Raw genomic sequence first — 144,179 nt, forward strand, 5'->3', positions numbered from 1 at the left:
TTTTAATTTTATTTTGTGAATAACCCATTTTAAATATTTTGGAAGTCAAACATGTCAACAACATAATTTTGGTGTTGACCAGTAAGTTATAGATCCGATTTAGAAAGAAACAAATTAACCATTTTGAATATTTGCCTTTAATTTAATTTTAATTAAGGACTTTTTGTAGAACCGTAGAAGTAAATTAGTATGAACGGTTACAGAAATGTATAAAATGATCTGAAACATCACATTGCAAAAAAAAAGCCATTGGAAGGTAGTTTTTATTATTAAAGGCTTTTAAGGTAAAAAAATATTTACAAAGTTATGCCTTGGTCTGTGTATATCTTATCCGATCAATCGATCAATTGGAAAATGCTATTTGAATTGTCTCTGATACTCGTGTTTAATATTGTTCGACTTTAGTGACATCATGTCGTATGTGTGATCAATTTTCCAAGTAAAAGTTAGTTAAAGTTTAAATCCAAAATTTGATGACATAGTTAAGATTGTTATCTCAAAAACAATTCTGATTAAATAATCACTATTTATGTATATACCTCTTCCTTTTCTTACAATTTCCTTGAAATTATGTCAAAATATTTATTAAACCACATTTCTCATTTAAATTTATTATCATTCAAGAGACTTCTCACTTGATGGCAAGATGTCAATCGAATTCCTCAAAATAATTTGCTTTTACCATAAGTTTTGTCAACGTGCAGCCCATTGGCAACGACAAGAACTTGTCCAAAATTAGATTGAAATCGTATGGCAAAAAAAAAACCAATCAGACTCGAACATGAGACTTGGGGTTGGGGCTCTCTGCGTACGGTCTGAGAATCGGAGTTGTCTTATAATTATAATAACAATGCAAATATGCGGCGCTACAACTTTTAATAATAAATGCAGAACCAGAAATCAAGCAGCAAAAGCAGCTGCAGAATCTAGAAGGCGGAAGAGGCCAAGTCGGCAGCGGTTGCTTTTGACTGACATATTGTTAACATACGACCAATCAATGGAATCAAATGATAAACAGGGCTCGAACTCTGTTAAGTGGTTAAAGTTAACATTGGCAATGTCAACAGCCGCTGGCAACAGCAGCTGTCAACAAGTGCTGGTTAATTAAACCGGCAAAACGCGTCGATCGCTCCCAAACTCTGGCTGGCTCTCCCACTCGATCGCTCGTACTCTCACATTCTCTCGCCATGTCATACTCTTTGCCTCTTCATTTGAGGCTCGGTTACTTCGTTCGTAACTTGTACCACTAACCATAGAACACATAGATGGGACAAACTCATGTTTTTTGATTGCAAACGCTAGCCTAGTCATGGAACCCCAGAGAACTTCGGGAAAACCCGAACGTTCGTACTCTCAATGAGAGCGTAAAGTGGGGAGAGGGCCAAGCAGCTACGAAAATAATTTAGTGTAGCACAGACTACAGAACGATGAAGGCAGGCCTATGTCGCTTGTGATTTCGTTCTGTCTATGTATGTGTACACTCGTCGGTACATGCTCAGGCTTCGTAGTGTGTGTGTGACGTGAAGTTGTACAACATCGCATTTCAATAGCTCGCTCGACCAAAATTTTTAATTTTCGACAAAACAGCGACAATGCGAATAGGATATGCCCCTGTCGAAAGAATATCAAGAAATATTGGCCCTAGCTTCGTATGTATCCGGTGGCTGTGCCAATAAAGTGCTCGCTTGGCGATCGGAATGTCCCTGGTTCGAATCCCAACTCGTACTCGTTAAAAAGGTTTTTCTTTGCCTATTTTTTTATTTATATAAAAATATTAAAAAAAAAACAAACCAAAAAGAAACAAAATAAAAAAATAGACAAAAAAACCTTCGTCAACGATAATCGAGAGTTTATTTCTATTTTGTTTTTTTCCCTTTTGTTTATTTTAATTTTTTTATTTTTTATAAATAAAAAAATAGGCAAAGAAAAACATTTTTAACGAGTACGAGTTGGGAATCGAACCAGGGACATTCCGATCGCCAAGCGAGCACTTTATTGGCACAGCCACCGGATACATACGAAGCTAGGGCCAATATTTCTTGATATTCTTTCGACAGGGGCATATCCTATTCGCATTGTCGCTGTTTTGTCGAAAATTAAAAATTTTGGTCGAGCGAGCTATTGAAATGCGATGTTGTACAACTTCACGTCACACACACACTACGAAGCTTGAGCATGTACCGACGAGTGTACACATACATAGACAGAACGAAATCACAAGCGTCATAGGCCTGCCCTCGTCGTTCTGTAGTCAGTGCTACACTAAATTATTTTCGTAGCTGCTTGGCCCTCTCCCCACTTTACGCTCTGATTGAGAGTACGAACGTTCGGGTTTTCCCGAAGTTCTCTGGGGTTCCATGACTAGGCTAGCGTTTGCAATCAAAAAAACATGAGTTTGTCCCATCTATGTGTTCTATGGTTAGTGCTTGTACTGTTATCAGTTAACCCGAGGGCCGTTGTCGTTGTCGTTGTCGTCGTCGTGGTTGTGGTCGTCGTTTTGTTGTTAATAAACTGGGCTAAAAAATATAATAATATTAATGCCTTGATCTTCAAAAGCGCCTTTGTTGCATTCAACCTAAGTTAGTTGCGGTTAAAACTTCGTCGGGAGAGCATCAGTAGCAGCAGTCACTCCGTCAATTGATTAAGAATTAGAGACCGAAAGTCCTTGCCCACCTCAAAGGTCAGTGCTTATAAAACTGTAAAAGGGCTAGTTCATTAAGAACTACTTTGCACTTCGTTTTGTGCTTTTCTTCATTAGATTTTTTGTTGTTTTTGGTCTGATTAACTCCTCAATTTAATCTAAAATGCAATAAAATTACTCGCGCCAGATATCATAAGTGATAAGTCGTTTTAATGTGCTGGGATCCAGTGAACCGAGCAGAAAGAGAGACGAAAACAGAGAGCAAAGCATTTGTTTCTTAATTGCGGTCCATAAACATTTTATAAACAATTGACCATATACACATTAACTAATACAAAAAGGAGAGAGAAAAAAAACGTTAAAAGAAATCAACGTGATTTTGTGAAATAAAGACTTGTGTAATAGGTATTTTTGCTTCTGCAATCGGGTAAATAAGAAAATAAATCATTTTGAATATTTGCAAAGTATTTCTAATCTAATAAGGACTTAAAAGAAGGAAGAAAACTATTTGAAAGCGCATTTAACGAAACTAACTTTCATTGTTAACCTTGATTTTTTATGGTTCAGTGAATGGCTTAATTGCATGCCTACAAAACGCAAGAACAACTTGATTTTTGAATGAGTTCTTAAGAAAAAGTATCACTGATAGAATGTATTTGGTTCAAAGGTATTCCTTGCTGTGATAAGGATTTATGTGGGCATAATGATACAGAGGACAAAAAATTAGTATCTAGGCAGAATCGACTAAATCAACTTTTCTAATCATGCCTTGTTTGTTCTCAACTAAACTGTGTTAAATTTTTTTAATGATTCCAGAAATAAGTTGCTGACTTAATGTAGACAAATGAGCACTTAAATCGTAAATCATTGAAGAGGAAGCAAACCCCTTTTAGCATTTGTATTTAATAGGTGTATAAAACCAATAAACATAAATAACAGTTCAATATAAATAACAGAGATAATTCAGAAAAACTACTCTTCTTCATCTTCAAAATGTTTGTCATCATTATAATGATAAATATAATTCCAGTTGCATTTGCCAATTAACACTTTGATCGTCTATTGATAAAAATTTAAACTCTTTAGGGTCTTGTCTATGGTCACGTCCTTGACATTGAAAAACCCAACCAATACATAATTTTTCACTTTATATCAGTTTTTAATCTACGACAATGAATTGCCCTCATTAGTATTTACAAAATATTCCCCAATCTGCATCTCAATTGAAACAAAGCTTGGCAAACAGAAAGAAAAAAAACCTTCAAACAACCAAACATTTTTTTCTTATGATGGCGCCATAATAACTCATAAAAAGCATAAATCAAAGTTCAATTTGTTTCAATCAACATAAACAAATTGCGGCACGCAAACGAACAAACAAACAAGAAAATCCAGCTTTATTATTATTATTGTTAAATGCATGGAGGCACGTAGCATTTTTGGTTTTTTGTTGTTCGTTTTGAAAACTATTTTTAGCCTTTAGCCACTCCAGTGACTAGCCACAATCAAGTCTTGAGCCGAACAAGAACATACACATCAAAAATAGTAGAGGGAATACCCAACAACAAGTATTAAAAACAGGATGTTACCAACTAATTTGAGGGAATCCCCAACAGATCACATGTAAGAAAAAAAGAGGGCCGGACTGGGACCCATGTGGACTATTATATACTCTAGTTCGAAAGATGCTTAATTATCTTTCAGATTAAAGATAATCGCTGTTGATTTGTTTGTAGACGAAAGTAGAGAGAGAGAGAGATTAGTTAGCAATGTTTTTAAACAAATTTTTATTACAAGAATTCAATTTTTTTTGTTATTTATCCAATCATTATTGTTTCTATTTCCAAACTGAGCAAGAATTAATGTCTTTATCTCATCGTGTGTTACCAACTTTTCAACGAATTCATTATAACTTTTGGCTAGAGTACTTAATAAAGATACAAATTGACAGATGGACAAGCAATCGGCATGGCCACCTCATTTTCACCTGTTTAAGCAGCTTAACATCTTTGCCATTCCATCATCTTCTTCACTGTTGCTTTTTATTTTTCTACCTACCTCAACAAGTCAAAAAAAAAAAAAAAAAAATAACATACAACCGAAAAAATTCCGAGAAATTCCGCATAAAATGCGGTCAAACCACATATCGAAATTAATTGCAATAATGATCAACTACAAATGATAACAATGCGGACAAACAAATAAATCAAATAGATTCACAAAACTTTCATAATTGTATGTAAAAATGTGAAAATATTATGCAACATATAACGGAACTTTGCATAACAACTGAACAATCAAAAATAAAACTAAAAAGAAATTAGTTACTCAGTAGTAAAATAGAAGACATTTTTTTTCCACTCTCTGATCGTTAAACGATTGGAAAAGTCATAATTTGCATTACAAATCCAAAAACAAAAACCAACAAAAGCAATAAAATCGTTTGGACTTGATTTAGTTAATATGGTTTTTTAATTTATGTTACCAAAAAATTTTCCACAACATATAAGACCAGCAAGTACTTCTAGAGCCAAGTGGTAGCACTTCAGATAGACATCTAAAGCGAGAGAGAGATTATCTCAAGTGTCGATACTCGACAAAAATGACGAAAACAATTAAAATGATTCATTATGGATTGTTCCAATTTCCCACAAATTAATATGTAAATGATGGGAGCTTATATTTTGACTAGTCTGGTCAGTCAATTGGAACGATGAAATGAATATTCATGGTTTTTACCTTAAGAATGGGATTACCCGTAGATTATATTTATGTGGTCCGACCGTAAAAATACCTCCTAAGTATGCCTTACAATCCATATTCATCCACTTAATATACCCTTCCACTGTCTATGACTAAAGAGTATCACTCAGAAAAAAGGGTGTTCATTTACAGGGATTTTTTTGTTAGTTGCTTAAATCTTTTTTGATTGGGGATTTCTTTAGCCTAGTTGTCTACTTATTGTCTGGCCACGTGACTGGGTTGAAAATACTGTAGATACATGTTAATTAAAAGTGATTGTAAATCGAAATTAATAAACAGTTGACGACATGTAATCGTCATGCTCAGTTAGCCATAGTCATCGCATTCCTTAGGTCTTGAGCTTTGCTCAGATCTTAATTGAGATAAAGTGATTTTGCGAAATTAATTATCGAATTTTAGCAGTTCCGGCTGAAAATTAAATCATCTGCCAAATTAATAAGTGCCAACAGCAACTTCTTCTACTTCTTTGCTTATTATTGAATTTTGCATGTTTTTAAATAAGTAAGACCCAGGTCACTTAATTCCTAATTAACGGTAGTACCTAAGGACCGAGTCCTTCAAGGTTGTGGCATAAATCTTTAAGGCGCTTTAAGTGTTGCCCAAACAACATAAAAAAAACACACACACACACGGACAACTCACACATACAGAGCAAAGAAGAAGCTTTTGGTTTACGAAAGGGCAATTTTTGTATACACTTACTAATTTTACACACTTTAAGAATATCGAGGCCCACCATAGGCGGCAAACCCACCCTCGATGAGGAAAGGATTCTGGACTAACGAACACGGAAACTCAAAATTCTTCAAAGTTTAAGGAATATTATCTCAATAAATGAAAAGAAAATGCTTTGCCATAGATTAATCATCTTTTTTGGGGTATACACATAATTATATTTATGTTCTATGTTAAAAACTAATTTTTTCTTTGGTAGCCAAGATCAATTATATTATTATTGGCAAACTGTTCATATTTGATTTATCACCATAACAAAATAAATTATTATCCACGTCCTCTTTAGGAATCAACAATCAAACTAGTTTTAGATTTTTACAAACTCAAATCAAACTAGCAAGTTGGTTTAATGTATAATAGGCCGGGGCCAAAGAACTTTTTCATATGAAAAATGCTTTACTCAAATTTGATGTTTTTGCTCGCTTTACTTCTCTTTATTTATTTATTTATCTTGTTTTTTTTTTTGCTTTTGCTTTTCATAATTTATGCGCAATTTTCTTTATATGCGTTGTGTGTCTGTGTGTGTGTGTGTGTGTGTGTGTAAACGCAAGCTCCTTGGAGTTTGGTTTTCATCTGCTTCTTCCTTCACTTCATGGCCATCTTCAGCCAGGCTGGACATTTGGCTTATGAACGTCCGTCCCCTTTAGCGAACGTGAGTCAGAGGCTGTGCGTGTGTGTGTATGTGTGCTGTGGGTGTATATGTATGTGTGTTTGTTAAAGGAACAGCGTGCTAATTAATTAAATTTGTACGTGCTTTGTTTCTCTCTCTTTCTCTGTATCTGTGTGTGTGTGTGAGTTGAGCCTCGTCTGCTGACTTGGCCATGTGCTGATAGGCCCTGGCATCTGGCTAATAGCAACAGTGAGCGTATGAGTGATATTTACAGTCAACCGTAAATCATACTTAACTTAATATACAGAATGTGTATATATGTATATACAAACATACATACATTCTATCTACAAATACACACATACATACATACATATGTATGCCATATAGAATAGTTCGTCTTAAGGGACATGAATTCTTGCCTTATTTTGGGTCAATAGCAAACTTATTTACGAGAAAAAAAGTGTACCTTAACCATACCTCGTAAACATTTTTAATTAAACTGATAGATTGTGGCCTATATAGGCCAATGTAAACAGTATTAATTTGAGCAGATCTTTCTATATTATCTACATATCTCAATGGTCTTATTCCAGCAAAACAAATTCTATCCAGATAACCTTTGCATTGTTATTATATGTATATGAAAGATTTTAAGAAAGTCTTAAGGAAGTCTTAAATTATAATATATTCAATAATTTTGAATCCAAAAAACACATTTAAGTAATATTTTAAACCATTTTGATATCCAATTACCAATTATTGTTTTTGTTTATTTTCTTAAAAATTTTCTTTAATTTTAATAAATTTTGTTCATATTATTTTACATTTCTTAAACTCTTAGTCATGTTTTAGTTAAAATTTCATTCAAAATACTTTTCCCACCTCAGTTATAATTGAGGTTTTTATGCTTCCTCTTCTTGTTTAAATCCTCTGGATAATGTCCAGTCCATGCTTCTGATTTGAAATATTGTATTAACACTAAACCTCGATAAACACCCATTAAATATTGATTATAATTTGAACAATTGTCCATATATATTTCATATATCATCACTTTTTCCTCATTTGCAGCCAATTAGAAGCCACAAAGTCAACAAAAACTTCCGCATAACAATCCAATATAGCCAAAAACCGAATATAACGACCACAACAAATAACCGGCAATTATAGAGGAGGAAAAAATTCGAGTTTTTTTTTTTTTGGTTGCTTGTTTGGATCCCTCTGATGACTGTGTTAATATAATATTTTTGCGACCCCAACACAAAACTAGAAACAACAGCATCAGCAACAACAACAACAACAACATTAGGAAAAAAAATAATTACAACAACCAATAACCGCAAATTAAATAAAACGTAAACCATAATTATGACAAAATGAGCGACAAACAAACAAAACTAAAGTTGGCTTTGAGAAGCAACATGCAGCTTAACAGAGGCTTAACAGTCATGTTAATAATGCTGATACCACAGTTTGTGAGTCTTAACAATGGTCTCAAAACTGTAAATGCCGCAACGGGTGAGTTTTAATACCCTTTAATTGTAATTTGATATCAAGTAACAGTAAAAGTTATTGTATAAATTGGTTCATAGTTCTATTAAGTCTACAAATATATATAAATAGTTATAAATAATTAAAGTGTTACATGGAAAATGTTTACCACGTCAGCAAATTAGAAAACTGAAAAACTTGTTTTGATTTTTTGATTTAAAATAAAAAACTTTAAAAGGCTTTATTATATTATATTAAAGAAGATAAAGATTAGTACTAAATTTTTCCACATAGTCTCTGGCATTATAACCTTAACTTTGTCATCAGAGTTAATTATGTGTCGCTACTCTCATCCAACTGATAACTTATTCTTTCACTGGGTATTGCCTAGTCCATAAGGTGTTATAGTTTCTTCGCCTAGGAATACAATTAGAAAATAATTCACACTCTTTGTGGAAGATGGCCTTGGCCAATATAAATCGTCTTCATTAGCATAAAAATAATATTTAAACATTGTAAACAATTATTGGCAAATGCTCGTACACATCTTGCTTCTCGCTTTTTTCTGGTTTTTGCGCAAGTACTTAACAATAAATGCTAAAAACAAAACACACAAAAACCAAAAGCAAAACCAAAGGCAACAGCAATCATAATAATGGCCATAACGAGCCAGCCAGACAGCCACCAACCACGAGAAAAGAGTAGTCAATAAATGCTTTGCGCCGTTAATGCTTGAAATGGCCCTAACGGAGTGGATGTAAAAATCGCATACTCGTATATGTAATTTATATGCCAAACAGCTGCTGACGTTAGACAAAAGCAAACAAACATTAACCAATGATAACCTTCTGACATAGACCATAAGATATTGGCATTTTAAATACCCTAACTATATTCGAATACTTGAAATGACTCGAGAAAGCGCAACAAATAATGTACTTTATAAACAATCTTAGATTTTATATAGCTAACATATAAAATATATAATTGCAAGTATTTTAAAAACTTAATAAATTAGAAAATTGAAGGATACAGCTTTTTATACGAGAATTATTTGTTACACATTAATTTTAACATGCCTATCAATTTTTCAAATAATTGAAGATATAGACACCTATGACAAATATTGCAAGTCTCTAGTCATAGCAAACGTACTTCATTTAGTAAGAATATGGCAAATAAAAACGACCGACAGCAGCTCAGTAAGAGGATGAACTCCAGAGGCACATGTGTTCACAGAAAACCATTTTTCATTCAAATTCTAAATGTATTGATTTGATGTTTCGTCACATACATAAATAATGCAGAATCATAATCTGTTGAAAAATTGAAAACAAAATGCTTTACAGTTCATCATTATATACATACATATATACAAAGGTGAATCTTATAGATACTCATCTTTTTTAACTCTTCAAGGCTAACTATTCGAATAGTTAACATTAACTTTTTTTCTTTGCGCTATTTCATTTTGTTTGTTAAACAGTTATTTCATTAGATGTGACCTTTTAAATCCATTAATTATTTGTCCATAAGCTAGAAAACATGAAAAATTTTAAATTCTTAATAATTATTCAATCTTGTAAGATTGATCTGATTCATCAACTTCAGTCGAAACTTGCGAATCAAAAGGGGACAAAATATTTGAATATATCTAATTGAATTTTTAATTTTGTAATTTCATTTGACAAGAATTTAATAAGGTTCTGCAATCAGTGATCCGATAATAATATTTTTGCCAGCTCAACATTAATTGCAAATACGTTAAGTGCTATTGCGAGGCCTGAATATAATAGTATGAAAACTACTTCGTAATCGGCCTTCAACGTCATAAGATTACTTACCAATGATAAGAAATCAAAAATCTAAGCCCACCAATTATTTTGCGATTATCCCAAGAGCTCACAATCTATTGTAGTAGAACCAGCTAAGTCATAAATTTTATTAAGTCTACGATAACACGCAATATATAGAGAAATTTACACCAGAACCTGGTTTCGACTTTTACACGGTTTTTGAATTAAATGTTGATTATTAATTAAATGTTCTTTAATTAAAAACAAAAAATATATGAGTGTTAAGTTTTGAAAATGTCGTTGAATCTGACCAGGGCCAATCCCAATAAACTAAATATATGTTTTTGGGTTTAATAATCGGTATTAGAAAATCACTTTCGAATGTTCAAAATTTATAACATTATAAAGATATTTTTTTTTAAGAATTTTGAAACATAGATCGCAATTCAGCATAATCGATATCAGCGATATTTGCTTCGAATGTTTGAAAAAAAAAAATCATACATCACGATTTTGACAGATTAAGAAACATTTTCCCAATTCTAGTTTACCTAAGTACATTAATTTTTCGAATATTTTGAAAATTTTTCAGAGATTCATAATATTAAGGTTTGTTGGAATATTTTGCTATTTATTGCTGTATTATTATACAATATCTAAAATTATTCTAATTAAATATATCGCAATTTTTGTCATTCTTGTTAAATATTTGTCTCCAAACTAAATTTTGGAAAATGAATGAACATTGAATCCAAAATTTAGTGACTAAAAATTTTAAAAGCACGTAAAATATATGGCTAATCCGGCACTGACTTGAACTAGAAAGGAAACTAGGAAACTATTTTCTAGCAGGAGAAGTTAATTTTAGATCAAGGAGAAGTTAATTCTCTAATTAATCAGTATGAAGAAATTTACCAGCACATGACCAATCAAAATAAGCAACAAAAGGCTTGAAAGAATTAACTTAACTCATTGACTTCTTACATTTTAGATTCTATTGATTAATACCTAATACAGCTTATACATAGTATACATATAATCTGTTTAACTTTCATATCAGAGATGTATCCATCTATGTATGTGTAAATCGAGGGATCACTTATATAATTTAAGTGATATTTTATTAATTTATTATAACTATATAACAAAGTGCCTTCAATTATCAGTATTCTAAACTTGACTTATGGTATTATTTTGAATATTATTTTAAATATTGGCCATTAATTCACAAACTGATTGGTTAATATCTTAAATAGAATATGTGTTCTTTAAGAGCTTAAATCTAAGCTTAAGCTTTTTTTAATTAACTGATTCATCTTGCATATAGTATGCTTGAATACGTGATCGCAATCACATTCTTTGCTTTTGTTACTAAATTAAGACCACATTATGACTGAGTTTTTGTTTCTTTTTTATGACTATTATGCCAACTGGCGGCTTCTTTGGGAAGATTAGCCTTCTACGAGCAAACACTTGAAGTCGCTTAAGAATACTAATAATATGGCATAAAGACGTTCATATCATGCTTACGCATTGCACAAACAAATAATACGATATACTATATAGTATTTGCCTTAAATGTCTTGTGAATGAGCCTATCCAAAGTGCAGGTGCAACCGGATCCAGTTTTACCTAGAGCCCGATCTCTGGATCTCTATCTCTGCCTTTCTCTCTCTATCTCTCTCTGTCTTGGTGAAATAAATCAGCAATTAATAATTCGCCTGACCTGATTTACATCTCAACGGCTGGCATGTGCGACATATTTGAATAGTAATAAAGCTGACAGATGTTCAAGCATCTAAAGGTGAAAACGAATTCTGATTTTCTGAAGTGACTTCTGGACTCCTTTTTAAGTAACGATTAGTCACTGATACATTGTTTACAATCGCCTATCAAAAAACAATTAAATTTAACTTATAGCTGGCTCCATTCCATTTTAACCTACGTCAATGGAATTCTTCTGAATGAACTTTGCTCTTTAATAATATATGTATCTCCTCTTCTCTGTCTACTCTTAAAACTAAGGGAATATATCCAAATTCCCAAATATATACATATGTATAAACTATATTCTACATACAATATACAATAACCAAAAGATCCCATATAATTTTAATCTATTAAATTTCGAATCGACTAAAATGCATTCGATGCCTTTACAAAGAATACTATGTGATTGAAGTATACACTATTAAAAACGGGTTCGAAACATTTTCATATAAAAAAAGTATTCACTTATAAAAAGTCATAAAACTCACGTTGAATAAAACAAAAAAGTTAAGAAATTATTTATAGCGAATAGTCTATACACTTACAATTCTATTTAAGATGGTCGAAATAAAATACATTACATTTCATAATGGAAAATCTTTCACAAGTATGTCTACTAACTAAACCACTAATTTAAAGTAAGATCGTGGCTGGCTGTTCAACAATAAGGGACTGATAAAGCTGACTGATACTCCTTATAAATAATGGTCAAACTTTGTCATTAACATCTTTCTTAATGGCCTCATGCAGTTTCTGTCATTTCAAGTAATTGCAGTTCAATCACCTTCAAAACAAAAAGAGTAAAAAAATTAACATAGAACGAACAAATTAATCTAGAGACACATTTTTTTTTACCCCCGCCACTCTGAGTTTAATTAAATGAATTATAAATTATGAATTTTGAGCGCGTGACAATATTTCGTTTGTTTTTTTGTGTTTACTGTTTCTTTGCTCTTCAGCCACAGACAACAAAAGAATTGTTATTACTTTTTATTTGTATTTGCTTTTGCTTTGTTTTTATGGCCATGCGAATTGTATGTGCACTCGGCTTATTGTTGTCAAAGCAAACAGAATGAAAACATACATACGTATTAAATTTATTAAAAAAATCGACCAAAAGTAATGAAATAAAATATATATTTTTGCAGCTGCACCACCAGCAGAAGGTAGCACATTTTGCCTATACCAGGACCAGAATAGTACCCATCGCAAAGAGTTGGGCGCTGTGTGGTTCGGCGCACGGGATCCTTGCCTGGTGTACACATGCGCAGCAGGTGTGGAGACAGATGCCCCACAGGCCCACATAGTCGTCACACAGGTGGATTGCAATGAGTTCTATTGCGATGTGGTAAGTAAATGACAACATCTCCGATGATTGTGTTTAGAAAAGTCTGGATTTAGTTTCCAGTTACACATTTTTAAAATGTCTCTTTAGTGTTGTTTTATTTAAAATAGATCTCACTTTTCCACGCTTAATGCTTATCTCATCGTTCAGTTTGATTTGAGGACTGGTTAGTTACAATATTCACGGGATATCCACTTGAGTCACCAAGTTAATTCTCGACAACTTTTTAACTTGTGTCTGGCTTAAGTTTATTCTATATTGCCTTTATCCCATTATTCATCAAAATTAGCGTTAAACAACACGCAGTTATATTATTATTTAGTTTGTTGTACTATATACAATTCCAGAGACTCGGACACAAGTTATTATTTTATCTCTTTCCTAGCTACCGGTGTAGACTACAAAATCAAATGACCTACAAATCTAAGCCAAAGTAAAGTTATCATATGTTTTACTGTAAAAATATACCCTAATATGTTTCACTTAATTCTTTTAACTATCAAGTGTGGCTATAATAGATGAGATGAGTTGTCTACGTCGTCCATTCAATTAGGCAATTGAACAACGAAGATCGGGGTTTGAGTCCCAGTAATTATCGTCTCTATCGTCTATAAATCCAAGTTCTTTTTTAATGTACATAGTTAATAGTTTACAACTATGAATATCCTATACTGAAAGGAAAAATATATAAACAAAGATGCAATACTAATTCTTCTAAATTAGTAAGTCGAAATCCAAATAAGACTTGGAAATAATGCAAAAAATTATAGAGTTTGAGTTGGGTGATGGGCTGTTCCTAGTTTATCTGCACTATATAGATAAAAGTTAAACGTTCTAAGCCAAGTCTGACATCCTAGCTTAAAGTTGTTTCTTTGATAAGTCTCAAAACATAGTTTTGTTTGTATTTTTTTCAGGGATCTGAGCTACGTAAAGTTCCTGGAAGCTGTTGCGGTGAATGTGTTCGCACTCATTGCCAGCACAACAATACTCTCTATAGTGTAGGTCAATCCTGGCACAATGATGCCGACTGCACCCTTTTGGAATGCGGACAACTTGAGAATGGTCAAATAATCATTAACACTTATCAGCGGAATTGTCCACCCGTAGACGAAAAGTGTCCGCATATAGAAACTCGAAACTGTTGTCCCATTTGTCGACCAGTTCCTATAGCGCGGGCAGAGGAATTTCAGGAGGAGGTATCCGAGGATATTTGGACAGCGGAATGGTATAGGCAACATCCTTGTGTACGCGAGTGCCAGGTGAATGGGGAGCCCATGACCTGTCATTATAAATTTGTCGTCGAATGGTATCAGACCTTCTCCAAGGCTTGCTATGATTGTCCACTCAATCTCACCGACTGTGCACGTCCGCATTGTGTGATGGGCGATGGCCTGGAACGAGGCATTACCGTAGTGAATCGCATGATGCCTGGTCCAGCTATTGAGGTCTGTGAAGGTGATCAAATTGTGGTGGATGTGCAGAATAGTTTGCTGGGTGAAAGCACTAGCATACACTGGCATGGCTTGCATCAGAAGAGCACACCCTATATGGATGGAACACCGCATATCACACAATGCCCCATAACTCCACATGCCACTTTCCAGTATAGTTTTCCCGCCGACAACTCTGGTACTCATTTCTGGCACTCACATACGGGTATGCAGCGTGGTGATGGAATGTTCGGTGCCCTGGTCATACGCAAACCTAAATCAACGGAGCCCCATGGAGGACTATACGATTTCGATTTGAGTGAACATGTAATGGTCGTTCAAGATTGGATACACGATGCGGGAGCTAATATATTTGCGTTTCATCATCATTCCCGTGGTGATAATAAGCCGCATAATTTGCTTATCAATGGCAGGGGACGTTATTACAATCGCATCTGGGCGGAGGCCAAGCAAGAGCATCAAAGGCGAACAGGTGCTCCAGCTCAGAGGCAGCTTTTCCCCAAATCTGAGGTGGATGCAGTCCAAAATTTACCGCGTCAGGCTCGCTTAGCCAAAGCCAATACAACCCGACTGCATCCGGTCAATTCAACATCCAGTCATTCGCGTCAACGTCGAGGAAATCTAAATCAAATTCCTCTGGAGCTGGTTCCCCATCAAGTCTATACTGTGCGACGCGGTTTTCGTTACCGTTTTCGGCTAATAAATGCCGAGTATCTCAATTGTCCCATTGTCTTGTCCATGGATAAACACAATTTAACGGCCATCAATTCTGATAGCTATGACATTGAAGCCATGGATGTGGGTTCCATTGTTACCTATTCCGGGGAACGTTTTGATTTTGTTTTGAATGCCAATCAGGAGGTGGGCAACTATTGGATACGTCTAAAAGGCTTAATGGACTGCAGCGAACTCTTCACCTCAGCCTTCCAGGTGGCGATTCTACGTTATGAAGGGGCACCCGATGAGGAGCCAAGCGAGGAGTTGAGCTATGCCCACAAAGCCGAGGGTATAGAGCTGAATGTTATGAATCGTGGACCCGGCTATCTGGATACCAAAACAGCAGCCGAAATGCGTGCCTTACCCATCTATGATCACGTTTCGGGCATCGATGATGATACATTACAGCCGGAAGTAGATTACAAATTCTTCGTCTACTATGATTTCTATGCCAAGGATAACCCAGACTTTCATTCACACGATTTGTACGGCATGCAAATGAATCTGACCCAGCCGAATCTGTTGTACACCCCGCAATTGAATCATATAACATTGGATTTCCCATCATCGGCTCTACTTCCGTCCAGGCATCTCTTGAGCGATTCGGATTTCTGCAATGACACTAGTCTGGCAGAGCAGGGCATCGATTGCCGCACAGAGTTCTGTAAATGCCATCATGTACTTCAGGTTCCATTGGGCGCCGTGGTGGAGTTGATTATAGTTGATGAAGGATTTACCTACTATGCCAATCATCCGTTCCATTTGCATGGCAATGCTTTTCGAGTAGTGGGCCTGGAACGTTTGGGTGAAAATGTTACTATTGAAATGGTAAGTGAGCATAAAGAACGAGAATCTCAGAAAAGGGTTTTCATAATTTATTTTCTTAATATCCTCAGATCAAACAACTCGATCAGTTTAACTTGCTCAAACGCAACTTGGATAATCCCCCTGTAAAAGACACGGTAACTGTTCCAGATGGCGGCTACACCATCATACGCTTCGAGGCCTCCAATCCAGGCTATTGGCTCTTCCATTGTCACATTGAGTTCCATGCTGAAATCGGAATGGCCTTGGTCTTTAAAGTGGGCAATGATGATCAAATGCTTCCCGTGCCAGCGAATTTTCCCACCTGTGGCGATTATTCACCCGACAATCGTGTCGAGGCCACAACTGCCGCCGATTTTAGCAGTATTTCTACAGCTGCCCCAGATGAAATGGAGGATGGTGGAAGTGCAGCTGTTAGCCTGTCTATACCTCTTCTCATCCCTTTGGTCAGTTTATTTTTAGTCCGCTGACAGCATTTTTCACTTTATTCTTGAGGCTGGCGCTCCGATGACACTCTACCACAACTTGACTTGCCAAAAAAGTGACAAAAACCACGAAAAAAAAAATGAAAATACATCACTTTAGTGTTATTATTTATTAATTGGCATCGTTATGGAATTTACTTGAGAAATTGTTTAAATTAATAGATTTTAAATAAGTTATATCCTAGATTAAAACATCTGTGATTGTCTATCAAGCAGCATTTTCTGTTAATAAATTATTTGCATAAAAGACCCGTTACAACTACTTTACAATTAATAAAACCAAATAAAATATTCAAATTTGTTCGTGGATTCGAACCAAGAACAGCTAACTTTCAAAAATTTTAACAGCTGGCTAAAAAAAGTATTAGGATTAATCTTGTTTAAACAAAAACGCGGTTAACCAAAAATCAACTGAAAGCTTTGAAGCAAAATTGTCCAAGGACATTCAATTTTGAATATTTCTTAGGTAAAGTTGCTTTCCATTTGAAGGTAAAAGAAAGCCAATTACTATTTTCTTTATTGCATAGTTGAAAACCTTGCTACCAAGAGATGCATAGCCTACATGGCGGATGCTTAACTTTTTCTGTGAGTTTTGGTTGTAATCAAAATATTTTACAAAAACAACTGCTAAACTAAAGCGAGGAATATAAAATTTATAATGAATTGCAATTCTAAAACTCTAAAACTAAACTTAACAAAAACCAAAATCGACTTACTTAATGTTTAAACTAAATGCCCATTCAAATGAGATGATGGACAAGCAATATATACATACTTATGTATATACTAGGAAACCTTTTCACTACCTTAGATCAGCGACTAACTTGAGTACTTACTGTGTTAAGCCAACAGGGAGATTATCTCTAAAAGAATTGAATTGTGTGTTATAAATGGGTGATGGAATAGGATTTTCAAAACATTCATTAGCAGGAATTCAGGAAGAAACCCGAAAACTAAACACATTTTCTTATAAGGCTTTTTTCAATTTTAATTTTATAGAAGAAGTTGTCAACTCGTAAAGCAATCAGAAATGACAAGTGTCATTATTTATTGCTGCATGTAACCTAAAGGACCGTAAAATATAATCCACATATAGACTTTCCCAAATGAAGAATAGAAATTTAGGTAAAATAGTCAAAGTAAATCAACCTAGATTTATTTCCATACATTTTGTGTGGCGTAAAATGTTAAATCCTGGCTTCAATCCTTTTTCAGAAACTTTTTTAAATGGTTATTCTTCTGATTAATGAGTTTTCTCCAAAAATTTAATATTCGGAATTATGAAAAGGAATTTAGACGTTTGCACTCAACCACTTTTAGTGCAATCTGACAGACCCTAATTTTTAGAATAAACTAGACTGTAGATGTTAAGATCAGCTACTCATCGTGCTGCAAATTAAATAATAGACCCCTGTCCACCTTTATGCCGATACCCAAACCCCCCCTCTTACTAAGCACGTCACGTTGTTTATGAACGGTTTAATTCGAAATTTTTGGAAAGCTTTTATGACTGGTTTTTCATTTAATTAGTTGAAATATTTAAGAATATTAATATCTACAAATTCTTTTCTGGAATAATTTTCTAGAATTTCCAAAGTTTTATTTTAACGAGATTCATGCAATGAAAACAAAAAAGGAGATTAATACAAAGTGACATTTCCTGGTAGATACAATGTTGCATAATTTTGTTTTTAAAAATAATTCTGATGAAACATACGATTCAAATTGCATTAGCTGGATGTAGACACTCAACACCTGAGAGCAGAAGGTCTTTAACAATAAAAACCCACACTAGCAGGTGGCAAGTCCCAAATTAATGAACTAATCAGCCAACGCCCTCATCATCGTCCCAAAAAGCAGCGATTCTTATCTGGAAGCAAGGGGATCACAGCTGGGCCCCCACTCTGAAATGCAGATAGAAACGAGACGTATTGTCGTCAGGCTAATGGAGATCAGCGAATCGTATAACCTTTACCAACCCGAAATGAACTGAAAGATAGGAGAATTATGGTATTGTTATTGCATCTAGCAGCTTGCAGTTATCTGTTATGACAAAGAGCATGCGATGGACATCTGGAGTACTTTTTGGGGGTATAAAAGGCAGGCGTTGGATGCATTTCATTATCAAATTGCAATTCGCAGACGTGGAGTTCATATATTAGAAATCACAGAAACACTTAATCATGTACGACTGGACGGGTAAGAATGTGGTCTATGCTGGCAGCTTCACTGGCATTGGATGGCAGATGATGATGCAGTTGATGCAGCACAAGATCAAAATGATGGGCATAATGCATCGCATGGAGAATATGGAAATGATGAAGAAGCTTCAGGCCGAGAATCCCAGCGTCAAGGTTGTCTTCATGCAGATGGATCTCATGAATAAGCTGTCCATCGAGCAGACAATGAAGAAAATGGGTCAGATGATGGGCCACATTGATGTCCTAATCAATGGCGAGGATGTCCTGCTCGATAAGGATATCGAAACCACAATGGGCATGAATTTGGTATGTAACCACAAAGGTGAAGTCATCTAAATAAATCTCTATTACACATTTGTTTTCCCCTTTTTCATTTGCAGACTGGCATGATGCAAATGACAATGATGGCGATGCCTTATATGGACAAAACCCAAATGGGCATGGGTGGCATGGTGATCAATATGTCCTCTGTCTATGGACTGGAACCGGCTCCAACATTCGCCGTCTATGCTGCAGCCAAACATGGTGTCCTTGGCTTCACACGCTCCATGGGCGATAAGCTTATCTATCAGAAAACTGGTGTCATGTTCATGGCCATGTGTCCGGGTCTAACCAACACCGAAATGATGATGAATCTCAGGGAGAACGTAACCTGGCATCACTCCGAATCAATGGTCGAGGCCATTGAGAGTGCCAAACGCCAAATGCCCGAAGAGGCAGCCATGCAAATGATTAAGGCCATGGAAATGATGAAAAATGGCAGCATGTGGATTGTTAATATGGGTCAATTGAAGGAAGTTATGCCCACGATGCATTGGCAAATGTAGAGATCTAACTGAATAAACTAAAAACTGAGAGCATATTTGCATTTGTATTCAATTTATTTTATTCATTTCAGTTTGTCACTTTAGTCGCTTTCAAATATAATTTTTGTTTACATTAGGTTACAGGCACAGAAGGTTTTTGGTCCTTGTTGTCATTTTTTTTGGGATTAGATAAACTTTGCTTTAAAACTGTTTGGTTTCGCAAAAGGATTTGAATACCAAATAAATTTAAAAAATATTCGTAATAGTCCCTAGACCCTTGAATAACTAGTAAACGATACTTAAATGTTAACTTTGGATTATAAGTTGAACAAATTTAAATAAAAAATGTTAATCTGGAATCATAATCCTGTTTTAATCAAACAAAGTACAAGGACAAGACAATATTGTAGCATATAAATTAGTAGGATTTGATTCATTATCCCTTTCTATTGTGTAAATATGTTTAGTTATAACAATAACTTTCTTATGTACGAATTAGTACACATTTACTTTCGTTTAAGAGTCGAAAAAAATCTGCGACTAAATCACAGCAATGCAATGAAAATAATGTACTTAAAATATTGCCATACATAAAGTAACAACTTTTTTGTATTTTTAAGTATATTTAAATAACCTTAATTATAACAGCAACAGACAAATGTGTAACAATGGAATGATATTCATTTCACTTAACAATCACGGTTATTCAATTTAAAACAGGAATGCTTTGCAATCACTAATTACTTCACTTAATAAATTTTGTTGGAAACATTTTTGTTTTAAAAACTAATGCTTATTAAATGTTATCTCTGTTTAATGTTTAAAAACTAATGCTTATTAAATGTTATCTAGTTCAGATCATCGGACGATGATAAGTATTCACAATTCAATTGTGATTGAACACCAAAAGTTTACTTATTATAAAAAAGTGAAAACGTTTTAAAACTCTGTTTTAAATTAAAGAATATTAGTATAAAGTAAATTATAAAGTTACAAAATTAAGCCTAATATTACCTAATAATATTTCTCATAAAGCAAATATTCGATTTATGTACATAGTTAAACATCTTGCATATTGAAATTTACAATTACAAAGAATAAACATTCAAATTTTGCAATTATAATTTTGATGGAATCTGACTCAAAAATCGCTTAGATTATAGAATATTTGATTCAGTTTTTTAATTTAACATTCAGCTAATTTCTTTTCAAATTGCTCTTGTGTGAAACTTCGATTGGCTTGAAAGAAGTAATCCAACAATTGAGCCTGACATCGTCCGACCTCCATCATGGAGCGCCAATCTTCTGCATTCTGTGGTCCATCCTTGTTTTCCAATGGAGCATGAATTGGTGGCAAGGGGCACTCGTAGTGCAATACATTAGCCGACTTGTATTTCTCTGAACTGGCCAAACGTTGGCACATGGCACATTCGAACTTATGAAATAACGATGAACTTTCTTTTTGAGTTTCGTCAATCTGATAATAGCGTGTCACTATATTTTCCTTTAGACGATTATTGTCGATATTGTTAGCGCTATTTAGTTTGTGTTGACGATAGGAATCGTATTCCGTTTCATTGTCGGCCAAAAATAAAAGATACTCGGCCAGGGCAGCGGCATTGGGAAAATCGTTGACGTAAATTGCCGATTTGTGTTGTGGTTGCCAATCCTAAGTATATAGATAAAAGCGATTTATCGATTATTGGTATTTCAATTACATTATATACTTACTTTGATTGTGGGAGAACCAAAGTAAATTGGTATCACACCAGCTACCAAAGGGCGCCAGAACTTCTCAGTAATATAATCGTTACAAATGCCATTTTCAATGGCAATCATAAATTTATAACGAGTCAAATAGCGTAGTAGTTCAGGGGAATACATGCGATTTAAATAATCCTCTTGCAGGCTTTAAAAAAATATTCAAAATTGATTAATTAATTCAAAATTAAATATATACCGATTATGGGATGAAATCTGTGGCAGCTGTCCGGATCATTAGATTATTAAATAATTGTAGTCCCTAAATTCATAGATTATTTTAAAGGATTCTTTGCCCTACCTGTCCGGCATATCCACATTAGGCAAGCATTTGCCAAAAGAATCCACACGAATGTGATGCATCAGTTCCTTTACATAGTCCTCTCGTCCGGACATGGTATCACAGTCACTTTGCAGGAAAATCACATGACTGAAATAGTGTGATTTCGTATAAAAATTAGTGAAATATTTCATTGTGGTCAATTCGCTAACACTAGGCAGATATTGCGTCGTCAAGGGAAGATCACTGTGCCGACTAAAAGTCGATGTGTAATTAAAATGTCTTAGGAATTCATTAAATGGCACAAATGGAACATTCCTTGGTGATTCCTCATGCAGCAAAGCCCAAATGTGTTGGGGTAGACGTGGCAAGGGAAAATCATGCATTTTCATATTTGAGCCATAGAAAAGAACAGCCTGTAAATAAGGGAAAATGAGAACTTTAATTAAATAAACCAGTTAAAAAATGCATTTTATTTAAGATTTGCTTTGGCTCTGGCAACTGTTACAAAGTGAGATAAGTCTTATTTGTTATTGTATAGCAAAAATTTATTTTAAATGATTTTTGTGAATAAATTTGATCAAATCACAACTTTTTAAAACTTCCCATTATGCAGTGGTGGATTAAGCCAGCGCGGGGTTTGTGGCAATCCGAAATACAAATACTCCTAAACATTGTAAATTAGATGATCACTTTCTAATGTGAAAGTTGGAATATCAATGAAAATCGTAAAAAAAAACAATTCGCAAAGATTTCTTCCGATTTTTTACTTTAATTTTGGTTAATCTACCTTTTTTCATATTTCTTTCCCCAACTTTTAACCGATTTCAAAAAGTTATGTTGTATAAATTATAATTACAATTGTTTACGAGAATTGAAAAAAAAATTAGCTCTTGAAATTTTAATGCAGATTGAAAGACATTATTTTAACTTAAAATTAAAGACATGCCACTTTGAAATACTCAAAAAATTGTTTGAATTCAAAATTTAGTTTTTTTAAAATATTTTTTATTTTAAAGCATTTTGAAAATCGAATAAAATTTAGCTAATTGTAAGTTTCATAATCGCAAAGTAAAGAGGTTTTAAGAATTTTCAAAATTGGTTAAATTAAGATCTTGATAAATGAATTAACATTCAATCAACTTTTCATTGTTTAGACAACTTTAAATATCTGTCTGATAACGAGATGCGCGTGATCCGAAGCATTTGCTAATCCTGCTATAGGGCTAATCCGGCACTGCTCTTATGACATTAATCCAATACTTTATCAACCTTTAACCGTTTAATAATTCATTTTTATTATACTAATTGAAAATGATATATTCCAAAATCAAAAAGGGTAATTCATTTTTGATCTAGACTAGGCAAATACATCTTGGGATTGGATTAAGTAAAACTAAACATATGGGGCAGACAACATACAATTACTATGCAGAACGAAGGCAAGCTAAGTTTAATTAAAAACATTAAAGTGGATTCCTAAGAGTATGATCGGATCAGTATGAACTGCAAATATAATGGTTGCTTCCGGCATTGCTATTTTAAGCAAATTCTTATCTCAAAATGTTTAGATGAATGGGGTTTTTGGATTTTGAGTCACTCACCCTCGCTAGAGGCAATCGCTGACGATTGTTGGTGAATCGACATTTGTGTACGCCACAAGTTCGTATCTCATCATAGCTCCACGACATTCCACTTGACCACCATAATACTTCAGTTGGTTTAACCTTGTCCTCATCTTTTCTTGGTTTATCGCCGGCGCGAAAAATGTTCCAACAAATTACTAACGTGGTCAGCCAAATGATGAGATGAAGCGCTTTTGAGAACTGACGATTACGCCAGGGGCGCATCTTTACCCGGGTGTCCTTTTCTTCGTCAGTTAAATTTGAAATATAGTTAAGAGCAATTTAAAGAGGCGGCGGGTCTTTGTTTTTAATTTTGAGTTGTCATCAGCAGCTGTTATTTTTGTCGGCGTTAGTGTTGGCTAACGTCTAAATAAATTACGTTATAACGTAAATGCCGTAAAAACTGCACGAAAGTGATGAGCGAAACAATTAATTAATTAACAATTAAAAAACGGGAAAAACACATATAAGAAAAATATTGTCACGTTTTTTTGTGAATAATTTTTTTTTATTATACGTACATTAGAAGTCATTCAAAAACAATATTACTGACGAAAATATAGTCTCATTCATGCTTAATTCATACTAGTGTAGTGTCATTCATGCTTAAGGCTGGTCGGCACTAATTCGACGTTTTGCAACACTAGATAACGTCACCATAATATTGTTCCATTGCTCAATTAAAAACGAAACGAACAGCGGCGAGAAAAACTGTAATAAAAACACAATTTATTAAAAACAAAACCAAGAAATAATGCTTGCAAAAATCCACGGCTCATAGCCAAGTTAAGGACCAAAAAATCGAGCTAAAGGAAAGGCATGAGCAATAGCAACAAAAGTGCAACAGCTGTGGCAAAAACGTTAAAGTAAAACAAAAACAAACATTGACATAAGAACACGTCGACAGGGGCAAAGAAGAAAGAGCAGGTGTGCCAGGCCCGCCGCAAAAGGTAGGACAGGAGGAGGGGCACTTTTGTAGCATGTGTTATGGCCACAACAAGAGCAGGAGCAGGAGTTGATGCCACGGAGAGAAAACTCTCTAGTACCAGCCTAGGTGCTGGTGGTGGTCAAGGGGCAAGCTGGCAGAGCTGCTACTACTGCACTAGGGAGCACTTTAATTCGATAGCGGAGTTTGTCAGGTAAGTGGGTTGCATTTATTTGTTATAACTTTGTAATCCGTTCTCCAACTTCTGTTCCAGTCACTTGCGCAATCGCCACTGCTCTAAGGAGGGCGGCTCCTATGTGTGTCGATATGGCTTCAATGGTGTCTGCGCTTCGCTGCCCTTGGATGGCGTCTCCGATCGGGACTATGATGCCCATGTGGCCAAATACCATGTGAATCAGCAAACCAGGGAAATGCCACCCGAATGGGGTGTGTATTCAGCTGCTCAGAATCTGCCGGCCGTTCTCAATGATCCCTCAAAGGGCAAACAGAGTAATTTGTTTACCAAAAAATGGGGGGAACATTTTGTGGAACGTTCGCCTCAGCAAATTGCTGCGTCGCCACGGCTGCCTGACATAACCCATAAGGATTTCTCCGTATATTTGGGCAGTATAGGCAAACGATATCGTTGGCATGAACGTCGTCAGCAGCAGCAGCTAGAGCTGCAGAAGGATCACACCAAAGAGAACGGAACTCTGTTGACCGATCATTCGCTCGGTGATCTTAAGTCTGTGCCAGAGATTTTTCTGAAATCCCAGCTGCAACTGCATCATCCGGCGACATTTAAGCAAGTCTTTCCTCACTACATGGAAACATCACCCGCAGAGCGTCCACAAACTGGACGCCAATTGCAGGAGCAACTTAGTCACTATTTGGATATTGTAGAAGTGAAAATTGCCCAACAAGTTGCCCAGAAATCGGGTGCATTTTTCCATGCCATGACCACACAACATGCAATTTTGGCCGAAATGGAAGTGGCCACCGAGCAAGTGCGTCACTTGCGTTTATCCCTAAGCCAACTGCATGAGACATCGGTGGTGGATAGTTTTCGCGTTTTACTTTACGCCAAACGGCGGCAGCACTATAATCTTGCCTTGGATAAACTCCGTTTGATGGCCACTGTCCATAAGACGCAACCCATGCTGCAATTGCTTCTGGGCACCCAGGACTATGTGGCCGCCTTAGATTTAATTGGCACTACCCAGGAGATCCTCTCCGCCGAACTGTTGGGGGTTCATTGCTTTAAGCATTTGCCCATGCAGTTGAGTGAAATGGAGAAATTGATCGATAAGATGTTGACCACCGAATTCGAGCGTTATGTAGCCGCTGATCTCAATAGACCATTGAGTGAGGGTAATCGTGAATCGGATAGTGTGTGTGCCGAGGAGGATAAATTGGTTTCGATTATAATGGGTCTGTTGCGCAAACAAAATTTCTCGTTTGTCCAAATGTATCAGCAAGAGTCCATTGCAACAATTCGAGCCATAATTAAGCAACTTCTTATTGAAGTGCTAACCCAAAAGGACAGCGGAGATCAGGAGATCACATTGACGGGTGCCGGAGAGCAGAGTTTGGACCTGTCCTTGGGCGAATGGATTTGCCTATTGCAACGTTCAAGTCAGGCCTTGAGTTCCATACTCGAACGAATACGCGTTGTGGTGGGCATAATGCAGCAGACAGCTGATGCTGCTGTCGGAGCCCAAGATGCAGTCAATTTGATTGATTCCGAGGCATTTCTCAGTCAGCAACACCACGATAACTTGAAAGCCCAACTGGATTCCCTGCTTCAGGCTGTCTGTCATTATTGCCACGAACGATGTGCCAACATAGTGTCAACTCAGAGTTTAGAGCGTAGTTCGGCAAGCGAACAGGAATTGAAGGAACTAGCGGAAACTATAGAACAATTTAGTGAAACTACTCGGATCATATGCGGCGTCCAAAGTGTTCCACTGCAGTTGTCTTTAAAAGTGCAGGCCACACGTTATGCCCAAAAGTTTCATGCGGAAAGAAAGCACAAGTTATCCCTACTGCTCGATCAGGAGAGATGGCGTCAAGTGGATATACCGCAGGAATTTCAAAAGATCATCGATCGCTTGGCCAATGTCGATTACACCAAATACGAGAAGAACTCAGCATCGTTAACACATCTGTCTAATGGCAATGGTGGCGTCGTTGCCGGGAATCCTGTCCTCTTGGTCGATGGCAAGCAACCCTATGCCTTGGTCAGTGCCTCTCTAATGCTTATACAAATGCTATACGAATATGGCGCAAGTTCGCTTCGATTGCCCATACTGGATAGCTACCATGCCAGAAATATCGTAGATCTTTTGCGACTATTCAACTCTCGGAGTTGCCAACTCATCATTGGAGCTGGAGCCATGCGTGTGGCTGGTCTTAAGACCATTACTAGCACGAATCTCGCTCTGGTGTCGCGTGCCCTGCAATTGGTACTTTGGCTGTTGCCAAAATTGCGGCAACACTTCCACTCGATGAGTGGCTATGAGTCCATTGAACGGGACTATCAGGGTCACATCAAGGAGATTGAAAATAAAATTCATGGCATTGTCTCGGATCGTGTGAACTCGCATTTGGAAGCCTGGGATGCTCGTCCGCCCATACCATCGCAAACATTTCGCCATATATCCAGGCATTTGGTTAAATTACATGAGGCCATTGCCGGAGTACTGCCCGAAACGCAAATCCATGAAATCTATGCCATTGTGCATCGCAATTTCAAGGATAAGCTGAGAGAGCAGCTGCTCAAGCTCAATATTAACAATAATGGTGGACCACAGCATGGTGTGGTCACCTCGGAGTTAACCTTCTATATGGAAACATTGCGTACATTAAAGGCCTTGCCTCCACCCCAACTAGATAATAGCATTTTGGAGGACATTTGGCTCTACTAGAGAGTATTCCAATTGCTTAAAAAATTTTCAAAAAATTTGCAAGCAATCTTAGACAAGTTTATTAATTAATATTATTATTATTATTATTTTTTTTTTTTCATAAATCTTTGTTGTTGTTTTTACTATTTTCAGGTTTCCCTTACATCTGTAAATTATTTTTGTTATTCCTTATTTATATATATTCCTATATATAGTATATAAATATTTGTACTGCATATTTTATGTAACGCCCAATCAAAAACGACAAAAACAAAAAAGAAAAAACAATGATAAGAAGGAATTTAGCAACAAATTATGTACAACTTTTGTTGCACTTTTGATTAACATTTAAGCCCAAAAATTGTCCAAATTGGCATCTGATTAAAGCGTAGATATAATAATCTATTATCCAATCTTATATCTATATGTACATGTATATGGAAGAAGGAAAGGTAACTAACTAAAGGTAACATTAGCTAAATATGTATATATCACCATTTTTTGTCAGTATGAGAACAAAACGATTCCTTCCAGTTTTTCATAATTCCCAATCCATCCATCAATAGTGTTTTCTTTTAAGTTATATCCATACCTTATTATTTGTAGTTCAGACTGCTTGCATATGTTTTTATCCTAATAAAATTGTTTAAGTTTATATTAACATGTTTTAATCCTTAACAGTCACTATTCCTCCTTTTGTTTTTCCCTTTAATTTGTTGTCTCCGTAGAGTCGTTGCAACTTTTCCTACAATCTTCAATTATGCCTACCTCTTTGTTATTGAGATTCAGAGTATACAAAAGTCGTCTAGACATCCCTCTTTTGCGTTGCCAAGGGCAACATCATATTTCTACGTTGGACAAAACAAATATTTTTCTCCTTGCCACATTAGTTCATAGGATGCGTTTGCCGCAACTTCTTTTACAATTTACAAAAACGATTTCTGAAAATGTTCGAAATGAAAAATCAAGAAATAAATGAGAATGCCACGCCCAGTATACAGGATATTGCTGGGAAATTGGCAGAGGAGCAGCAACGGCTACGTCAACTGGAGGCCACGTCCATGCCAAGGGAGAAAACTCTATTTGTCCTAGGAAGCAAGTGTGTGGTAAGAAAAGTTAAATTCCTTCCAATTAATGATTATCCTAGAGTAATCCTTTGATGTTCAGGGCAAATCCACAGCAATTAGTAAGTTCTTTGACCGCGAAGACCTCTCCACACGACCCACTTTGGCCTTGGAATACAGTTTCGGCCGGCGCATGGGCACTGGCAGTGGCAGATCAGCTCAGGTTTTGAATGTCTGGGAATTGGGGTCGTTGGATAATGCCGAACAACTGCTGGATGTGCCCATGCGTACTCATGGTCTGCAGCAGTTGGCTGTATTCATTATGCTGGACCTATCACAGCCCCAGCGTGTGTGGACCGATTTAGAGTGTGCCTACAAGGGACTGAGAGAAACTGCCAATCATATGCTGGAACAAGCCAGTCCAGCACTGAAGGAAACGCTCGAGCAACGTTCCCTAGAGAGAATTGGTCAACAGCATCAGGGGGATTTAGTCACATTAGACCTGCTACCGTTTCCGGTTGTCATTGTGGGTGGCAAATACGATATCTTCATGGATCTGGATCCTGCGCTAAAGAAACATATTTGCCGTTGCCTGCGTTCCATGGCCCATCTAATCGGGGGGCGCTGTTCTCTTCTATTCCCAAAAGATACCCAAATTGGCAAAGGTTCTCAGGGACACCATAAGTCATCTGGGATTTGGTAGTCCTGCCCATCCATTTCGTGCACATGTAACCGATTATAATGAAGCACTGTCCATTTGGTTTGGCACAGATAGTTGGTCGAAAATCAGTGACACTGGTGCCTTGAGTATTGAGCGAATCGGAGCCTCTTTGGGTGTGGAAGTCCCTCAATTGCAGCTGGAGAAGCAGCAACAGCAACTACCCCAGGATCCAGCCAAAGATGCCGGGTTCCGAGAGTCAGTGATCGATGAGATGCGAGCCCAAAAGGACGAAGAGCTGTCCGGGATCATGAGGGATGTTCTACTGCGTGGCAAATTTGAGAGCGTTGCAAACTAAAAGGCTGTGTACAAAACCCAGTGGGTTATGGGTGAAATGTTACTTGAAAGTATTAATAAACAAAAATTAAAAAAAAAAAAAACATTAATTTTAAGTCATGAATCCCAAAACAACTAGCGCTAGGGTCATCAAGGTATTGAGCCGTATTGGAGCACGTGGAGATTTCACGGAATGCCGTGTAGAACTATTGCAGTTTCCACGGGTCCAAACAATGTGCGCTGTCAAGGGAGTTGTACGCCCGGGGGAAATAATCAATATTCAGGAATTCGAAGAGAGATAAAATTCATTGTCTAAATCGTTTAATCTCGTTATCTCAGGATAACGTTAATATAATAAATATTTAATAACTGAAAGCTAAATCTTCGAAAGTTTTTCAAAGTCCCTGAGCTATCCTTGTTTAAATAAACCAGTCTTTTTATAATTAAGCTGTTAACAACGTTAACTTTAACAATTAGAATCATTTTGATAAAGATATTTAACTTAGTTAGTCCTAAGAGTCAGACTCATGTGAATGTTTGATGTTTAAAGTGAGTAATCAAAGCAAGCGATGACGGAAATGTTTTTTGATAAGGCATAAAAATAAATAATATTCGATTCACTCTGTGTTGCTTATTCGAAAATAGCAGATTAAGTTATTTGAAATTTCAAAATGTTCAAGAAATTGTCCAAAATGAAGACACCAACCACCAAGGCTCGTGTCATCAAAGTTTTGAGCCGCATCGGGGCAAGTGGAACATTCACTGAATGCCGTCTGCAGCTGCTGGAGCCTCCGCGGAATCAAATAATGCGCGCTGTCAAAGGACCCGTTCGTCCTGGACAAATTATTGAAATTGATGAATTGGAACAATTTAATCCACAAGAATCGAATCGAAACGAAGTTACATTTTTGTCCTTTATTTGTCTTGTTTAATAGATATTCGATAAAGAATTATGTAGTAAAAGTTATTGAAACAAAACAACAGAGGGCCGGGGCTAACTTCGACCGCGTCAAAGTTTACATAACCTTGCAACTTTTTTGGTAACTTTTTCCTTACCTATTAGCCATCAATGTGTAAGAACGTTTTATCTAAAAAAGGCTTATGTTTGCGAAAGAATGGCCTACGATCACAGGAAATAACGAAGATATTGAACATAGTCACTGTTTTCCACCGATCGTTTTTATGGGCGCTATTTGATATAGTCACCCGATCTTGATCAAATAGTCGTTTATAGGCGGAATAAACTGTATAATATTAAGTTTCACGATAATAGAACAGAAAATAACGAAGTTATTGAGAAAAGTCACTGTTCGTGACTTCGGGGCTTGTATGGGAGCTATATGATATAGTGGTTCACTCCGACTGAATCCGAGATATAAAACCCCTGCAGTACATACAAGCCTACGTGCAATTTCAGCTCTGTAGCTCTGTAGGTCTAGGGGAAGTTTGCGTTGATCCAGACTGACGGACATGGCCATTTGAACTCGTCTCGTCGTGCTGATCAAGAATATATGTATATACTTTGTATGGTCGGAGATGCTTCGTTCTATGCGTTGCACACTTCTGACCAAAATTAATATACCCTTTTTGCAAGGGTATAATGAATAAATGTAAAATACTTAATGTTGCTTGCTGCATTAAAGCTTTTAAAACCAATCAAAAATATTTGATTTCAAATTTGGCGCCCAGTTAACAGAGACTGTTACAAAGGGTGGTTGCTTTTTACAGTTGTGAGTTTATTATACCGTTAATAGAAGCACGAGAGATACTTAAAGAGCATATATAAAAGCTCTCTCTGATCATGTTAATAATAAAAAAAATCAAATCTACCAATTTAATTAAAAATAAAAGGGTTATTTACCTTAATATTTTAATAAGCAAAATATTTAATGCTGATATGTAGAAAGAAAAGAATATTTTCAATCGATAAACAAATAACATAAAATTTAATAATACATTATATGACTTCTTTTTTAAGTGTAGCACTGTTTTGTCTTTTCTTTCTTTGTTTTTATTAAGTTATCAACATTTTTCACCGTAACAAATCAAGCGAATGCAACTATTTGAATACCTACTAAACCTAGTAGAGAGTAGAGTAAACTTAGTAGAGCATTTCAAACGAATTTCCAGTAAACATCAGTTGCTCTATAATAAACAATGTATATTTGAATACCCTTTCTAAAGAATATCAGCACCATATCTTTTACCATTTGTTGAGAACAAACTAACAACAATTAAATATATATGTATATATACAACAACTTTTCCTGTTATCTATGTTTTGAAAGAAGGTCTGATGTTTGAATATAGATTTTCGCCTTTATTTTGGAGAATACACTGATATCTCAAGGGCACACTTTTCTGGCAAACTTCACACCAAATGAATTCGTAGGTGACAAAATTTTTTTGAAGACCAGCGATAAATTTGTCTGGTCTGGTGTCTTTTCAAATTCAACAGAAATGTCTTTATCGCTCTGAATGTTGCTTTACATTTTACAAATTTTAATATACTATTCAGAAACTTTGTTGGAATCGGCGAAAGTCAAATTAGCTTAGTAATTCTTGCTTTGTTTTTTAACAATTTTTATTGTGGAATATTTTATTGTATAATTAGTAATTATTTAACACTAATTACGAAGTTCGAAGTCATAACGGAAACTATATGTTCAACATTCAACAAATTTTGGGTTAATACCTATGTAAAAACCTCCCAAACTGAATCACTTTACAAGGTATTATCATTGTTGTAGACCCTTCATCTCACTTTTGTGGTCGGTATATGTGGAACATCTAATTGTAAGTCACGGTTTTCATTTGCTGAGTGAATTTTGTTGGCCTATTCTGAGAATAACAGTGGCAACTTGCTCCACAAAACGCATGTGCGCTGTGAATCTACCCTCCACTCATTTCTGCTACTCAACATGTTGCTTTGCTCTCTCTCTTCTGTGGGCGGAAGGGGGGCCTGGCTTCGGAGCTCCAAGCACAAAGCCCGAGTGACTTTTCGCTCAGTTGTTGGTCCGCGTTGTTGGCGTTCATTTGGTGTAGTGTCGCGGAGTTTCGCCAAAGGCGCGATGCAAAATATAAGGAAAAAAAACACACAAATTTACTGTGATTTGGTGTTTGGTATGAAAATTGAATGAGAAAGGCAAAAAGTAATTGAATATTATAAATAATTTTCCTATTAACAACTGTGTGCTAACATTTTCGTTGGACAAATTCGCATGACAGTTGAAGAATAAGTGACAAAAAAAGCAAAAAAATCTTGATATCCACTCCGCTCCCCATATGAAACTTCGTTTCGTGGAGTTTGCATTTGTTGTGTAATCAGTTGGAATCCACCTGGATATTGAAAGCATTTGTTTTGTTCTCTGTTTCTTTTAGTTTCAATTGTGTCCCATCATTTGTTTGTCATTCAAAGAAAATAATATAAGTTTAAGAAAATTAATAAAAAAAAAAATATTAAATTTACCTGAATTGTTGGCATCTTTCCTTCATCATACTTGGATGTGCAAAAATTCACAGGTGAGTTGATTTGGATTTCACTATATTTATAACTTTACTTTACTTTCGTCTCGCTTCTTTTCACACGCGATGTTTTTGACTTTACTTCGCTTTTGCTCCAATTTTTGTCATGCTCGTGCGCTCCTTTTCTATGCCACATATTTTTTTCAGACTTTTTTGTTTTATTTCTTGTTTTTTTTTTTGGTGACCAAAACACCGAAATATTGATTTTCTTGGCTATTCTGGAGCTTGGCGCTCTTTTCTGTTTCTTTTCGGCGTTTTTTTTCGGGGAACCTTTTTGAGTTGTTTGCGTGTGTGCGTTTATTTAATCGGGGAAATAAACAGAAAAGAGGAGACCAAATTGCAAACTTTAATTGGGGTCACCGACTTTGTTGTACCCTATATTAGGCTGGGCGTAACTATGTCCTGACAAATTACCCGATTACCCATTGCAATTTACAGAAGTTGTTATTATTTATTTATTCAATTTTCTTTCCTACATAATGCATGTAATTTTCGGCAAAGTTGGGTCGATCCTTCCCACGGTAACTTTGATTATAATAGATTTCAACTGAGGTTAGGTAATGCCAATACACATTCCAATAGAAATTATTCATCCTTGGTCATAAATTCGATATGAAAGACCATAAAGTTTATCATTAATGTATTAATTGCTGCACCACAGAGCTGTAAATCTCTCTCCCTCTCTCTCTCTCTCTTTAAATTCAAATATAAAAGTGATATGTTGATGATGATTAATATTATATATTTATATTTTAATAATATATATTTTGCGGTTTAAAATGAATTCGATATTCCATAAATCCCATTTTATTCTTTGATTACTAGGTATAAAAAGCATACTGCTTCTGCCAGTTTACAGTCAGTCAGTCAGTTCGTCAGTCGTTTGTTTTTTTTTTTTTTTTTTTGCATTTTGTCACATTGCCAAGGCAACAGTCAGCGTCGCCTTGCAAACATGCGTTTTTTGTATCTGTGTATGTGTGAGTGTGTTAGTGTGCTCGCCATATGGTCGAGATCGGATGCCCTTTAATAGACAATTGTCTAAAGACTTTACTTAGTTTGGTAGAAGCATTCAGGGATTAATATGTTCATCAGGCATCCTACATATACTTTACTTAGAATGACGTAATTAGAATGGAAATTTAATAGAGGCTTTAAGAAAAGTTTAATACCACATTTTTATATTGGTTTCACTAAAAATTAGAATGTGTTCTGAAAATAAGTAATATGAGTTTCAATTTGTATATACTATATAAACATATCGTTGAATCTGTCATAAATATTGGAGTAATTAAACTTTTTTTTTTTTTAGATAAGTACATACAGTGTAATTTCGGTTCCAGAAACATTCCGGAAACTGATTTTATATGTAAATAATTTTCTTGTCACTGTAAAATTCTTCCCCCTGTTGTCCACGACTAGACTTTCACTGAGTATAACACTCTAGAGTCTAGACACCCCCGAAATATTTATATTTCTAATCATTCTTACTTTTTTCGCTTGTTCTTACGCCAAAACTAGCGAATTTACTAACGGGTCGGGCACTTTTATTAGGTCCTTCACCTACAGGATTTCCTAGACCGTAAATCTAAATTTTCTACTTAGACACTCCAGATCCCAGATTTACAGATCCCTTATGGCTATATTTACTCATACAAATCAAAATACTTTTAATATATTTTAATTACTAAATACTTAACAGAACAGTATTCGATGAGTATTGCTTTCTTCTACAGAGACGGAGCAAATGTTCGTTTTTAAAGGGTAGATAAAATTTCATGTGAAGATTTTCTTCAAATTCAAACTCAGTTTATTTGCATTGTGTGCATATTTTCTTGGTCAAAGTTTATTTTTCTTGGATTCTTATTCTACTTTTTGCTATAGCAGAACTTTTGTCTTTACTTCAACTACAATGCATAATATTTATTTCGTCACCTATTCGTAATGCTTAAGAATAATTGTTGTTTTTTTCAGTTTTGGCCAGTTCCAGTTTTATTTACCAATATTCGGACAGTGGCCCACGCACAAAACCACAAACCAGAAATACCAAAATTGGGCATGAGTCTTCTTTTTATGAAGTACTATGGAAAAATTGTTGGGTATAACCATTTTGGCCAGCAGTTTGTTAAGCAAACTGTTTTTTTTTTAACAAATTTAAAAATGAAAACGGAATCAAGAAATAATGCGATCCTTTGCGTACAAGAAATCCTAATTTCTCACCATTTTTAAATCAAATTGTCAACTTGATTTTAGTATCTTAATGATGTCTTTTTTGGCCTGGAAGATCTATCAAGTTCCTTAGGTTTCAATGGAAACAGACTGAAATGGTCAAATGTGTTTTTAAGTCACCAAATTCTGTGCTTTATTATTTGAATTAACTTAACTCAAACTTATGATATTTTGGCAGTATTTCAAAAGAAATGAATAAGTGGCTCTAGTATTTACAAACAAAAGTATTACTAGTAGTATACAAAAATTCAATCAAAAAATATGGTTTCAGGATGAAAAAGTCTGGTTTCTAGGACTTTGTTTCTACTTAATTCTTAACTAAAATTAAATTATTTGGATACAGCGCTTCCAATTGATGTCGAAAAAGGGTACAAAAGAAGGTCCGATGAGTTTCTATCCGATTGAAGAACTTTCAAACTGAAGCTTATATTATTCTGTGGTTTTGTTTTTTTTTTTTGTACTTTAGGAGTAAAATCAAAACCATGAAAATGCCACACAAAACAAAAAGAGCACAAAAAAAGCTTAAAAATAATTATTTTTTTCATATTTTTTTTGTTTGCTATGGATTTTACCTCGAATCGTGGAAACCAAAAACGTTGCTTCCATTTTTACCTGTATTCTGCGAGTAAGTATGTCTGTGTGAGTGTGTGGGTCATTGTGTGTATGATGATTAATCATAATACGTACTGTAAGTAAGTAAGTATACTAAAACCTCATTTAGTTGCCGCCAGCATGTGGCGGCGCTTGGTAACCGAAAAGCTTTTATGAACAAAATCTTTACTTATTGACTTTCGAAAAACAATTTGGTTTTTTTTTTTCGTTTTGTATTTTACTTTTGATTCCAATGACCTTCCAGTTCGTTTATATATGTATATAATGCATGACCAGTACGGTACATAAATTTATGAACAAAATGTTAATTGTGTAAATTAGAATCTGCTAATTAAACTGAACTGAACTCGAAACTTGAAAGTGCCATAAAATGACAAATGATCGAGAGGAAATCCAAGCGAATCGATTTATATGCATAATAAGAGTCTTTCCTCCTCTAGGCTATGCCATATTTCTATGGAAGAAGATACATACAATGGGTAAAGATTTTGATACCTTGTAATCGTACTCTACAAGAGTATATTGAACTAGTCAAGTTGTGAGTTAAGGTAAATATGCGAAAATAACATTATAAAGGTGAAGATCGCTAAACTGATTTATAGAAGGGAATACCTAGAAATAGCTATGTAGATAGTGTATTCGTTGCCGTAGGGTACTAAAAATTCGTTGACCGAACAACAAACGCAGAATTTTTAATATGGTTCCCAACCCACCAGTCACAATCAATTTTTTTGTTTTTGTTTTTATTAAATGTCAAATATAATTTAAAGATGCTAAATTGTCGAGGGCGTCTGGGGTATGACAATGAATTATTATGTGATGTCTTGGGTTTGGTGGAGCTTGGGGTAGGGCAGGAAAAAAAAAAACCAAAAAAAAAAGAATGTGCAATTTGTTGCCTCCGCTCTTAATTTTTAAATCGTCGTAAATATAGGAAACGATTTTGTAGAGGTTTCGTGTTTGCAAATAAAAGTACAAGAAGGGTCAACTGTGTATAGTTGTCGTTAAGTAATGAGATATACAATTATTTATAATTCCCAAAGACTGAACATTTTATTTGATATATGTATCTTCTGACCATAATTAGCCGGACTTCGAACCATGACCAAAGTAACCCCTTTGGGGGACTATGCAACAAATCACTGCCTTCTTTTCCTCAGGTAAAGCATAGAGCACAATGAACTTTTGGGAGGAAATAAAAGTAACCAAAGAGTTACAATGCTTGCTACTTTAAAATAAAATGCAAGGCAACGAAATGCATTTCTCACTTACGTAGCTACAAACATTGTGTGTATGGGTACGTATGTATCTCTGAGATACATTCTGATTGTGCTCTATGGTCATAAATGAGCAGCCAAGCATGACAGTCGGTAGAAACCTCCACTTAGATCCAGATGGCAGGGACTTAAATCGTAGTCTTGTTCTTTACTTTTTGTCGCACCCACGATGACGACGGATGATGATGATGATGTTGAGTTGGGATGGGATGGGATGACAACAGAGAGAAGTAGTAGTAGTTAAGTGTGCATAACTCTTAGTAGAGCATGAAAAATTGTGTTTAATTTCATTTGTAAGTAGGCGGCGAGAATAGGGCTACGAGTTCATACTCATGTATGACAGTTTTCGTGTTGGGGGGGAGGATGAGGGAAGCACAAAGAGGGTGCTGTGTAATCAGTCAACAATTAAGTGTGGCAATTAAATTGCAATATTTGTTTAAAGAACATTATTAATTAGGTTTCATTAAATAGAAATGTCAACACTTTTTCCAAGAACTTACATTTCTTGCATTTCTCTTATCCTCCGCCACATCCGTTTGCCATCACTATTATTATTATCCTTAGTTGGCATTTCTTAGCACGCTTTCAATGTCTTTTTTACACATTTAAATCGCCAGAGACGACTCAGTAGTCCCATAAAACGTATACGCATGAAATGTATCTATATGTATATATAGTGCTTGGATCCCATTAGATTTACGAGTTCGCCGCGTGACAATCGAGCTTACCCCTTCTCATTTCCTTCCTCGCACACACTCACCCACCCAAACACACACACACTCTGTTTTTTCTTTTCTGCTATGGACAAGGAAATCTTGATAAATTTCTAGACAAACAGTGGGCAAAAATATATATCTGAGCATTAAGTAAAGGTTTTAACTACTTAGTAACTATTTGATTTATGTATTCTATGGTGATAACACTTCTAAAGGTCATTTATAATTATCAGAAAACATTCGATGATATATTTTATAAACTTTTTAAATTTTGTACATTAATTGTTTACCTGTATTAAAAGATAATGAAAAGTAAAGGTTAAAAATGATTTTGACTCTATCTTAAAAATCAAAGATATAAGTTTTATAATTTCCATCTGTGTTTTCCGCTTGTAAGTATCTAAGATTGGAATACGAATATTTTGATACATATGTATATCAAAATTTATTTTGATTTTTGTTCCTTCATTAAAAGTATTTCTAAAAATAGTTTACAAAATTTATAAATTATTTACGAAGATTAAACATAGTTTTCAAATATCTGTGTAAAGGATTTTAAGGAAATTAATAATATCTAAATTTTGCATTATAAAGTAATTCATCAGAGAACATCAACAACAAACACTGTTCTTTGATGGAAATGTAAATCTAACAGAGAATATAGATTCCCCATATATGTAGATGAAAACTACAGCAAGGTCTTAATCAGAATACACCTTTTACTTATTGGGGTAGACTAGAACAGATCCTATCTTAAATTCTGTCTATTCAAATAGTAATAGTAAAAAATAAAAATTTATAGTGTGATACTCGTTTTTGCATTAAAGATAGTATAATATCAGTACATAAAAGAAGAAACTGTACCAATTTGCCATCCATATGGTAACATTAGAAAGACAATGTCCTACACGGAGTCCAGAGTATCAAAATTCGGTAGCGTCGGGACCCCATGAATTCGTTGTTCCTTTCTGCAACTTTTTTGCAATTTATTAAATTTTTATCACAGACTTTCTACTTGATTGAAATACACTTTAGTTTTTCCACTGACTGTTAAATTTTAAACATCTTTAGTTCAGTTAAAAATCAAAAAAAGTTCAATTCAATGTATAAGTTTGGTTCTTTTTAAATTTTAAAGACAATTTTGTTCTTCGATTGTCACAGCATTTTCCAAACCCATTGTTCATCATTACAAGGGTTTATTTTACAATCGAATTGTTCCATTACTAGAAACAGTATTCATAAGACTAATCTATAATCGATTCAACAATTCAAACATTTTATTGCAGATTATTTCCATTAAAATGTTAATAAAGTTAATTAGCTTATCACTTGTTTTTGTTTACATAGACGATAAATTTGCACTTGACTTTCGGTAACAAGTGTCTCTATCCCCGTCATCCCGCTTTAGCGTCAACATGGATCAATAGAATGTCAAAAAAGCCGTGGAACCAAGGCGTGTCTATTGGCCATGTTGATTGGCCTTTTGTGAGTGTGTTTTATTTTTATTCTTATTCTTTTATTTGTGCTTGTTATGCTGCTGCTGCGGCTTTTAGGCGGTGTGGCATGCCACACGATTAATGATTCGCTATAATAGTGTCTAATCCAGACACCCACAATAATGTGGAAGATACCCAAAACAATCATTTACACCCCCACACACACACACACGCAAAAAGCTTCGGAAACTTGTTCTCTTCCTTTGGAGTTCTGTAATTTCAATACCCTTACAGACGTCATTATGAAATTAGTTAGATGAACATCCAAGAAGACTTTGATGGACATTGTGTTTATGTGTTAGTTTTCTAATGTTAGAACATTCTTTTGTATATTATCTTCTCATCATTTTTAAAATAAATCCCTTCTCCTTTGTGTAAAAGAGTTGGCTGTTTAGTTATCTAATTAGTCATAAATCTACTCTACCAGCTCAAATTTCATTTCAGTTTTAAAGAGATCAATTTAAGAACTCTTAAAGTTAGATAGATAGGTTGACAATATTTTCCTTAATATCTAAACTGTCTTTAGAAGTCACAATATATCTTCATTTGCAGAAAGATTCAACAGTCTAGCAACTGCAAAGGGCAATAAAGATTCGTGGCTTTAATGGGATGGGTATTTTTCTTAGTTTTTCCTATCTTCGACCACGCCAAAGCCATTTCCTTTGCCAACGCACATGCATTCAGACTGATTGTTGTTGTTTTTGTTGTTTTACATATGTGGTTTTTCAGCTTTTCAATTGCACTTGAAGTGCTTCTCGCCTTCATCAAAAACACACCTTGAAGCAATAATAAAAGTCAAACGGATGTCCATTACAACGAAAAGTTTTTCTTGCTAAACTTAATATTTTTATTGAAGTGCATATCTAGTATAGCTTATGTGTGTGTGTATTCGTTTAAATTTACTTCCTTTACTATCTATAAACTTACACATAAATCTTCCTTAAAAGATGTGGCTTGCTTATTGATTGGTCCACAGGTTTGGTTTATGGCCTTTGGGGCAGGAAAGTTATCAAAATGAAGTAGTTTTTTGATTATAGTTGATTGGCTGACGAAAACTTTTACGATTAAAAAGTTTCAACTTTGTTCAGTAATCAAAAGAAAACTTGCGGTAAAATTAAACCATTAATTTCAGAGGTTTAAAAAATTTCAACAGCTTTCAATTTGCTTTCAGTTCAATGAAAGTTAAACGTAATTTTCATTTGATTTATTTGTGTTGTATATAATTTTCAAAGATGCAAATATTTGGAGATTCTAAATTTTAGTTTTAAATCTATATTATTAAGAAAAACTGCCAAAAAATTTAATTCTGAAACTGACCTACGACAATTTAAGTAACATCCTTGCCATTGCTTCTCACGTTCTCTTAAAGGTTCATTTGAAATACTTTTATGCATTCCTTCCTTTGAACGACTTCGTGATCGAGTTAATGAGCAATTTAACAAAACGAGGGTCCTCATCATGACCGCAACAGAACTGGGTATCCTTATACGAGAATAGCCAGTCAAGCGTGAAGCCGACAGGAAGATACAGACACTTGAGCATAATAGGGCTTAAGTTCAACTGGTGAATACATACAAAAAGTGTAAAGGCAAAAAGAATTCCCAGCCAATAATTCTGCATTGGGGGGATGGGGCTTGGCCAGAGTTACCATCAACCACCAGAGAGCTGCGGTTTTTGGTGGTTAACTCTGCTTTATGACCAATTAATATGCCAGTTAGCGGCTTAGAACTGATTGATTCGTAGCTAAATTCAAATATGGGGTAGGTTGGGCAAAAGTTGTTCTGCCAACTGTCACCGACAGACACAAAACAGGCAAGTAATATGAAAAGTTTTCTCTTCTTTCGTTTCTTTCTATCACTCGTCCGCGGCTCGTGCACGGCACGTTTTTGCATGATTTCCGTTACCACCCATCCCACACAGCCCACCACAGAGAGGCTAACAACCCTAAAAGACAAGGACACTCCCAGACATTTGTAGGCCGACGACGTGTGGCACATTATCCTTAAGCGTCGCTGTGCCACTCGCTTGTGTTTATGTCCGAGCCGTACAAGGCGTACAAGTGTAATTGCGCTGAGAACAGCTTTTCCCGAACTCAACTGCGGCACGGACTTCTGAAGAAAATGCACCGGGAACGGAAGCTTTGACATTGGCGCGTGTTCCAAACGTATTTCCCGTGGGAATTTTAAAGATTTTTGCCAGCGTGGGTGTGTGAAACAGAATAAAAGTGATCCCCTTTTATGTAGATGTGACAACCCTGGTTAAGACCAAAGGGACAACCTTCCAGGCAGCCATACAAATTTTACTGTATTCACACGAGGACATAAAGTAAATAAGGAAATTATTACAGAAGCTAATCAAGCTTAACTAAATATAGAGATAGTATTTTGTCATGCTAATATATTAGACAACTTATTTGAATTAGACTTGGAATGAAACTAGACTTGACTTAAGATAGAAGATGGTGTTAGTATAAGTCAGTTAATCCATTGCAAATATTGTTGAAGGAAAAACTAAACGACAAAATTAATTCAGAAAATAGATTCTACGTCTGAAAGTCTTTTGTTTAAATTAAACTGAAACGATTTTCATTGATTATATAAATTTTCATTTCCGACCTCATCAGATTGGAGCATTGTTTTTGGGTAATCTCCTTCTGTCTTTAATAGTGTTGACTTGGTAGAATGTGTTGTTAAAACTTATGATATCTTAAAATTGAACCGATTTGACAGTTGCCTGGCACAACCATTGCAAACCAAAACAGGGGGGGGACATTATGGGAGAAATAGAAGGCAAAGAGCAAAGAGAACAAAAATTATATTAATGCAATTTTAGCATCACCAACCCACACATACATAGATAGACACTCACACAAACAACCAGATGTATGTATGTTTGTATGCATACAGCGTATCTTGGCACGTTCCGATGTCTTCGTCTTCAATTCAATTCAGTGGAGTCTGGAGTGGAGCCGTGGGGCAGCGGCAGTGGCATCAATTCAAATTGCAGTTGCTGCAGCTGCAGAGGCGTTGCAAGACAATTCAAATATAATGGAAGGCACGAACGGGCATGGTATGGGATGGGATCGGATGGGAAGATGCTGATGAAGAAATGTTGTAAAATGGAATTGCATTACGCATTTTAGTGCGACTTGGGGAGAAAAGTGCAATGAGGTTGATAATATGAAAAACAAATTGGCTGTGAAAATGTTTATGATGATGGGCAGAAAAATAATAAAAACAAAAAATAAACCAAAACTTAAAACTAAGAGGATAACTGTTATTGCTGTGAGATCATTATCGTTTAATGTTCGCCGATAAATTATAGTCTGTTTTATCTATTTTTTATACCCTGCAGTCATTATGTAAATGGCCATAATAAGTTTAGCAGCAGGTTTATATACCAGAAACATAAATATTGAAATTGAATACTTAAACTGTGATAATTTAAACTAAAGCCATGACAAATAAGTATTTTAGTCGCTATAATATGAGGTTAAAAAACTTTTAAATGTGTGACAACTCTAATACTTATCGAACGATTTCAACACTGGTTATTCTATGAGTGGTTTGGCAAGACAAATTAAGATTCTAGTGTCATTTTTTCTATGTCTTAATTACATTTTAATCTCTTTAAAAAAAAAATAAATAAAAAGTGGTTTACGAAAATTTTAATTATGTAATTTGTAATTACATTCCAATAAAGGTAATTGAAAGTTCCAAATTCCAAAGCATCCAATATTAAATTGAATTTAATTAAAGTGCAATTTAGTTGCAGAGTATTTCCAAGTCGTTTAACTTTATATTCTATCCACTTTGTATCTACATACATACATATATTGTATATCAATTTTTAATGATATTGAAACTTTCGCTTGTGTTTGTTTTATTAAAACAAACTCCAACAAACTAATTAGCGAAAGCTGTATTTTCCGTTATTAATAAATAATTTCAGAGCTAAAGAAAATATCCAATATTTTGGCCATTAGATGTAGATGCGGCTCACACTCTCTTTAGACCGTATCGATTAGTTAGCTAGGGCTTTGGGCTATATATAAATTGGCAACGCTGACAAAAAATGAAATAAACTTCCGGCTTGCTGGGTTCACACGCTTGCCCCCTTCTCGATGTCTCATCGTCTTTCGTTTTTCAATTCAATATCGAGATAATGCTGGCTTCTAGCCCTCCTCAACGCATGCTTAAATTTATTTATTTATTTTTTTAGAGCAATCTCTTTTTTATAGCCTTTAATCTGTTAAATGCTTTTTAATTGCATTTGAACCTTGTCACAGGCACTTGAAATATTTTTTTTCTCTCTATTATTATTTGGCTTTGGGTTGTTTTCGATGGCGGAAAGGAGGAGGGTAGAGGCGGGTTCAACCCTTGGCTAATTGTTTGCTAAAGCAAAGAATCACAATAATGGGTGTGAAATTTGTGTTAAAGTTGAAGGTAGTTAAAAAATTGTCAACCCCCATGTGAAGTCCTCACAAATCCTGTGGGAGAGTAAATTATGCTGAATTAATTGGTGGGCACAAGACACATTCAAACTGGCACAATTCGAATGATTCAGAGGATGGTTTCAATCAACCAAACTTGTAATACTGAGAAGATTATTATTCTGAAAGTTAGATAGAAAGAGGCTTTTCCAGCGGTTGCTTAACACTTCGAAATACCAATTATCCTGGCATAAAAATCGAACTAAAGTATAACACAGAAAGATTTAATAACAGGGGATATTTTATCATAGTCTAAACATTGTTTTGAATAACTTGTGTTAGGACTCCTAACTTAGGAGATATTGAATAATTCTTATTTATTTAACTTAATATTATGAACGAAGCCGAAAAAGTTGACTCCACAAAAAATATGCCAAAATACTGAATTGTACCCCATTTTGTTAGTAACTGATCAAAGAGAATTAGTTTATGGCTTAGTTTTTTTTTTTTTTATCACTTTTTGTTATTTTATTAAAAATCAGAATTTTTTGTTCTGTATAAAGCCATGCTTGAACAATAAGTCGATCTATCTGTTGTGTCTTTGCGTTTTTATTTCTCTTCCTCGATCCATCAAACAAAAATGTTGTTATTAACAAAAAAGGTTGCCAAAAAACATAGAACTTGTCTGATTTTTGTCACCCCAATCACTGTATATTAAAATTACCAAAAAGTGTATTTATTTTAGAGGTTAAGGACCTGCAAGTAGTAAAGGATACGTCCAAAATTTAATACAATTTTTCTGCTACATTCTTAAAACTAGCCTCAACTTTAATTTTTTTATGATTAAAATCTGCTTCCATAAAAAATTCTTAGAAAAAGATACTTTTGTGAGCCTTTCAAATGTGTATAACCGCAGCAAGTGATGAGTTTAACAAATTTTTCTCAGTGTATACTTATCGTTCAACCAATCCAAGCTTAAGTTCATTCAACCATTAAAGTCAAGCTTACAATTAGACTTGAAAAAGCTCTTATACTTGCTTGTTGGAGCTTTTCATAATATTCGCTTCAAAAACCACTCAAGCTTTGCTGCCGACGTCTCAAGTACCCCACTCAGCCTTATCTGTGGACACACACACACACAGACACACATGCACTTGGGTGCATATGTAAGAACCTCTCATGAATCTTAGGGCCCATATTGCTTATAGCATACAACAAATTGTGAACACGAGACCAAAAACGACATCATGGCATCATGACCCTAATGACTGTGGGAACTTTTTTGTCTCGTAGTCCGTGGCTAATTGTCACTGACATTGGCCCAAAAACAAAAAGCGTGGCAAAGTCTCTTAAGTTCATTCTTAAGAGTGAAATGCATTTGCAGCTAGGAATATACTCAAAACATTTTAAAACTAAACTTTTTAATCAATGAAACTTTCTTTTTTTTTTTACAGAACTTCCAGTGAAAACAATCAACATTAAAATTTAAAGGTAAGTTTAATATTTTTCTAGTTTCTTATACAAAGAGCAAACAAACAAGTGCTGGGTACATTTTTTTTCTAGAAAGTGAAATCTAACAATATTGTTCAAATAATTTGAGTTATGGATTTTGAAAACAATTTCCAAATTCGAGTCTTCCAGTCATTGCAGTTAATAATGTGGTTTAACATAAAATTACCTATCCAGGTGGGGGCCATTATTCGTAATGTGTGCCACTCCCCCTTTCGCCCACGAAATTGATTTAAACCATTATGTATCCTATTCGACAAACACTATATTATGTATGTATATAATACCAACTATCATTCCAACAAATTGCCACAATAAAAGGACAATAAACGGAAGCATGACTGGAATGATGGTCTCTGATAATAAATTAAACGAAACGAAATGTGAAAGTCATTTGTGATATATTACTTAAGCGGACATCTAACAGCCAAAGTGCGTGAATTCACATAATTTAAACATGGCTACTACCGAATTCTTAATAACATTATTTGTACATTAATTTGGCTCATCTTGTTGTCGTCTGGGAATGAACATGACTATATCAATCGCAATGTTGCCTTGTCATTTCCCTAGGAAACTTTTTAGGCCGATTTTCTTTTCGAAATCTTGCGCATTTTGTCTTTTGTTTACAGTTGAAGCAAATCTTTGCTACATCTTTTCTCATCATCTTTAATTGGTAACTAAAATTTACCCAAGACTTCAAAAAGAAATCGAAAAATGTCTTGCCTTATACCTGAATTAAACTCTTAAACTATTTAAACTTTTTATAAATTAACGAACAATTACTATTTGTCTAATTTTGAATAATCTTGAATATTGAGATATGCTGATTTGACCAGATATGCTGATGTATGTATGTATTCTACTAGAGTACTCATATTAAATTTGGTAGCTATCAAGGATTTCTTAAATAGTTTCTGAGATACAGTTAATACACCATTTTATCCTGTTGGTAGGTATAACCTGTAACCTCAAACACCTCCTCTCGATGTTCAGATATAAGATAAGGTTCCTTTTTTGATTGTATTAACTATGTGATATGGTCGTATAAAGTATTCTTTGGGAGAGTTTCATTTATTTAGACGAATTTTTCAATCACATTAACACATTTTCATAAAGTGATATATAAAGTTCGTTTCTGAGAAGTCAAGGGTATACACACTTTATTCTCTAGGCATTGTTGACCGATCCTTATCCTTGATAATACAAGTCTTTGAACTTTAATGATTACTACAACTGCAACTACCCAAGAAATTGATTGTTCTTGCAACAATTTCAACTTCTATACCAAATCGTTACCAAGTAAAAGCTAAAACTTTGGCCAAAGCAAGTTGACATACGAACCACGAACTTATAATTGAGAGAAGATACATTTTGAATGAAGTCAAGTCCCTAAAGATTCGTCAACTGAAGTTGACTTGTTGCTGTTTGTATTCTCGTTTTGTTCTCTTGTTTCATTTTTGCCTATTAAAATTGAAATTTGAAATTCGCTTTGACTTTAATTGATTTCCAATTACCTTGGGGAATAATGCAATTTTCATTATTTCGTTTAATTACAACCCTCAACCTTCGTTCACATCCTCGACAAATTGAGTATCGGATTTAATACAATTACTAGTCTGGCTTAGTCACAATCATGTAACCTCAATATGTAATATCTTTATAATACTCGTATCTCGTTGCTGCATTTTGCGCATTTTGATTGAATTCTTGATTAGTTGCACATGCGGCTTTTGTGTCTCGGGGGTGCCCATCCATCCAACCATCCATCCATTCCGGGTGGCAGAGTGGGGGGAGAGGGGCGACATTGATTTCTCAGCTTGTGGCCCAAAGCCATTACCATTTCCCATTGCCCACTTTTTTTTTTTTTGCTGCCATTCTCTTATTTGCGGGCATTGTCTGGGCTGGGGTCTAAATAGAGTTTATCTTTTGTCTGGGTCTTGTGGCTAACTGTCTGAGTGGGTGTGGTTGGTGGGAATGAAGACCCCTTTCCGCCCACCCACACACAGACACATACACACTATCTTTATCTCTGTACAATTGCAGTCTTTGGTTAACACATTTTTGTTCAAGCTAAGCAGTTTTATTTAAGCAAATTGGTAAAATGAAATTAGTTTTTGCATTTTCTCTCTTTTGTGGTTTTGCATTCAGCTGATAGGCATAGCAAGAAGAAGAAGATAGGTAAAAATTGTATTACCAATTTCTCATTCCCTTTGTCATCGACCTATTTGCGCCCGGCCTGCATTCTACCTGGCTTTATCTCTCGAATTGCATTGCAATTTTTTTTGTTTGCAAAAGGTTTTCTTCGTGTCTCCCCTCTCTCTCTCTCTTTCGGTTTATCTGGCACTCTTAATTTATCTTTCAGTCTCTTTATCAAACAACGACCTTGCCTCAGCGTCTTCTCTTTTCTCTTACAATTCCTGTCTCTGTGTTTTTTCTCTTTTTCCAATCGATCATTTAGCCATTGTTGTCACGGAATTTAGGTTGGGCTGAAAGAATACCTAATCGATATGCCCATTGAATGATTAGTGATTATTGTTTAGTTAATCAATATATAGTAAAGATAACGCTGACATATTTTAAAACGATTTTTACCTATGGATCGCAAAAGGTATTTTAGTCTCTTTGGAGTATAACTCTCTTTAGCTCTTGCCTAAGCCACAATCACTTCCATTCCAAATAAAAGAGACTGAACTATGTACGGACTGAAAAAAAACATATAAAACTGGCAGCTGCAGAACCGACAACTGGTTTCGAATGCTCTACAATCAACTGATTGGGGTATATCTTTAGCATGACATGGCGAGAATCAACTTTCAATTTTAGAATGAAAATTGTGAAAAATGTTTCGCTAAAATCTGCAGCATCCTTGGGAAAGAAGCACAAAGGAAACACCCCAAACTAGTTATAAATTATTGTTTTCAAATATTTTCGATCTAAACAAAATAGTAATATAATAGTTTATTTCTTTTAGTATCAAGTAAAAGGATATAAAAATGTTTGCTTTACTTTTTAGGCAGTTTTACGTAAGGATAAAAACTAAGATTGACCTTCGCTTATACAAAATACAAGCAGTCGTAAGGTATTTGAAAGATGTCTCCATATAGAAAGTTCGAGAAAGTATTTTTGTGAAAATTATTATACTTATTATACAATTTTATCTGATTATGGCATCCGTGAGACTTTCAAAATTATTGAACTGCAATACTTTTAGAGGTTAATGAACTTTACATTTAAAGATATTACCTCATACCTCATTTCCTAACATTTCGATAGTATAGAGCTACGTTTTTTTCTCCTACGTGGATTTTAACTACTCTTAAGCAAAACAAGTACGTATCGTCATAAGTTCTGATGGAGTTATGACGTAATCCCTAGGACATATGTGGTGTCATATAACAGTTCGGTAGAGGATACGTTATTGGAAAACACAGTTTTGGATAACCACAAATATCGGCATGGAATTATGTCGATTTGAAACAACAGTTGTCCGCGAAGAAAGGCGGCAAATGTATGTCATTATTCCAAAATAAGTTTTCTGCTATTCTATAAGAGGCAAAACTCCATTTTTCAAACATTGATTCACTTAACAATTTCTGAAAATTGATCTTTTGGCTTAAACAGAGAAAATTGGACCATGTCTCCTTTTTTTCTAAACAGAAAACGAAAAACGAAACGACAACTAAAAACATTTAATCTTTTTGATTTCGTTTTTTAACACTGAATCAAATTGTTATCCTATTTAAAGTTGGAACAAGCGATTCCTCCTCCGATGAACAGGATATTTAATGTAAATATCGGATGAGCTATATTTGAGGGTATTTTGTCAAAATACCTCGTATCTTGAAACAATCTACAACAGTTTGAAAAATTTGATCAATGCAGTATTGGTTACGATTTTAATTTGGGAAGTGCCCGCCCACCTGTTTGGACGTATTGGGCTAAAATTTGCCAAATGCACAAATTGTTAATCTTTTACCTAATCCATAGATTATCTAGGATCGCTTACAGTTTACATAATATGCAGTAAATCGGTTTTTCTTAGAATGTGCTTAGTGATCTCTACGACCGAACCCAGAACAAAGGTAGCGAACCTAAAGATTCTACCTAACCCATTTGTCTCATTTTATATTCATAGTCTCGCTTTTTGTCTCTCCCATTCTCGGGTCTCTCTGTTTCCCATTCTTTGGCTTTGGCCTCTACAAAAATCTACAAGCTGCACACGTTGTTCGCGTCGCAATTTTATCGCTGCCGTCACCGAGCCATAGAAGAGAATAGATATGGAGGAAGAAGAAGAACCAGAGTCTCGGTAACTGGCAGTTGCCGTTGTTGGTAGTAAATAACAACTACAAACGTAAACACGCGACACATAGATACTCACAGACGCACACGCACACGCACACACAGAGCCAGAGAACAACCCTGTGTAAATGTATCCGAGTATCTGCAACAGCTGTCAACTCGCCGTTTTCACTCTCTGAAATGTATTTCAAACTCTGGACAGTACAGTAGAGCAATTTGAACCGCCGTATCGAGCAAACCGTCGTTTCCCAAATCGAAGTAAACGCGCGCCGTGGGTACCGTCATCGCCGTCGTCGTCGTCGTCAGTCTGTCCCAAATGTCCGCGTTACAATAAAATAAAAGAATCACATTTCTTCTATATAGTTAATAGTATTGGTTAAATCAGGGGGGATCGTCTGGTTTCATTATCGTTTCGTTTCGTTTCGTCTTCGTGGTGCGTTGTGTTGTGGTGCTGGTGGAAAAAAGCTAAAAATCAAAAAAAAAAAGAAGAGAAAATAAAAAAAAATACATAAATTAAACGTTGGCAAAAAATTTTATTCAAGTTGATTATATAAGGCCGTAACCGTAACCGGATTTGTATACATATGTACAACAAAAATTCTTGACCGGATTTCTCTGCATTTGGATAAAACAAAAAACAAAACACAAAAACTCCCTCCATCTCCTACATAACTACGTCATATCTGCTTATATATCTGTACTATACAGGTACCTATATATACGTATAAATGGTAAATTTTATGTTGTCTCTCTTTTGTACGAATGCAAAAACAAGTTTTCTATATAATTTGCATGCATCGCTTGAATTCTTGTCTTTGTGGTTTTGACATTTTATACGTTACATTTTGAAGTTTTTGATATGCCAAATAGAAAACTGTTGACAATATTCATATGAAATTGGAATACCCTTTAAAAAAGAATAATTCATAACAACTATAAAGGTGATAGTTTATAAGCAATAACAAAAATTAAGTTAACTGTGTTAAAACCAGTTTGGACAATTGATTACCAACAAGAAAACAAAGAAAGAACGGCGTCAAAAATAGTAATAATTAGTAAATTAAATTAGATCTAGAGATTCGAAGTCTAAAACCTAAGAAATGATTCATGATGACTCTTAAAATTATATATTTTATATAGTAGGTACATTGCGTATACGTAATAATAAGTTACGTTAAATCATAATGCTCTCAATTTGGTTTTAATCGATATTTAATGGTTCAGAAAACTTTAAGAGTTGTTTCAAAATGTTTCTAGTTAAATTTGTTTAACTACAAATAAACATTTGGCAATCTACAAATGTTGATTATTCACAGCTGTCCAAATTGACTTATCCCAGACTCTGACATAGTTTTTAGAGTTCTATACAAACAACTTTACAAAACGGTTAGCTGAATTGTTAAACATATACATTATTCAATGTAAGACACTCAAAAGAAACTTCCAATATGCCATTAAAATCCCAGAAACAACATAAAATTTCAATAAATTGCACTTGAACATGGCAATTTGCGAATAAAACAACAAAAAATAGTTAACTCAAATGAACAAAAAAACCTTAGCCACAATTAGCAGGTATAAATGATCTGTTGTCTATATGCTGCACTCACGTATATAAATATATATGTATATGATAGTCATACAAGACCACAATAACGATGAATCATTGGCTTTTGTTTGGGAGGAAGGGGTAAAACAATATAAACGGAGACGATCAAGGTGGTTTAATAGAAATCATTTCAAAGCTTAAATAATATTAATATTTAGTGTGTGTAATTTATTACAATTTATGCATGTTAATTCATTTGTAGACAAAAGAATTTCGAAAAAAAAAACTCACAAATGCAAAAATTCCCATGCAAAATGCCAAGTGAATTGGCTGAGGGTGAGAATGAAACCTAATTGAGAGTGGGTGAAAATAAATTATAATTACCAACTAATTAAGTGTGCTGACAGTGAAAGCTAGAAAAGTTGGAAAAACTTTCGGAAAATGAATGAGAATGTACCTACATACATACATATATATAGAAAAAAAGAAGAGAGTTATTTTTGTTGTCACTTCTTCTTTGTAATCATGGAAAAGAAATCATGTTATTCTTTTGTTTTTGTTTTTATGCCTAATCATGTCTAATAGAATCTAAGGCAAAAACTATTACAAAAACTCCTGCTCCTTACATGTTAGGTGGGTTAACTTACCTAAAAGTATGCTACAGAAATTAAGGAGATTTGACTTTTATATCAAATACTTTTTATTTAAATAAAAGTTTGCCCACCTAAGGTGAAGAAAGGGTTCTTTCTTACTCTCTCACAGCAAAAGACAAAGAAAAACTGAATAATTTTATACATTCATTATGAAGATATTATAAACAAAACGTAGTAGGTTTGGGAAAAAGATACACACTGCTAATATGATCCATTGTTTTAATTTCTACTTTGAAGAAAACACATCTAGTAAATCAGAAAGCTATAAATCTCAGCAGCATAAGAGAAAAACATTAACACAAAACGCCAACATAAAGGTTTAGAATACCAAGAAATAAACAGCGAAAACAACAACGAAGAATAAGAAAAAAGGAAAAAAACGACACACCAAACTGGTAACAAGTCATGACAAAACAGAAAAAAAGCCAAGAACACAATGTTGGCAACAAATGCTGATGTTTGGGTGCAGTTGCCCCCAAGAGAGGGGGATGGAAGAAGAAACCAGTTTCAGTTGGCCACTGACTGCCACTTTTCTCACCATGCCTTTCGATTATAACTAAACTGCATTCTTCTAGTCGCGACTTGCGACTTGCCATATCTTGTGTGTGTGTGTATGTGTGTTGCATCTCTGGACTCTGCCGAATGACTCCACTTGGCTCCAACTTCAAGCTTCATCTTGCATTCGAGCTGGACAAGTTCAGAAACGGAGAAAAGAAAGATGACTTGGTCTTGGATCGCAGTTGTTGTTGTTGTTGCATTACATGGCATAAAACTTTAATTTCCTTGGAATTTCCTTTCTATTTTTATGCAGTAAGACAGATGATTAAGAACAGCTCCAGCAACTCCAAGGGGAGCCAAGTCTTGGCCATTAACTTAGTGTGTTTCTCTATCTGTGTGTGTGTGCGTGTAAGGAATGGGAGGAGTTAACCTGCTGATGTCTTTTTTTATTGCATTGCTTTGTTCTAAGACAGGAAATTTAAACCTGTCTAATTATGCATGAAAACGTTTTGTCATTAAAGCTAAAATACTTAAATGCAGTTGTGATTAGTAGGCAGATTTTTTTACATCATTCCATCATTAATACGCAGCAGCAGCAGCAGTGAACTTTCAATAAGCTATAACTTTTAGGCTTACTCAAGTGACTCCTGACACTAACGACATTTTCCTATTGAACTTGCTTTAAGAGCTCATTTACCTACCTGACTAATTAAAACTTTTTGCAGACTCAAAAAATGCTTGGGAAACATAAAATGAACTTTAAGCGGTCTCTACTTTCCAAATTGTCCTTGACTTCGTCGCGGAGGATAGAAGTTTGCCGTAGAACCGCAAAGGCCTGTCAAATGTCAAAGGGAAAAAACAAAAATGGCAAAAAAAAATGAAACGAAATATGTATATAAAGAGAACTCTTTGCATGCAATGCGGTTTAATTTCCGCTTTGTCAGTTAAAGGGGCTTATTTTTACATTTACCTTAGAGATGGGCAAGGTTTTTTTTTTCTCCATTGGAGTAAATGATTGATTGACTTTTTATAAAAGATTCAAGAATAGTGGATTATTTTTAAACGGCATGAGAACATTAGGCAAATGAAATAAAGTCGATTATTCATATTTTAGATCAAATTTTGGAATAAATTTAAGATAAGGCATTGTCTTTAAACACTTCTCTCTCACTTAAAACCACTAAGTGAACTTCAGCAATGAATAAAATATTTCAAAGGACATCTGTTTATATTGTTAAGTCCAAACCAAACTGCTAAAGTTTGTCTGGTTAATAAGATATTTGACTGAAATTGGTTTACATTTCCTGGTCCTACTGACACCTGTCAGTTGGTGTGTCGGCTTCATGAACTCTTCATGTCTCTCGTTGTCAAATTGGAACAAATTTTGTTCTATTTGTTACTACTCATCCCTTACTTTCTCACCTTTAGGGGCTTCTTTCCGCAAATAGTTCATTGTTTATTTTTTTTTTCGTTTTTTTTTCGGTTTCTGTTTACCATACGTCAATGGTTTTTATTGATTTTTCTTTTTTGTCTATTTATTTGATAAATTCATTGTCTACATTTAGGCGTAACAGCTGTTGGCGAAAAAACAAGCCAAGTTTATTTGTGACAAATAAACAAATGGAATGAAATTATTTGCTGTTAGCTGTCACAGTTTTATGCACCCTAAAATTGATTTAGACCTGAAAGCTTCAAAACATTAACAATGACAATCAGAGCAGAGCTTAGAGAAAGAGAGATAGAGAGAGACGCTAGAGACTAAAATAGATAGAGAGAGAAGTGGTGGAAAAAGAGTCATACTAGGCAAAACAAACCGTCAGGCTTCGTTGACTTTGCAAAATCAAATAAACTAAACTCTGGGTTAGATCATAACATTTTCCATTCGATTGTAATCACTGAGAAAAATTTGTCTATCATTTGTCTTATCAAAATGTCTCTGTGTTTTATTTTTGTAGCTTTGTTTGATAACTCAGTTTGTTTATTTACTGTCAGACAAGAACATGAAATATTTAAAGATCTAAAAATTTAGTAGACATTAAAAATTTGTAAATATTTTTATCGTGATTTATTTAGAAGCCTCAAGTTTATACTACCAACTTGACAGATATACTAAACTGTATGTAATTCTAACTAGCTTCTCATGAGACTTACGTAATCTTTTGTTTCTACGTCGTTTTTACATCTATTCAGGCTGGTCTATTGAAATTCATTCTAGGCTTGAATCAATTAACTCAACGAATCTTTTTGGGAAACTTTCTTTATTCAAAAACTCGGCGTATGCGTTGGAATTTCATTTAGTTCTTACCACTTTATACTCTTTCTCTTAAAAGTTAACTTGTAGTATCTAAAAAATGTAAGCATTTTGTGATAAGCTAAAACTATTCAGTCAATCTGAACAATCAAGTGTATCAGTCGGTAATTGGACCAATGTCTCAACTGAAAAATATAATCAAGATATTATGTAGTATTTCCTCTTTGATTAGTCATTGTCTTAAATTTAAGTCCAAGAACATTTGTTTTACGCTCATTGATCGAACTGGTGAAGTGAATGACGAAATCCATATCGTAGAGTCTTCCAGAGTCGGTGTAATGTGAGCTACACACAGAATTTCCTTTATAAGCAATAAATTCTTTAGCATGTAAATGCAATTCCAATGAAAATTCTTTGAGTTTTTCTTATCGCTTTTGAAGTTAGTGTATGAGTTATGAATTTTTAATTAATTATGCATGTAAATATTGCCGAGTGATTTCTTACGATTTCTGCATATATTATAAATATACATATATCTTACATCAAGTCGCCTGGCCAATCAAACTTGTTTTAATGAAAGAAAGAAAGATGGAAAAAAAATGCAAACAGGTTTTTACAAAAGTCAATGTTGAGTCATTTTCTTCTTTTTTTTTTTTTTTTTTTTTTGATTTTTATTCATTTGCATTTGAAATGTAAACAAAATTCCGCAGAAAAAATTTTTAAATTTTTTTGTTTGCTTTGTTATTTTTAGCGTTTTGGCCAAGTTTTTGATGTCATTGCTATTGACTTGCCAGTTGACTTAAGAGCACTGTCTATCAGGTCCTCTTTGTGTGTGTGTGTGTGTATTTAGTTGATCACATCTGCTCGCATCATTATATCCTGACACGAACCAAGTGTTTTTCGTCCTGTTTTCTTTAGTGCTCTTCTACCTGAAATCGTGTGTCAAATCAGACCAGACGAGGCATGTGTTTCCTCCACTTAACTAGGAGCAGAAAATCCTCGTCTCCTCTCGACTCGTCCGATTTACCCACGTGCAGGCAGAAAACATATGTCAGCGGAACGGCAGATGCAAACAATAATTTCAAATTGTTTGCTGTTGTTTTTGTTGAACTCGTGTTCCCGTGTTCCAAGTGTAGGGTTTTCGTAATGCTGGTACTCTCTTTTGTTTGGTTATCGTCTGCCCTGTTTTATTCTCTTTCTTTTCTTTTTATGACTTCCGTTCGCTCTTTTGGTGGTTTTTGTTTTTCTAAAGTTCTTTCTCAAGTGGAGTTTGGTTTTTGTTTGGAGAAAAAGGATGTGAATATATATATTTGTATTTAATGGATATGACGCAAGACTTGACATTTGCATAAGGCAAATAAGAAATTCCTTTTGTTTCAAATATTATGCGAATATATACAGCCATCAGTTATCAATTTATTCGACATTCACTTATCAGCTATCAATTGGAATTTGATTCAGTTTGAATTTTGACATGTTAGATAAACAGCCATTCAATGGAAAAGTCATAGTGAAATTTAGTCTCTAGTATTGAGGGTTGAAAAGACATTTTATTTTAGTATTTCAGATATTTAGAAGAATATCAATGTTGATTTGATACTCCATCGTCTAAAGTCTTTTAAGGATTCGAAATGAAAGAAGTTTGCTCATTTACATCCCCATTTCCTTTCTTCTCATCTGTGCCTACAATCAATTTGATCAATTTTTTTTCTCACACCTCAACTTTCCCATAAATAAGTTTTTGTTTGGTTTCCCATATAGCATCGCCGTCTTCAGGTATGCATGCCGGTCAGGATCAACGCCCCAAATTGACAGTTATAATAACTGCGCTTACTGGCATTGCAGTTGCCTTTATTCATGTACCTATCCATCCCACCTCAGTTGATTTGTGTAGCTCTCTCAGCAATTAGATGGAAGGACTCGCCTGCATGGGTGCATAGGTATGTCCCTAGCCGTGTCCATGTCCTTCCCCTATCTTAGTCACACTAAGGGTGCGTTTCCTATTCGTGTGAATATCTATGCATAACGCACTACGCCTGAGTAACCCTAACTTTACACTACATTACTCAGACCCAAAAGATTTCTTATAAATCCTCCTTAGACCAAATCCCACGGAGTTCAAGAAACTGCTTACAAACAATATTTTGTTTCTCTCTCCCGTTCACATTTTGCAATTTGTTTTCAGTGATTGCTGTTGCTTACCCTTTTTCTTTGGTTCTTTTTTGCTTATTCTCTTTTTCTTTTCGTCAGCCCAAAATAATGAAGACAGTTAACTGCGTCAGCATCACCAACAAAATTTTCGCATGCCTCCGTGTGAGAGATGCTGTGAGATTTTCGGAAACCTTTTTGCCTTTTTTGCAAATTCTTTGCGTACTTCTTCCGTCAGTTAGCGGTTATTCGCATGACTCGGTAATTTATTAAGCTCATAGATACAGATACTAGTACATTTTCGGTGTTGGCTTTAGATGAAGCAATTATTGAGATAAGCTCATAAGAATTAAATTTATTATCAACTTGAGGGAAAAGGATTAACTTTGATTTATTATCAAGTGGGATTTGACTTTGTTTAAGCAAAAGATTCAATTAACTGATATTAAGATGTACTTAATACTAATTAAATTATCTATCCCTATCAGAGGCTTGTGTATATAATACAAACTGATGATTAGACCAATGTCTAATAGCTGACTTAAAGTTAATTTCTTTAAACTAATCATATTTTATTACTTAAATTAACTATAGGCTAATATCAATAGAGATCAATTAAACGATGTCTCCAAGTTGATTCTCGATTTGCCCTTTTAGGGTTTGAAAATTGTGGCTAAATGATGGATAGGTTTTTCATTGTAGGACAACCGGAAGGGCACTTTAATTTCGGTTTCCGGGATAAATTTCTTCTACATGCATTTCAATTAGCACCCACGTTTTATACTTGTACATAATTCAAAGTTTATTTAACATTTTGTTTATTTTTTTTATACTAAATTCCCACGATATAAAAAAGAATTAAAATACATTCCTATATAGTTGGTTTTGCAACCCCTCGATGACAAGGATGACAAAGGATGCAGAGAGGACAAGGAAGCACTTTTTTTTACTTTTGGTGGTGGATAAAATGAGCTACGTCCCTCAGGCAGGCAGACAGAAACCAAGCATAATTTTAATTTCATATTAAGTACTAGCAAAAAAAAAAAAAGAAAACGAAAGAGGAGTGAGTGAGAAAGAAAAATGAAGCCATAGAATGTTTATCCTTTGTTACTCTCTCTCTCTCTCTCTCTGGGTCCTTCTTTTTCTTGCATGTAGGAAGCGTGTGAAATTTTATAGAATGTAATTTTGTAGCTCAAACCATGATCTGACCTTAACCATGATCCGTCTGTCGTTGCCCAGACAATTTGCTAATTAAGTTCATTTATGGTGTCTGCACTGGTCTAATCGAACATGCTCATAAGAAATTTTTTAACAGTGTTTTCCCTCACTTTAGGGTATATTCAATTGGACAACAAGTGAGTGACAAGTGAATTAGTGTTCATGAAATTATCTAAAGACCATAGAGCACACAAAAAAAGGAGTTTAAAAGTTAAACTCTCTTTATGCAGATCTAAAATATTGTTTTTTCAGTGTATTTATCAGTGTGGTGTATAACCAAGTCCATTATGGCCTAAAGTTTTCTTCAGTTCCAAGTCCATTATGGCCTAAAGTCTCCTACAGTTCTGACAAGCCTGTTTTTTGAACGTTTCAATGTGGCAATACTTTAAGGATAATGAGAAACTTTTACTCATAAAATTATAAAGAGTATATGAAGGCTTACTTAATAATTGTCTTTCTTTCGTTTGTCTTTCATTAGCAATAAAATGACATAATGAAATAATTTATCAATTGTAAAATGGCATGCCAATTTTAGTTGCCTTTTCTCTCTGTCTCTAACCCTCTCTCTCTCTCTATCTGTCTCTCTCACTTTGTTTTCTTTTGATCACAATTAACCCTGATGCTATGAGTGGAATATAGAAAATATATATCGTTTTAAGCATTTATATGAACATATTGTAGATGTGTAAAGTAATTTAGATTGCATAACAGCAATTTGTCACAGATGTAATTAATTTTGCTGTTTGGCCCCAAAAGGCCAACGACACTTGTTGCATATAAAAAATACATATTCGCATACGAATCGGAATTAACGATAAAACTGCTGGGAGCTGTGCACAAGTCAGTTTAAGCTGGTATAGGGTCACCCTTTTTTAATCAACATCGATTGAAATTCCATTTCCTTTATATCGAGATGAGTTTCTCTCATACTTTCTGCACAGAATAAAAGTAGGCTATAAGTTATTCTCGATACATACATACATATATAGACGAGCATACTTCTGTAAGCCATCATTTTCATTTTCTCCATTTTGGTATGCAAAGGATGATTGCTGTGCCACCTACAACCGCCTACCAACTGATTGTGAGTGGGTGCACATATTGAGAACTTCCTGTCAGTTATTGTGGGCGTTTATTTGTTGTGCATTCAAGAAGCACAGCATCCTTGAGGTTTTTCCACAGAATCTTCATTAAAGATTAAAAATACCTTAAACTTACGTACATACAACACACTTACTAAAAACAAATACTTTGTACTAAATAAGCTGCTTTTGCAAAAACACTCATAATTCTGTTTAATTAGATGAGAGAAAATTTATTTCAAATGAAAATTACTTGTAAATCATTCTTGACTACTTGCCATTGTTAATAGTTGTGAGTAAACATTATTATTATTCGTAGTGGAAGTCTTTTTTTAAATAAGGATAACGAAGGTTTTGTAAGTAATTTTGAATTTTCAGCAAACTTATTTAGAAACTGTTCATATACATATTGTAACAAAATGGACAATCATAAACTTGGCAATATATATATATTTAAAGATCTGATTTATCAGTTTTAGGTAAGGATTTTAGAACCGCCTTTGAAACCGATTAACAAATAAATATTTAATCACTTCATTTTGACTTCATAACTTCAACAAAATCAAATGTAGTTCGAATATTTCGAAAGTAGAGCGGGTTAATTATAAATTATTAATAAGAAATTGTTTCAATTTCCAATCGTTACTCCCTTAAGTTGATATAATGGATCAGAAGATTTGCAATTTAAAAATATTAGTTCCTAAAATCATTTGCATACAAATTTCTCTGAGTGTATAGTCGGTTTCCTTTCATCTTCATATTTAATTTGATTTATTTCTATATTTTTCGATTGATTCGATTTGCTTGCTGCAGCTTAAAAAATGTTGTTTATTTGTTTGTATAAATCATGGAAAAATTTGTTATTATTTTTCCTAACTCGTTCTCCCTTATTTATTTAAAAAACAAAAGAACTAACGAATAAATTAAATTATTATATAAAACAAACATTGATAAGAGGAAAAGAGATTGTTTTCAGTTTTTATCAAAGCAAACTGCAGGCATATCAGATTATTATTTAGAGCTCTCATATAAAACAACGCATGTAAGTACATATATGTACATATACATACATATATATGTACATATATAGTGTGATATATATAAATTTTCTTCTTGGTCGAATGAAAACCTGTTTCGTGTCTGACTTATTGGTTGAATGAACCCTTCCGGTTGGTGTACATTGATCCCCCGCCCTCCATTCAACTCCATACCGAAGCTTAGAGAGTTGTCATTTATGAAATCATATAGACACTTAGATCGTGATTTTTTTTATGATATTTTGGATTTCGCTACACTTTTTACTAGTCAATTGAATAAAGTTGAATTGGAATAGCTTTAGAGTTAAGTTTGGCTTTAAATTTTGTCAAACTTGTTTGTCACATTGCCAGAAAAAGCTTTTAGCCAAACAAACAAAGTTCTTGTAACATTTCAACTTACGAAAAAAAAAACACACATTTCGTTCCCAAAAATCACAATGATGCATTATGTATGACCCACATAAGATTCTTGTTTGGGTCTTGTGGCTGAAAGATCTCGTGGGCCATAATTTGATTAGTCAGACTCACGCCCATGGTCAACAACAAACAAAACCATCAACAAACCGAAGGAACAACCAAAAATGCAGTCAAACAGCATCCCAAACATGAAAAATACCTCAAAGTCAACGCCCTTCGTTCTATTAATCACGGGTAAAAGCCCAAAAGCTATTAAACTTGGTAGAATAGAACCCCGGCCATTGGCGACCATTCAAACTGGTTTTGTGTAACATTTTACAGTTTGTTGTAACAGACAACTAAAGAAAGTTCCAATTGGTTGCATTCGTTGAACTTTCTGAAAATAAAAAGTTATCACCAAACATCATTTAGCAACAAAGTTAAAATCAGTTGACTAAATAAATCCAACAAAGTTAGTTTCTTGAAGTTAGGCGACCGACATGAACATGGCTGGCAACTTGAATCAATTAACAGGGTTAAGCTAACACACTGAAAGATTAAGCCTATGAGAAAAGGTTCCTGGAAATGACTTCATTCCGGCGAACAAAGTAGAAACTGAGCTGATAAAGTGGGTGAAATGAATGAACTCTAAACGAATTCTTTGAAACCGTATCCACAACTAAGTAGATTAAGGATTCAACAGAAAAATCTCTCTCCTTATTTTAAGATGTATACACAAAGTTCATCTTATTTGAATGAAAAGGACCTTTAAAGGTCAGAAAGAAATGTTGTCTAATTGTAGAAATAATAAAGGCGTTAATTTTCAAAAGAGACTAGAGACTTGGCATTTATTTTTAAAAATATGCAGCCACACTTTTTCTGTCAAGTTCTTAAAAGGCTTTCAAATGAATTTTGACAATGTTAGCAATTATTGTATTGGATTTTGAAATCTTTGTCCACATTATTCAATCCAGTTTGTGTATACTTCGATCAAAATCATGTTTGACGCATTTTATGCAAACATTTTAATTGTTTTTCTTTCGTTTGTTTTTTTTTTTTTCGGGGCCGACCTACGTTTAATTTATCATATTCTAGTCATTGTCGTCTTTGTAGTTGTTGTCGGAGTATACCGCAATATGAGACATGTGATAAAGTCACAAAAACGTCAGCCAGTGTCGCCGCAAAGCAAAGCAAAGCAAAGAAAGGAAAAATAAAAACAACAAAAAATTATAAATAAACACACTTTAAGGAAAATACAAAAGTAACAACAACAAAAAGAAGAAGTTAAATATGTGTAAACAATTACGTGAGACTGACGAGAATCTTTAGCTAGTATATCTACGATAAGAGCGTAGTCACATCGGAGGCCGTTTGCCCGATTTTGAGATTGTGTGTTAAGGTTTTCCATCCGGATGGCCAGTTAATGATGGGGATTTGTGAAGGAAAGTAACTTATTATAATGAATTGCCAGCTGTTTGGGTTAATTATTTCAGTTCGTTTTTTTTTTTTTTAAGGGGCGTCATTGCATTTCGATAAGCTCTAAAAGCTTTTATATGTCAATGTTAATAGAGGTTACAGTGAGTCATTGAAATCAGTTTTCCATTATTACGCATATCAAAAACGTCAAGAGTGATAACAACACACACAGACACACACACACACACCCACAAACACCAACGCAACCAACGCATAGTTTTCTATAACATTCTCTAAACACTTTTGCAGATTGCTGTGGTCCCATATCGAGTGTGATCAATTTAATTTAATCAAAATCCATAACTCAAATTCAATGAACAAATAAATTTGCGCGCTCCTCCAATCAATAAAAATATCAATAGAATTGCAATTGAAAAACAATAGCAAGTAGCGAAAAGTAAAAACTTAAATAACCATCTGGCAACACAAATTTAAAAGTTGTAACGGTTATTCTCAGCATTTTACTCACGGAAACCAGTTTTAACCATGGGAAACTCATCGTCGCACACGCATGAACCACTCGAGCGCGGCTTCACACGCGGAAAATTCGGTGATGTTAAGAATGGGGTAGGTTGCTCATACGTATAAGGGGTTGCAAAATGCCCAGCACTTGTTTCTCTCCGTGTATGATAAATATATATTGTTTATAACAAATTACTAATATAACACATGTATGTATGTTTAATTCCTTAGAAATCGGCCTCGTTTCGGTTTAGCAAGAAATCACCTAAGAAAATGGATCGTTTGCGACGCTCCTTTCGCGATTCGTTTCGCCGTCGCAAGGATCGTGTGCCAGAGTCCTCGAAGCCACATCAATGGCAGGCCGATGAAGAGGCCGTTCGTTCGGCCACCTGTTCTTTTTCGGTCAAGTATCTTGGCTGTGTTGAGGTCTTCGAGTCACGCGGCATGCAGGTCTGTGAAGAGGCCCTCAAGGTTCTAAGGGTAAGTTACATCTGATGTCAAGGCAAACATATGGCGAGAGGCAGATAATGCTTATAGAGAAATTAAAGGGAAAGTGAACTCCTTGATAGATTTTTCTTGCACAGATCCATTTCTCACTTTATGTTTTCCTATTATCTCTGCAAAAAGAAAGTATGTTGATGAAATATGGTTTCTTTTTCAGCAATCTCGTCGACGTCCTGTACGTGGTCTTCTTCATGTCAGTGGCGATGGCCTGCGTGTGGTGGATGATGAGACAAAGGGCCTGATAGTGGATCAAACCATTGAGAAGGTCAGCTTCTGTGCACCGGATCGCAATCATGAGCGTGGTTTCAGCTACATATGCCGCGACGGCACCACCCGTCGATGGATGTGTCATGGGTTCTTGGCCTCAAAGGATTCTGGCGAACGTTTGTCCCATGCGGTTGGTTGCGCTTTTGCCGTTTGCCTGGAACGCAAGCAACGCAGGGATAAAGAGTGCGGTGTCACAATGACCTTTGACACCAAGAACTCAACATTCACACGGACTGGGTCGTTCCGTCAGCCAACATTGACCGAGCGACTAGCCATGGCCACAGCGGGTACCCATGAGCGAAGCGTCGATGGTCCACCCTCCTCATCAATGCCAGGACCACCGGCTGCCACAGTGAAACCATTCAATCCTTTTGCTATTGAACGACCACACGCCACTCCAGTCATGCTGGAGCGCCAGGGTTCATTTAGACTAAGCACAATTGGTAGTCAATCGCCGTTTAAGCGGCAAATGTCGCTCCGGGTCAATGATCTTCCGTCCAATGCTGATCGTCAGAAGGCTTTCCTGGCGGCCGCTTCGGGTAATCCACTGCAGACTCCATTGCGCAGTGTTTCGCCTATAGCTGAGGTTTCGCCGGCCAAATCGACGGGCGATTCTAGTGCAGCCGCCGCCGCTGCTGACTCAGTGAGTCAACTTTGCCAGGAACTGAGTCAGGGCCTGTCGCTTCTCACCCAAACCCATGCCCAATTAGTGGCCGAAGATGATCTGAACTTTAATAACAATCGCAGTATCAACCAGAATATCATAGCCGCCGAGAAGCATCAAGTAATCTCGTATAATGTCACGCCCACAGCTCAGGTAACTCCTCGTGTAGTTAGCACAACGCCGACTTATCAGACCCTAACCTCACAGTCACCAACACGCTCCGATCAGAGCATGGAGTCATCCACTGACTTGCCCAATGCTGAGCAATGGCTGGGTCAAGTGGTCCGCAGTACCTCACCAGCTGCACCCATGAAACGGCCAACCTATCTGGCCAATGTGGGCAGGGCGCAGACTTTGGCTGCCAGCGCAGTTCCAGCTTCCAATAGCAGCGGCGGCGGAGGTGGACCCGATGATCCCTTCGATGCCGAATGGGTGGCCAATGTGGCGGCTGCCAAACAGATGTCACCCGATTTGCCTAACAACTCTATCACAGGAACACGTTCACCGCTAGCCCGGCATAGTACCAATCCGTTTATCTCACCGCCCAAGGCGCCAGCGCAATCATTCCAAGTGCAGCTGTAATAGCACACACACACACACACACACAGACACAAACCGATTAAATGAGGTTATAAGCAAGTGGGCTGGGCAATGGGGGCAAAGTGTGGTTCACTTCAAAAAAAATCCATCAAAAAATTTTAGTGTAAAATGAAGAGGAATATATAAGTAGTTAAAGAAATGGATACCAGGATACTTAACGCAAACATAAACTAAATGTTTAACTATATACATACATATACCGTTACTTATACGCATAAAAGTACACTAAACACACACACACACACACACAACCACACACCATAATGGCGCTTAGCATAAGGCAAAGACTTGAAATGCTTCTACTTAAAATGAAAAAACTTAATGCGATATACTAAATGCCAGCACCGGAAGGGGTTAAAGAGAGATCCATTAAGGGAAAATGGACATTAAATTATTTAATTCCAATAAAATTTTCAATTGAAACATTAAAACCAAGAATAGATTGAACAGATCTTGTACTGAAGATTCTTAGATTCACATTCCTTCCATTTACCCTTCAATGTGATCTCTCTCTCTGAGCCTCAACCAAAAACCAAATTGACCAAGCTACCAAGTTACCCACAAAATAAAGACCACCCATTAAAAAATTTAAATGAAAATATATTGAAAATCGAGTGCACTTCTATTATATATAATGTCTGTATTATATTTCGATAATATCCTCCTTCCAATTACTTGTTGACTTACCTAAACAATTTTCCAACAATTAAATTTAAATTTTTATATTGTATCTTAGGGCCATTATTACAATTTTGTGTCTGTTAGTATTTCTTTATTATTTTTTTCTGATTTTATCAAATTTTAATATAATTTTAAATTAATTTTTAAATCTGTACAAAATGTATTATACTTAAATTATAAACATAATTTAATGAAAAACGAAACAAGCAACAAAAAAAAAAAAAAAAAAACAAAAATGAAATAAACTTCAAGTTAATAATAAAAAGAAAAAAAAAAAAGCAAAACAACTATCAGCAAGAACAACAAATAAATTTTAAATAAAATAAAACATTAAATGTAAAGACAAAGCGCAATTTAGCCAACAAAAATAATAATTATACACAAATACATTCAATTTTTGTGCTTCATCGATAGAAAAAAATGTTATCTATGTGTTTTTATTTGATTTTTGGTTTAGCGATTTCGATTCTTTTCTCAATTTGGTTTCGGAACATAAAAAGCCAATATATAAGTATACAAAAAATTTCATATAACCAATGCACCAAATGTTATAGAAAAAAGAGCAACTTGTATAGACTTAACTATAAATGTATTCATCCAAAAAAAACATCTCAAAAAACAGAGAGATCTCATTCCAAGTTATTGGATCGGACTCATAAATATCGTACGAACATATAAAATCGAATTGAATTGGAAAGAGAACAAATTGATGTACATATATTAGATCAGATCGAAGTAATCGATAAATAATTCATTATAATTTGCCTCGCAAATTGCACCTGGCTTTTTTTTTTGATTTTACGTTACGTTTTTGATATGGGCAAAACTTTTTCTAAATATTTACACCCAACGCACTATACAAATTATACAAGCATCAAAAGAGATCTTGTCTCTAGTTATGAAAAATGTACCCAAAAGATATAGATATCGATATAGATAAATTAGACAATGCATATCGTTTCGTTTAACGTTTAGTAAAATTCACAAAGCATATTGCAAAGATACAGCTAAAGTGCATAACTATATACATATAAACATACATACAAACATATGTAACCAAAATCGAATTATTATCAAAACGGCCACATAATATCTGAGATAATATGTTATTGGATTTTGTTAAACAAAATATATACAATATTGACATCAACAAAGCTATTTGTGACATGTTTCGCATTATTTTGAGCGTTCAATAAATAAGAAATCCATTTAATATAACATTTTTTCAAAAGAGAGACTAACAGTGAGAAAGTTTTAGATGTATTTTCAAATTTTAGTGGCAAGAGGAGTTGGTTTCTCATAAGTGTCTTTATGTAAAGTACACGTGTATGGTAAGTTTTCCTCGTTTATCTAAGAAAGTTGATTCACAGAGATCTATAAATACTTAGTGAAGCTCTACCAATACTGCTTAAGATTTGGAAACCATTCAAAATATCTTCAAATTTATATTGGAGGTTTCTTTTTGAGAATTTATTGTATTTATCATTTTAAAACTTTATCGACTTTGAACCTCTATAAATAGGAGGCCACCACTGGAAATACTTTATAGAGCCACTCTCATAACAATAGAGGCCTGTCCAAAAAATTTTTTAAGACCGAGGTTCTTCAAAAAAGTCCACTTGAATTTTGGATACAGGTCTGTTTGGTTTGGCAAAAGAACGACTCTTTGTGAAACTACTGAAAAAGTTCACTGACTCGGCATTTGTTCTGAAAATACATCATGTTTTGGCATCAAAATCAAGATCAATTTGGAAATATGTATATCGTCCGATCAGTCTACTGGCAGTATTCTCCAAAATAGTTGAGAGACTATTTTTGCGTAGAATGCGGCCAACACTGGACGAGGCCGGATTGATCCCCGATCACCAGTTTGGTTTCAGAGAGTGCCATGGCACACCGGAGCAGTGCCACAGGATCACAGGTAAAATACTGGAAGCATTTGAGGAAAAAAAGTACTGCAACGCAGTCTTTCTGGACGTTAAGCAAGCGTTCGATAGGGTTTGGCACACTGGACTGCTGTTCAAGCTGAAGACCGCTCTTCCAGCGCCCTTCTACATGTGGCTGCGCTCCTACCTTTCCCATAGGATGTTCTATGTGAGATGCGGTGATGACACCTCTGAAATCAAGAGCATTAGAGCAGGAGTCCCCCAGGGCAGCGTGCTGGGCCCTATACTGTATACCATCTACACTGCCGACATGCCAACATCACCGGACCCACGAGTTCTCACGGCCACCTATGCGGATGACACTGCCTTCTTGGCATCCGACGAGTCACTGCTGACTGCCGGCAGTTTGATTCAGGTGCAGTTAGACGCCACTAACACTTGGCTCCGGCGCTGGAATATTGTCGTCAACCCCGAGAAGTCTGTGCAAACGAACTTTGCGCTTCGAAGAGGATACTGCCCTGCCATACATTTGGATGGAAGTACCATTCCATTCAGCGACTCGGCTAAATACCTGGGCCTCATCATGGACAGACGCCTTACCTGGAGGGTGCATCTCGCAAACAAACGCAAACAATTGGACGCCAGACTCAGGAGCCACCTCTGGCTGGTTGGAAGGAAGTCTACTCTGCGGCTCCACGTCAAACTTTTAATCTACAAAACCATCCTAAAGCCAATGTGGACCTACGGTGTTCCTATATGGGGCACTGCCAGACGCTCCAACGTGGACCGCATACAAATCTCCAAAAATAAAACTCTAAGAATCTTGTCCGACGCCCATGTGTTCACCTCAAACAGAGAGCTACACGAAATGCTGGAGATTCCTTGGGTACACGAGGAAATTATAAGAATCACCAAGGCCCATCTGGAGCGGCTTGATGGGCACACTAACCCCCTAGCCATCAACTTGTTGGATAACAGCACTGCCACACGCCGTCTAAGGAGGCTACACCCATTGGATCTGCCGGATCTAGATGTGGACTAACCCTTCAGCGCAGCCTGTTTTTCTCTCAATTGTCCCACTTTTGTATATTAAAACACTTTTGTTACCCCGTAATCTGTACTTGCTTTACTATTGTTATACCCCATAATCTTCACTGTTTTCACATTATTGTTTTACCCCATAATCTTTACTGTTCTCACATTATTTAAAATATTTCCACATGTCAAAGTATTGTCATGGTATTTGCTTATTATCCACTGTTGGATAGATTGTAAATTGGAGGAACCCAGTTAAAAAAAAAAAAAATAAAATTTGGAAATACTTGGTTGTGACCGCGTGAAATTTCTGGAACGAATTAACTGCCAAAATAGACTCATTTTAGGTTCTTTGTCATCGGAAATTTGGTTTACTTTACAATATCGCAGATGGGAGGGCCGTCTCAACAGAAATTTAACTAAATTTAAAATGAAACGAACAGTTGCCAAGTCTAACTGTTAATTAACAGCATCGATATTCGATAACATGTTTATTGTCATGTTGATTAACATGACCGGCTCAGTTTTTACTCAAAATTTCTATATTTCCATGTTTTCTACCCTTCTATGTTTTCTATATTTCTATGTTTCCTTGTTTTTCTATGTGTCTATGTTTTCCATATTTCTGTTTTCTATGCTTCTACGTTTTCTATATTTCTATGTTTTCTTCTTTTTCTATGTTTGTTCTATGTTTTCATGTGTTTCTATGTTTTCCTATATTTCTAAGTTTTTCTATGTTTTGCTATGTTTTTAAGCTTCTATGTTCTGAAGTTATAACACCAGCCGCTAGATGGCCTTACAAATATAATGAACTATATACAATGCATGTAAAGAAAGGATAAAAAACAAAAATAAGTGATTTTAATACACTGAAAAAATCTATTAAAATAGCTAACCACGGCTGCCGATGTTCACATTCCCTCAAAGTTCTTAATCATAATATTTTTACATTTTTCAGACTCTTTTTTTGTGTCTGAAAGCATAAATGTATCAATGCATACGAACATAATCTTTATTTATGAAACACTTTTTTTTTTTTACTTTATTCATTAAAAATACACATCAATCCACAATCACAAAGCCACACAAAGCCACAATCGAGAAACTTAAGTAGAAAATATATTTATTTTATTATTATTATTTATATTATTTTAAGGCGACTTTAGTGGAATAAAATCATCCATACGAATAGGTTTAGCTTGGTGTTAATTGGAGCCAATTGACATTTTGGTGAAAACTAAGACCACTATTTGAGAAAGTAGAAAAGATGTTACCTATTTTGACCATGCCTACCCTTACCACCCATATAAGAGAACATTGCGTATACTTAATTAAAGAGTTGCGGTCCCGACGAAGAGCAAGGGCATGATTCACCTGCACCCTTATAAGGACACAAAGTACAGCTACAGGAATCGCATTTGCTATTTTTTTTTACAGATGATTTATATTCGTAAAGTCGAAAATTTTATCAGTTCTATATCGACTCGGATTATTGAATTACAACAATGAAATTTCTCGACAACGTCGTTAGAAGAAAATGATATAAGATCACAATTTAAACAAGTCTGTAGCTTAAATCGGTTTTGGTTTACTACTTTAGAGACATAATAAATTTAGCGGACGTTGACGATACTATGCGCAGTACGTTCAAGTGGCCCCTACGACTACGGACAAAGACTTTTACGCGCTAATCCAAGCATATAGCTGCCCACCTCCCACCCGACCGACCGACCGAATCAAACAAACAGATAATAATATAGCTATCTATAAACTAAATATTTAGTTTTTTCCTATGAAAGGATAGATGTATTAAGTATATTAATAGAAGACTCTGAGCGTATCACAGGTAATAGAAGGTTGTAGTCAGAGCAGAGGACCCTAAAACGTTCCTGCATGGCATAGTTAAAAGAACAACGACTAAGAGTTAAAGGTATAATAAGATATCTACTCCGTCTACATGGTACCGACAGATTAACCTGAGCCAATAACTTAGGCGAGTCAATATCACCACTTACGAGCTCGAGCATAAAAATAGCACCAAGCATAATTTTACGGTTTATTAAGGAAAGAAGGTTATTCAGAAGAAGTCTACTAGAATACAAAGGCAACTTGACATTGCGATCCCAGCTTAAGTCAATAATTTTTATCCTTTAAAACTTAGTAACAAGTGCTAAATATAACCAATTGACTAAAAACTTAAGACGCTTAGAAGATTAACTATAAAGTACAATCAAATACTAAGATGCTTAGAAAAAAAGGAGCATAGCTCTTACCATTGCGGGCTTGTTCTAACGGGCCGAATTGACGAATTAATTTCTTTCAGGTTATCGCGCAGACAAATTGTTGTCTGTAATAACTTTGTAATTGTACAAAATAACCAATTTGTTCCAACAGATGCAACAAACAAAGTAACTGAACTATCAACTGAGTTTCGCAACTTTCTGAACTTTCATATTGAATCGGTTGGCCCGCATCCACTTAATATTTGCATTATAATCTCAGTTTCATTCTGTCTGCTTCTCGTCCCATCCCTTGGGCTTACACAGTTTTACTGCTGCAGCGAGAGTCATCAAACATAATTACTTGCCCAAAAGGCATTCGCCGGTTGATATTTCAGTGGCTATCCCTTTTATATATATTTTTGGTGTCTATCCCCCTCCTCTGCACCGCTGCCTTGAACTCTGTGACTCTTCTGTGACATTCATTAAGCGTAGTTGGCAACTTTAAGGTGTGTGGCTTCTGCTCCCTTTTGGCCCATTCGCCTTGAGCCATGTTTGATAATGAATTTCGTTGCATGGCAGTGGTTCGCTTGCCCTTTTAAGTAGACTACGGTTTTTCTTTCTTGCCCAAGTTACTCTCAAGTCTATGATCGAAGAAACTTTGTTGTTGTTTGACTTGTGCTCCTTTTGACTTGCATCCTAATGAACTGTCGACGAACTTACATCTAGACATATTTTGTTAAAAAATATTCCGCGTCTCTCTCACTTTTAGTATATAATTTCAATTTCTATTTATTTATGCAACTTATTCTTTGTACATTCACGATGCTTACCTGACGGACGGACGTCTCAGAAGTAGCTCATTTCTTATGATAACTTGGACAATTGGCTGCGCTTTCACTTTGTGCATTGTGGCTCGCAACCAGACGCTTACTTAGTCTTAGGAGGGATGAAAAATGAGAACAACTTGAGAAGCAAGTGGAAAATAAGTACTTGAGACTGGCTTATTGACACATATCTGCTATGGAGCGGAAATCCTGGATGATATCCATTTTAAGAGTGCCGGCTAGAAAATGAAACCAAAGGAAATAATAAGGATATGGGAACATTAATGTATTTGCATACCTAAATTGTAATTACCTACCGTAAGGTCAACTTAAAACCGAGACGCATCATGTCAAAATTTAATTACAGCTGGAGCACTTGTAAAATGATTTTGTGGTTATGGTAAATTAAGCATATTTAACCACAGTCCACACGCATACACAGACATGCACATTGAAGGAAAACTAGACATTGCTGAAGGAAACAGGGAGAAGGACAGTCACAATAATTCTCACTGTTGACCAGAATGATGACCATTAAGTGTGTGAGCTCCATCTCCCTTGCCTTTTCGGTAAATTGCATTTAGCTTGCTTTTCAAAAGACGATAATCATTTGGATATCCTTGACTCTGCTTTATCTTTAGATGCACAAGGATACCTTTGTCCCAACTTGCTTAATTAAGGTGCAGTCTTTCACTTTCAAACATTATCTAACTAGAATAGCAAAGAGATTTTCATCATGCATCTCAAAGCAGATAATAAGATATCAAATTATTTAGTTTTTAGTTTTCAATCTTAATCCTAAAATCTTGAAATCTTAAAAGGTTTAAAGAGGTGTTAGAGGGGGCTCAATGCACCATCCAGTCGTATTGGTAGTAAATTGTTCTTAGAGACATTACCACTTTGGTTCTAAACCAAAGACAGAGCCACGTGGCTTAAAAGGAGAACATCCCACAATAAGCTGAGAAAACTGATGGCGAAGTTTGTCAATATTTTGTTGTGATCTGGAACAAAGGTTATCTACTTTATTTTTTTATCATCTTAAGATTAAGCCAAATAAATGTTTGAATTTATACTACCATCGTTTCTTCAAAATCCTATGTCCCGTATTCATATACGTTATTATATAAGTCAGTAAAATTAAGGCATGGCTATAATTATTAAACAATTAAATTAATGACAATATTTTTTCGATTATTCTTTTAAGTTGTTTAAAATGTGGTTAAAAATCAGCAGGCAAAGTGAAGCTTATGTATGCACAATTCAGGCGGCATTGTCAGTTCAATTTTTTTTGCTCACATTTTTTGACTTTTTCCACATGCCAACTTTTGCTGCCATCTATTGTTTCATTCTTCTGCCATTACATACACAAACACACCCGGAGACACACAACCACACTCCCACTCTACACTCAGACAACATACAAATGACAAATGATGTCAGCGTCCTTACATAGTTTTTGAATCACAGCAGGAGAGAGTTGAAGCTGAGCTTCGGTTGGATTCTCGACACGGATGCAGTGTTGAAAAATGCGCCAGCAAAAGTCAACAAAAACATTCGCACACCAAGTTGGCCGTATCCGCATCCGCATCCGCACTCGAGCGTGACATGTCTCGCGTTCTCAACAAAAGTTTTGCCAATGCAAAGAATGTGAACAAAGTGCCATATGAGGGCAAACTTTGTTGATATAACCGAGTGAAAAGGGGGAAGAAGAGCAACAGGGAAAGGGCATTGATTATTATCATAATTGAAGTAAGGCAAGGACGAAAACTGCATAAGAAAACTAAAAAACGAAACTAAAAATCAAAGTCAAACATAACTTCAGAGTGGAAATGTAAACTGATATCAGTTGAAAAAAGTCCAAAAAGGATTATTAAGAAATTCGTATACTCTAATCGTGTAAGTCTATTAAAAAAACTCGGATGTAAGTTCAGTCGTTTAAATTTTGGGTATGCCAATTTGGAGACAGGTCTTTTAGACCTTTGTTAAATATATTCAAAATATTTTTTATTCCAATAAAAGATTTACGGCCAAGAATACATTTCTAAATTTGGATTTTAGCCTCAATCAATCTATGTACTTTTAATAACATTAATTTAGCTTCGCTTGTCGTATGTCAATAGGTTTATTATCATGAATCCATTTATTATCAATTGCTATATAAATAAAGGCTACTATTTATATCTTCAACCTTCGAGGATCCGGGTTTGGGTCCCAGACTAGAGTATGAATGCAGTTATTCACCTTAGTCGAAGGCGCCATAGTTCCTAGTGCTAGTAAAACATCGTGTGATCCACATCATTTTTTTGCTTGTTCATTAATAAACCTTTTATTGAAAACGCATCGTAAGTATGAATTAGAAATGGTAAAACAGGAACAAAATAAATGTGGCTAACAGACGGACAGATTTGATTAGAAGTTTTCCTATGTTAATGCTCAGCTCTCTCATTGTCTGTCAAGTATAATATTATTATCAAGAAAACTCCTAAAACCAATTCCTGAGTTGGTGTAGAATCGCTGATAAAAAAACTGCAAATGGATGGATCGGGTCCAGGTCGTCAGAAGTTGTATGGTGTTTTTGATCCAATTTTGGTGCTCTAGCTCTCAAAAGGAAAATCAATAAGTGAGAAATCGAGAAGCTTTACTAGACCGGGAGTTTTGATTTAAGACAACAAAACCTTTATGGAAAATAAACCCAAAGAATGAGGTGGGAGTGACGTTGGATTAGTAGGCGAAAATAGAGAAAATGCCCCACAGATAAATTTGAATTTTGGGTAACTACGATGGATGCATGAGTCAGATTGTATGCATGAGAAGTTTCAAAGAAAGAAATCTCTGAATTGGTTAATGAGCAGTAAACAATAGATATTTACAAAATAAATTTAAACATTTGTTATTAAATAAAGGAACAATAAAGGTGATAACTTTTCAAGATTGCCTCCATTTCATAACACATAATTGCCTTCTTTTATAGTTTTAGAATCTCAATTCACCACTCCCAAAAACTTTCATTTTGAATAAAGATTTAAGTAACTGCAAAAAGGAAGCATTCATTCATGTTGTCTGGCACATGGTACATACATAAGTTATTGCTCTTGGGGAATCCCTTTCGTCATCCTTTCTTTATTTTCATTGTGCTCATAGTTTATGTTATTTGCACACCTTTGGCACAGCTTCACACTTTAAGCCCAGGTAGTACGATTCGCAGAGCTTATGAATTTGTGGCCTTAACACTTATAAATTTCATAAGCCTGGAACAGTCAGTGTGGCTAAGGGTCAGCAGTACCATAAAATGCTGGCTAAGTGGAGCTCAAAAACGGGTTAAATTGCAATTACGTGCCGACCACTTGCCCAAGAGCATTACAGAGGAGAAGTGCAGGAGGAAGCAGCAGCAACATGTTGATTGTCGGACTACCAAGTCCTTAGTGTGTCCTGGACCGTGTCTTCACCTCTGACTACGTGTGCCTGCTACCTCTCCCTCTTTCTTTCTCTCTTAGTGACTGGCATATAAATTTTTGCCTGTTATCTATGACTCTTTGGGGGTCAGAGAATTCTCCTTTTTTCTGTACAAAAAAAAAACTTTTTAATTAAAAAGTGCAGACTGCGGCTGCTCTAACTGCTAATAACTCTCCACTCAGCTCATCTCCCTCAACCCAGAAGAACAAATATCGATTTATAATGCTAAACAAAATCAATCTGCATATTCAAAAAGAACACACCAAAATAGTGCACAACTGTCGAAAAAATATGTACATAACTTTCAGCTCCTTCATCTTTTCGGTTCGATATGCTGTCGTTCCTCTAAGGAGAAACTTGGTCCAGGCTTCTTCTATGCACTTTTTCTTTTGCAAGAAATTGAAAAAACTAATTTTCAACAACAAAATCAAAATCACAAGGAGAAAAAAGAAGAAGAACACAACAACAACAACATTTTCGTTTGCATAAAATTTCCATAATACAATTTCGATAATTTCAGTAGAGGAAAAAAAAAAGAAAACAAACCATGTCGCTGACAGCATGCAAAGGCAAAAAACGAAAAGAGAAAATTTGAGCTGACAAGTCTCGTTGCAACAACAACAGCAACTACAACATGTTAACAAGAGTTTTTCGGGTTTTGATTTTGATGTTTTTGGCAAACGAAACACACACCGGCTGAGATCATCAATCATGGATTTTAGCTTGTTAGGAGATGATGACACCACGTGACAGCAGCTCAGGGCTTATTCCTCTTAAGGAGACAGTGAAAGTTCACATCTTAGACTAGGTGCAAGCTCTGTGACAAGGTCAGGGTTTCTCAAAGATGATTTTAAAAATAGAAAAACATAAATAAATATTGTCAAAGAGTATTTGCCTTTAACATGAAAATAGTATTGTGATGTAAATTATATTGGCATTACTTTTAATTGCATTAATATTTATTAAGTATTAATTAATATTATTGCTGTTTTCTGAATAAAGCTACGACGAAATAGATTTTTATACCCGTTTGTCACACTTGTCAATTTAAAAGCTATTAGAATAAAACATGATACTAATCTTTTTACTCCCTAATTGAGATTAAGTTCAACAACTTGTATAATCAGACTAGGATAACAATTAGCTGGCTTGGAAGTATTTTTAACCTGATTTAAGATAAAAAGTCCAGTTCCTTAAAACCCCGAGATCCGGAGGTATGCGACATTTCATTATAATGGGTTTCTAGCCTGGAAAGGTACCGAATTCAAAGTGCTGGGCAACAGCATGTAGACCAGGGACAGGCTGGTGATTCCACCCCCATGTCATATTCACCTCTTATAAAAAATAAAAATATTAAGAAAAATTTTGGTTTTTGTGGCTGCAGCTCCATAGCTGCACCCCATGGTGAACTTTGATCACTATGAAATTATTAAAAAATAAAGTTTTTGCTTAACAATAACTTATGTTTTTTTGGACCTACTCTTTTGAATTAAAAACAAAAACGGCATATCCTTTACGATTTATCCTAGTTTAGCTTGTAGCATCGTATGAACTGACCATTTGTTGCTTATTTTAAGACGATGGGTCAAGTCGGTTTGAGATATTACTTTTAAGCAAGATTTAATGTCAGCACTTTAACTTTTCAACTACCACTAATATCAAAACATACTTTTGACCATATATAAAAATTTCACATATTTTTTGTATATGAAAATAAACTGTAAGATGTCTAAGCTTCATCTGTAATAAGTGCTTGTCTTGCAATTAGTAACGTAAAAAAGGCATGGAAATTCTATCTAATGAAATTTTGATAAATACTTTGAAGCCAAGAGGGCATAGATGTCCTTAAGGGCATACTATTATTCTTTTTTATCACAGCTTAAGTCCGCTATATACTCAAGACTAAGCTTAAAGTTTTTCAGGATCTAAAAATCCGTTTTCATTGAGCATCAAAACCAAACGCCAAACGCTATCAAGGGACTTTCATCTAAAAGCTGATCGAAAGGCTGGAAAAGATGGGTGAACTTAAGTTTTCTCAATTAATTTAAGGTTTAGCCAGCTAATAAGATTTTCAGGCCCTTTCAGTTTGCTTAAAATACATTTCTATTTCCTTCATTGAAAATTTTATGTGCAGAATCATTTCAATAAATAAATTATTTCTGCTCATTCTTCGTTGGCAACTTCACGACTGACAAATTCAAGTTGCTAACCACAGAGCAGAAAGGCAGAGACAGGGAAAAGAAAGCACTCACACTCTTGCACACACTCACACACATGTGGATGGCAGGACGAAAAAAAAAAAGAGACAACACCTGGCCACATTATAAGAACTGCTGGGTAAAAACTGAAAGCCAAAGCAATATTCAAGTGGGTCGACTGAAAAGAGAAAACAAGAAGGAAAAGCAGAGTTTGGGCTTGGTAAGAACTTTTCGCCTGACATTTGAATTACAAGCGTTGAAAGGGTAAGAGCCGGTTGAGTGGGAAGGGATGGGTCGGTGGCTGGGATGGGACAGGACAGGACAGGACAGGACAGGACAGAAGATAGACTCAACGAACTCTCAACACAAACTCAACAAAATGACACGACTTGAATTGGCTGCCAAGCATGAACGCATACAAGTTAGTCGAGCATCCCAAGAAATGGCAAAGGAAGAAAACGCAACTAGCAAGTTCCTGCTTTCTTTTTTAACCTCTTTTCTTTGTGTGTGTGTGTGTGTTTTTTAGGCCAGTAAACTAAAAAAGATTTCTCTCTATGTTTTTTTCACCAAGTCTCCAATCAAATTAAAGCCAAAACTGTAGCCAAACTAAGCATAATTAATGTGTCCGATTTGAACCAACAAAAAGTAAGATGAAAAATATTTGAAAATACCTTTTTTTTTATTTTTCCCCATGAGGTGAACTTTAGCACCTGCTTAAAACCTTGTTTGATCTTCCGTCTCACGTTTTAATACTAATTAAATTTTTAATGCTAAAATTTATACAAATATCTTTCTGCAAAATATAAATAACTCCTTACCATATTATAAATGTCGCTGTTTCTGGCAGTTTCCTTCCTTCCTTAAGCATATGGCTCTAAAAAAGACTTCCGGTTTTTCCGTGCAAACATCGTCATATATTACAAAATTAAAAATAAAAATACACTACAGCTTACATTCTTTTGAGTGTTAAAGAAAGGAAATGCCCATATATTAGAGTCAACAAATTTAGAAATCAGCTTAATATAACAATTGACAAAACCAAAAAGAGATAAGAACTTTCTATATCAAGGTAAAGAGTGTAAAGCAAATAACAAATATAATGTAAGAAATAATTTCTTTTGTACGATGATTCCAATATTTGTAGTTTAGGCATATCAATTTACTCGTACTTAATAATGCAATTTTGAATCACAGATATAGTGTTTACATTGACCAAGTTTCTTATTCTCCCTTAAAAATTCAAAGACTAGAACCAAGTAATTACAGATAGGTGAATTTAATTATTAATTATGATGTTTCGAATGTCATTTATGGTTTTCCAATATGCTCTACCAATTTTCATATAGTGGATTTCATCGCTTTAGACTAGGTCTGGATAACAGAGGCCGACATGATATGGATTTGCATGACTTTAATTTGAATAGTTACAATAAATAAAATATTAATTTTATTTCTCTTTCGTCTGCTAATATTTATTTACTCAAACATAATTGTAATTACCTATATACATATTTATAATTAAAATATTTAATAACACACACCGATGTAAACGATCACCACACTACAAACGCCGCCGTTTTGGGCTGAGGGGCCTCACAAATGTATCTTGTGTTGTAAGAGCAAACTCTATCATTAAATCCATAATTTATATAGCACATTTCATCACAGTGCTCAACACCTCCACCATTATTTGGTTCACCTGGATACCAAATCTCATCGAGAGTAATATTAAGACCATTTGAGAACCACACATGCTTCCCTGTGTTGCCTAAATCAGTACCAGAGGTCCAATAGGTCACATCATTAATTTTCTTATCCTGTAGATACTGATTAACCAAATTCCATTCTTCAATTGTTTCAAATGCGATTAGCTCTGCTCCAATTAGGCGACAAGTTTCGTAGGCTTCAAACCAATTCTTGTTCAAGTTAGTCTCAATGTAATAATAACCTTCTCCAATTTTGAGGAAAGGTTCTGTTGTAATATTCGTAAAACCTGGTAGACCTACGAATAACGTTGACAGTGAATTTCCATAAGAACCATTTATTCATCTGTTGATCTTACCATCTTCGACAATCGGAGTAATTTTGTAAGTCATCGAAATGACTAGTAAGCTAAGAAATACAATTGCGCGAAACATTTTAGTAACACTGTTTAACTTTTACTCAATCTACAGGCTTTATATACCAAATTAGGCCATTAATTATCAGTTTATTTGTTTAAAAAAAAAAAACATTTGATGGTCATTGAAACTCAAGACTACTTAACTAATTTGTTTCACTTAATTCTACGAAATCGTCAAAGTGTTTCTTATCAATGGATGTTACATGACTGAAAGTAGTTCCAATATAGGGCGATTCGAGAGATAATTTTTTCTTTGCATCCGGCAATGATCTTAAGGCAACTATACATACATATATGTATTAAAGCCAACAATTTTAGAAATCAGCAAGCTATAAACGAAACCAAAAAAGATAAGAACTTTCTCTATCAAGGTAAAGAGTGTAAAGCAAATAACAAATATAATGTACGATAATTGCAAAGTTTGAAGTTGAGGAATATCAATTTACTCGTACTTAGATATAGGGTTTACATTGACCAAGTGTCCCATTCTGCCCTAACAACTCTTGAGACTCTTGAGTTTACAATGCAAAGAGATTGGTGAATTTAGTTCCAGTATTATTTATATTTTCATCTAGTTTCTGGGCGATTTCGTCGCTTTTAATTGGTAAATTTAACAATGCACTTTTAATTGTTAAAATAATCACCACACTATAAACGCCGCCGTTTTGGGCTGAGGTGCCTCACATATGTATCTATTCATGTTATAGCAATATTTATCATTCAATCCAGTTGGAGAACCATCGTAGGTAAAGGACATTTCATCACAGTGTTCCACGCCTCCATCATTATTTGGTTCACCTGGATATCATCGAGAGTAAAATTAAGACCATTTGAGAACCAAACATGTTGTCCTTGATTGGCTAAGTCCGTTCCAGAGGTCCAGTAGGGTACATCGTCAATTTTCATATCCCTCAGATACTGATTAATCAGTTTCCATTCTTCAATCGTATCGATTGTGATGAGCTCTGCTCCAATTAGGCGACAATCTGCATAGGCATCAAACCAGTTCCTTACAAAGTTAGTCTCAATGTAATAATAGCCTTCTCCAATTTTGAGAAAAGGTTCTGTTGTAATATTCGTAAAACCTGGTAGACCTACAATTACAGATTATTTTATGCAACTTCCATCTATATTTAGTTCAACTTACCATCAATTATTGAATAAAGACTTTACATTTGGCTTTTAAGAATTGGCCAGATAATCTGCACAATTAATATTATCTTCATTGTTTGAGTTAAGTACAAAACATTTCTTAGAGAACTACGCATTAATTTGTAAAAATTTATTTCACCAAACAGTTTTTTTTTTTTTTTTTTAAATTTGCTCCTATTGCCCCAACGTATTGGCTACTTTAATAAACACTTTCGGCCAGCAGAAGGACATAAATCTAAAAATTCTAAAAACCAATTCATCAACTGAAACTCTTGGCAATGCTGGATATTGCAGTAGTGTATATAGTCACTTTTGGCTTGACTGGTAATTGCAGATTTATGACCCGAAACATGTGGACATGGACTTGGACAAAACCAAAACCCAACACACAATAACAAAAAGAATGAAAATAGGAAAGGGAGAACCCATATACATATGTAGAAACCGAATAGACAACAAAAAAGAGACTACATTTTGGCGGGCAAACATTTTTGAACGTTTCTGCATAATAAATTCTGAAAAGTGGATTAAAATGGCACACAAAAATATTTTACAAACATGTGCCAACACTTTTGCTTTTCATTCTCGCGCAACAACATACATACGTATTTTCCTAGCATATTTTTAGGCGCCGCCACTGGATACATGCATACATACATACATACATACATGTGTATAATATTCATGTGTGCCATGGTAAAATAAAAATGAATATATTTTCAGCGTCCTGCCTCTTTTACTGTGATTCTTCTGTATCGGTGTATGTGTGTGATCTTTTTGTTGTTGTTGTGTTTATCCTTTTTTTAATGGTTGACATTTTGACATTTGTCGCTGTCAAACATAACCATCGACAAATTGCAATAACAAAAAAATAAAATTAGCCTTAAATTGCCTGTTTGGCAAGCAGCAAAGCAAATTGTGGACAAATTTTTTAAATAAATGCGACAAATGAATGACACATTTTGTTTGACTATATATACAAATATTGTAATTTGTCAAAAAGAAAAAGCTCATAAAACGACAGAAGACAGAAAATAAAATTTCTCATTTTGGCAAATTGGCCAATTGATAAATTGTTCAGAAAACTTCAATCAATATTCGAAAATATTTGCATGTCTTAATTTCTGAAAGTCAAACAAAACTTTTTATGCGGAACATAAATTTTTTTAATTCTATGTATAAATATACCTTAAAAATTCAAATGTGAATTAAAGCAACAAGGAAAAAAATTAATTGAGAAATCTAAATAGCTAAAAGAACTCATTTTATATTGTTAAAGGTCTCTTTATTCGTATGACAAGAAAATGCTTTCGACTTTAAATTATATATAATTTCATCTTTTTCTAAGAAAACATAAAAAATTTCATTCGAATTGACTTCGCTGATCTAAAATACATGGGATCGTAAGTGTCTTCCTCCTATGTCTCCTGTATTCTTTGCAGGATTTCTACTGAACATAACATTTAAAATGTTTTCCAAAAAATCCTCTGACATTGCGGTAAGTGAAATAATGGGGAATATTCATAGTATTTACAGTGTGTTAGTCCACATAATTAGAAATATTGGAAGTGATCAATTTTAATTGAGAATTGGGATTCTCTGAATTGTCTGTTGAAACCAGAAATCCTTAAGAGAGTTTTGGTTTTAAAGAATTCAAACTGCGGTCAGACATTGAATAGTTTTATCATCGAATTGGCCTCCAACACAGAACAGAGCTATGAAACAAAGTTTGAATAAAAATATCATCCAAAAATCTTTCGGAATTTAAATTTTGCCATATATGGAAGAGTGCCCTTTTGTTTTCCTTACAATTTGCAAACGGCGGCTAACTTTTCTTGGTCTCAACCCTAGATAGTTGCAACAATTAAAAGCAATTCTAGCGCTTACGAGAAAGTTCTTAGTGGCGCTCTAGAAGGGACTGTCGTAGACTGTTAAGACTCGTCAGAGTCTGGGTCCTTTTCTTTAAAGTCCCCAGGTTGCTTGCATCGAAAGAAGCTTGTAGAAAAGGTTGCAGGGGATGGTACAATTAATCGTTAATGAAATTGATTACTTAAGTAATAAATCCCCCTTTCGAAATTAGCTCGAATTCATATGTTTTCTAAATTATCCTGTGTTCTTCTGAGAAGGTATCCATAGCGTATACTCAATGTAGTTTTTTTTAAGGGCAGTTGCTACACGACTATTCTTCAGACTCACCATCATAGATTTGCTTGAACGACTATTCCTTAATTTTGTATTAATTAATTAATTTGGAAATCCAACTATTTAAAGCAAGGCTTAAATAAAGAGATATTAAGATACGATTTTTATTTACAAATGTAAATCAGAAGTCAACTGCAAATATTTGTATATACATATGTATGTAGATATATATAAAACTGGCGACTCATTCTTAAGCCACATCAATCACATTTCTTCATGTCTTTTGGTTATCTTTAGCAAAGCAAAATACCATTAATTAAGTTAATTTACCGTACGTGTTGTATGGCCAAAAGGCTTTGGCTAAGTTTTATCCAAAAGCTCTGCCATTAATACTTACTCATCAGACAGACACACACCCACATACACACATACATACACATGTAAGCATATGTATGTACATATATCCCCTATGGCAATAAGCCAAAACTAACTCATTTTGCTATTGATATTCGTATTCTTGTACTATCTATCTGCATACATTTGTCTTTTGCATTAATTTAATCTGCCGACAATTAAAGTCTGAGCGTGTCTGTGTCTGGGTTTCGGTTTTGGCCAAAAGCTGTATTCATACTTCATACAAACATACAAACATTTACATATGTATGTAAGGCTATCTGCCACCTAATTGTTGTAATTTGTATGCTTAATTAGTTGAATTTCGTGCATGTCGATCCAATTAGTTAGATAATTAAATTAAAATAATACGAATCAAAAGAGAAAGAATACTGTCTTTTATGTAAAGCATTTTTAAGTTGTATTCATTTTTTTTTTTTTTCACTTTGTTTATTCCATTTGCTGAACACAAAGGACTAGCAAAAGTTGGGATTATCCTGTGCAAAGAAAGACAACAGAAGAAAAAGTGCGACAGTTGAAAGGAAAATTTTACAAAACGTATAAGTTTTTTCAAACAAACCCAAAAATTACGAGTCACATAAGTAAAATGCATGCCAGTTTGTTCTAATAAAGCCGAGTTAATACCATAGCAAAGAGTGTACACAATTCGGTGTAGAAAATTAGTCCCAAAGTTTACTCTTTGTTGTACTTAATTTTATTTTTGTTTGGGTTTTGGGGTTTTTGAGCTTGTTAGCGCAAGCTTTTCACTTGCCAGAGTTCACTTCTCACTCCAAAAGAACACAGAACTAAAGCCAGAGCTAACTAATTTACTGATTCCCCTTAACCCATTCGCTTTCTATTTCTTTGTCCAGCTCTGGCCCAACTTGATCCCTTTCTACCTCGTTCTCTGTCTCAGTGCCTGGCCGGAGAAGTGCACAAGTAACACAAATCAAACGAGTGCTTTTGTAAATTACATTTGAATTATCCGCTTCTGTGCTGGGCCGTACCAACAACCAGTTTCTCATTCTACTTTCTGTTTTTGTGTTGTTTTTTTTCGCATTCATTCATTCATTTGGTGCCTGCCTCCTCCTCATGACCATGCCACATGGTCAAACATCCTTGCAAACCAGACAACTGAGCCAAAAAACACTGCAGATAGAATGAGCCCGGCAGGAACTAAAGTGGATCAAACAGGCAAAGTTAATAAACACTTACCCCATCCAACTCCCCATTTGGTGTCCATTGCAATTTGTGTTTTGTTGCAAAGTGAAATTGAATGCAAATAGAAAAACAAACTTACACACTCTCACACACATACACATATGTGAAACAACAGCAGCAGCACTTAAATTTACGCGTTTTCCATTTCAATTAAAACAATTCCCCAAAACCAATAAAACCCAAAAGCAGAAAAAAATTATACGCCATGGCGTTTGAAACTGGGTAACATTTAACGCTATGGCGCCATTAAGTAGGCTATGCTTGTTTTATTTCTATTTCTCTGTGCATGCAAATGGCTTGTTAAGTGGGCCACACTTCAATTAGCCAACTATTTATAGGCCCAAACAAGGTAAAATTCAGGTCGCCCATCGTCGGCTGCAGCAAAACTCATTTGTCTGATTAGAAACAAAGCAAAAAATCTAACAATAAATAAAATTCTCTACTCATTTCGGGTCACTGCACATTCTGCTATGATTCGCCATAATTTGGCATTGTCTTGACACATTCGCTAAGACTCATCTTAACATTTTTGCTTCTCTTTTGCTTATTTATCATCAAATGTGATGAGCTGTGACCCAAATTATGGCTCAAAAGTTTGTAAAAACTTTCCTGACTGATGACTGACGAAGGGCTTAGTGCATCGTCTACAGACGATGATGACTTTACTCCAGATTAGATAATCATTTCGAAATATGTACGAGTATGTAAATATGTTAGACAGTCTCTAAATTGGTTACAACTGTTGGCTTATTTAGGTGAGAAGCCAATCAAAAATGAATTTAATTAAATGATATGAATTAACAATATTCGCATTTTCAATGTACAAGCTCTTTAATCGAAACTTAAAAACATCTTTCAAATAGTGTTTTGTTGAGTGACTTTTGAAAATTGTGGGATGAATTAAAACAGGCTCGAGATCAATTTTAAAGTTCGGATCAGATTGCTTGCAGTTTTTTCTTGGCAGTTATCTAATCTGATAATTTTAAAATTTACCTAAAGCTTGTTTAAGCTAAATTACATATTAAAATACACATAGACAAATATTTTTTTTAGTTTTTTGCTCCATTACAACTATTAAAGATGAATTTAGCTAAATTTTACATTAGTTTAATCTTATCTGACCTCTCCTAAACAATTTTTGCCGACTTCAGTTTTAAATTATTTACATATTTGATTGCATTGTATTGTAAAATAGTGTCATAAAATAATCAATAACTAACTATCTATATATAGAGACAAAGACTGATTTGTGAAGCTCAATGCAAGTCTACACTTCAAAGCTGTCAACAAGCTGCAGCGATTCAGAGCCGATTAGAATTAATTATCTTTCGCTTATTATTACTATATATTCCATTAAATGAATTATCACCACACTGTGAATGAGACAGTCTTTGGTCGTGGAGCTTCGCATATATAATACCATTTATTTGTGCACTGATCATCATTCAGGCCCATTGGATAAGCATTATCCGCCCAATGGGTAAAGTTATCGCAATGCTCGACATTATTTGTATTGTTTGGCTCTCCCTTATCCCAAATATCCACGGAAATGGATTGGCCATTGGAAAACCAATTGTGATTACCTTCGCCCGAGAGATCTGTGCCTGATGTCCAAAAAGTTCTCTGAATGTTGTCCATTTCATTCAGATATTGAGTAACCGCATTCCATTCATCCACAGTATTAAAGGTTACGAGTTCAGCATCAATCAAACGACAAGTCTCATAGGCTGCAAACCAATTTTTTCGCAAATGGATCTCAATGTAATAGAGCCCTTTGCCGATTTGTACAAATGGGGCTGTTGATATGTCGGAATGAATTAGACCTATATATGTATTATTGAGTAAAATTCATTATTAAAATAAATGGTAAATGTTTACTATTACTACTCGGGCCCAAAACGGGCTTAAACAACATAATTTTGGTATCAAACGAAAGAGAAAAATTGCACGAGCACGACCTCAGGTGCGCCTTGGCGATTTATTTCGTAGTTTTTGAGTAATTAACAAAAGAAAATTAATATTTTTAGCGGGACTATAGCTAAAAGTAGCTTTTTCCGGCTAAAAAAAGCTGTTCAATTTTGAGATGGTGTTGCCAAATGCCGAATTTTGGATACTCGAATACGCGGGCTTTTTGAATCTTTTGTTCGCACTATTCTCAACAAACGAAAATATTGTTGAGTTTACAATATTTCTTGATTTTATAGAACAAATATAGTTTAGAATACAATATTCGGCTGCCAGAGCAGCCGAATATTCCTCGACTTTTGAGTTTAGATTAAAATATTTGGCTACCAGGGCAGTCAAACAGCGCGCCAAATAAAAAATAGCGTTTGACAACACTGAAATCTAGCTTTACCCGATTTTTCCACTTTTCAACACTGAAATCTCGAGTAGTAATAGTAAACATTTACCAAATAAATTTGTTTTTAAAAATTCTTAGTATTTACCATTTTCAATAATTGGTGTGATTTTATATGCTAAAGAAATAAGTAGCAAATGGGCTATTGCGACTAGACGAAGCATTTTACAAAGACTAAATGGAATTAAACTTTCTCATGATAACCTGTTTAAAATATACATAAAGCTCAAGCAAGAAAAGTTGCAATCATTTAATCAACATCAAAAGCTTTAAATGACCTTCCATATAGATCTTGTCTGAGTGTAATGTAAGATTTCAAAGAGGTTTTCTTAAATAAAATTTGTGCATAAAGAGTACTTATATTATGATCTTGTCACCTACGAAAAGTAAATAAAGCATTTTTCATGTAATGCCAATGAACAGCTAAATATTCCAATAAATCTTACTTTCATGATGCTCTAGTTTAGTCATGAAGTCAATTCCTGTCTTAATTTTGAGGTTATAATGTGAAGGGTTAAACTTTTAGTGAGCATCTTAACTAAAATAAAGTAAACATGATATAAGCACACCAATTTTTTTCAGAAACTGTTTAATCCTACTCCGATTACTTACTGTCAATAAGCAAACATAGTATCAAATAAAGGGAAAACAAAAGTCACCAAAGAATGAATACCTTTTTTCATTTTCGTTTAGTATTTATTTTAAGACAAACCTAGTATTTTAAACTTTTTAACTAACTTTCAAATTGTCATGAATGTTCAATATTTTTAAACACATTTCTTGCATCAATTAGAATTCCTTTAAACCACGAATCCTTGAAACATATGTTGTTCGGAAAATGATTTAGGTGAGGTATTGTATATGAAGTTGAATATTTGAAAAGAACAAAAAGTGATTGAGAAATGTTTTCAGTATGTATCTTTAATTAAAATTCCAGCCTAGTTAAGGCAAAATTATAATATTTCGACGTGTATTTTTTGTCATATATCTATTCAAAACAATGTTTTTTCCGATTTAAGATTCAATAAAATATAAATGAATAGATGGAATGAGCAACATGAGTTTCACAATTGTGCTGTTTTAATTATTTAGTTACTAATTATTTCAATTCATAACTGTTTTCATTTGTAGGGCAAAGACAAAAGCGACAGTCCAATCAAAAATCAAGATTTTTGGCTCAGTAAGTTACTTCAGAACTTATCGGAATTGCACTGTTGGCAATTGATTACCTTTAAATGGATTTAAAAGAACGACTAACAAACCAGAACTTCTTAACATAAACATTTACGCTATTTATTGAACCTGTTCAATTGACATTAGGAAACAAAGATCACCGACCACAAAATAATATTAATATTAAAAATGCAATTCCCTTTAAAAAGTCAACGATTTCTTTTTTGCCGCAGAGGGAAACCAACTCATGAAGTGTCAACACAAAATGGGAGCGGGCAAAAGGAAATCGTTGGACTGGTAACCGGATTTTGATTTCTGAATTCGGATTTGAGGGAGCCACAACAACATGTCGACCATCATTGAACGGAAATATTGAACTTTATGTTTCGAAATGACCCGTCACCGTCACCAGAGGATGAGAACCGGAGAAAAGGAGCTCCATTTGCAGCTGCCTGTGGTTGCGGTGGCTGTTACGAAGTGGAAAAAGAGAAGGAAAACACTGGAAATACTTTCATGTCCTGTGACAAGTGAGCGACGTTCAAATGTAGCGGAAATGAATTTTTCTGCTGAAGGTGCCAAAAAGTGCGAGTGACCAATAAAATTTATATATACACATACATATATCGATGGTTATGCTTGTATGTGTTTTTGTATGGTATGCATGTGTGTGTATGTGTACGGAGTGTGTGGCAGAGGTGCAATCAAATGTTAGCTAGCCATGGTAAGCAAACAAAAATAACAAACAAACAAACAATACGGAAAAAATTCGTGTGCATTATTTACGCGTTGCTGGCATTTTATGCTAATAAATTACCAATATGCATGCAAGGTAAAACTTTTGTTGCATAGTCAGGTAGCATGGCCAGGGAAGGTAGCATGGTCGAAGGGCAGAAAGCTGGAGAACAAATTTTGGCCAAAACTGACAAACTGCTCTCACACACACATACACAAACACACACACACACACACAGTCACGCATTTATTATTTTTTGATATTTTTTTACAAAACCTGAAAAATCGAAGCAACTGTGGCAAAAAAAAGGAACCCACAAAAATATTTCCCACCCAACTTTTACGGGCAACGACTTCAAGATACCCTCTACGAAAGATAACTAGGAATTTTACATGAATTATTCGAAAATATGTGAAAATGTTAGCATTGACAAATTGATATTTACCTTCTTGGTAAAAAAATGAGTAATATTATGGATATATTACGATATATTCAGAAATACTCCTCAACTGTTATAGAGTATGGAAAAGTCACAGAGATAACATCAACTTTTTTTGTTATTGTTAAAAGTATGGAAATAGTGTGTGTGTGTGGATGGGGGAGTGCTATGTGTGAGTGCGTTAGTATGTGTGGTGGCGTTGGAGGATTCTTCTATGCATTGGATGACGCCAAAGAAATTTGGCGTCAGTTTTATGCGAGGAAAAAAAAGGTAGAGAGAGCAGCAGAAGTAGCAACAATGGCAAACAAAAATCCGGAAAAAATAGCAAATCGTATAAAAATAGCTGGAACAGACACGCTCAAAACTAAAATGTATATCTCTCTCGTTTCCCCTTTTATTGCACTCGCTCTTACCTTCTGTTTGTCTCGTTTTTTTTTTTGTTTTGGTTGCCGGAGTTAGAGTATCGAGGATAGCCATATAGACAGCTAATGTGGCATTTGGCAGGAAGCTTAAGGCAATAGCCAAAAACAGGCCAAAACCAAAAATGAAAATGGACAGAAAGAAATGACAGACGACAAAGCATTGGCAGGAAAAGCACTAATTGAAGGGCAATTGAGGTAAAAGTGAAAAGATCAAGTACTTAAAAAACAGATACAATACAATTAGTTTAATAAGCTTTCTTTTCTAATTCCTTTTGTTCCCTCTCTTCTTTTCTGGCAAGAAAAAAACTTTTTCTTATTAAAACTTTGCCGATTTGCTTAAACTGATATATATATCCTATCTGATCCTTGATGCTAACTTAATAAAATGTATTTACATTCTGTAAGCTTTATGAAAACAACTCAAGGGATAAATATAGTTGTTGGTTAAGCTAAAAAGAAGCTAATATAATGATCAACTGAAATTAGTAATTTAAGGAGTATTCCTTTATTTTAAGTAAGCAAGAAACAAAGGCAGATATATTTCATCTAAAATTGAACAGTGAAACATTCAGATATTGTTGAGACTGAAAATTTACCCTACCAAACCAAAAAGAGAGTGTACGAGTGTCAACGTTTACGATGCTGGAAAAACCATTAGAAAAAATGTGAGAAATTTGCTCGTTGAACTCAAGTAGCTATCATATATGTTATATATTCTTCTTTTTTTTTTTTTTGGCTGGCAGGTAAATATGGCTGTCGTTGCACAGATAACGCTAACACCGCTGAACTTTTGAGCACAGCCCCTGCCAGCTCCCTGCTTACACTCTGTCTCTGATTCTGATTCGGTGCGGTAGGTAAACCACACTTATGCATTTGCTATTTTTGCAAAAGACATGTGGAACCATACACAAGCACACACACACAGACACACACATGCTCAAACGACTATGCATACTCACAAACCCAAGCTAAATATTATTGAAAACCAAAATTTCAAGGTAAACACAGCTACAGGAGTAAAGGTGTAGAGGAGACTGAAGAGACTCCTTGTTTGTGTGTGGCCTGCCAAGCATAAACTTTTTGCTCGTTCAGACAATATTTTTCAAAAATGCAATTGACAAATTTGCCGCTTGCTTTAAGTTTGGCTAGGTTCCGTTTGTAATACTTTGTGGGTAATTCTTCGTTTTCGTTTTACCTTTTTATCTCACTAATGGCATCGGCCAGCAATTAAACGCCTTTTGTACATATTTCGTTCTATAATTTACAGAGTGTCGCAGAGCAACAATTGCCAAAAAGAGCACAAGAAGAAAGACCAATGCGAACCAACAAGGAGGAAAAGCTAAGCTACAAACGAAAATTATAGCATACTTATATGGGCTACGGAAATTGTCGAAAACTGCATAAAAAGTAGGTGAAAAGAGGTGTGGATGTCTGTGTGTCTGCAAGAAAATGAATTTATATGGCACTTAAAATGGTAAGTAAGCTGCTGCGAAGTGTGCCAAGCCATAAGCCATCCATGAGCCAACCCAAACAGTGTAAACATGCCCAGGCTTCAGACCTGAGAGCAAAAAAACATTGAAAATTGTGGAAACTATGGTTAACCCTCTAGACGAAAGTGCCAATTCCTGAGAAATTATGATAAACAAAGGCAGATGCTATGAGTTTTCTTTCAATCATCTAATAGACAAAGAAAATTTATTACATGTTAACTTTAAATATATAGAAATACTAAGTTGGTCAAAGGCCAAGCCAAAAGCAAATAGATAGACCTGATAAATTCAAGGAACATCAAAATGATGTTACATAAATCAGTCAGTGTTAACTTAAAGGATATCTTTTTAATTAGCTTCAAATCATGTATGTATATCGAATAGAAAAGAATATTAAATTATGTAAAATATCTATATAAAAGCCTTACAAACAGAGCTGTACTACAGCCAAGTACAAAAAATTAGGGAAACAGCTTCTAAGAATTAAAAAGTCACAGTAATCTACTTTACATAACGTGTCCCCGTGTTATATTTTATAAATTTGTATAGTATTAAACGATTAAGAACTTTCATTGAAACACCAAGGCTAAAAACTTGTATTTCCTTTACTTACACATGTTTTTTTGTTTTAAGTCTCAAAGGCCAGACTACGTTTAGTGAAATGTTTTATTGTTGTTTCTCTTCTTTCACTTTGCAAACGAAAACTTGGCCAAGGGTTATTATTATAGTAGTTGTTCATTTCTTTGTTTGTGGGTGTTTACTATGGTTGTCCTTTGCCACGCCTACCACAACAAAACCGAGTGAGTGCGAATTAGGGAAAGGGCAAACAACTACAGTAAATGCAAAATTGATGTCGTCAAGTGAAAATATTTAATTGCTAACAAAATGTCAAACAGCAAGACAATTGGGCGCCAGTTGGCATTGCATTACAAGTAAATCTTTTCTTGCACATTGTGGTTAGATGCAAGATTAGAAAGAGTGGATTAAAGTGAAAAATTATAATTATTGTTCTCTGCGGTAACCAAAATCCTTGACTTTTTAATGGTCACATGGGATATTTCAAAAGATTTCAAATATAATGTTAGTCCTAACATTTTTAAGAGTTAAGCCTAACAGCCTATGTTAAGCACTAACCGAGTATGATAAGGATTAACAGGCTATGTTAAGCTGTAACAGCCCTATGTTAAGCACTAACAGCCCTATGTTATGCACATAACCGTACTCACATTTAAGAGATTCCCCTATTTTGAGCCTTCCTCAACCCCAGGATATTTGAATTAACAGTGAAATTCTCTTCAAATGTTATCTGTGGTAAAAAGGTATGACAAAATAATTGTAGAAAGGACCTGCAAACATATAACATTTTGATTTATAATCATAAATTTGTACATTTATCAAAATAGACCATTATCTTGTTCTTAAACATGCACTTTTCATGCAGATTTTTGTCTTCTTTCAATTTATACTTTTTTCATCTTAAAACATTTTCCTAAAGTTCAATTCTATTCTCCTTAGCGGATGAATTTACTACCTTAAACTTTCATTGACAAAAAATCGTGCTTCGATTTGATTAAAATTACCTGCATATATGACAATAAAATAGTAAATTTTGCAATTAATAATCAAACTAAAATGCGTTGTTATAATGAAGATTAAACTGAATGACTTTCAATCTAATGCAATTTGATGTTTTCCCATATCTCGTGGATATCATGTACATAGTCAGAGGGTCTGAGCTTATTTCTGTGATGAGCATTGCTAAATTTGTGGTGAATGCGTCGGAGTTCGCTGAAAGGTTACGTATCCATGGCGACTGGCATAAATGGAGGAGGTGCAAGGGACAGATTCCAACCTACCGCTTTCCGTGTCATTGTGAAGTATATATTAGGCCACTTCTAGCAAATATGCCTTAATACCTTAGCCACAAAGAAAGGCTTCTTGAGCAAATGTGCAAGAAAATGAGAAACCAAGAACTTCACAACAATTCTAAACACTTAGGACATGATTACTCAATTAGAATTTTATTTTGGATTTGCAAATGCTTAAAATTTTAAAGATAGATAAATAAATTTACAACATTTCATCAATTACTTAATTTTTGTTTTATTAACTGTCATTTCGGACTTAAAATTTCTAATTTTCTACGTACTAATTGTGAACAAAACTCGTAAATAATTTCAATTTTGATAAGTTTAGGGTGAGGCAAGTGTTTGGCCCATAAAATATTAAGAAAAAACACTTAATAATGCTCTTCAATCTTTGCACAACACTTGCCAAAAATGCTTAACACGTCTCTGTAAGCCTCACATCCCCTTCTTTGCCCTCCCCTTGGCCAACCTAAGCGTCCCTCGTTACCGCCTTCATGCCAGCAATTTAATTAATCTGCACAAAATATGCAACACAGCAAAAGTTTGCCCAGCAACAAACACACATACACAAACACAACACACATCGTACGTACATACGTATATGGCAGGAAATTGCCACAGTTATAATGCTTGACATACAAAAAGTCTTCTTGGTGTGAGTGTGAGTGTGTTTGGCGAGGAAGTATGAGCGCCTAAAAGCAGGCAATGGCATTGGCAAAAGGCAGAGAAACTCAACAACAGCAGCAGCAATAAGATTACTTAATTGATTTAAATTTGCTTGTCTAGTGTGTACTGTGGGGATGAGGGAAGTGGGAGTAGATGCTTTCCAGTGTCGCATGCGATAATGAAGTTGTTGACAAGCTTATGGGGTAAAAAGAAACTGCAACAGCAATAAGAAAGAGCCGAGTAATGCAAGTAATTGAAAAGCAACTACAAGAAGCAACAGACATACTGCAGTTATCTGTGCACTAAGAGAACCCCCCAGTTAATTAGATTAAATAATCAAATAGAAACAACTTTAATGTTTCAGCTTTCTGATGGATGTGTATTAACCATTGTATGAACTAATTTGTTGCTTACTTCTTTGTATTCGCACAGAGAAATGTTATCACAAACAAAAGTCGAATTCAGACTGACCATAACCATATACAAAATTTTCTGAAATTTAGGCGAACTGAGAAAATTTTTATTACAGTGTTCAGATTTTTATGAGAAAGACCCTTTTCTGAAGTCGTTCGCCTTTTTCTTGTTGGCTTCTTGTTGGCTTCTTGTTGGTTCAACAGACCAATTTGGTCATTGTAGGCAAATACTTAGCGATGGTAGGGAGGACATTGCTAGATAAACTCATCTCATCCTTCTAATCTAGCATAGACATTCTCTATATATATACCGAGTTTATATTATTTATATAGTCATTGATCAGAAAAGCGATATAATGGCCAGTGTTTACTTTGCGGATACAACAAACTAATCAACTTGTGAAACACAAAAATGAAAAAGCGCCTAACTGCGGAAACTCATTAACAAATTTTTATTACAGCCATATAGGAATATAACGATCATTTCCGTTAAGTGTTAAATAAAAAATTACTAATGTACTCGAAACGGAGGCAATTAAAATACCTAATTAACACAATTCTTGCCAAAAATGCTATCGTTGATTCATAAGATGATTTTACTGATAAGACCGAATAATATTTTTTGTTCAATACTACGAAAAGTTCAGTTCAAAGTTAGTCTAGGTAAAATGTTTCGTCTAGTCACACTTTCCACTTTGCTAGTCGTTGCGCTGGCACACAAAATCACAACAAATGTCACGAATGGTATACAGCGCCAAATTTTTTATAAAGTTACTCTAATTCAATAATTCCATTTTTATTAAAAGGTATAATTCATTCCAACATATCAACAACTCCGTTTGTTCAAATCGGCGATGGATACTATTATATTGAAACCGATCTAAGAAAAAATTGGTTTGGAGCCTATGAGAATTGTCGTTTGATTGGAGCAGAACTCATTACTTTCAACACCATGGAGGAATGGAATGCGGTTAATCAGTATCTGGAAGAAATGGACCAAGTTTATAGACTTTATTGGACATCTGGGACAAATCTTGGAAATATAGCCAAACATGTATGGTTTTCAAATGGGCAATCCATTTCATTGGACATTTGGGATAACGATAAACCAAGTACCGATGTGTCGGAGAAGAATTGTGATAACTTTGCTCGATGGCCGAATGTTGGCCTCAATGACGATGTTTGCAGCAGAGCATGGTATTACATATGTGAAGCCCGTCAGCCAAAGACGGTTTCATTTATTATCTTGTAGAATGAAGGGGTTTCAATGTATTTAAACGAACCGATAGAACATTCCAACAGTAAAACCAATATATAAATATCCAAATATTTTTGAACATTCATTAATTAACTACTGATATTAACTTCTGAGATGTTGCATTCCATTTTGAATTTCCAAATATCAAATAAATTTTATGATATTTGGCTAAACTTAAATCTTAGTGGTTCCGGAGGAGAATCCTTTTACATTTGCCGTTTAATTAAATACTCAAAAAACATTTTAAATGTGATTTATGAAATCTATACTATCACGGGATATGTATACGCTTTTTTCAGACCAACAACACAAATAACCGTAATTTTGACCAAATTTTATTTCTTCTTAAGCTTTAAAATACTTAAAAATGACGAGTTTTTTTTACCAAACAATAAAAGCAGCCGTCTTGGGCTGGGGTGCTTCGCAGATGTAACTAAAGGCTCCATCGCAGTTATAATCATTCACTCCGGTCGGATTATTATCCTTACTGAAGGACATTTGATCGCAATGCTCATTACCGCCTTTGTTATTAGGTTCACCAGGATACCAGATTTCATCCAGGGTAATGTTAAGACCATTTGAAAACCAAACATGTTGTCCCTGGTTGGCTAAATCCGTTCCAGACGTCCAGTAAGGTTGGCCATCAATATTCAAGTCCTTGAGATACTGATTAACTAATAACCATTCTTCGATAGTTTCAATTGTGATAAGTTCGGATCCGATTAGGCGACAAGTTTCATAGGCTTCAAACCAGTTTTTCGTTAACACAGTCTCAATATAATAGTAGCCTTCACCAATCTTGAGAAAAGGCGCCGTGGTTACATCCGTAAAGCCGGGAAGTCCTGTCAATAGTTCAATTTACTTGTATAAAAGGCACGTATTTTAATTGTTAATCTCACCATCTTTGACAATCGGCCTAATTTCGTAAGTCGTTGAAATGACCAGCAAGCAGAGGAATGCAAATAGTCGAAGCATTTTAATAAAACTCTTTAATTTTTACTAGATTTGGCAGCTTTATATAGCAGACTTTCTGTTCCGCAGGTTATCTTGAGTTCCCTCATATTCCACTATATAAGTGTTTTACAATAAAACCTACACCACAGAAAAATAAGTTGAAAATGGCAAAGAATTCTAAGAAATGTTCGATAATACAATTCGTTATCCCAGGCTTCTGATAAGTGGGTTTCATGTTATGCAGATACGGAAATTGCAACCATATAACCACCTTAACACCTGAAGGAATCAGCTTAGCTAAAATAGTTTACAAACTTAACAGACTTAAAATTTGTGCTCAAATTACTTTTTATCAAATCGAGAAATCGGAATTAGTTATTTTTAGCTTTTATAGTCTTTGAAACTGTGGTGTTTAATCAATCGCTCAGACGAATTGGCGATTATACCACTTAACCCCATTGTTGCTTGGTAGAAAAACGGTTCGAAGTCATTAAAAATTGCAAACGTGTCTGTTATTATTACTTCACATAGCAGTTATCAAAATTATGTAATAAATATTTTCACCGATAAGAATCTGAAACCAATTCAATGTGTAAGGCAAAGCTCAGGTAAAGTCGGTCAGTCTTTGTAGAATGTTTCGACTGTTCGCACTTGCCAATTTGTTGGTCATTTTAATGGCCACACAGATCGATTGTTGAAGAGGGTAAATTTACTACATACTAGATTTGTTTTTTAAAACTACAATAGGTATAATTCATTCCAATGTAAAGACAACTCCTTTTATCAAATCGCCCATGGATATTACATAAACATCAGGCACTGATCTTGGAGGAGAGCAATCACATCACTAAAAGATCAGTTGGGCTGTGGTGCTTGGGCTGGGATGCTTCGCAAATGTATCCTTTTGATGCGTGACAGTTCATATCGTTCAATCCGGTTATGTTATTATAAGTAAAGGACATTTCATCACAATGCTGATTACCACCAACATTGTTCGGTTGACCTGGATACCAGATTTCATCCTGGGTAATGTTAAGACCATTTGAAAACCAAACATGTTGTCCTTGATTGGCTAAATCTCACCGTAATTCATTGAAGTGACTAGCAAGCTGAGGAATCCAAATAGACGGAACATTTTAGTAAAATTGTGATAAGAAGATTATTTCTTTTTACTACTGCTTTCACGTTTGTTTCATGTACCATCGAAAAAGTCTAAGAATAAATCTAATAACTTAACACATTATCGGACCCTCTTCACAAAAAAATCCAACGACATTTTCTTTTTTTACGACCATTTTGTTAAGATTGAGCTAGTGTTTGCCGGTTGAAACACGGTGAATAAAAATACAAATTTTTTGTATAAATCTACACACACTAGACTGTGGTGCCTGCTACTTCCTCAATGAAGTACGACCGTCTGGGAAGTCTTGAAACGTTAAATACCTTATGATATTTTAACACTAGAATTACGCTTTTATAACTTTTATAGATTTTTATTCAATTTCGTAACTTTGTACCAGACGGAAGGATTATTACCTGTATTAGGAGGTCCAATGAAGAATGTCAAAAAAATTACCTATAGTTCAAATTCTTTTTTCATCCAATTACGAGGACATAGGAAGAATAAACTCAAGCTGCCTCTAGCCTTTATAGTTTTCGTTCAAATCATTGCATTGCATTCCATTTACATTTCGCTCATTATGGTTGGTCGGGGTGCAAGGAGACAACGGCGTATTGTGAAGATCATGTTGGCCACATTTCATTATACTACTGGTTTTGCGTTTGTTACCTACACCATCGAAAAATAAGTTGAAAAATATAGAAAAATTCTTTAAATAGCGAGAGATTCGATAATGTAAAACTTTGTCGGACACTTTGGACACTTTTTCAACAACTTAAACATGGTTTATGTTTTATGTTAATTGACAGTAAATGATAGATAAAAGAGCTAAATAAGTCGTCTGGCCGACTTTGGTATACCATGCAACATGTTAAGCAATTTTAAATTCAAATTCCCAAATTATTTTTGAAGAAAATATCGATACAACTGGAATCCACTGTATTCAGAAAACGGGCAGGCATACATGACACACTAGGAGCTAAGACTGACATGAGACACCTACTAACAGTAAGTATATCGGTAAGTAATCGGAACTTCAACTATGTATATATATGTGAAGCCCCTCGGCCAAAGACAGCTTCCTTTATTGTGTGGTGAAACTGATTGTGGCTTTCAAAATCTACGTTTTAAAATAAAATGTATGTTTATATTATAATCCGCCATTTGTCATTCATTTTTGTGAAATTCACTTTGCTCATATTAAGTAACCGTATATTGCTTGAAGATGCATCTATAAGGGAAACATTATTAGACTCCCATAGATGGATGTGAAGCAAAGGGTCGTATACATAATATGTCTTGTATAATTAATGAAATTATTCTGCTTTAAGACTGCCGAAGCGACGACAATTATACTTATTACATTTTTGAATCCACTGCATCACTTTGTCTCATTCGTGTCTCTTCTGGTTTGCCTTTCTATATCTATCTCAATCTAATTCATATGCCGCAATAAGCCGCCGAAAGGCAAAATCCGCGTTCGTCCCATCCCGTCATCTGACCCCTAATGCTCCCTTTGTTTGTTTGTGTGTGTGCGGTTTGCTGTTATTACGAGACCAACACTATAGCTCCATACCCCACAATTACCACATCCCTCTACAACTCTCTCTCACACAGTCAGGCTCGTTAGCTTGACCATGGATACCAACTACAAAACCAAAAACAAGCAACTCAAAGAGACAGAGAGAGGCAGAAGCCAACCAACGAGTCCCAGATACAGGATAGGCAGCTTAGTCATGCCTGCCAGTGCTGCGTCGACATCGTCCCTTTATCTGACCCCCGTCCCTCTCCCTCCGTAACCACCATCTCCTATTTCTCTAGCTGTATGTGACTTGCATGCTGCGTTGAGCGCCAAAGTTTTGACTTCAATTTGCCCAGTTACAAATTTTTCGTCACAAAAAGGAAAAAAAACAACGAAAAATCTAAGAAAAAGTGCAAAAGTCGAGTATGGTGAAAGACTTGGACGTGGTCATCATCATCATCACCATCATCACTACTAAAAGTCACGATTGAGGAGCTGAAAAATCAATCTACCAAAAATAAATTTTCAAAATTTCAGACATTTCTAATACAAAGATTCAAAAAGCTCTGAAAAACTGGCAAGTTCAAGTTTTTTTTAACATTAATGTATATTACATGGTCTTATTTAGTCTTTAAGCTTAAATTAACTCTCCTTGGAACACAATTTTTGTTTTGGAAGCTTTGATTATTTTTTAAAAGCATGGGTCTGGCATTTTCAGACTTAAAAAGCAATTTGAACACATTTCTACATAAATTGGTAATAAAAAAGGCTTTAATTCCCTTTCTCATTAAGTTAAATGCAAAACTTAAAAGTCAGCAACACTAATTTTACTCTAATCTATTAACATTAACATTGGTATTTATATAAGTAGATAGACAAAGAACACATTTTTGACCAATTTAGTGCCAAATTAGATTCAATATTAAGTTATAGAAAAAACACATACAGATTTAGTTTTAGAGTCAATTGTGTAGAAAATAAATCTAATTCTATATATTCATTTTTTGTTTTGTAGGTCATGTACATTTGAAAATTGTGGCCCTTGCTTTTTACAGTTCGACATGTCTGTTTACTTTCTCTGTATTGGTGCGGAAATTGCAAAAATGTTGAAGGCATTTGGTTGGACAGGTCTTGGACAGGCAAAAGAAAAATGCTGGCGCTGACAGCATCAACAATACTTGGAAGAAGCGAACCAGGGTTAGTTCCAGGAAATACTTTGCATATTTGCCAACATTTTCTTTTTCTTTTTCTCTTGCATTCAACAAGGCTCACGGAGTATGGGAGATCCTCAAAGATGGGATGGCAAACACTTACAGCGGAATTTGATAATTGTCACAAATACGAAATTGACCAAAAGCCAGTTTGTTACTTCACTCTCTAATAGAAGGGTTTTCAAGTCTTGATTACGACCTGAAATTTAAATCAAACCATGCTTTTAACTCGGCTTGAAGTCGGTGCCTCCGAAGCGAGATTATTTCATGAACTAACAAGTTCTAGCAGCAGTTCTTAAAGACTTTTTTAAGTCCACAATTGCAATGCCCATATTATATCTTTAATGCTAAAACTAGTAGGGAATTACAACAAACAAAAAAACCGAAATAGATAGGCAAACCTTAAAACGCATGTGTCAAAGGAAGGTCTTCCGTTTGGATTAACTGTCTAGGATCAGGACCAGAAGAAGGCCATTCCAAAGACACATCAAAATGGCTTAATTGCAAGGTTTGATATAATTTCTGATAGCAACAGAGATAAAGTTTATATATATTAATATAAATAGTGTTTTATTGAGTCATCTTGGAGTTAAATACTAATAGTAGGTATACTAATTATATAGTATTAAGCTAAAAATGTTAGCTATTTTTCATATTTTGTGATTTCAATTATTTTACATCAATAGAACTGAACTTTCAACCTTTTTTTAGTTTAGTTCAAAATATCCCGCCAACGGGTCAGTCTATGACAAAAAGCTGAAATCTATGGCAACCATTTTCAATTGGAGTCGCAAGTTTCTGCTCCAGAAATGAACCAAAACTTCTAGCTCCTTTTTTTTGTTAAAGGAAAAAATCAATAAACATGTTGAAAGCGCTCTTTTTAAATTAATTTTCTCTTAAAAAATAGAAAATGCATACTTATTAGCAATTAGAAACAATTACACATGTTAAATTAATTGCTGGATGTTAAAAACAGAAACACTAAGCACTGGCTATTGTAATTATATAGCTGGACTAAATTAATTTCACTTTCTTTTCATTCAAAGAGCTTCAGTTCTTATCAATCAGCAATGAGTAACAGTAGATTCCTCATCTAATTTATCCTTATCAACACGAATTTATTATTGATTTACCTACTACCTACGGTTATTAATAAATACTATCGCAAATCTAGTAGCAGTCATATAACAATTAAGGTTTTATTATTGTTGACCTAAGAATTATTTATTGTTTTTTTTTTTTTTTTTTTTGTTTGTTTTTTTTTTTGGGAAAACCCAAAAAAAATTTTTTTTTTTTTGGCAATTTTGGCAAGATTCGTTATCAATATGATTCTTAAAGCTGTCGAGCAGTATTTTTTAACTTTTTAAAGAAGATTGCAAAATTTCTTTACAGAGATATTCTAAATATTAAGCTAAATATTTGCTCTTGAACCAGACCAGAGACATAAAAGTTCAGTTCAAATTAAATGTAATTAGTAGTAATTAGTGTTTCAATTGGAAATCTCAAAAACGACAAAAAATATTGAAACCCAGTTTTCTGGAAGAACGAATAGTCAATGCCAAATAATATAAACTGATTTAAAACGACGACTTCATAAAAAACCGATCAGAAATCTTACTACAGACTATTTCTTAAAACCAAAATAATATTCTCTTAAAATCAAAAATTAATTTTAGTATGAAACTTTAAACTATGTTTCTAACTAATAAATGAGATAAAGCTGAAAAAAGAAGTCCTTATTTCTTCTTATTTGTTATGTATTTTCTTTGGTCTTCCTGTTTGGCGTCAGTTTACGTCACTAGTTCATACTAAAGTTTATACTTTATAGTGTAGTTATCTACACTTTAACTACAATCGATAGTGAATTAAATTTCCTGTCGAATGAGATGTTGTTCAACAAAATCGGATAAGAAATAGATACTCCTCGTTACATTTGAAACATTTCATTTGTTTTTAAATTAGCCGCTTAGCACTATTACTCGCACCCTTAGCACTATTACTCGCACCCTTAGCACTATTACTCGCACCCTTAGGAGTGTTAATTCTAAAGTCTAAAATTCTGCGCGATTTTGACCATTTGACGCGACTTTGATTATTTCACGCGTTTTCGACCATCCACGCGTTTTCGACCAATAGACTTTTAGACTGATGTAACGGAAATTCAAAGAAAATTAAAGGGTGAAACAATTCTGATTATTTTATGAGTAACCTTTAAATCTATAAATGTCTGATGCAGATTTAAAAAAAAAATACAAATACAAATACAATACTTTTGCTTATTTCAAATAATTTACGTCACGTAACGTTGTAAAGGAAAAAACAGTCAAATCACTCATTGAAATCTGTTTACTTTTGTTTACTAAATAAGTTTTAAATTGTTTTTAATTAGTTAAGACATTTTGTCAGTATTATTAAATATAAGAATAGTATTTCTGTGATAATCAACTATCTTGACACAATTCGCGCTATTCAATGGATTACACTTGTAGATAAAAGTTAATGCACAGGTTTATACTTTATATATAAACCACTCCTTCTTAAGAAAGCTATATTAAAAAGATGCAGAATTTTGAATACACTCGTCAGACTGTTAGAATTAGCTATTTGACTTATTCTACAATATAAAAAAAAACTTTGTGAACTTTCTTATTCTGTAAAAAAGAATTATTAATCGTAATATGGGACTATCTTTCGCCTATCCAATCCAATAGATATGTTACGATCGGTTTTAAGACTTACATCTTATTTATATATCTAATCAAAATACAAAATGGTACAGATTCAAAATCAGAAAATAAAGAATTCGATTTGGTTTTTTGTTGCATTCACTTCTGGATTGAAATATTGAAAATCGTTTTCGATTGTGACGAAGCTTTTTGATGACCCCCGACAAATATCTATCCCATTTCTAATCCAAAGTCATACCAATTAAATTTAAAATGCACCTCATAGAAGCACACAACAGACACACACACACACACACAGCCACACTCAGAGAAAAAAGAGCATCGTCGGGCAAAAGCGACCGCTAAACATAGCTACTAACTAGCTATCCACTCACTATGACTGCAAAACAAATGTCTAGCGACAAGTCGTGGTGGGCGTAGAACACAGGAAATTGTCGATTTGTGTGCGCCGCTTATAAAAAGCGCACTTTGCGATCATTAATACGAATACATCCTGAGCTCACAACGTATTCATGGCGTTGCATAAGTTGATTTAACAATGAATTTTTTCAAAGCTAAAGCGATATATTTACAATTGCATTATATGTATAGATTTGTATTCATTCAAATTTGATGCCTCATTTGATTGTGTGTGAAAAATTCAAAGATTTTAAATCACTTGAAAATTCTATTATTGGCTAGTGAATTTACATAGAAAAAGATTCCTCGCATTTTTCGCATTCGATCACATCGGTTTACTTGGCCATAGAAATTTTTCCAACGACTACAATTTCTGTATCAAAATTATTTATTTGGATTTATGTCATAATCAAACCATTTGTTGAAGCAACTTGAGTTGCTATGCCTCATATAAACCCAATTGAAAGACGAGACCGTGTGCCGAGCACAAAGATGCAAACACACACTCACACACCGAGTGAATAATGTACACAAAAATTTGAATAGTTATTGTATATAGTAGGGATGGCAACTTGAAGACGAAATAAGACGACAAGAGTTGTATAAAGTGAGCTCAGTGTCAAAGGAAATCATATTTTATCTAGCTATTAACTAGCTAGGTATCTAGATTTTAATTGTGTCATTCCTAGGTTAGTGGCGATTTTTGAAAATGAATTTATGTTGGTATTCATACTGTTTTCTAAAAGGGGAAGACACAGAGACTGAGAGCTTTTTATCCGCCTCCAAGTCGTAATCAGTGTCTTCAAATTCAATTAAGGGAAATTGTGTCACGCGCTGGGTCTTCCACAAAAGCAAAACTATTGTGTGGCATTAATATCAAAAGTATATACATACGAATGTATATGCATTTGGTATCTTTGAGTTATGTCTGCATATTACTGGTTCTCATTTAGATAATATTTTATAGATGAAGCTTAAGTTCAAGGGGCAATGATTTCCAAGGATAAAGGATCCAATGTATTATTACATTATCTTTTTGTTCGCTTGTTTGTTTTTGGTAAATATTTAGTATATGTCGGAGCGTCGAAAGTATTATTTAACTCATTCTTGTTCTTTTACTGCTTGTACTTTGCACTTTCAATATTTCACTTATTCTCGATTTCTCGAACTGTGTGGCTAGTTCCCGGAGGGTTTGTTAACTGCGCTCTCTAGCCCGAGGCCCTTTATATAGGACCTAACCTGTTGAAGACAGCTCTCAACATTAGTTGCTAAGGTTGCTTGGATGCTTAACCAGGGCTACAAATGACGCACCTGTCAGTCCATTGGAACTAACTAGTAGGCTTAGACTTATTAGTTACTTAACCAACACTATCCGACATATATAGTAAACTTTTGATTTTGACTGCATTAAAAGAGCTTCAAATAGTGCGAAACGTTGATAAATTTATTTCGTTTGTTTGTTTGTTAATGGTTTATTTTGGTTTATCCCCAATTTCACGATGTTTTTTAAAGTTTCACAAGTAAGTTTTTGCTCTTAACCTTGTATTTAGGCCAGGTCTAGGTCAATCTTCTGAATAAAATTATTTTAAAGGCAGTTAGCATGTTTTTGGGTGTGGCCGCTTTAAGAATCATTAAGTTTTTTCATCAACAAACTTTGCTTTAGAGCTCAACAATTGCAGTCGCTAAAACAAGTTGGGAATTACAACAAAACCTCAAGAGCGCATTACAAAGTAAACTAAGATATTGGTTTTGAAATGAATTTTTTGTATAATCGCCAAGCTCTTCAAAGTACTCGTCGAAAATATAGTTGGGTATTTGTTTATTTTCTAAAACTGTTTTGTACTTAAATTCTTGTGGTCAAATTTGTTGTTGAATGCACTTTTACTTTGATCAAGAGCAGTGATTAGATACTTGACCATAAGAAATCACCTCCAAAGACAGTAACAAGTAGGTAATCATCCTGATGATGATCCTTGACGATTTCTTGTATCAAATTACTCAGAATGTCAGTGAGAACTGAACATGACGATTTGATATATACTAAACACACACACACACACACTTACACAAGTGTGTGTATATATTATTTGATTAAGACCGACACTTGCCATAGTGTTGATGATGTATTTGTACAATTTTTGCATATGAAAAAGCACGGAGACGCGCGCGTCAGACGACGACGTTGACGCAGATGGCAGCGCAGTTGTTGGCCGCACTTGTTAAATAAAATCAGTGTGTGTTGCACGAGTCGGAACGAGAGAAAAGAATAATTTATTTCATATATATATACAATATGTAACACGATGATGATCATTTGGACTATCATCAACGCCTACGCCAACGCAGTTGTCAGCGTCGACGTCGCCGTCGCCGTCATCATAGTCGACATCGCGGGTTCTGCATGGATTATGACACGAGCTTCATTGGAGGAGCTCATGTTCAGTATTTCTGGAACGGGAAGTGGCGATCAGTCTCGCAAAGAACTCGCTACGGTGTTGACTTCGCGTGCGGTTTATCAACAGACCGAGAGCCATAGAGGAATACGTATACGTTCCCACCTCAAGTAGATCCAGATCCATATCCCGATTTCGATCCCGCTACCGCTTGCGACTGCATTGGGCTGCCGGAAAAAGAATGCCGACCATCACAGAGGATTGCATCGATGGCTTTCAACAGTATTATGCAAGGCCACCGGAGCGTCCGAAAAAGAAATCGTTCAAGCAAATGATATACGATTCCGAGGATAACTCATATTTTGGACGTACCATCGAGAGTTGGGGTAAGTTACATAAAGGCACTTGCTCTTGGTCGCCATAATACCCGTAAATCTTGATATAAAATGTCAAGCTGTGCCAGTTTGCCACATTTAATCAAAAGGAATATCTTTTGAATACATATGAATTAAACGGTGTGTGTGTCTGTGAGTGTGTGTGTGTCTCTATTGCTCAGCCAATGGCAGTTTTTAGCCTCCATTTCGCTATGGATGCTGTGCTCTGTTCTCTTTGACCTTTGACGGACACACACACACACACACACACACACGACTGTCAACTGATAGTGCGAGTAGATACTTATCCCTATATCGGTCAATTATGTCATTATGCAATCAAACTATACACAGGCATTTAAATAGCCGTCTGCTATATCTTTAGTTACAGTTGCTGACATTGACTTACAAAGATTATCTTCTTCTTGTGGATATTTTAAATGGGGGGATAAATGAAAAATATTTATATCTATATCAAATTTGTATTTCTATCAATTTCTTTTCTAAATTGAATCTGTTGAACTTTTAACTTTCAAAGTCAAGATTATTATATCAGCAGAAACTTCTATTAAAGGATTACAATGGTTTTGGTAATAGAAGAAATAGAAAGAATAGCAGATCACTTTGACCATGCTAAGGAATATGATCTAACATCAATGCAAACTTGATCTCTATTTATTCATATAAATTGTCAACCTTTTTGTCTATTGCCGTACAAATTTTGCAGAAGAAAAATTCAGAAAGTTTCATAGTTTTAGCCACAATTCAACAGTTTTTGAAAATGGAAAAGTGTGAATTAGTTGCTCACAAGTTGTATGAAAATTGCGACCTTTTAAAGTTGGAGAAAGTTAAATTTAAAAGGTTATTTAATTTTGGCATCGAAAAACTTATGTAGCTGGGTCCTTCTATTTTACCTTCATGCTTTTTAAAATGGTTCTTTTAGATTTGAAAAGAAATTGTTACATTATTACTAATAAATTAATCTGATGAGTTGTTTATAACTAAATTATTTTGGTTTAGGTTTTAGATCTTATTGTTAGATTGCGTTTTGAAATATCGAAACAAAGTCAGATATATTAACATAATAAAAAGTTTTGTTTACAAAACCACAAAAAGAAAGGTGAACGAACTGCAATTCATGTCCTTTAAACATTTAGTTTCCAATTTATTGCGATTGAGATATGTAAATAAATACACATAAAAATTCTCCATGTATAATTCATACAGTCAATGATTGTATTTTCATTTTCAAATTAATGTCCTTGTAAACAACGCTATATTCTTATACTTTGGCGAAAAGGATAGACTTCCTTGGGTCAAAAATGTGAAAGGTATAGAAAAAGCATTTTTTTATTTTACACCCGAAGCATATTCTTAATTAGTTAGACAAAATGAGTTAGACGGTAATTCTAAGCATACCTAAAAATAGGATATAATCTGCAGGCATTGCACATATGTATATCTAGGACTTAGCCATGCGGCTACATAATACAGCTCCACCGTGAACAAATAGTCAAGAACAACTAATTTTAGTTTCTCTGCAAACAAATTAAATACTGCTCTCAAAATCTATCAAATTTGATCATAATCCTATGACTATAAAGTACAAACATATAATATAATGTTCGCAATTCTTGGGCTAAAATTCGAAACTTTTTCTTTAGCTCACTTTGAGATAAACATACGGAAAAAACTAATAAAAAACTGGGACTGAAGTATACAAAAAACGACCTCTGATTGATTTGAATAATAAAAGAAAGATAAATAAAGTTAAGCAATTTTAGTCCTTAGTCAACTGACTTAATAAAATATCGTACATAAATTTGTATTTTTTAAGTTCTAGAATTGTTTGAAAAATAATTGAGAAAGTTTTTCAATTGGACACCAAAAAAAATAAAAATTGTTAAATTGGGCGGAGGATGCGAAATCTCAAATTTGTTTTAGTGTGGTGAAATAGTTTAATAGATTTGCGTACTTGTTAATCCTAAATAAACTAAATCCTAAATCCTACTATCCTAAATCCTACTATCCTTGATGGAACTACTTTTTAATATTGTGGAAACATTACCTAATTTTGGCAACTTTAATATTTTGTGTTTTTTTTGTTAATGTTTTTGAATCCATTACACATATTCAAGCAGATTTAGAACTTCTGAGACCTTGTAATTTTCAAATGTAAAAATCCTTACCAGTCTCAAAATCTAAAAACTTTTATCTTAGCTCATACCTTTAAACCTTTAAATATTAAAAAATATTCTATGAATATGATTGAATAACAAATGTGTGTAAGCATAGAGGCATCTCGGATCCATATTATAAATTCATTTCATATCGCTTACTCTTAATACAAACAAACAGCTATGACTTTGTCAGTGGATCCTTAAATAAAATACAACTACTTAAGATTAACCACAGCACTATAACTAACAATAATTGATTGTAAATTTATTCTGCTATCTAAAAGTGATTGGCAGAAAATCTTTTTAGGACATACAGTAAATGTCAGAATGCTTTTGAAAAGTTTTGCACAAAAAGTTGGATTACTGAATGTTTGCGTCCATAAGCCATTTCCCTGCCACTCAAAGCTATCACAAACGCAATAGAAATCGATTATCTACAAAGGATGGCTTGTCAATTGCACAGCCTCCGTGTCAAGCTGCTGCTTCCCATTCCTTCTTGTGCCAAGTACCACTCAATGGTGACACTCATTAAATGCACAAACTAGGCACCCTCGAAAAGGAAGAGCAACTCTGACAGAGCCTGGGTGAACAGGTCTTAATTAAAATGACTCTACCCAAACCAAAAAAAAAAAACAAAAAAGGATGAAAACTAAAATTGACAGTGCAGAACTATAACTGTCAATCCCACGGATATCCAGGAATCTAAACATGAGGCAGTTTCCGTTAAAGTTCATGGGATTCTGTTGGCATAGCTCCTTCTTCATCAAGTTGAAGCAATAGCTGATTCCATATTTCATTTTTAATGAATGTGTCTTTATATATGAATGTATGTATAAGGATGTCGAGTAAGTACTTGGAATAAAACTGGAGCGCGTGTCTCACATAAGCTCATACATAGATACATATACATCCATGTAAATGTAAGTGTATATGTACAGTTGGAATCCTTACTCTCCCCAGTGCCGGTCACGCATAAATATTTGTGGAGTTTGTGCTGCTACCAACCCTCTTTTGGCATGAATTCCACCCTCGGAGCATTGGAAAGTCCACTGGAGTTTACTTCTTGTTCTTCATCATCATCATCATCATCGAGTTGTTTATTTTCTGTTTTGAAAATACTCTGCATTGGCTTGTTGTATCCTGTGACCGCATTTGAAAAACAGGTTTTGCGGGCAAGCGCACACTTTTTGAACGCACTCTCCGTGCTAATGACGCAGTGGAGTGGCTCAAGGATACACACTCACACCCTCACACACACACGCACACACTCACATGCACCTAGAAGTTGGTGTTTTGAGTTTTGGCAATGTTCCAAACGATCCTGTACTACCACAAAGAGAGATAGAGAGAGAGAGAGAGACTGACTAAGTGAGTGAATGAGAGAATGCCGTGTGAGTCCGACCGAAAATCACTCCAACAACAATGGCAGTATGAGACGGTGGATGGGACATGCAACAGTCATCATTGCCACGGGACATGCAACAGCCGCGCACAACAACAGCAACAACAACAACAACACAATGCAAACAATGCATCAGTTAACTGTGCATTTGCATTTACATTTGACAAATGCATTTGGGGACACGATGGAAACGCAGCCTTTAGCACGAACATATGACATATTTTCAAGTGCCCCTTGCTACACTGTTCAAAACTTGGTGCTTAATTTATATTTCAATAAAACTTTTGTTCATTTTAAAAGCAAACTATAAGTCCCGATAATTCAATTACAGTTTTAGAGAAAGGTCTGAAATGTATTTAAATTTTAGAAAATTTATTATAAACTTTTCAGAGTCAATATATTTAAAAAATTTCAATTGCTGACAACGATAACTTTCACGTAAACAATAGAAAACTATCTGCCTAACATTTTTAATGGATAGGCATGCACTTTATAAATATTTATAAGTAATTTGAGAACATTTTGTTATGGCATTTCGTCAATAAACATTACGAGAGAACTTAAGTTTGCCTTCTTCATGGCAATAGAAATTTATACAAATACATAAGTAGGAAATACTTAAAACAAAAACCCACAGACTTACAATCATATTAGTTAGCTGATGAATAATACCCAGTCACATTTAATTTAAGAGTTTGTTTATTGAGGTACAAATACTAGAGGATAGTCCAGGATTTCAATAAAATAATTAAAATTTATTTGGAAATATATAAAAGTTTAACTAAAGGGAAGTCAAACATGGCTAGAATTTTGAACTAATTGAAGGTCAATCTTAGGGCTAACAAACTTAAATTATAGGCAGGCTTTCCAGAATTGTAATGGGCAGACTAGAACTTTAACGTTAAAACTGGTTGAGAATTACTACATTGGGGCTTGCTCTTGATAATTAATAATAAAATTAAGACGAAAAATTAAAATTAAATCTAAAACTTTAAGCAATTTTGTATAAATAAAACACATTTTTTTAACCAGGCGCAAGAAGTAGATTTTAAATTGAAATCTATTGAAAAGTTTTACCAAGACAAGATATTTAAAAAAAAATTGAAGTACTTATAGTAGCGATATCACAACTGCTGGTCATCGAAATTAAAAAAAAAAAACCAAAAGTTAGTAATTTCTTTCAGTGTAGCCGTGAAAACCACGCTTACAAACGCAGAGCAATTTGCACAAAATGTGCAATCGCTAATATGGCAGAGTCTAATTAAAACAAGTGCAAGTCCAATAATGTTCCCCACGCCAATTACTGTTCCAGCCCAGCCCAACCCAAGAGTTGAAATCTCAGAATCGTAATATCCGAAAACTAAAAGGAAATTTCACTCACTCGCTGGGTAAAATGCCGCCAAAATGTAGATTTTCCACTCAAAACAAACTCAGCTGAGTTAATGCCCAAAGGTTTCGAGCTAAGAGCGGCAAAAGAGGGTAGAGACAACGAGAGACTATTTGTAGAGAAAGAGAGAGAGAGAGAGAGAGAGAAAGAGAGAGGTTGAGTCATTTTTTCATACACACAAAACCAGAAACATATAAGCCAAGTCTGGGGACTGCGATATTGACAGACTTCGGTTTTGGATTTCAGTCTGAAATATGTTTTGAGCGGCTGCGAAACGTTGAACGGGTCGAAAACTGGAAACACTAGCTAAAAGAACTCACTAAGAATTTAGAGTTTGTGTGTATGTGTGTTGGCCAGGCCAACACCAAGTGGTAAAGAGTGAAGTGTGTGTTCATTTTAAAAGAGATTAAAAATCTAATCAAAATCCAAAAAATACTAAACGACAATTAGCTTCAGTCTTTGTTGGATAAAAATTAATATAATCATAAAAATTAAAATTTGAAGATTCATTCATATTGCCTCTCAAATTTTTGTCACGCCCGAGCACACACACACACACATTAACACACCAATACATATGCAAATAATCAGTTATAAAAAGTATCTCGAGGTTTTTTCGAGGCTCCGCGTTGAAGAAACGCTTCAAAAGGTGTGGTTGTTTGTAAGCTCCAAAGAGCGACACCAAAGAGACACACACATTATACAGAGTCAGTGTTTCTTGCTATGTGTGTGTGTGTGTGTGTATCTGTATCTGTATCCGTATGTTTTCAAAAGAGCGCGCACAATTTCGTGTTTTTGTTGGTTTCAAGAAAAAATATCAAGTAGAAAATATAATTTTGTATCTCAGAGTTTGCCGGGTCAAGCGGCCCCAGCAAGCGATGCGGAAATGCATTCCAGGGAAATACAGTTGGGGAAAAACTATCAACTATTTGTTCTTGTGCACACAAAATGCAAAGGTTAGATGCAATTTTTTAAGTTATTTCACAAGTATCTTTAAAACTCACTCCAAAGCCTGGAAACACAGGGCAAAAGAAAGGCGCCAAATTTATTCCGGATACTCTTGGTTAATCCAAGCCGGAAGACGCAAGGGGAAGCTGGCTAGTGAGGAGAGAGAGAGAGTGGGCGCAGATTATATATGTGTATGTGTAGAGAAATTTGTGATATCCTACAAAACAAAACAGAGAGCATAAAGGACTCAATGGAACGAGAGAGAGAGAGAGAGAAAGAATGGGAAAGAAGGAGCGTCTGAAAGAGGGTGTTGAATGGAGTCAAAGGAAGGGAGGGTATAAAATGCGAAAATGTGTAGAAAAGTTGTAAACTGTGTATATATGTATGTATATAAATATATGTATATATATAAATGTGTACCATTTATTTGTCTATTAAGTGTGTGTGTACAGATACAAGTGAAAATGACAGAGAACAATATCGTTAAAACTAAAAAGAAAATTAAATAAAATTCGTCTAAATCAATATAAGTGAAATTCTTTTCTTTTAGCTTGTTATTAAATTAAAATATATTTATAATTACCCATAACCAAATCACCAAATACAAACGAATCACACAAAAAATATATCTCTACAAAGATAATCAATAATAAATCCCACCAAAATGTCGAAACCTGTACCAATGCCAACATCCATTACGGATGAGGATCTCCATAATATACGTAAGCCCGAACCCTTTAGTTTTTCCAAGTTCATGTACAACTCTGAAGAGGGGACGGTTATGGGACGTGATCGCAGTTCATGGGGTAAGTTCAATTTCTGGCGAATGGATTAAAAGAAAAACCAATAGGTTATATTCTTAAATGGGTTAATAAAGAAAATCAATGAAACGTATTGACCATTTTCCTAGTAATTGTCAATTGCTGCGTTTTGAAATTTATAAAAAAATGTCTTAGTGTATAAAAAATTGATGATTAAAAGCTTTGTTTATTCTAATTTGACCTACTTTAAAGGGAACTAATTATACATTTGCTTATCTTACTTGAAAATGTTGCTCGTTATAATAATTAAACTTAGAGAGCCTTTGCTATTATTAATAATTGCTTATCGGCTTATTGAACTACATATTACGGATTTACCCATCAGTTCATATGAATCATCAACTAAACCGCAAAATTATATCAGAAAGTTGTATACACTTTCTAGATAAGAACTTCACTTTTTACCTTCAACAACTTTAGAGTAAATATGCAATTTCTGTGTGTATACTTTTGGCAGTACTTTTAATGGCCTTTATATTATTTTGGTACAAATATTATATTCAATAGTTGAAATTTGTTTGTTGTCAATGTCAAAAAAGTTTTGACTTTTATTACTCGTAAATCCATTCCCCCCATTGTAAATCATTGCACATTAAGTTATGCGTCACTCTGCATTTACTAGCTCCGTACTTAACTACCCCAAACTCAACTGCTGAGTGCAAGTTGTGAAATATTTTTTTAATTACACACCAGATGTAAATGGGGTTTGGGTGTAGGCACGTTACTTTTGCCACAACTTTGCGCCACTTTTCACACTCGGTTGATATACATACATATATACATACTTTCTTGTCAAAAAGCTGAAAAAATGCCACAAAAAATGTCATAATTATGTTATTCCATGCGCTTGTGAAAATGTACCTTGACTGACAACCAGAATCCGGGAAAGTCAACTTTAAAGAGAACATAAATTAACAACGACAAGTCAAAAAGTACATAGTCCTGACAGATTAATGTTAATCTATCTATCTAATGTATTTGTTGGTAATTAACCTTTTGTCTCTCATTTACTTAATACCAATGAATAAGATAGATTGATTGACTTTTATGTCTCCTTCTTTTATAAATGACACAATTTTGGCTTACTAAAATGGACCAACACATGAATGGTCTGTCAATTAATGGCCAATCTCTTGCCAAGTGTCCAAATGTACTTCTCATAAATCTTAAGTAGTTTTACTGCATTATGCTAAAATAAATGCAAGGCCATTGTCACTGTCAGTATGGAATAATCTCTTTCGAATTCAAAACACCAGAACGAAATGTAAGGAGCCATAACTAGACAACTCGTAAACAAAGTTGAATGCACATTCATGAAACAGAAAATCAATATGTTTATGGTGCCATATTTACCATCTTACAAAACAAATCATTTAAATGTATTTTTATAGTCTGAATTAAGTTGTTTCCGTATACAAATTATTACTTTCAAGAAGTTGGAAATCTAGACAGATTGTCTCTTAAAAGTAGCAACTATATTAATCTACTTCTTGATGATTTTTTCATGATTTCCTTTAATGATTCTCATTTAACTAAAAGGCAGTCAGTAATCCTTAATTTTAATTTTGTAAATTTAACTTTGGATTTAAAGTTGGTCAAACCATTCATAAACCATTATTTAATTAAAGCTACCAATAGAACTAAAAATCTAAAAAAAGGAGTTTTCATTATAAACTATCCCATAATATTGACATATTATAATTATCTTTTAAAACAAAATATGTCTTTTCAATACTTTTTAAAACTTAACCCAATTATTAAATGTTTAGTAAGGTAAACAAACTATGTACTCGGAGAGAGAGATTGGTCAATCGACCAAACTTGAAATGTATTTACTTATGTATTAGTGATCTTGGCTGAAACTCTTCTCTGTTATTGTCACTCCCTCGATCGCTTGTCTTCTCTTGCGGTTTTGAGCTGTCTTTTAAGACTCTCTTAGCACCAACTCTGACACAAACAACGTGGATAACTTGAGGTTATGTTCATTGGTATTGATCAAGAGCGATCGTTAAAATAACGAAGCACTCTCTTGAGTGATAATTAAAATTCTCTTAATAAACATTTAAGATCGATTACGTGTCTGAAAGAGTTGCTCATTCTAGTCTTATACTCGTGAATCACTTTGGTTAGAACATTTTAACGTCAGTGTGACGGAAGCATTTAGTTCAGTTCACTTTGCCGGGTAGGTTGGATCTCCAGACATAACAGAGCAAACACCCCACTCCTTTCTTGTGTTCATTAATTAAAAATTTAACCCATTCGGTGACCGAAGACATAACTTCAATTGGTTAATTCAATCAGCTCAATTGATGGAACGAGAGAACGTTTCTTGAATGATTCAATCTCTCATTATTGGGTTTTCTTCGTTAGTTAATTATACTGATTATAATCTAATCAAATGTTCTCCCTTTCAAATCTTCTTCTAGCTAAAATTGGCATCTTCTATGTGGCATTCTATGGCGTATTGGCCGCCCTAGTGGCCATTTGTATGTGGGCCTTTTTCCAGACACTTGATCCCAGAATACCCAAGTGGAAGCTGGATCGATCAATTATTGGCACAAATCCCGGTAAGTACATCTTTTTGCAACAAAGCCAAACAACTAATTTTCAAATGAAATATCTGTTTAGGTCTCGGTTTCCGGCCGTTGCCTCCAGTGGACAATGTCGAGAGCACATTGATCTGGTACAAGGGCACACAGCACGAGAACTACAAACATTGGACAGACTCACTGGATGATTTCCTGGCGGGTAAGTGCATAAGACCAAGGCAACCCTTAAGTTCATGTTGTCTGACCCTGGGGACAGGTCGAACTCAGTTATTGTTGGTGTGGTTCTAGTTGCTAGGCGGATAAGTGTGACCACGATGGCGACGACTTGACAACACGCAACTTGCTTTGCATATGTTCTAATTAAAATAAAATATTATCGATTTTTTTCCTCATTTTACTTGGCTGGTTATGCTTTCACATGTGTCTAAGTTTTCCCATAATACATAGAAATTAGTTCAAGGTCTGTCAAAAGAGGTCGTTACTAGGCTCTAAGATCCAAATATCGAATTAATAGATCTAAATAAACCATTCCTATGGGACACAATTCATATCTAAGGCAGGTCAAATTACAAAAATAGATGTCATTGAAAAAGTATCCAGTTTAAAGATGACACATCTGATGATAATTAACAACAGTATTACAATTTTTCAAATTTATATAAAGTATAAAGTATTTACTTACACAAATTTACAGATTCCTTTTTAAACGCATATCCATGTTTTATTTTAGGCCTAGTTGACTGTTGTTATGTTTTTAAGAACCAAAAATAATAATTGCAAAATTGTTACTTGTATTTCAACCTTTTGGCTAATCAAATCACCAGAAAATAAAATATATAATGAACAGGGTACTTAAATTATAACATTGACTATAACATCAATAATGGACTCTACCGATATTCATAGTCTATGTTAACTCCTTTTATACTGAGATGTGAAATTACATTTTGTGTACTTGATATTATTATTCAAAAAACGATTCCGCGAAGTGTTTTTGTCTCTTTGTGATGTCAAAAAAATACAAAAATTAAAGTCAATTACTATATTCGGAAGCAATCTAAAAGAGTAGTCTAAAAAGTTCGAACTCTTTCAGTTATTTAGGTTTCTTTAAGTATAAAGATATTTACAGATAATTATTTAAATTACCAAATATAGTTTAATTTGTTTAGGTTTCCTTGTTGTTTTTTAAAGTCATAAAGACAAATTGAATAAGGCTTAGTAGAAAGATTAATTGACGGAAAAATTGTTTTAACCCTATAACATTTATGAGTCCCTAAAGGCAAATATCGATATTATAAAATCGTTTACTACAAAAACGGTTAGTTAATTAACAATTGCTTACTTGTAGACTTAAATTAGTTAATACATTAGGTATATATCTGATCTATTAGCTTTATTTTGAAAACTTGAACCATTGTTTACAAAATGACTTCAATATAATCAACTTCTTTCTTACTTCAACGAAGTTCAGTTTCATCAAACTTAAATTTAACATTCCCGACTAACGAAAAAAGCTGAGCATTCATTACTTGTATTTTTTCATATGATACGAGTTAGTTGGTATAATTGTGGATAATCTAAAAACTGTCATTCAAAAAATACATCTGCAATAGAACTCTTAACGTTATTCTATTTAAAACTAAACTCTATCCCCCTTTTATTGTTTTTGTAGTGTACAAAGTACCTGGTTTGACACCGGGTCGAGGTCAAAATATCTATAACTGTGACTATAACCAGCCCCCACCGAAGGGACAAGTTTGTGATGTCGATATTAAGGCGTGGTCGCCTTGCACCAAGGAGAATAACTACAACTATCACAAGAGTTCACCATGCATTTTCCTCAAGCTAAATAAGATCTATGGTTGGATACCAGAATATTACAATACCTCAAAGGATCTGCCCTCAAATATGCCATCGAAGCTAAAGGATTACATTAAAATTGTTGAGACAACAGAAGCGCACAAGGTAAGCGTCATAAACCAAAAAAAAAAAGAAAAGTTCAATTAATCAATTGATTAATTTGAATGTATTTGTTTCTTTCTTTTAGCTAAATACCATTTGGGTAACTTGCGAGGGTGAGAATCCTGCCGATCAAGAGAATATTGGTCCTGTGGCATATTTGCCAGTACAGGGCTTCCCCGGCTATTTCTATCCCTATCAAAACTCTGAGGGCTACTTAAGTCCTTTGGTGGCCGTGCATTTCGAGCGACCCAAACGTGAGTGGAATAAACAAAGTTCAATTTATATATTCATTTCAACCATTTCTCATTCAGGTGGCATTATTATTAATGTGGAATGCAAAGCATGGGCACGTAATATTATCCATGACCGCAAGGAGCGTATCGGCTCAGTACACTATGAGCTTTTGATCGATTAACGTGGCTGAAGTTAACAGAGGTGCGAATTATATTATATATAGAAAGCATATAGAACCACTTTTAAGAGCAAATAATAGTAACGAAGAATAAGAACACCAAAATGGCAGATTTTTTCTATAGCAAACATTTACATTGAACAACAAAAAAAAAAAAAAAAACAAATTAATTCGCAAGGACAAGCAAACTAAACAAATTTTTGGATAATACAATTTTTCAACTGTAGCTTCTTTACATACAACAAGAAAAATCTATATGTATACATTTGTATATATACACAAACAAAAACATATATACATAGATATATATATACAAGACGATATAGAAAGAATTAAAGTGAAATGATGAATTCTACCGCTTAAGAGGTAATCTCATCGATTATGAGCAATTTTTTTTGCATTGTAAAATTTAAATAAATGCTGAATGCTAAATTTGTCAAAAGTAAATTATTAATTATAAATTTTTAGCAAAGTACGAATCTCATTCACCAGATGTTCCAAAAACCAAAACAAATTTACAAAAAATACAACAAATTATTGCTTATTTTAAATTACCATTTAACTGCCATTTAAAATCGAGCAAAGCAAGAAGCTTGCATTTTTGAATCGAAAAAAAAAACATGCTAAGTAATACAATCTTTAACATAAAAACCAGATAAACAATCACCTATTAATGTAAAATATCTCTTTTGACCAAACAAAACTCTGTTACCAACAGAACCCTCTACGAATCTGACCAATATCGAAGCCAAAAAAACAAAACAAATGAAAACATTATACAAATTTTTGAAATTAGTTTCCGTAAATCGTAAATTGTATTGAAAGTGTTCTATAACTAAAAATATATTCTCTTTCTATATATTCAATCAAATACAAATATATAACAATCAATCGACAGACGTTAGACAGCCTTTAATCAATAAGTTTTTAATGTTAAATCCTACATAAATTATATAAATAATAATAACAATAATAATAGTAACAAACATGACAAAACTCAAATGAAATCTCTTTAAAAACGTTTTCAATAAAATTAAAAACAGAAAAACCAAGGATACAACGTACAATTATTATTAATTTTAGTCATTTTCTTAACAGAATGTGCTTACTTCTTATGTTTAAATTAAGCTAAATAAGTGTTGAAGTCTTAAGTTCAAAATCTATTGTCTATCTGTCTATTTTTCGAAATTTCTTAAGGGTTTCCATTATAACATTCCTATACATTACGCATTATAATGGCTTAAATTCGGTTGGTAAACTTGGATTAGTATTCATTATATCTGGATAATCTGTGTAATTTATAATGTCAAAAATCGAATTTACCCGGCAAGATTCTTCTGTTGTTCGGTTTCCCAAATGATTGACTTATTTAGTTTTTCTAGAGACAGGAAAATACATCGAGTTTGCTTTGTTCAGCGAGATTTTCATGCAATTATTTAAAAGCAATTATTCAACTATTCAAAGGAGAGGTAGGAGTCCTCAATTGATGCGCGCCTAAATGTACCACTTAAATCCAATTCAACTACTACAGTGGCAGCAAAAAATTTGAAACATATATTTTTTGACCTTAAATTTTGGTTTCATTCGATTTTTACATAATATTAGTGGAAAGTAAAAGTACCTTTTTTGCGAGGCATCAAAGTTTACCTAATTTTTATCCGATTTTGGTGAACAATAACTTATACTACGGGAAATTTAATTCACTATCGTTCGTAGTTCAAATGTAATTATATTTTAGAATGAATTAGTTGCTTAAAATGACGCTAATCAGAAAGACCAAAAAAATACATACAATTTTGAGTTTTTCAATTATCTCCAAATTGGATCCTAAATTAAAAAAGGTTTACGATTAATTTTTAAAAGTTTTTAATGTGTCTTTTTTTTTTAAATTCATTGAACAAAATTATTGGATATACGCCCACAAAATTTACGGTACAGCATCTTAATAGAATGACCAACTCAACGTTATAACTTATCACATCGAAACTTTCCATTTTATGATATATATATTAAATAATGTAATATTTCCTAAAAGAAATTAAATTTTCTTTTGAAAAACATATAAACCTAAATAATACTAACCTTTTACCACGAGGCCATGCATAAGCTATTTGATGAAATCGTCATCTTATAATAATATAATCTTATAATCAAATAAATGAACACATATGTATGTTCCAAGTAAAAATTTATACATGTTCTTTGGAAAAATGCGGCTAATAGTTTCCAGCTTACCAATGGCAGTAAGCACAAAGTCGATTCTTTTGTGTAACAAGGATTTAAGTTTGATCTTACGCTCTCAACTTAATACAACGAAGACGTAGATAAAAGGTCATGTAATTGAGAAACTTCTAACTGGGCCAATTTGTACGAATCTTCTAAATTATTACTGATTGTAAGATATTTCTGAATAAAGAAGGTCCGATGCGAAACTCATATACATTGTCTTTTTAATAGCTATCTAATTTAGGGCCTGAAGTTAATACACACAACCAAACATGAATATATAAATATAACCCACGTTAAATAGATACGTATTTCTTCAGCTATAGCCTCCAATTAGTTAAGAACCTGTCACATTTTATTTTTGCAAACTTTATCTGTGTCTATTTTTAGGTTGTTCAGACTTGCTTAGTTTTTCTGCAATTAGGTATTAAGATAATTTATATATGTTTTATTTATACTTCACACTTAACACAGGAGCTGGGTGCCCCTGCACTTGGGAACACCGAAGGGTTGGTAGATAAACCTTTCGTTTTCTATCATCAACCTATTTTCAAGCCAAATATGACCCTATATGCCATCCACAGTCATTTGTTATTTTGTCATATGCCCTCAACATGGATTTACGTAAATGTAATCATTGCCGATAAGATATACCGAAAAAGCATGCGTACTCTGTAGATAACAATCACAAACAATCTCGACGGTCACCCGGTTACTTGCTCTGCAGTATCTCTGGTCAGCTCGATGGGCGAACAAAATATATTTTTATATAGAAAATGAACTTCAAAGCTAGATCGATACGCTTTCACCTCATTGAGGAGCTATGGTAGATAGAACTTATCAAGCCAACTGCGTCATTGGAACTCATTAACTAAATGCCGTTGTTTGGTTTTCTGATATTTTAAAATAAAACGTTTACTTTTGCATTTTGTGTTAATCAATTATGGTAAAAAAAAAGCCAACAATTCATCAGATATCCAGTCAAGATATGCAGAATAAAATTTACAAATAAAATTGGCAGGGGCACGACTCGACCAAAATCAATATTTAGGTGTTAAAAACCCACTCGGGATCTGAGAAAAAGGTAAAACAATTACTATAGAACTGGGAACAGGTTCTTACTGGAACAGGTACTCATAGGCTAGCTAACATCTGATAATGGTATTAATCAAAGTGTTAAACAATTTGTTGCCATAAGTATAAGTCAAATATGAAGTGGTGCTGATAATGTTAAAATGAAAAACTAGATCATGGTGGAAACTGAAAGTTCATATCGCTCCCAAAATGACGATAGATTTGCCACAACAATTTGTGTAGCTTTGTAGCCGGACAATTGCTATTGCCCAAAAATTATATATATTTATATTCTCCTCCCGATGACGTCAAAAAAGATACATACGAGTGTTGAAAGGGTAAAATGTATCTATGTAAATTTATATATGTTATGTATGTATGTTTTATTCGTTGTTGATCGAGCAGATGGTTTATTTTTAAGTACCTAGTTGATCACACATTATATATGAATATAAGTGGGAGGTATCTTTGATCATATTTGCGAATGAAATGGCAATCGTGCTTGACAACAACAGCATCTAATTGAGAGCTAATTAGAATTTGCCAGTCTGTCAATCAGTAGAGTACACACAGTCACAGTAAAACCAACAAAAGAAATTACAGAGAAAAACAAAATTAAAAAATCAAAACTTCAGTCTAATGAGGAAGTCCCAACTACTATGAGATTTCTATATGGACAGACACAAACACATACACACACACACAAAGAAATGTTGGAAAAATCACAATTATTTCAGTTGAGACCAGATAAACTGGTTTGGTTTGATCTTAACGAGCTAACACGAATCTCGGTTCATTTGCTTAAGCTGGAGTTCTTAAATCGAGTCGCATATGAAGCGTTCAACAAGGGAATTCCTTTTATATGCTAAGATTTGGTTGAGATTTTACCAAAAATTTCAGGTCTAAATTCATGGAACAAATGTGCCTCAAGGTGAATCAGAACAATATTGATCCTAACTAATGTATGATATCAAAGGACATTTGTGTTCTTTGTAGGTAAAAATAACCTGGACTAATTTCAATTCTATTACTTTTATACCTCTTAACGGAATGTCCGTTCCTTCTTGCTTAGTTAACTCTTTAAATCTATTTTTGGTTGGCATAAACTCATGATTTTTGGGTAAATTTGGATTTTTCATTCAGCCATTTTTTATAACACAAAAGAATATTTGAAAAAGTAAAACATGAGTTATATGGAAGTATATAAAACAGAATTTTTAGATTCTTTACATTTTTAAACAATTTTTCACATTTTAAGAGTCTGAATGATTCTAAAGAATGAATTATTTCTAAATAAATTTGAACTTTAAACAAAGTAAAAAAAAAAAAATAGTCTTAAACTTTCAAAACTTTTTAGTGTAGTTTTCGTCGTATAAATACTTAGACCAACTCCTTATATCACTTTTAAAACTAGGAATGTTTTCTGTTTTTTAAGTTAAAAAGTTTAAACTAAAACTGAGCATTGGCTTTTAAAATTAAACTAATGAAAGAAAAGCCAATTATGAATAATTTTAAAACAGTGTGACTAAATTTCTTAGACGGCTTAAATTTATATTTTAGCGATTTAACGGCGATTGTCTAAATTTGCCATACTTAAAAAAGTTTTACCTCTGAGTATTTGCATAGTTAAGGAGGATCTTTGGGGTTGTCTTAACAATTTCGACTACACAGTTTTTCTGATTTTGACCATACATTCACAATACACAAATAAGTGGCACAGTGTAAATTTTGATAGTATTTTAAGAGCACTATCAATGGTATCAAAAATGGTAAATCTCTGGGTTATATCTTTTGAGATTAAAGCTAAAACAGAGTAGTCACTCAATCGACTTAAGATGGCCATGGCTTTAGGCATCATTGTCCAAGAAAGGAAGACGGTAAAAGAATTTAAAAAATCTGAAATATTTTACCAAAAAGTTTATAAAACTTACCAATGCATGATAATACATAAAATCTAAACTTTGCTTTACTTAATTTCTACATAGATATGTATATACAAATTTTGAAACTATATATTGAAAAATAAGATCTTAGGTTCTTTTTTTTCGTCCCCACATTTGACCTTTTCCCAAAAATAGAGTGTTTAGACCAATGCACTGTAAAAAATAAGTATATGTAAAATAATGAAGTGTGCTTTGTGTTTTTACACCGAAAGTGAAGAATCTTTTGGAATCACTGCTCCAAAATGCATTATGCAATAACTTAACGTTCTTATTATCAGTTTTCATGACTTTATTTTCTCGTGCTATCTCCGAGATACTTTAACCGTTTTTGTTCTTATCAACTGCAAATGAGTTGATAACTTCATCGTTGGCTTTTTCTTTTGTGTCTTTTTCATTTACGTATGGATGTATGTATGTGTGTGTGTGTGTGTGTATATAAAAAGTGCTGATTAGTGTATCTCGAAATCTTTCGTCTTTGTGCTGACAACTCAATAAACTAGCCAGCTACTGCGACTTACAAAAGGGAGCATCATCTAATGAGATGCTCAACGTGCGAGTCTGTTAAAATAAATTCTCACAAGACTTGATTTGAGTTATCAGACATTATTCTTGATGTTGCTGTTGTTGTTGTTGTCAAGTGTAATTTAATAAATTTATGATTGTTACAACGATGAAGCGAAAAGATTGCAAATAACACTGAATGCGTCTCCAAGGGCCCCGCAAGCAGCAACAATTCAATGAGCAGAAAATTGGCAATGACAACGGCCTGCTGACTGCGAGGGTGGTAGGAAGGGATGGGGCTAAGCTGATGAAGATGAGCAAACTGGAGCTGAAGTTTCTTGGTTACTTTAAGTTCCATTCACCGACTGACTCTCGGAAATGCTCATTTATGCGAATTAATCAACTTAAAAGTACTTGACACTTGACAACGGCCTCTTTGGCGAGGGCGACGATGGCGACGATAATGATGAGTAATTTAAATGAAAGTTTTCCTGTTTCTCACATGGAAATTTTCAAACACAAAGCCCAACACAAGAACAACAATAAAAATGAAAATGCAAAGACAATTGTGTGGAGGTGTACGTGTGTGTGTGTGCTTTTATATACATATGTATGTATATACATATGATACCAAAACATTAAAACAATACACAAAACATTATGTTGGCGCTCCCAAAAAGAAATGAAAGCATTTTTTTGGGTGAGTTTTGGTGGGGGGGGTCAACTAATGCCAATGCGCTCCACTCTCAACACATGCCGTGTCCATGTGTTCGTATGTGTACGTGTGTATGTGTGTGGGAGAGCCATTAAATGGAACAGGCGAGTTGGAGAGGCAAAATTAATATGGGGAGAGAGAAAGAGAAAGAGAGCAAGTGATAACTTTTAGTTAGTATGCGTGAGTTTCTTCTTTGTGCTTTTTATTATAATATTTATGAAGCAACAGTCTCTTATAAACAACAACACAAGACAGGAGCGCATTCAAGTCCCCTCCATTAATTCAAAATTCAAAGCAAATTGAGAACAAAATCTTCTGAGTAAGTCTTCAGTTTACTATAGAAGAACACGCTTACCTTTTTCCTAACTATTTTTATATTAGTAACTTTTTAATGAATATGGAATATGGGCCTCATAAAAATACAAATTGAAAACATCCTTCTACCCAACAAACTAATGCAATAATGTAAAACATAGTAAAGAATCCTCCTAATTGAGGATATTAACACAATATTCGAATCTACTACCTTCTAGGAAGATCTCAAAGAAATTGTAGAACTAAAGAACATAATCAGCCTCCACACTATATCCTCTTTAGAGTTAAATACCTAAATTAATAAAATAAATCCAAACTACTATGAACCTGCATCTTAGAAATGGGAAGTATGCCCTTTGACGGTTGTGTATTTGTGGGGGATTTACTTAATAGCTGTAAATTTACATTTTTTAAACAAATAAATCCAGTAGTCAACAAAGATAACATTCCTTAAAAAAAAAAAGGTTTAAATGAGATTTTTCTTTTAGTAACTTTTAAAGTATTCTATGAAAGGTAAAGTAAATAAGTTGTCGCGTTGACATAGCTATACCATGAATTTATTTATATATAGTTTATACTTATATAATATTCTTACATACTGCATACCAGACGCATGTTATCTTGCTCACTCTTACAAGTCTATGAACATTCTAGACCCGCCTAGCTTAGCTATTTTCACTCCGAGTTTAATAAATAATCAAGTAATGTATTTATAGATATTACATTTTAAAATCAGAATACGAAATTTTATTGCGATATTTTAAACCGATAATTTACTTTACAAAACTTGTAAAATTTCCATATCAAAAAGGGATTTTCCGAATAAAACCCTGAAAATGCCCCCATAATTGTTAACATTCCGCACCAAAATGATAAGCTAGTTCAAATACAAAAGTTTTCGAAAACAATTCCTAAAGCAATTTTTCAAAAACATGGAAAATCTGGCAGTAAACAGACTAACTAGCCTTATCTTGGTATTATTATTATCATTAATCTGTTTAAATAAAGGGTTTAATTCAAAAAAAAAAAAACTACAAACGCCCAAAAAACTACCAAAGAAAATCTTAAAATGTTTTTTTTTTTTGGGGTTTATTTCATTAAATTATTAATTGTAGTTATATTAATTATTCATATCTTGAATTGGCATAATAATTTACATCTTTCTCTTTAGATTGCATTGTACATTAAACAAAAGTTATGAATAAACAAATTTGAAAAATTCAACAAAAAAATTTATTATTATTTTAAACAGATTTTCAAAAACTAAAGCAATATTAATTCTCAAAGGCACTGGAACAATTTTGAGCCCCTTTTTTTTGTGTTTTGCTTCGCACCTGTAAATTACCCTGAAAACGTGTTGTTGTCTGGCCACTGTCTGCGCTCAATCAGTCATTCTATTTGCGTAGCCCACGTCTATGTGAGAGCCATTTCTGTTCTGTTGCCAACAACACGGCCAAAGCAAGACATTGGCAAGTCATGAGCTTTTTTTTTTGCCTTGCTTCTTTGGCCACAAATGCCGAAAGCGTTCAACAGCTGTCTCCCAGTGTGAGTGCGTGTGTGTGTGTGTGTGTGGCTGAGAGGCGCCTTTTGTGCATTGTGCTAGTGTGCGTGTTGAGAGAGGGGGTGGCGCACAGCAGTAACTGAAGAACCCGCGTCACTGCCATAGCTTTGGCTTTGTGGACTCAGTTCGCCCGCGTTCAGTTGGTGATCTTACCTCGAGCAGCACGCAACGGGAGCCGAGTATCCCCAAACAGTTACCCACAGAAAGAAAACAGAAAAAATTCAACATTTATTTCTCGTTCGAGTGCCTGTTGGTGTTAGTTGCGTGTGTGTGTTTGCCTGTGTGTGCTTGTGTGAGTGTTTGCGTAAAAGTTTTTTTTTTTCCGCGGCGGAAAACATTATTTCTATATATAAAGAAAATAATTTTTACATTAACCACAGAAATACGAAAAAGATAATATATAAAATAATTGCATAATTTAAAACTGAAAAAAGTCCGCAAATACATATATATAGCTATATATATCTCTGATTCACATTTCCAAATAAATTATATTTCTTCTTTACCTTCAAATATATAGAAACGCCGTCCACGTCATCATAATATATAATAATAAAAAAAAAGAAATTAAAAAGTCAATACAAAAAAAAAAAAAGCAATTTTCTATATATATATCATATATATATAATAAATTTTCAACTGTAAATAAGTGAACGAATTCGAAACAAAAAAGAGCGCCAATATGTCGAAGAATAACGGAAAAGGTGCAAAAGGCGAATTCGAATTCCCTCAACCAGCCAGAAAGCAGACCTTCGCCCAAATGATCTACGATCCGTATGATAAGACATTCTTTGGACGTACGGGAAAAAATTGGGGTAAGTTCCGAACGAATGTGATAAAATACTGATTAAAATGAAGATAAACGGAACTTATCATGAATGTGGAATCCAAATAAATATTTCTATTTGAAAACAAAAACTATTATGAACAATAATGGAATGCCACATGGTTCCTCTTTGGGAATCTCAAATTTCATGACTAACTAAAAACAACTAAAACATCAAATTGAAATGGAGAATTTATCATAATTTCCAGCATTATCTAAAAAAAAAAAAAGCATTCAAATGTAATGAGTCTACATTTACTTGATTTCAAACACTTTGCATTCCATAGACAAACAAAAGCATTATGCTGAATTTTGTATACCCTTTTACAATTCAATCATCAAAGGGTATATACCTTTTTTAGCCATATGTACATATATCCAAATCCTAATTTAAGAGGAAAATAGAAATTTAGAGGTTTAGCAGCCCCTTTGATAGGGCATTAAAATGCGATTTGTTTTATAAACCCAACAAATCTCTCTCTCTTTCCCCCTTTCTCTCTAAGTACAAACAAGTACACACACAAATTTTATTTAAATAATGTATATAATGCTTATCAGTTCTCATTTGGCCAGTCATTTTAGTGAGTTTTATGCAACGAAATGACGGACGAGAACTTGAAAATTTCAATCTCCAAGGAGATTTAGTGTTTGCCATAAAAGTAGATATGATTGTATTGTAATTTATCTCAGCTTTACTTGGTTTTATAATCCATTTTTTTTTTTTACTTGTCAGTAATTAACAAAAACAAGTTTCTACACACAATTCAAAATTACATACAGAAGTTAAATCTATACGATATGGACTTCAGTTCAATGAGTATAATAATAAAATTTACTAGAATTTTCAAATGAACTTACAAATATTTAGTAATTCTATAATAATAAAATTTACTAGAGTTTAAAAATGAGTTCATGAATATTTATTAATTTTATAACTATAACAATTACTACAATTGTAAAACGAAAAAATTCGGTTTTGATATTCAGTTTTCACATAGTTTGAAATCCATTTTATTTATTAGTTTTTTTTTTCCCATATTAAATAAAGCAAAAATTTAGTTTTATAAACAGGGCTTACCTTATACAATGTTTAAATATTATTGAAAATTATTTGTAAAATTTTATGAAGGATTTTTACTAAAAATTTACCAATACATAAGTCTAGTAAAAACATTTTGGTTTTAATTTAAAAATTGCTGTTAATTTTTAAATGTTTTTATTGCTGTACATTTCGCATTAAAAGTATTAAAATTTTTAATGAGTTGAAAAAGTTATATCTGTAATAATAACTTTACATAAGAACTATTAAGTTATAACGGTATAGGTATATACCAGGTACAACTTTGATTGATGGGGCTTGAATCGTCAAACATTACAAATATTTTTTAAAACTAATTTAAGACTACCATTTCTTGTAAGTTTCGTTATGACTAAGTTCAAAACAATTAGTGTTTAGTTTGTTCATCATTACATCCCAAAAATAACCTTAAAAGATCATTTGAAAATCCATAAATTCCTTTAAGCAGCCAAAAAATGGTAGATCAACCTTTTATTTCCTGAAATCTAACATTTCTATTATCTCGTTCTTATTTATATGTATGAATATAGGTTTTGCTAAAGCATATTAATCATTTCAGGTAATACTTTTTAACTATATTTTACTCATAAATTAAAGTCACGACATCCAAATTCCGATTTTTGGCAGTTCCAGAATCAAAAGATTTCCAACTTAAGGATATTATGAGGTTTCAAGTTCTTAGTAAATTAATTGGGAAGAGTACTTGAATAGTTAAAAAAATATATTAATTAGCTGAATTGGAACTTTTATTTAAAAAGAGAATTCAATGTCTTATGAGATTTTTAAGGAATTTCAAATATCAATTTCGCTTTTGTTTACACTGTAAAACTTTCAAAAAGCAATTCTTCTTTTTTTAATATTTTTCCCAATTAATTTTAGCATATTTCTGCCGTAAGTTCTATGCAAACAGACACGGACCCACGTTTGCCCAGAGAGAATAAACATATATGGGGGAGGGAAAGAAAAGAGGAATACACATGTGTGTATATAGATATATCTGCTGGTTTCCTATGTAGGAGAGTCTCGATGATAGCAGTACTCGCACAAAATGAGCTGCATAATAATTGTAATGGTTTCTGTAAACAAAATTCAAGGTTCATTTTCTGGGTTTGTACTGAGCAATTTTTCACGCGTCGACATTTAGCGATGATGAATGCTGAATATATATGTTTTGTGTGTTATTAGGAGAGCCATAAGTACGAACGATTAACTAATTGTAATATTGACACGTATTTCGTTATCAGGTTAATAGATTCGTTTTCAATTTGTTTATGCAAGACTTTTAATTAACTACATAGTATTTTGTCAATTTGTTTGCCTCCCAAAGTCTTTCTATCTTATGTGGCTCTCCTCGAAGTTATTCAAATAATTGGTATCGAATGAGGGGAATTAATTCGCAATGGCAAATATAAACAACCAAATGGCACACCTGACAGGTGATATTCCCATTGCTTAAATGGGGTGTGTGTAAAAAACTTATATTTAAGGAATTTATTTTACCCCTAATGCCTGTCATTAAATCTATTTTTTGTGGGGTGTCCTGTTCTTGCACTCTCTGGGACTCTAATTTCATGGTAATTTGTAGCATGTGCCCGACATTAAAAAATTGAAACTGGAATTGGACAGGGAATACTAAATGCAATTGCAGTAAAATTTAGACCACAAACTCGTTTAAGCATTTTATTTGTTGGATTTTTTGTTATTTGAACAATTTTACTTTTAACCCTTTGTTTTTCAATGGATTTTTTGACCTAGTGTATCAAATGTGATCAAGAGAATTTCGCTTTAAGATAAATTTCTCATCTCAATGGAGTTCCTGTGTGTCCTTGTTGTGTGTTTAAACATAATGAAAATTTTAATTTCCTGTTCCTGTTTTTTTTTTTTTTTGAAATGAGGGAGTGTGGGAGTGTCATCAGTCATGCGACCAGGTGAACGCAATTAAAAGAGGAAGATCCTGTATGAAAGCCTAGTTAAAGAATTTCGTCATGGCTAAAACCACAAAACGAAGCATTTTAGCTTTAAAAAAAACGACCCTATCAATTTGACACAGTTCTGACGTTTATGAATTATATTTTAGCCATAATAAACACGTTTTGTTTTAGTTTTTAAGCCCATAAATTATATGAGCATACAATTTTTGTTATCAAGACAAATTGTTAGATATTTTTTATCCTATTTTAAGTCAAATTAGGTTAACTTCTATAAGATTTACTATATCTTTGGGACTAACCGCATTTTGAACAATTCCAACAAATAAATTACTGCGAATTGTATTAACAATGGTTTTGTTTTTTTTCAACGATTTAATCTCTAACAAAAACTTTGAGCATAGAACGCATGGCTAAGCATTAATTTTCACTAGTAAAAAAAAAAACTAATTAACGAACACAACGATAATTTGTTGTTGTTTTTGTGGACCTTGCTTCAAAACCAGTTCAACGGCTTTTTTTGTGTTTTTTTTTCTTTTTTGTTGTTGTTTTGGAAATGCTTTCGTTACAGATTTCGATTTTGATGTTGGTTCCCTCAGCCAATCGGGTTTTTTTTAGCTTTGTTAGCTTTTTGATTAAGAAATTCGTTCTGATTTTTTTGCATTTGTTTTTTTATATTGTTACCGAGACGAGTTAATGCAACCGCAGTAACAATACGTCGATTAAATAGGGCAGACTGATGAGTTATCAGTCCAGTCCAGTCAATGGTATTGATGATGAAATTCGATATGGATTTTGCTCCAGGTCATTATATAAAAGCATCTCTGGATATTCGTTCTTGTTGCCTGTGTTGGCATGTGATGAATGCCTGATTCATAGAGAGTTATGAAAGGGCACGAAAATAAATTGCAATAAAAGCAATTTCAGACATGGTTATGTGATAGCACATGTTGTCGATTGTGAGCAAATCCAACATATGGTCACCATTGGAGCGATCTATCTGAATCAATCTAATTTGAATTCTTCGTATCAATACTTGCGAGTCGCCCCTCGTACTTGCATTCTTTATATTATATATTATCGACACCTGTAAGTAAATTTTAAGTTCAGGTTGAAACCAGTTCAAACCGCTAATTGTTAGTTAGAGCTTGATTTTTTTGTATCAAGCTGCATATCATTTCCCTTTTGTTTTAGTATCTCTATATTGTCCCCCCATTAGCCCACTTAATATGTGGCAAAATCACGAACAATGTCACGGAGAATTCCATTTACTTATTTCAGGCAAAAAGAAAATGTTTTAGCTTATAAATTGATCGATATTTACAATTTTTGTTAAACTTTCTTTTGTTTTTAAAATGACTTGAATGTTTTTTTTCTTTTCGAGTACATTTTCTTAACGGGGATACATATTATTTTATTGGTAAACAAAACAAAGAAAATTTGAATAATAGAAAACATTACAATTTGAACTTAGATCGATACTTCCATTTGAATTCAATAACAATTTAAAGTAGGCAGTTTAAACTTTTTGCCAAGAATAAAAATAGAGTGTATTGCAGACTTTAAGTAGCTATAATGACAGCAAGATACCCTGGATTAAGGTAGAGTAAGGACTTCCAAACAGACAGAAGTAAATGAATTTAAAATTCGAAAACAATGAAAAGCCAAAAATTTGCTTGGAATGTTTTAAAGCTTCCAACAACCAAACAAATCTAGTCTTTGATCTAGAAACAATTTAAAGATCTTTATTATATAACGATTCAATTACTAGGTATAGAATAAAAGACCCCTAAAAAAAAGCATAACAAAGAATACTTTGTGACAGACTTTGTTTCAAAACTTTCCGAGCTCCAACACGTGTCTGCCAAAGTATAGGCATCAATACCCAATTAGGTAGAACAAAATAATAAGGGGGCAAAACAAATGCCAAACTTTTTGGGTGAAAGAGATATCGAGACCACCCGCACCTCGATCTAATCAGCAAACTAAACGATTGTCCAAATGTTTGCTTTAATCATGGATGGTTAGGGGTGGCGGATAATATGTGAAATTAATTCACTTAAAATGCTGCAAAGTATGCTATAGGCACAGCGGCCAAATACATAGCATTCAGGACCTAACGATGACGCATTGCCAAAAGGGTGCGGCGACCCGTAACTTGTCTCTGGAATCAGGAGAAAAAATAAAAGACCAGAGACTTAGTCGCTCGGCGAATGGATGGATGTGTGGGGTATGTGGGTGGTGTTGTTAGACAACAAAACAGGCGCCAATGCGACGCTTCTCGATTTGGGACGCCGCCAAAGAGGGTGGCTGCACATAAATGTTTGTCGTTAAGGAGTGGGGTCCAGGGTCCAGGTTCGAGGGTAATGAGTATAATGACGAACAGACACCAACAAGTTGCATGGTTTTTTCTTTTCATTTCTTTATTTTTTGTTTTGTTTTCCTTTTTTTTGTCTAGCTTTTCCTTTTGTTCGCGTTGCCTACTGTTGCGGCGTCCGTCATAATTGTTGCTTCCATTTAGACTTTTCCTTTCACTCTTTGAGTGAGTCCCGTGCCTGAGGCACATAAATCAAGTTAACAGAGTGTGGGTGTGCCAAAACGAACACTAGAGAGAAAGTACTATTCTTCATGCAAATATTTAGTTCCTTAAACTTCTTACAATTGTTTTTAGTGTCAAAAGAAAACCAAAATTAAACTGAGCTTACGTGTTGGGAACAGCTTTAACCAAGCTTAGCATACTTCTAGGCTTTGCTGAATAACTCATTTCTAATGCCAGCTCATGAATAGTTTATAATAAGTTATGAGAACCAATTGACTAACCATGTGTGGCCATTTCAACTGGCCAAAACAGTGTTAAATTCTGTCAAAATGGCGATTCCCTTGGTCCTGGCCATATGTGAAAATAAATTATTAAATTTATTTAGCCTTGCTGGTGTGGCTCAAATGACGACGGATGGCTTGGACGACCACGATAAGAGTGACTATAACGACGACGCTCTATCAATCGCTCTGTGGTCATGCAAACATTAATTCCATTTCACTTTAAGGATGGGTTGGGTTGGGTTTGGTGTTGAGGAGCTATGTGGCTATATAGGTCACGGGCTTTTTAAGTTTGTTTACCGCATCATCAAAGTCATCGTGGTGGTCGTTGTTTTCGCCGTCATCGTAGTAGTTGTTGAGTGTTAGTATTAAAGCTTGGCCACTGAGTCGCCTCGCCTGGTTGCACAATCAACGAGCAGGATGGCCAGTAAGCAAGGAGTCTTGGTCATTGCAAAAGTTCATATTTACGAGTGTTTACTGTTATGCATAAAACTTGATACGCTCGAGTTTTATGTAAATGTTGAATAAGTTTCTGCTACTTGGAATTGGATTTCTATGTTGAGAGGCAAAGCCTTAGATGTGCCCTCTGCATGCAATATTGTTTCCTTTAGTGGGGGCAACTTCTCTCTCTAGTAGGCTAAATCAAACCGATTTCAACATGTTTGCGTTACTTTTGGGCCAACGTTTTCCAGAATTCTAATTCTAATTATTTTCATTTAGGTAGCTGACCTCTTTTGCCACTGCTGGCCATAAAATAATTCATTCTAGATATACAAAATATATAGGTATACATATACAATATTTCAAGTGTTTTCTGATTTTCTGTATATCTTGTGTTTATTTTTGTATCGTATAAGAAATTCATTTCAAGGCAAAGGCGGTCATGCAAATGCCAAAATGTGAAACAGACAGCACCAATGAGAGTGCCACTGAAATTGACTCAAAGCCTATATATACATACATACTTATATAGGTATACAATATATTTTTTTCACGTCCATCTTATGTAAACATAGAAAAATTACAAAAATTAAGAACTAATATAAAATAATGAGTTTTATTCAAGTGTTATAAAGCCTAGACTGTGAGAAACATTTAATATGATGTCATAGGAAAGTTAATACTTTCCTTTCAGGTTTACGGGGGTGGTCAGATTTACAAACGAATCATAAAATTATCCCTAGGGGCTATTTATAAGCAAATGTCACCACCAAACTGAGTAAACATAAAATGAAGACCATCTGTTTGGCATTTTTTCGGCTATTTTGTTTTTAAGGGTATAAAATTAAGTTTGTCCATTAGTTGAAAAGAAATGTAAACCAATCCATCATATGCCATGAGGTGGCCCAACAAGAGTTTGTCATATGCAAGTCGTTGGCCATAGCCTATAAATTTGGAGTAGAGTTTATCGATTTTGATTTTCCAAGGTGGACTTCTGGGGTGCGCTTTTTGGTGGCCGAGATGTGGGTTGGGTGGACATTGGTAATTTCTCATTGACGAAGACATAAGAATGTTGGTAATACAAACGCCGCGGGCGCCCACCTTGTTGGGCTGGACAGACGACGGTCTGGGACCATATCAGGCTGGCGTCATTGTCGACATACCCCACGGCGACAAGAATTTGTAAGTATGTGTGTGCATATAGCGCAATGGGCGACGAGTCTAGGTAGGTCTTGGTCTTGGTCTCTTGGTCGGTGGTCATTGCCAAACTTATTTCCTTGTACTAAGGTTGAACGCAATTAATTCACTTTGGAAACGGAATTTGTCTCTAAAAATTTGATGAGCGCCACAAAGGAAATTGAAAAACTCAAATATGGAAAGTCGTTAGTTGCCTGGCCAATGTCATTGATTACTTATTGATAGATATTTCATTTCGTTTATTCGCTTTCGATTCCCCGTTGCTCTTTAATGGCATTTTTTGTTGCCTACTGTACTTATACCGTGCTGTACTGTTTACTGTATTGTATTCGATATTCATTCATACGATTAATTTGTTTCGGAATTTGAGCTCGAATGGACAGTTTCGGTTTAGTTCGCCGTCCGCTGTCAATTTCGGTTTGTCGACGTTGCGTTATTTATGCAACAGCTTTTGGGTTGGGTCTCTCGGTCTCCAAACCCCACAGATCCCTCACTAGTATGAGAGTATTCTAGCTGACTCGTCAAAGTTAATGACATTGAAATACATATGTGTATATATACAACGCTAACCAATTCATCCTCCGCCTCAACCTCCTTCTTTCGCCTTCTCCGCCACTTTATTCTCCTCATTTTCTGTGCCTCTCTTTAACTTCCTCTATCTATTCACAGTTTTCTGTTTGTTGTTTTTTATTTTGTTTTCTTATTTACTGCATTTTGTTGTTAAGTATTTCGCGATTTTCGATTACTTGTCTGAATGTTCCATATACATACATACGTTTACCATGTACATGTGTACATATGTATGTTTCTATAGTTCGTATTGCATAAGACCACCATCCCCCTTAAACCCACTGAAATAACATCAAAATGTGTCAATGTGAATTTGCATAGATATCAAGAGACATGTTCATGTATCTAAGTTCAATTGTATAGGGGCCTCATGGTATGTAGATACGGACACAACAGGTGAAATATCAGATTAACGACCTTAAATTAAGCGTGGCTTTTGTATTCTATAAATCGAATATCTAAAAAGACTTTTAATCTACATTCTAACCCTACAAAACGGCATTTCTTACCACTTTGGCAGATGGTTTATTCAAAGTTTGCAACCATTTTGGATTCAATAGGTCAATAGGTCTAACTTGATATATCTCATATCCTGTTATTTATCTACTATATAATTCAAAATTGTTATTTTCTGTTTGATTTCAGGTCAATTAATGATCTTCTATGGGATTTTCTACATTATTCTTGCCGCTCTGTTCACCATTTGTATGCAGGGGCTCTTGGCCACTGTGGACGATCATCAGCCTAAGTGGCAATTGAAGGAATCACTGATCGGCACCAACCCCGGTTTAGGTTTCCGTCCGCTGAGCGAACAAACCGAACGCGGTTCGGTCATTGAGTTTGATGGCAAAAAACCAGCTGAAAGCGATTATTGGATAAGCTTAATTAATGACTTTTTGAAAGGTAATAACAATATCATTAATGACCAGGGGACATTTGGTTAACTTGTCATTGTACGTAGACTACAATCACACCGAGGGAACCCCAAAGAAGCACTGTGACTACACCCAAACCCACAAGCCCACAGATGTGTGTGTGGTTAATACAGAAGCATTTGGAAGCTGCTCACCCAGTAATAACTATGGCTATAAGTCAAACGAGCCTTGCATATTCCTTAAGCTGAATAAGATCTTCGGTTGGATCCCTCATGTGTACGATTCTCCACAAAGTGGTATGCCACAAGAGCTGCAAAAAGTTATCAATGACACCAAAGTGGAAGAGGTGAGAAAAACCTACAAAAATTAGTCTTTAAAAATATTTAAAAATAAACACATAACCATTCATTTTCTTTCTTTGCTTTTGCAGCGCCAACAAATTTGGGTTAGCTGCAACGGACACTTTGGCAAGGATAAGGAGAATTTCCAGAATATTAGCTATTATCCCAGCCAAGGATTCCCCATCTATTACTATCCATATCTGAATCAGCCCGGTTATCTGAGTCCCCTGGTTGCTGTTCAATTCAAATCACCACCTAAAGGCATAATGATGGACGTGGAGTGCCGTGCCTGGGCCAAGAATGTCATCTACAGTGGCAGTGCCCGCGATCGCATGGGTTCTGTGACCTTCCAGATTATTGTTGATTAAGAATCAAATTCAATTAGAAAAAACCATTGCTATCAAACCCAATCGAAACCAACCAACAGCTTTTGATTGGAATTTTTTGTCAACTTGTGATCCGCAGGAACCAACCAACCAACACTAGCCATATATGTATATAGAGAAGATATATGTATGGCAATCGCATCGGTTGCAAACAGAACAAGGGAACAATTACCTTGATAGAGAACCCTTATACCATCTAACAATGTAAAACTAAATGAGATCTATGTATGTAATTCGATATATGTAAGAGCTTACGACGCTTCTCCCGATTTTGAAAAATGTATTGTATATATTTATATTGAAAATGAAATGAATATGATTAATTAAGCGTCAATTTGTTTTTTCGGGAAATCTTTATGAAACTTTAAAAGAAAGCAAAAAGAAATTGTAATTGAAAAATATCTAATGAAAGTTCAAATCGTACACATGCAATTGTTGTTATAGCTTTTGGCTTGTCTAATTGCTATAAGTTATTATTATTATTATTAATATTTTATTTATAATTTTTATAAATGATTATTTTCCCCTCTCCGTCACTTGTATTTAGTATATATTTATGTAAATGTTATTTTGCCCAAATATTTCTCATTTTTCAAATATGTATTCTATAATTTTTTTGTTTTATCCATAATTCATTGCCCCCTCAAAAAACTATTATGATAAAAGGAAAGCGCTTTTTATTTGTACAAAAAATAATAAAGAAAATACAGATTAAATGTTTATAGTTAAAAAGAATTCAAATAATCATTGGAGGAAAATGATTTCGCTATAAATATCACTAAGTAAATATTATTTTGATTTACAATAAATACAAATAAAGAAAACGAAAGTATTCACCAAGTTTGCTTTTGTGCAATTTTCAAAATGGCAAACAGCGACATCAACAACCAAGAAATTCCATTCATATGCAAGCGATTAACAAATAATAATAATTATTTTATCAACAAACAAAACAAAACACAAAAACAAAAAAAAAAAAAACACAATAAATGAAATCTTGATTTATTTTTTAAGCTTTTACGAGATTTACACATGTGAAATGATTGAATAATAATGAAATTAAGCAAATGATTAGTTCGTTTTGTTGCAACAATATTTAATTAATAAAGAATGAAAAATGAGTGCTAAATATATTTAAAGTCTGTCTTACAATTATTACATTATGCAGACTTGACTTTTATCCTTAGGGTAAGCCCAGAAAAATAAAATCTAAAATGTCAAAAATTCGCGAAAAAAAACAGCCTATTAGCTAATTCTGCCATTTCGTCATAAGTTTATAAGGCAGCTATACAATATAGTTATCAGATTTTGAACAAATTTGGAACAGTAATTAACAGTTTTATTTATTAAATTGAACTTCTTTTTTGATCGATCACTCCTGTGGGTAGCTCCCGGGGGACAGTATCGGTCAAGGATTGATGAGGTTTCTTTAAATGACTTTAGTTCCGATTTTCTTGGCTCCTAAGTAACATAATGAAACAATTTGTTTGACCTACATTCAAAAGTGTTAAATTTTTTTTATCTATAATTGAGAAGAATAATTTTAAATCCGTAAGACTCCTTTCAAGAAACCCCCACGGTGGTATTTAATGGCGGTTTTTCAAAAATCATCAGAAACAACTTTTTGTCGTAACCGACTTTAAAATTTATTAATGAACTCGTCTTTCCGACTTCGGGATACCATGCACAAAGTAAAGCAAATGTTATAAATTTATAATATCAAATGTATGTATGGATACCTGTTTCACTCCTACAAGAACAGGAGCATTCTATGCCCTCCACCGGCAAACAGCCAACTCCGCTATTGCGCTAACATTTGCGTTTCTTAATTAAATCATAATGCATTGAAACAAAATTGTCCATTTATACAAATATTTCAAAAAATGTTATAGTTAATTTTTTATAAATTAATTTTACTGATAAGCCGGATGAACAATGCGAAGAGTTGTTAAAAAACCAGTCTTGATAAAAGGTTTTTGACCAATCACACTTTCCACTTTGCTAGTCGTTATATTTTATGCCGATACTAAAATTGCAACCACAATATTCTAATCGGCAATGCGTTGCTTATATTACTTTCTTTCTATTCAAAATAGTTTTATAAACAAAGCAATTTTCGAAACGTTTCTTTGTTTACAAGGTTGGTATTCCCCCTTAACAGTTTGAGAGCCATTGAGAAAGATAGTGCTCTGTAGTCAAGTTTCAAACCTTTATTTTCAAACTATGTTAAACTGGCAAATATTTTAAATAGAATTGCTTTATAGTATAATAATTTTAGTATGGGGTTCGAAGCAAAGAGAGAAGTATCTCTGACCAATCAAGACTTATAGGTAGAATATATATATTCTTGATTAGCAAGATGTGACGAGTTTATAAAGCCATATCCAAAGACCCTAAAACTGTGGGAAAATTGCATGTATCCCATAGACATTGCATGTCTTTATTGATCCTCACATCTGAATAACTGCCATAGCAAGGATCGGTCGAAAACAGGGGACTTTAGTTAACTATTTTTTCATTTTCTGAATAATTTCCAAGGGTACACAAATCCTCACACTGCCAAAGTTAACCTAAGTTTAAAGAGACTTCTGTTTAAGGTTTGGTCTATTTTGGCTTGAAATAAGGACAAGAAGAACCAGCCTACTCAGCTTGGAATGGTAAATATTATAAGGAAACACGAAGCGAAACATAGTTCTGGAAAAACCTTTCTATAATAAGTATTTTAAAAAATCCATAATATTAAGTAAAGTTTTTTGCACATCTGTTGAAATTTTATTAGTAGGTACGAGTATTGTACATAAGATTTGAATAGTTACGAAATAGTTATTATTCATAAACTTTTTGCCAAGTTTTTTTTTGGTTTAGTTTTTGTTGTTTTTGAAACTGCGATATCATTTTTTATGGTTTTCACGATATTATTACATATAAAGTAATCACAAAATATTATTATCACAATTATGGAATATATGTATATATATATGTACATACCATATAACTAATATGTATAAATACATAAATATGTATTATTGTATTACATTGCATTGGTATTGTTTTTTGTTTTTCAATTATTAAATGTAGTTGCTAATTGTTTTTTTCCCGATATATGTATCATTCGAAATTTTTAGTACTAGAATTTAGTCAATAAAGCAAGTAAAAATGTTTGGATTTGAAACAGCATTTAGTTTAACTACTTACATTAAATATATATCATTATGTGTACATTAAGTTTCGATAAGTTAGTGGTATTTAGGAGAAAAGAAAAATCAAAAGTTAACTTTGATAGGTGAAACGCATTTTAGTTGCTTCTTGATGAAAGTTAGTTCTGAGAAAAAGTAAAGATTATATATAAATATTAGGACACGGATTAAACCAACTTTACCTAGTAATCACCCTAAGTTTGGTTGCCTCCCCAAAGTTCCGTTTCGTGGTACATGCGATAGACATTGTCCCTGATGAGTTTGGCTTTATCTAAGAAACATTTATGATGACCTTATGTGTAAAATCAGAGATTATATATATGTAAGTAACTTACCCTTGGATAGATTAAGAGCCACAACATGTTTCTTTAAGAAATCGAGACACAATTCTTGAGATGTACCCAGCGAGTGCATATTACAGGTGAAGCAACTGCAAATGATTCATTATTAGAGTTAAAATTTATAATATGGATTAGAGTCCTTCGTTGACTCACCCTAATTGCCGAAATGCAATATCCTCTTGCTCCTTGGCCGCTACATGGGTCTGTCCTAGGCTAGTGTTACTTTGTTTGCGTGCTGCCACCGCAACTGGGTGAGTGCTTGCACCTCCTCCGCCATGATGGGAAGAACTCGACTTGGATGACTTGGACAATGTTGCCTCCGTTGCAGGCCCAGCCGCATTTGCCAGTAGGCGTTGCTGTTGCTTCTGTTGACGTCGCTGCTGGCGTCGCAACATGACATTCAAACGATGTTCACGCTCCGAATGCAAGGACTCAAGGAACACGGCATTCCAGAAACGAAACTGCTGCCAAATGGGCTGCTGGCGCAATGAGATAAACAAATACTCTCGATAGGGATCGCAGCCAGGAACTTCAACTGCAAGTAAAGGATGAGATTATCAATGTGAACCAGACAGATTCACATTCTTCATACCTTCATGATAGAAAATAAAACAAAGATTCATAAGAACAGCAGCTGGAGCAAAATCCTCGCATTCGCCACACTCGAAAAGGGCTAAAGCAAAATACTGGGCCAGGGAATTAAATGTCGTGGTATCCAGACGTTTCGACTTGTTTCGCTGCTCAGAGAGAAACCGCGTGAACCACAATCTACCCATTTCCATGCGCAAAAGGATACCAAATTCCGATTTTAGTTCCAGATTCACAGAAGCTGAATTATTGAATAACAGTTCTGTAAAATGTTTCATAAACTCCTTTACTGGCTCTTCACCGGCCCGGCAATCCAAACTAATTGAAGATGCCCATGATGGTACAGAATTTTGTGATTCGGAGCGTATGAAATTGCGCCAATCGGTGGATTCCATGCTGGGGCTGGCAAGCAATTGATCGGGCTCATCCCTAAGGCTGGTTAATGTGCTGCTGTTTGAAGTACGACTGCGTGGAGGGACACGCATTGAATTACTGCTAGTCCCCCAGGGTTGCCGATTGACGCAGCCGCCTCCACCAACACCGCTCTCAGTGGGTGGTTGGACATCAATGTGGGGAGGATTGCTCGCCTCAAGCAGTTCACTGATCTTTTGCATATCCTTCTGCATATCCATCTCACTTCGCCTCGCCCCAGCTATGGCCCTAGGACGTTCGTAGCCACCCGAATGCCGAGATTCTATGGAATTGGAACGCGTCGTGCTGCTAACATCTTGAGATCGCCCCACAAATTGATCGGGCAGGGAAACCGAGCTGCTATCGTCACTGCTGTCAGTACTGCTTGATGAGGGGGAACTGTCGTGCAATTTGTTGCCATGTCCACGGCCACGAGAGTGCTCCAAACGGGGACCTATCGGTAAAGAGTAACTAATTTTATTACTAATCTTTAATGGAATATATATTCTTTAATACTCACGTGGCGCCAAATTCGGTTGCCTGTAACGTCCTGATATAATCTCCTCATGAGCTCGACGCGCCTTTACACGACGTCCTTCAAAATCAATTTTCGTATAGTCGATGGTCTCGTCATCTGTTTGATAAAGGAACAGAATATTTATTTCTAAAACATTTTAAAATAATTCATGTTTTTACATTTCGGTAAGTTTTCATCATCATCGCAATAGTCAGAGTCGCTGCTGCTGGTGCTCAAAGTTAACTGAAAGTACACAAAATCCGTGAAACATTTTATTAGAAATTCCAACATCTTTGGAAACTACTTTTTATCTTGGTGGCAAGTATTATGTGTTTCTGTGTCAGCTAATCGGGGTTTTAGTTGTATATTATTGGTGTTTCTATTCTCAGATATTGAGAATAGTTTGAAATGTTTTCCAGAGCAATAAATTGGACATATTTTGAATATAGAATATTTTGAAATAGAAAATTGACGAATCTTTCATACTAACAGTTTTTCATTGTTGCATTTTATCATTTTTTTCAAAATGTTTTTAAATTGTATAGATATAATTTAGTAGATAGCACCAGTTAAGATTTCATTTAGCATAAATTTTGTTAAATATTTATTGATTTTAACACCACAATTCAGTAAAAATGATTTGAAAACCCATACAGAAGGTATTTTAAAATTGATCTAATATTTGTCATGAATTAAAAAGTTTTCTTCAATATACTTATGTATATATAAACATAAACATACAATAAATATATCCATTGTCAGCTTATCTATTTGATAGAATCTCACGCCCTTACGGAATCCTGTTATTAAGGCCCTCTATTACTTCATATGGTTAGACAGAACACACTCCTGATTCCTAAATTGTATTTTTCCCATATAAGAACGATTTATGTTTTTGTTTTTCAACTAAATTGCATTTAAAAGAATATGACAATGCCTCTGATATTTTACTTTCACAAGATCAATTACTGTTCTAAATAATGAGTGTATAATATATATTCAAATTAGTCTGACAGAACTATACCTCATTATAATAGCTAAATCGTATCAAGTTAATACTTAATTCAAAAGGATCAAATAACTTGGCCCACATCAGAGCAACGGAACATCTATTACTATTTCTTAAGCATCGAACTAACTTGGCCTAACTTCTATTTACTTTAAGCCCTTATGGTAGAGTATCGCTTCTATTTTTGAGGTAAGCAACATAACTATGCTCCACAAATACTCATTACAAAAGGAATCATAATCCTTGCTGGAAAGTCTTTCTTATAATAAAACTAGGACTAACAGACCTTTAAATTTTCAATGTTTGCCAGATCCAGATATACATAACAATCATAAGGTTACTAAATTATGTATTTATCTTCAATTCATTGTTTCCCGATGTGTGATGTAATAATAAATCCAATTTTTTATATTCATATCTAAATACCCATACATAATTGTCTTTATATTTTCATTCAAATATTTATTAATCAATTATGTTTTTTTGTATTTATCCAAAATATATTTTATTTAGGTTGAATATTAAGTTAATTGCCAACCTTTAAAGAGATATATTGGTTAGGGAAAAAGTTAAAATATTTAATATTTAATAACTTTCTATCATTATAAATCGAGTTTATGACACTAGGTAAACATAATTTACACTCAATTACTAAGCTGTGTAAAATAAAACACAGAATTTCCCAGAAGATTTCCAATCAAATTGATTGCTCTTAAGAAGCTCAAGGTTATTGCCACATGAAGACACCGGAAAACAAAAGACAGACAGAGGGAGAAAGCAAGAGAAGTATATAGAGAGTAGAAAGAGATGAATACTTAATACATACATCAAACAAGACAACAGCAAACAAACTGAATGCTCGCATATATATAATTAATTTCAATCAAGGACGAGCCAAGACGAGGCTGCAGCACAAAGTGAAAGTCAAGTACAAAGGAAATAGCTGAGCTGCAGCCCTTGCTCGCCCGCCTCGCTTTAAACAACAAAGTGAAGGTCAAGCGGAAAAAACAAGAAGCATTCGACCAACAAAAACTATCAAAGTGTCAGCTGCTTTTGCAGACCCACTTTTCCTGCCATATATCTATGTAACACATTGCACATACACACACACATAGTATATGGTAGTATACTGTTCAGGTTCATGACCATGGACCGTCATCATACCTTATTTGATATGCCATTGAGTAGCTCGTTGCTATTCCCAAGAACTGTTAGAAATTTCGACTTTAAGGCTCCAATGCTGGGGGTTCGTTCCATAAACAATTTGATTTTTGACCGCTCGCCGGCAAATGCTGCAGATGGCGGTGTTCCCGGTGTGGGTGGCGGTGGTTTTGCATCCACCATTTTTGCTTAATTGTCTTTTTTTTTTTTCGTTTTGTGTTTGGGTTTTGATGTTTTTTTTCCTCTTGCCTTTGTATATCAATTTGGTATTTTTAGCCGTTTAATAAGTGGGCGGGGCGCGCAACTCTTGACGTTTGCTGCGGATTGTAGTATCGATTTTTCAGATATATGTCAGTAGTGGTAGTAGAATATGCGATGACTTACGCATACTGAGACCCAACACGTTGGTCTCAGCTGCTGCAGCATTTTGGGCGCATTTTAATCCATGGATGGTGGGGCACAGTGGGCACTTTTCCAAATATCAAATCGGATTGGCTTTGTTGTTGTTTCTGGAAAAAATTAGAGTTTTATATTATACTGAAAAATATCACGCATTCGACATGTTGTCCCACTGATTCAAAAGAAATCAATTATTATCACAATATTTAAGAACTGGTCATGAATTTGAAATTAATAATTATCTGCCATTATGTTTTCTTTTAATTTTTATGTTAATCTAATGTCGCTAGCTTAAAGCGTTTACGGATTCTAATTATAGACTATTTAGTAGTATTTTTAAATTAATTATTTCAACATTATAATCCTTGAAAATAAATAACTTAATTCAGCCTAAGAATCTTGGTGCGTTTTCCGAATCCAGGAAGTGAAATTTTCCTTTGGGAAACATTACTATAATACTTACTCTCAAAGAAGGATATCATTTGTATCACTATCTTTATTTGAGAGTATTATAGATAATAATTTGTGATTTCAATGCTAGCTTGAAAATGATTATAAGTTTAGTTTGTTAAATATTATTATAATTAAGTAATTGCTTTGCAGTTGTTAGCTCATCACTCAGCTGCTTATTTTAATATGGAAATTATGAACCACTGTGCAGTCATAACCAGCACATATTATTTTTAAACTTTAATTTCATAAAAAGGAAAGCCATGAAATCAAATGAGATGAAATATTTAATTGGCTTTTCGTTGATGACAGCATTTTTCCTTAATTACTTTGACCTTCGTATTTACTTTACTTTAACTGTGCACACAGTACATACTAGACGTATGTAAGTATGTGTGCTTGTACATATACTTATGCCTGTGTATACACTATGTATATATGTATTATATGGATTTCAGCTTGATTGCATTGACTAACTAAGATTACGCAAATGCCCACAGAAAACGTTAAAATGAAAGGCACTTCTTGTACACATTTATTGTTTCTTGCATTATTCTTGCTATTAAATTTTCATTTCCCTTTTGTACACAGTCGAATTTTTCTTGCTTTTTCCGCGCACACACACACAGACACGCACGAGTCACACATACATAAACACGCCCCTCTTTTTGGGCTGTCACGTTTAAGCCAGCGAACACGCAAAGCTACACGGGTCGAGTGTGAAATGAAAAACTTCTGGTTTTCCAC

General features: G+C 34.4%; 12 protein-coding genes and 1 long non-coding RNA gene across 23 annotated transcripts in view; 8 read left to right on the top strand and 5 right to left on the bottom strand.

Annotated features, from left to right (window-relative positions):
• Positions 1-2,564: 2,564 nt before the first annotated feature.
• Mco1 (Multicopper oxidase 1) lies at positions 2,565-16,879 on the top strand. Its single transcript, XM_068284760.1, has 5 exons — positions 2,565-2,680; positions 7,824-8,270; positions 12,958-13,157; positions 14,069-16,150; positions 16,219-16,879. The coding sequence occupies exons 2-5, from the start codon at positions 8,129-8,131 to the stop codon at positions 16,615-16,617; spliced, it is 2,823 nt and encodes a 940-aa protein (XP_068140861.1). The 5' UTR covers positions 2,565-2,680; positions 7,824-8,128; the 3' UTR covers positions 16,618-16,879.
• A 1,909-nt stretch (positions 16,880-18,788) lies between these two features.
• Fbp2 (Fat body protein 2) lies at positions 18,789-19,660 on the top strand. The gene is made up of 2 exons (XM_068284702.1): positions 18,789-19,139; positions 19,214-19,660. Exons 1-2 carry the CDS (start codon positions 18,816-18,818, stop codon positions 19,658-19,660), a joined length of 771 nt encoding a protein of 256 aa, XP_068140803.1. The 5' UTR covers positions 18,789-18,815.
• A 1,097-nt stretch (positions 19,661-20,757) lies between these two features.
• On the bottom strand, positions 20,758-23,663 carry FucTB (alpha-(1,3)-fucosyltransferase 10). 2 transcript variants are annotated; one of them, XM_068284571.1, is made up of 4 exons: positions 23,285-23,663; positions 21,702-22,096; positions 21,371-21,548; positions 20,758-21,308 (listed from the first exon to the last, which is right to left on the bottom strand). In XM_068284571.1, the coding sequence occupies exons 1-4, from the start codon at positions 23,528-23,530 to the stop codon at positions 20,826-20,828; spliced, it is 1,302 nt and encodes a 433-aa protein (XP_068140672.1). In that variant the 5' UTR covers positions 23,531-23,663; the 3' UTR covers positions 20,758-20,825. The 2 variants fall into 2 exon arrangements, with proteins under 2 accessions (XP_068140672.1, XP_068140673.1); XM_068284572.1 differs by lacking the exon at positions 23,285-23,663 and having other exon boundaries at positions 21,702-21,830; positions 21,893-22,030.
• Positions 23,664-23,931: 268 nt separating this feature from the next.
• On the top strand, positions 23,932-27,791 carry scat (VPS54 subunit of GARP complex scat). Its single transcript, XM_068284353.1, has 2 exons — positions 23,932-24,444; positions 24,505-27,791. Exons 1-2 carry the CDS (start codon positions 24,293-24,295, stop codon positions 27,155-27,157), a joined length of 2,805 nt encoding a protein of 934 aa, XP_068140454.1. The 5' UTR covers positions 23,932-24,292; the 3' UTR covers positions 27,158-27,791.
• On the bottom strand, positions 23,939-32,769 carry LOC137572608 (uncharacterized). Its single transcript, XR_011031711.1, has 2 exons — positions 32,664-32,769; positions 23,939-24,016 (listed from the first exon to the last, which is right to left on the bottom strand). It is a non-coding gene; the product is annotated as an uncharacterized lncRNA (long non-coding RNA).
• LOC137572972 (cytoplasmic dynein 2 light intermediate chain 1) lies at positions 27,932-29,216 on the top strand. The gene is given in 3 exon segments (XM_068284835.1): positions 27,932-28,242; positions 28,304-28,816; positions 28,818-29,216. Coding segments are annotated over 3 exon segments (1,071 nt in total). The 5' UTR covers positions 27,932-28,083.
• Positions 29,811-30,162, top strand: RpS28-like (Ribosomal protein S28-like). Its single transcript, XM_068284900.1, has one exon. It carries the CDS (start codon positions 29,866-29,868, stop codon positions 30,124-30,126), a length of 261 nt encoding a protein of 86 aa, XP_068141001.1. The 5' UTR covers positions 29,811-29,865; the 3' UTR covers positions 30,127-30,162.
• numb (NUMB endocytic adaptor protein) lies at positions 32,197-64,931 on the top strand. 3 transcript variants are annotated; one of them, XM_068284356.1, is made up of 5 exons: positions 32,197-32,346; positions 32,576-32,716; positions 44,930-44,966; positions 62,288-62,536; positions 62,718-64,931. In XM_068284356.1, the coding sequence occupies exons 4-5, from the start codon at positions 62,330-62,332 to the stop codon at positions 64,071-64,073; spliced, it is 1,563 nt and encodes a 520-aa protein (XP_068140457.1). In that variant the 5' UTR covers positions 32,197-32,346; positions 32,576-32,716; positions 44,930-44,966; positions 62,288-62,329; the 3' UTR covers positions 64,074-64,931. The 3 variants fall into 3 exon arrangements, with proteins under 3 accessions (XP_068140457.1, XP_068140456.1, XP_068140455.1); XM_068284355.1 differs by lacking the exons at positions 32,197-32,346; positions 32,576-32,716; positions 44,930-44,966 and adding exons at positions 49,521-50,017; positions 61,844-62,161 and having other exon boundaries at positions 62,718-63,644; positions 63,699-64,931; XM_068284354.1 differs by lacking the exons at positions 32,197-32,346; positions 32,576-32,716; positions 44,930-44,966 and adding exons at positions 49,522-50,017; positions 61,844-62,161.
• Positions 64,932-77,835: 12,904 nt separating this feature from the next.
• On the bottom strand, positions 77,836-78,531 carry LOC137572899 (C-type lectin 37Da-like). The gene is made up of 2 exons (XM_068284753.1): positions 78,453-78,531; positions 77,836-78,392 (listed from the first exon to the last, which is right to left on the bottom strand). Exons 1-2 carry the CDS (start codon positions 78,526-78,528, stop codon positions 77,944-77,946), a joined length of 525 nt encoding a protein of 174 aa, XP_068140854.1. The 5' UTR covers positions 78,529-78,531; the 3' UTR covers positions 77,836-77,943.
• A 701-nt stretch (positions 78,532-79,232) lies between these two features.
• On the bottom strand, positions 79,233-95,216 carry LOC137572999 (C-type lectin 37Da-like). The gene is made up of 3 exons (XM_068284858.1): positions 95,141-95,216; positions 94,627-95,083; positions 79,233-79,521 (listed from the first exon to the last, which is right to left on the bottom strand). Exons 1-3 carry the CDS (start codon positions 95,214-95,216, stop codon positions 79,233-79,235), a joined length of 822 nt encoding a protein of 273 aa, XP_068140959.1.
• Positions 95,217-104,595: 9,379 nt separating this feature from the next.
• nrv2 (nervana 2) lies at positions 104,596-117,614 on the top strand. 3 transcript variants are annotated; one of them, XM_068284810.1, is made up of 7 exons: positions 110,116-110,253; positions 111,369-111,624; positions 114,066-114,206; positions 114,268-114,387; positions 115,861-116,153; positions 116,236-116,404; positions 116,462-117,614. In XM_068284810.1, exons 2-7 carry the CDS (start codon positions 111,483-111,485, stop codon positions 116,563-116,565), a joined length of 969 nt encoding a protein of 322 aa, XP_068140911.1. In that variant the 5' UTR covers positions 110,116-110,253; positions 111,369-111,482; the 3' UTR covers positions 116,566-117,614. The 3 variants fall into 3 exon arrangements, with proteins under 3 accessions (XP_068140910.1, XP_068140911.1, XP_068140912.1); XM_068284811.1 differs by having other exon boundaries at positions 110,143-110,241; XM_068284809.1 differs by lacking the exons at positions 110,116-110,253; positions 111,369-111,624 and adding an exon at positions 104,596-104,913.
• A 7,411-nt stretch (positions 117,615-125,025) lies between these two features.
• Positions 125,026-135,669, top strand: nrv1 (nervana 1). Its single transcript, XM_068284761.1, has 5 exons — positions 125,026-125,189; positions 125,418-125,712; positions 134,403-134,660; positions 134,719-134,978; positions 135,063-135,669. The coding sequence occupies exons 2-5, from the start codon at positions 125,580-125,582 to the stop codon at positions 135,339-135,341; spliced, it is 930 nt and encodes a 309-aa protein (XP_068140862.1). The 5' UTR covers positions 125,026-125,189; positions 125,418-125,579; the 3' UTR covers positions 135,342-135,669.
• A 2,849-nt stretch (positions 135,670-138,518) lies between these two features.
• Positions 138,519-144,179, bottom strand: part of LOC137572683 (uncharacterized protein KIAA0513) — a 5,690-nt gene continuing 29 nt past the window's right edge. The window contains exons 1-10 of one of the 6 annotated variants that reach the window (XM_068284448.1): positions 143,780-144,179; positions 142,968-143,092; positions 142,587-142,900; positions 140,593-140,656; positions 140,417-140,530; positions 139,490-140,350; positions 139,051-139,432; positions 138,892-138,986; positions 138,739-138,827; positions 138,519-138,681 (exon numbers count right to left, since the gene is read on the bottom strand). The exon at positions 143,780-144,179 is cut by the window's right edge and continues 22 nt beyond it. In XM_068284448.1, the coding sequence (XP_068140549.1) occupies positions 138,751-138,827; positions 138,892-138,986; positions 139,051-139,432; positions 139,490-140,350; positions 140,417-140,530; positions 140,593-140,656; positions 142,587-142,766 (1,773 nt within the window). In that variant the 5' untranslated portion in view covers positions 142,767-142,900; positions 142,968-143,092; positions 143,780-144,179 and the 3' untranslated portion in view covers positions 138,519-138,681; positions 138,739-138,750. Of the gene's footprint in view, positions 138,682-138,738; positions 138,828-138,891; positions 138,987-139,050; positions 139,433-139,489; positions 140,351-140,416; positions 140,531-140,592; positions 140,657-142,586; positions 143,562-143,779 lie in introns of those variants that run through there. The other 5 variants (XM_068284449.1, XM_068284446.1, XM_068284447.1 and 2 more) reach the window with 5 other exon arrangements.

The sequence above is a fragment of the Drosophila tropicalis genome, unplaced genomic scaffold (assembly GCF_018151085.1).
Source record: "Drosophila tropicalis isolate 14030-0801.00 unplaced genomic scaffold, ASM1815108v1 contig_393, whole genome shotgun sequence".
In the NCBI taxonomy this organism is placed as follows: domain Eukaryota; kingdom Metazoa; phylum Arthropoda; class Insecta; order Diptera; family Drosophilidae; genus Drosophila; species Drosophila tropicalis.

What these genes read in the sequence shown, in the direction of transcription:
- Mco1 (XM_068284760.1), top strand. Translation starts at nt 8,129, where the DNA reads ATGAGCGACAAACAAACAAAACTAAAGTTGGCTTTGAGAAGCAACATG. An exon ending in AACTGTAAATGCCGCAACGG is followed by an intron (nt 8,271 to 12,957) that starts GTGAGTTTTAAT and finishes ATATTTTTGCAG; the next exon opens with CTGCACCACCAGCAGAAGGT. An exon ending in ATGAGTTCTATTGCGATGTG is followed by an intron (nt 13,158 to 14,068) that starts GTAAGTAAATGA and finishes TATTTTTTTCAG; the next exon opens with GGATCTGAGCTACGTAAAGT.
- Fbp2 (XM_068284702.1), top strand. Translation starts at nt 18,816, where the DNA reads ATGTACGACTGGACGGGTAAGAATGTGGTCTATGCTGGCAGCTTCACT. An exon ending in CCACAATGGGCATGAATTTG is followed by an intron (nt 19,140 to 19,213) that starts GTATGTAACCAC and finishes TTTCATTTGCAG; the next exon opens with ACTGGCATGATGCAAATGAC.
- FucTB (XM_068284571.1), bottom strand. Translation starts at nt 23,530, where the DNA reads ATGCGCCCCTGGCGTAATCGTCAGTTCTCAAAAGCGCTTCATCTCATC. An exon ending in AGCGATTGCCTCTAGCGAGG is followed by an intron (nt 22,097 to 23,284) that starts GTGAGTGACTCA and finishes CCTTATTTACAG; the next exon opens with GCTGTTCTTTTCTATGGCTC. An exon ending in TTGGTTCTCCCACAATCAAA is followed by an intron (nt 21,309 to 21,370) that starts GTAAGTATATAA and finishes CTATATACTTAG; the next exon opens with GATTGGCAACCACAACACAA.
- scat (XM_068284353.1), top strand. Translation starts at nt 24,293, where the DNA reads ATGGCCACAACAAGAGCAGGAGCAGGAGTTGATGCCACGGAGAGAAAA. An exon ending in TCGATAGCGGAGTTTGTCAG is followed by an intron (nt 24,445 to 24,504) that starts GTAAGTGGGTTG and finishes CTTCTGTTCCAG; the next exon opens with TCACTTGCGCAATCGCCACT.
- RpS28-like (XM_068284900.1), top strand. Translation starts at nt 29,866, where the DNA reads ATGTTCAAGAAATTGTCCAAAATGAAGACACCAACCACCAAGGCTCGT.
- numb (XM_068284354.1), top strand. Translation starts at nt 62,081, where the DNA reads ATGGGAAACTCATCGTCGCACACGCATGAACCACTCGAGCGCGGCTTC. An exon ending in TCGGTGATGTTAAGAATGGG is followed by an intron (nt 62,162 to 62,287) that starts GTAGGTTGCTCA and finishes TTAATTCCTTAG; the next exon opens with AAATCGGCCTCGTTTCGGTT. An exon ending in AGGCCCTCAAGGTTCTAAGG is followed by an intron (nt 62,537 to 62,717) that starts GTAAGTTACATC and finishes TTTCTTTTTCAG; the next exon opens with CAATCTCGTCGACGTCCTGT.
- LOC137572899 (XM_068284753.1), bottom strand. Translation starts at nt 78,528, where the DNA reads ATGTTTCGCGCAATTGTATTTCTTAGCTTACTAGTCATTTCGATGACT. An exon ending in TACTCCGATTGTCGAAGATG is followed by an intron (nt 78,393 to 78,452) that starts GTAAGATCAACA and finishes CGTTATTCGTAG; the next exon opens with GTCTACCAGGTTTTACGAAT.
- LOC137572999 (XM_068284858.1), bottom strand. Translation starts at nt 95,216, where the DNA reads ATGCTTCGACTATTTGCATTCCTCTGCTTGCTGGTCATTTCAACGACT. An exon ending in TAGGCCGATTGTCAAAGATG is followed by an intron (nt 95,084 to 95,140) that starts GTGAGATTAACA and finishes AACTATTGACAG; the next exon opens with GACTTCCCGGCTTTACGGAT. An exon ending in ACGGCTGCTTTTATTGTTTG is followed by an intron (nt 79,522 to 94,626) that starts GTAAAAAAAACT and finishes TAACTTTGTAAG; the next exon opens with GAACTGGTTTGATGCCTATG.
- nrv2 (XM_068284809.1), top strand. Translation starts at nt 104,769, where the DNA reads ATGCCGACCATCACAGAGGATTGCATCGATGGCTTTCAACAGTATTAT. An exon ending in AATTATTGGCACAAATCCCG is followed by an intron (nt 114,207 to 114,267) that starts GTAAGTACATCT and finishes ATATCTGTTTAG; the next exon opens with GTCTCGGTTTCCGGCCGTTG. An exon ending in GCATTTCGAGCGACCCAAAC is followed by an intron (nt 116,405 to 116,461) that starts GTGAGTGGAATA and finishes TTTCTCATTCAG; the next exon opens with GTGGCATTATTATTAATGTG.
- nrv1 (XM_068284761.1), top strand. Translation starts at nt 125,580, where the DNA reads ATGTCGAAGAATAACGGAAAAGGTGCAAAAGGCGAATTCGAATTCCCT. An exon ending in ACGTACGGGAAAAAATTGGG is followed by an intron (nt 125,713 to 134,402) that starts GTAAGTTCCGAA and finishes GTTTGATTTCAG; the next exon opens with GTCAATTAATGATCTTCTAT. An exon ending in AATTAATGACTTTTTGAAAG is followed by an intron (nt 134,661 to 134,718) that starts GTAATAACAATA and finishes CATTGTACGTAG; the next exon opens with ACTACAATCACACCGAGGGA.